This window comes from Salmo salar, chromosome ssa24, assembly GCF_905237065.1.
Source record: "Salmo salar chromosome ssa24, Ssal_v3.1, whole genome shotgun sequence".
In the NCBI taxonomy this organism is placed as follows: domain Eukaryota; kingdom Metazoa; phylum Chordata; class Actinopteri; order Salmoniformes; family Salmonidae; genus Salmo; species Salmo salar.
Genome location: NC_059465.1, coordinates 35,472,708 through 35,594,603, shown reverse-complemented (window position 1 = coordinate 35,594,603; position 121,896 = coordinate 35,472,708). Strand labels below are relative to the sequence as shown.

The window sequence follows — 121,896 nt, the reverse complement described above, 5'->3', positions numbered from 1 at the left end:
TCTTTGTGTGTGCGTGTTTATTTCAAACCAACGCAAAGCCCCCTGTTGTTATGGTTACACTTAGATATGACATTAATTGGATGGAAATGTCAAGGTAAAAATACCATCAGGTTTTGAATAGAATGGTGGCAGACAGCCACAGGGACCTGTCTACAGGTGCTGTGAAGAGGAGTTGATATAGGTCTGTGTAGTCACTATGTTGCACATGGTCTGTTGTGCATCAGGTGTGTCTACTAGACAGTTTAGGGATGTATTCATTAGAGCACACCATAGCAAAACGTTTTTCAATGGAAAAACAAGAACAGGAGTTTCTTATTGGATAAATTCAGGTAGGTCCCTCTCTGTGTTGGTGTGTTTGCTTCTGTTTGGTTCCTAGTGATTACTCCCTAGGTGGACCTGTACCTCTATTCAGTGTTGGACAGCTTGGATGCACACACTCCCAGACTTTCCCAGACACGTCCTGTGTCTAGAAGCTAATTAGGAGTGCCATCAGAGGTAAATGCTCTCTCTCTTAGGTTTTAGTGACACTTGACTTGAAGTATCTGCCCCCCAAAAAACTTGACATTGTAATATCACAGTAAAACACATTTTGTGATATGCAATGACAGCAAATCATTTGAACCAATATCAATTTCTGCTATGACGCCCTATGTCCAGGGAAAGCGGGATAACTAGTCAGTTGTACAACTGATTGCCTTCAACTGAAATGTGTCTTCTACATTTAACCCAACCGCTCTGAAACAGAAGTGCAGGGGGTTTCCATAATCTACATCCACGTCTTCAGCGCCCGGGGAACAGTGGGTTAACTGCCTTGTTCAGGGGCAGAACTACAGATTTCTACCTTCTCAGCTCAGGGATTCGATCCAGCAACCTTTCGTTTACTGGCCCAACGCTCATACTCGCCAGGCTACCTGCTGACAAGGATTACTAAAGTAGGATTACTAAAGTAGGATTACTAAAGTAGGATTACTAAAGTAGGATTACTAAAGTAGGATTACTAAAGTGTTACCAAGACCTTTGCCAGGATAGGACAATGATTTACTGGCAGGAACACACAGGACCATGTTTTGAACATTTTGGTCTCTGCCTCTCTAGTTCACTCAACCATTTGCTGAGGCATTCTCGATGTGAGGACGAGAAACATGTCCAGGCTTGCTCACATCTCAGCTGTTGTGCATTGAGGGCCCCAAACAACACACTACAAGCCAAGCCATAGGTCCTTGGTACTATGGTTATTATAACACTCTGGCAGGTATGTCATGTAGCTGTGGCCATGACATCATTGGGATAAATCATTGACCTGTATCTGGAAAAAGTGAATATATTGGAAACATGTGTCTGATGAAGGCCATTGACAGCTGATTTTAGCTATAATCAGATCAATCAAGAATCATGTTTTTATTGTGAGCGAGAGTCGCGCCTATTCCTTCCAAATGTATTGGGCGGAGACCATCTTTTTTGCAGTGATGAACATTGGCGTGATGGTGCAACGTGGGTCATGTGAACGTTTGTCTTTTTGGGCCAACTCTATGCTCATCAAAGCTAATCATCTTCTTTGTTACCTCTCTCCTTCATGCCACACCAGGTGCATGGAAGCTTTATCCTAAAGTGTCCTCTCCAGCACTTTCCCATTGCCCAGGGTTATGCCCAGCACCATTGATGTGCCTGGGCACAATAGGAGCACAAAGGTGGTCTCCAAAAAGCCCACCCCACTGTCTCCCTGTCCTGTGGGGGGAACTGCTGATCCGAGGGGTGGGAAAGGCCTGCGTTGGCTGAATTCAACAAAGCTGGCCTGGCCCGTGCCACACACTCATGAAAGAGTGGTCCTAATCCCACCCAGATCGATTTCACTCAGCAACTCTGTGTCCCTCACACTGACCCGGCCACAAAAGGGCTCTCTCTGCACCTCAGAGCCTGGCTCATTCTCCCCGCTGATCCTTCCGACAAAGCAACATTACAGAAGTGCCAATTGAGCTTGAACAATCGCTCACAAAGGGAGGTGCTCACTCGGTCCACCCCTCTGGCCGTTGGTACCCTAGCACATCGGGCAGTAGCCAGCCAGCCAGCCAGCCAGCCAGCCAGCTAGCACTGTGTGCTATGGAGACTGGGTGCCGTTATTCACTGTTCAGCTGAATTAGATCATTCTGCCTGTCAGCTATTGATTGGAGATGGATAAGTTAGTAGGCCAGTGTGCGAGAGAGAGCCAGGCCTTGAGTCACTACAGTAAAACTGACTCACAGCTAGGCGTTAGGAGATTACATGGATACGGTGGGGGGATGACAGTTCCCTAATGCTCCTGCCATCTTGCATTCCACTAACACCCTATGACACGGGTTTAGGTAAAGTATTGCTATGGTTTTGACAATACATACAGTGATATGCAACTAATGACGTATTGAAATCTCAGCTCAACAGGACAGGAAGAATCAGGACTGAATCCACGACTCCTTTAAGACTAACAGTCCTATTACTAATGGAGGTTGTTGTTGCTTCTCCAATCTACATGATCAGTGTGATCCTGAATGCAGCCTGGAGGAAAGCTCATAAGCTCTGTGTAGTGATTGTCTAGACATACGGTCCATCTCTGTAGGGCAGTAGGGAGACCAGGTGTCACCCCCCCAGAGCGAGCAGGATCAGAGCGAGAAAAACAGCAGCTCCATGCCTTGTCCCTCCATACACCTGCCCACAGCCACACCTCCGCCATAGTCCTGCCTCGACGCTGAGTGCTATGAATAGCCACGCTGAGTGGAGAAAGGTTTAGGCACGTGCGCCTCAATGCAGCTCAGTTCAGCACAGCGATCCCAGTAGCGTCACCACTCTGACGGCACTTTGGGGTCGCCATGGATACAAGGACTAGTGCAGCTGCCACTACCCTGACATCGTTACACGAGCTGACTGAAGATTCCTATTTTAATTTGACTCTCTTTCCTTTCTCCCTCTTCTCTCTTCTCTCCCCTTTCTCTTTTTCTCCCTCTCTTCTCTCTCACTTCTCTTTCTCTGCCTCTTCTCTTTCTCCTCCCTCTCTTCTGTTCCTCTCCTCTTTCTCTCCCCCTCTCTCCTCTGCTTCTCCTCTTTCTCCTCCCTCTCTTCTATCTCTGCTTCTTCTTTCTCTCCCTCTTCTGTCTCTCTCTTCTCTCTCTTCTCTTTCTCTCCCACTCTTCTCTCTATCTTCTCTCCCTCTTCTCTTTCTCTTCTTCTTCTCTTTCTCCTCTTTCTCCCCTCTCCCCTCTCTCCTCTCCCCTCTCTTCTCTCCACTCTTCATGTTTTCTTTCTCCTCTCTCTCTCCCCTCTCCAAACTATCTACTCAGAGTGTCTGTCACTGTGTGTTTCTGGGTTCATAGCTGCATTGGTATGATGTACTTTCTGTAAAACGGAATGGAGCACACCTGACAATACTTACGTGTGTGTATGTATGAGTTCACAGAGATGGATCTGGGCATTGTACAAGTCCCAACAGGGAGGTGGAGCAACGTGTGCGTGCGTGCGCGCACTAGAGGCCATGTGCACTCCTTGCCATCTGACTGCCACGTCTCTCTCTTTCCCTTCCTTCCCTCCCTCCTTCAACAACCACACAGAGTATGAGTGATACAGCTAATGGACATCTTTGTGTGTTTGAGGCTCTGGCCTTTTAGGGATGTCCTGCAGCTCTCCCTGTGGTCAGAGTATATCACAGGGAGAGCTAAATACAGGGCTAAATTACCAGATTTAGGTGTTTGTGTTCCGGATCCATTTACCCCTCAGTGTTTGATCAGTCATATAATTAGTGTACTCAGACAGGCAGACAGACAGGAAGGAAGACAGGCAGGAAGGTAGATAAGCATGCAAGCAGATAGGGCGGCAGGCAGGCAGCCGAGAATGGGATGACCCCGTAATCTGGTTCCTCTCAATGTTTCTGTGGACCAAGGAGGTTTCCTCTCGACCCTCACCCTGGTTAGTTATTTTGAGGGTTTAGTGGGTAGGGAGTATGTTGAGGACTGTGCATTTGTAAAAAGTGCAATACAACTTAACAAGATACTGGCTTTGGATCTGCTGTACGTCAGATAAGACAAAGAGTGGAAGTGAGCACATCGATTTTTTGTTGTTGTTGCTGCTCACTAGATTGATCTTACAGTACTTAAGTGAGTCCGCGAGGGCTGCCATTGAGTCCACCTTCACTCACTCCAGCCAGAATTTTCAGTCAGAACATAATTCATTTCCTCCCTCCAACATTTTGAAATCAGGACAGTGAAGATGAGCTCATGTGTTGAATCAGCTGGAGCAGTCTGTAGAGTACAGTGTGCAGTCCCAGCGGGGTGATTGTGGTGGGTCGGTGGGTTGCCTAACTCTGGTCTGAAAGTTGGTCAAAGTCCTACTGGGGGAAAGGAGTAACACACCAGACGGAGCCAGATGTGTCTGCGTTGGATGTCTGCAGGACAGACAGTTTGGTGTTCACACTGTCCATTGCTGAAGTCTGTCTCACTTTTAGAGGATCTTTTGTTTAGCACACCCAGTGAATGACCGTTGACTTGACCTGAACTGAATGAGAGTCCGTGGTATGGGTCAGAGCTTACGGTTTATGCCTCTCAGAGACTGTGGTGTGTAGTGGGTGTGTGTGTCTGTGCACGTATATGTGTTTGTGTACACATCTGCGGTGTGAGTGACAGTGCAGCTGGTTGAGACATGAGACTGGTTGATCTAAAGGGGGTGCAGCAGGGCCTCTCACTGGCCCAGCTCTGCTCTGCCTAGTGTAATGAGTTCTTATGGAATACCTGGGGCCTGGGCTCCATGCTGGCTGACTTGTGTGCTGCTGAATCACATGGACCAATGGTAATATGCATCGGAGCCTCAAACAGGCCAAACAGACAGTGACTCATCTGTGCAGTGGAAATAAAGTATTATTGAGTTCATAAAATACTTTAGCATGTGAACTTGAAATGACTGGTGAGCATACATCCTCAGCCATCCAGGATCTTTGGCCTGCCTCTTGTCCATATTGCTATTGTAAAGAGGATATTCATTTATTCTTTCTAGTTCATGATAAATTCCATTGGGAAGCAGCAAATGTACTGTTGTCCTAAATGTCCTACCTTGGAAAGTATACCAGGGTTTAGCCCATCATTAAATAGGACATGATTTATTTTTAGACTGTGTTTGAATCATCCGACCTGCCAGGCTAGTAAGTGAAACCAGTTCTGCAGGATCAATTATGTCTCCCAACAGTGATGCATTTGGATAAAATGTTCTGCAGTTTGCTCTGTTCTTATCTCAATAAATATTAGCCATTTGAGTTCAGCGTCTCTGGGAATATTAGGTTAAAGCCCCAGTGAATCATGCCTGGTAACTTGTATAAGAATTTGATATACACTCTTAGAAAAAAGGTTTCCAAAAAGGTTCTTCGGCTGTCCCCAGCGGATAACCCTTTTTGGTTCCAGGTAGAACCCTTTTGGGTTCCATGTAGAGTCCTATGTTGAAAGGGTTTTACATGAAACCCAAAAGGGTTCTACCTGGAACCAAAAACAGTTTGTCAAAGGGTTCTCCTATGGGCACAGCCAAAGAACCTTTTAGCTTCTACATAGTAGCTTTTATTCTAAGAGTGTAGGAGTCATTCCATAACCTGATAGAAAGACATTGCTCTTCACTTTATAGAGTAGACCAGGGGTGTCAAACATACAGTGATTTGAGTAATATCAATAACAATATCTATATTTTGGGGGGTAAAGCATTTTTTGAGGGGGAAACTAACTCAATATACTTTAAAATGACTAAAACCAAATGGAAACTGTGTATAAATGATAATGGACCTACAATATATTTACACAGTTTCTTGACTGTCCAGCTCGCTAACAATCACTAGACAGTCAGGGAGCATCGACAATTCCAAAAACAATGGATCGATTTTGACGCCGAGGAAATATAACACATTTTCAGTGCAGCCCTCTGGACCTCGTTGAAGACCAAATTCGCCACTAGGGCAAAATTTTGTTTTGTTAACCCAAATATGATTGATGTGAGTATCTCTGGTCAATAAATGAAGTGGGACCTTTATGGACATTGAATTTGATTGAATTCCTCTTCCATGACATAGAATGGCTCTATGTGGCTCACCAACTAACGTGTTAATGTGTTAATCCTGGAACCTGGGTTTTACCGTACTAACGCTGGCCACCATGCCGCCCAGGTGCCTGTGTGCCAGGGCCCTGGTGTACTGTATGGACCTCATCCCTGCCAACATGGTGTCCTGGTGTACTGTATGGACCTCATCCCTGCCAACATGGTGTCCTGGTGTACTGTATGGACCTCATCCCTGCCAACATGGTGTCCTGGTGTACTGTATGGACCTCATCACTGCCAACATGGTGTCCTGGTGTACTGTATGGACCTCATCCCTGCCAACATGGTGTCCTGGTGTACTGTATGGACCTCATCACTGCCAACATGGTGTCCTGGTGTACTGTATGGACCTCATCACTGCCAACATGGTGTCCTGGTGTACTGTATGGACCTCATCACTGCCAACATGGTGTCCTGGTGTACTGTATGGACCTCATCCCTGCCAACATGGTGTCCTGGTGTACTGTATGGACCTCATCACTGCCAACATGGTGTCCTGGTGTACTGTATGGACCTCATCCCTGCCAACATGGTGTCCTGATGTACTGTATGGACCTCATCACTGCCCTAGCTGATCACTCATACACACACCCTGTCTTAACCCAGCCCTCTGTACTGGGAGTATTTTGGATTTGTCTTAACCCAGCCCTCTTTAATGAGAGCCTTTTGGATTTGTTTTAACCCAGCCCTCTGTACTGAGAGTCTTTTGGATTTGTCTTAACCCAGCCCTCTTTAATGAGAGCCTTTTGGATTTGTTTGAACCCAGCCCTCTGTACTGAGAGCCTTTTGGATTTGTTTGAACCCAGCCCTCTGTACTGAGAGCCTTTTAGATTTGTTTGAACCCAGCCCTCTGTATTGAGGTGAACATGTAGTGTAATTGCAGCCACAGATTTGAAGAGGCTCAGGTCTCATCTCATATGAACCCTTCTAATGGGCTCTTTGATAGAATACAATGGTGATGGATCCCATGATATACTGTAGTTGAGGTTGTTGCTGCGGTTCAGAGTCAAACTATTTTGGGACTCGATGGTTCACACAGCACACTTGATCGTACCAGGGAATGAGGAGACCTTTCTGAAACCCTTATAGGAAGGACAAACACACAGGCACATACATGCAGACGCAAACACACACACACACACGCAGGCAGGCAGGCACGCAGGCACGCACGCACGCACGCACGCACGCACGCACGCACACACACACACACACACACACACACACACACACACACACACCAGCACAGTACTCTGGAGCCTTAGTCTGGAAAATGAATCCATCATCATGAGTGCTGCCATCTGTGTGCGCACACGCACTCAAACGCATGCACGCACGTACACACACACACACACACACACACACACACACACACACACACACACACACACACACACACACACACACACACACACACACACACACACACACACACACACACACTATCCTCAGTACACCCACGTCAGACTATCCAAACAGGACACGGCACTAGGCAACCATGCCATCCCAGCGCAGATGGCTGATCATGTTGATTTTACTCTAATGTACTTAAGCACTGATGCCTCCCCATGTCTGCTAATTTACATCAGTAGGGGGTCCGTATGGGGGGCGCCGGTACGCTAATGTGGACTGTCTGTGACGTCAAGGGAAGAGTCAACGGCACTGTGACCTCCAACCATATAATTCCAATCCCATCCTACCAACACTAAGTGTGTGTCCCACTGGGAACAGACGTCAGCTCAACGTCTAGTTTTCATTTACATTTGGTTGAGTTGTCAACTAACGTGAATTCAACGTGGAAACAAAAATAATGAATCACCATGTCATTGGGTTTAGGTTAAAAGTTAGGTGAAAAGAAAGACGAAATGCCCTGACGTTGATGACTTTTATCAAATCCAATCAGTTTTCAATGTTGATTCAACCAGTTTTTGCCCAGTGAGGTGTGTGTTGTGGTTTGCAGTCTGGTGTCAAGCTTGTGCATAGTCAATGTGGACAGGCATGAAATTCTAAGTTGTTTTCAGGGTTGGTACTTAATGTTGACTTTAAAATGTTAACTTTAAAGGGACAGTGGTCATCTTTGACTTTATTCCCTGTTAATTTTCCTCGTCTTCTCTCCATTCCCTCTTGACTGTTGATAGGTGTGGTAACAGGATAGGTTTTCACCATATTTCCCGTAATCGATCAAGGGCTCTCAGACTTTGGTTAGGGATAGTTCACCCAAGTTACAAAACAATGTATTGGTTCCCTGTAAGCAGTCTATGGACATGGTATGACAACAGTCCATGCTTTGGTTTTGTTTACTTGGCCACTGTTTCAAATGCTAACTTTTTAGCATCTGTGGCACAAATCCAATGCAAGTCAATTGTACCTATATTAGCATTTTTTTGCGCTTCATGTCCAAATCATCTATAAGTAACTTAATTTAGCTAGACAATCACATTTTAGATACTTTAGGATGATTCAAGACAAGTAGATGATGCAATGTAAGGACATTGGGATCCAGTTTCACTCTTGGGCTCTTCTCTTTACTGTAACTCCTTCAGGGAGTCTCCCTGGAAGAGCCGTCTTCTCTTGCCCTGTCCTGTGGGTTCTAGTTCAGGAGCCGTCTTCTCTTGCCCTGTCCTGTGGGTTCTAGTTCAGGAGCCGTCTTCTCTTGCCCTGTCCTGTGGGTTCTAGTTCAGGAGCCGTCTTCTCTTGCCCTGTCCTGTGGGTTCTAGTTCAGGAGCCGTCTTCTCTTGCCCTGTCCTGTGGGTTCTAGTTCAGGAGCCGTCTTCTCTTGCCCTGTCCTGTGGGTTCTAGTTCAGGAGCCGTCTTCTCTTGCCCTGTCCTGTGGGTTCTAGTTCAGGAGCCGTCTTCTCTTGCCCTGTCCTGTGGGTTCTAGTTCAGGAGCCGTCTTCTCTTGCCCTGTCCTGTGGGTTCTAGTTCAGGAGCCGTCTTCTCTTGCCCTGTCCTGTGGGTTCTAGTTCAGGAGCCGTCTTCTCTTGCCCTGTCCTGTGGGTTCTAGTTCAGGAGCCGTCTTCTCTTGCCCTGTCCTGTGGGTTCTAGTTCAGGAGCCGTCTTCTCTTGCCCTGTCCTGTGGGTTCTAGTTCAGGAGCCGTCTTCTCTTGCCCTGTCCTGTGGGTTCTAGTTCAGGAGCCGTCTTCTCTTGCCCTGTCCTGTGGGTTCTAGTTCAGGAGCCGTCTTCTCTTGCCCTGTCCTGTGGGTTCTAGTTCAGGAGCCGTCTGGTGAGTCAGATCTGTGGGAGAGGGCATTTCCCCTTAATGAGAAGCCTAGGCTCACTTTGGGTGTGTCCCGTCACGGGACAGCGATGAACTCAGACCTGAGTCAACCATCCACCTGAGTGAATCCCCATAAAGTTTGCATCATGTTGTGCTGAAACAGTCCTCTCAGTTCAGTCTCTTAATACAATGCTATTACCCACGGGTCCTTGAAGTGCACATTTCTGCACGTCACCGACCGTTTACTGGCTCGCCAACATCAATATTATTGAACTTCTGGTTTATTTCAATGGGGGGTTGAACAATCCAAAGCATCCCTCTGATTGGTTGAGTGCGAAGTCTTGAAAAGAGGACTGACAACATTAAGAATCTCTCCCCCCAAAGAGCCTTGAAGAGATTTATTTCACATCAGAGGACTGTTTTCTCTCCCTTTCCCTTTCTGTCTGCCACTCATCTCATTCTGAGGAATGACTCAGTCAGAGACACAACAGAAGCAGACCAAGTTTCTGAAAGACAGGATCCCCCACTTAGACGCTCCAATCTCTGGAGTAAACACACCAACATAATGTAAATAACCACCCAATGAATCATCACCAGCGAGTTAAATGGAAAACATTTTTCTCATTTATGCCCAAACTCCCCAAACAGCTTCTCTCGCTCATCTCTCTTTCATTTCTCTCTCTCTCTCTCTCTCTCTCTCTCTCTCTCTCTCTCTCTCTATTTATACAGCGTGGCGTCTGTCTGTTTCCTCATTTCCTCATGTGTGTTTCTCTGCCGTCCAGCTTGGAGGAGCTTTAGACTGTTCATCCCCTTAGTGGGCTTCTTTCTCAACAGGCTTTGCTGTAGTGGCCCAGGCAGCTGCCAGTGGGCTGGGCGAGATGGGCAGGGATTGTACCTGCTGTACCATCCACATTTCACACCCAGTGAATGTTTGTGTTGTCGTTGTATCATAGGGCTCGGTCGATACCTCTGCAAAACAAGGGTGGACTCCAAACACCCTTGTTTTATTGTCCTTTTGATTAGATAATAAAGGTGACACCCACATACCGTTCCAAGGTGTTTGCAGGTTCTGTGGTAATGCCAGCGCATAGGGTGAATGACTGATTCATATCTTTTTGACATATAGCACTGGAGATATTTTGCCATTTTTGTCACTCATTAATAAAATATGTCTGTGTGTCTACTGGGTATAGTGAATTTAGTCATTACTTTAATCCCACCTCTACTACGCACAAACACACAAACACACACACACTTAATGAAATGTCAGTCTGTACATAGCTCATATTTTGTCCCATTTCTGTCAACCAAAACATTGCAAATCATGATTAAGGATAGATGATGCAATCTACACACACATTGTGAGCTCAGCGGTGAAACCCATAAGTGCACCGTATTGACTCGTATATTGTATTGTGCTGAAGTGGATTGCAGTACTCAGTACATGGGGGCCTGGGGCTACAGTATGTCTGGGGCCAGAATAGTACAGAGCACTATCGACCTTATCCTGCTGAGCATGTCACTGTGGCCCGATGCTTTCTGTTGCTTCACATCCCTCTAAAAACATAGTGACCTTATATCCCCTCTCTCTCACAACCTCTCTATTCCTACCCCCATACCCTCGCTCTATTAGTATTCCCCATACCCTAGCTCTATTCCTACCCCCATACCCTCGCTCTATTAGTATTCCCCATACCCTAGCTCTATTCCTACCCCATACCCTCGCTCTATTAGTATTCCCCATACCCTAGCTCTATTAGTATTCCCCATACCCTAGCTCTATTAGTATTCCCCATACCCTAGCTCTATTAGTATTCCCCATACCCTCGCTCTATTAGTATTCCCCATACCCTAGCTCTATTAGTATTCCCCATACCCTAGCTCTATTAGTATTCCCCATACCCTGCTCGTCTATGTCCCCCATACCCTAGCTCTATTAGTATTCCCCATACCCTAGCTCTATTAGTATTCCCCATACCCTAGCTCTATTAGTATTCCCCATACCCTAGCTCTATTAGTATTCCCCATACCCTCGCTCTATTAGTATTCCCCATACCCTAGCTCTATTAGTATTCCCCATACCCTAGCTCTATTAGTATTCCCCATACCCTCGCTCTATTAGTATTCCCCATACCCTAGCTCTATTAGTATTCCCCATACCCTAGCTCTATTAGTATTCCCCATACCCTCGCTCTATTAGTATTCCCCATACCCTAGCTCTATTCCTACCCCATACCCTCGCTCTATTAGTATTCCCCATACCCTAGCTCTATTCCTACCCCCATACCCTCACTCTATTAGTATTCCCCATACCCTAGCTCTATTCCTACCCCATACCCTCACTCTATTAGTATTCCCCATACCCTAGCTCTATTAGTATTCCCCATACCCTCACTCTATTAGTATTCCCCATACCCTAGCTCTATTCCTACCCCATACCCTAGCTCTATTAGTATTCCCCATACCCTAGCTCTATTCCTACCCCATACCCTAGCTCTATTAGTATTCCCCATACCCTCACTCTATTAGTATTCCCCATACCCTCACTCTATTAGTATTCCCCATACCCTAGCTCTACTCCTACCCCCATACCCTAGCTCTATTAGTATTCCCCATACCCTCGCTCTATTAGTATTCCCCATACCCTAGCTCTATTCCTACCCCCATACCCTCACTCTATTAGTATTCCCCATACCCTAGCTCTATTAGTATTCCCCATACCCTAGCTCTATTAGTATTCCCCATACCCTAGCTCTATTCCTACCCCCATACCCTCACTCTATTAGTATTCCCCATACCCTAGCTCTATTAGTATTCCCCATACCCTAGCTCTATTCCTACCCCATACCCTCACTCTATTAGTATTCCCCATACCCTAGCTCTATTCCTACTCCCATACCCTAGCTCTATTCCTACCCCATACCCTCACTCTATTAGTATTCCCCATACCCTAGCTCTATTAGTATTCCCCATACCCTAGCTCTATTAGTATTCCCCATACCCTAGCTCTATTCCTACTCCCATACCCTCGCTCTATTAGTATTCCCCATACCCTAGCTCTATTCCTACTCCCATACCCTAGCTCTATTCCTACCCCATACCCTCACTCTATTAGTATTCCCCATACCCTAGCTCTATTAGTATTCCCCATACCCTAGCTCTATTCCTACCCCCATACCCTCACTCTATTAGTATTCCCCATACCCTAGCTCTATTCCTACCCCATACCCTCACTCTATTAGTATTCCCCATACCCTAGCTCTATTCCTACCCCCATACCCTCGCTCTATTAGTATTCCCCATACCCTAGCTCTATTCCTACCCCATACCCTCACTCTATTAGTATTCCCCATACCCTAGCTCTATTCCTACCCCATACCCTCACTCTATTAGTATTCCCCATACCCTAGCTCTATTCCTACCCCCATACCCTCACTCTATTAGTATTCCCCATACCCTAGCTCTATTCCTACCCCATACCCTAGCTCTATTCCTACCCCATACCCTAGCTCTATTCCTACCCCCATACCCTCGCTCTATTAGTATTCCCCATACCCTAGCTCTATTCCTACCCCCATACCCTCGCTCTATTAGTATTCCCCATACCCTAGCTCTATTCCTACCCCCATACCCTAGCTCTATTAGTATTCCCCATACCCTAGCTCTATTAGTATTCCCCATACCCTCGCTCTATTAGTATTCCCCATACCCTAGCTCTATTCCTACCCCATACCCTCACTCTATTAGTATTCCCCATACCCTAGCTCTATTAGTATTCCCCATACCCTCGCTCTATTAGTATTCCCCATACCCTAGCTCTATTCCTACCCCATACCCTAGCTCTATTACTACCCCATACCCTAGCTCTATTAGTATTCCCCATACCCTAGCTCTATTAGTATTCCCCATACCCTCGCTCTATTAGTATTCCCCATACCCTAGCTCTATTCCTACCCCATACCCTAGCTCTATTCCTACCCCATACCCTCACTCTATTAGTATTCCCCATACCCTAGCTCTATTCCTACCCCATACCCTAGCTCTATTCCTACCCCATACCCTCACTCTATTAGTATTCCCCATACCCTAGCTCTATTAGTATTCCCCATACCCTCGCTCTATTAGTATTCCCCATACCCTAGCTCTATTCCTACCCCCATACCCTAGCTCTATTAGTATTCCCCATACCCTCGCTCTATTAGTATTCCCCATACCCTAGCTCTATTCCTACCCCATACCCTAGCTCTATTCCTACCCCATACCCTCACTCTATTAGTATTCCCCATACCCTAGCTCTATTAGTATTCCCCATACCCTAGCTCTATTAGTATTCCCCATACCCTCGCTCTATTAGTATTCCCCATACCCTAGCTCTATTCCTACCCCATACCCTCGCTCTATTAGTATTCCCCATACCCTAGCTCTATTCCTACCCCATACCCTAGCTCTATTCCTACCCCCATACCCTCACTCTATTAGTATTTCCCATACCCTAGCTCTATTCCTACCCCCATACCCTCACTCTATTAGTATTCCCATACCCTAGCTCTATTCCTACCCCCATACCCTCACTCTATTAGTATTTCCCATACCCTAGCTCTATTCCTACCCCCATACCCTCACTCTATTAGTATTCCCCATACCCTCACTCTATTAGTATTCCCCATACCCTAGCTCTATTCCTACCCCCATACCCTCACTCTATTAGTATTCCCCATACCCTAGCTCTATTAGTATTCCCCATACCCTAGCTCTATTCCTACCCCCATACCCTCACTCTATTAGTATTCCCCATACCCTAGCTCTATTAGTATTTCCCATACCCTAGCTCTATTCCTACCCCATACCCTCACTCTATTAGTATTCCCCATACCCTAGCTCTATTCCTACCCCCATACCCTCGCTCTATTAGTATTCCCCATACCCTAGCTCTATTCCTACCCCATACCCTCACTCTATTAGTATTCCCCATACCCTAGCTCTATTCCTACCCCATACCCTAGCTCTATTCCTACCCCATACCCTCACTCTATTAGTATTCCCCATACCCTCACTCTATTAGTATTCCCCATACCCTAGCTCTATTCCTACCCCCATACCCTCACTCTATTAGTATTCCCCATACCCTAGCTCTATTCCTACCCCATACCCTCAGCTCTATTCGTACCCCATACCCTAGCTCTATTCCTACCCCCATACCCTCACTCTATTAGTATTCCCCATACCCTAGCTCTATTCCTACCCCATACCCTAGCTCTATTCCTACCCCATACCCTAGCTCTATTCCTACCCCCATACCCTCACTCTATTAGTATTCCCCATACCCTAGCTCTATTCCTACCCCCATACCCTCACTCTATTAGTATTCCCCATACCCTAGCTCTATTCCTACCCCCATACCCTAGCTCTATTAGTATTCCCCATACCCTAGCTCTATTCCTACCCCCATACCCTCGCTCTATTAGTATTCCCCATACCCTAGCTCTATTCCTACCCCCATACCCTCGCTCTATTAGTATTCCCCATACCCTAGCTCTATTCCTACCCCATACCCTCACTCTATTAGTATTCCCCATACCCTAGCTCTATTCCTACCCCCATACCCTCGCTCTATTAGTATTCCCCATACCCTAGCTCTATTCCTACCCCCATACCCTCACTCTATTAGTATTCCCCATACCCTAGCTCTATTCCTACCCCATACCCTCACTCTATTAGTATTCCCCATACCCTAGCTCTATTCCTACCCCCATACCCTCACTCTATTAGTATTCCCCATACCCTAGCTCTATTCCTACCCCCATACCCTCACTCTATTAGTATTCCCCATACCCTAGCTCTATTAGTATTCCCCATACCCTAGCTCTATTCCAACCCCCATACCCTCACTCTATTAGTATTCCCCATACCCTAGCTCTATTAGTATTCCCCATACCCTAGCTCTATTCCTACCCCCATACCCTCACTCTATTATTATTCCCCATACCCTAGCTCTATTAGTATTCCCCATACCCTAGCTCTATTCCTACTCCCATACCCTCGCTCTATTAGTATTCCCCATACCCTAGCTCTATTCCTACCCCATACCCAAGCTCTACTCCTACCCCCATAACCTCACTCTATTAGTATTCCCCATACCCAAGCTCTATTCCTACCCCATACCCTCACTCTATTAGTATTCCCCATACCCTAGCTCTATTCCTACCCCATACCCGAGCTCTATTCCTACCCCATACCCTCGCTCTATTCCTACCCCATACCCTAGCTCTATTCCTACCCCCATACCCTCGCTCTATTAGTATTCCCCATACCCTAGCTCTATTCCTACCCCCATACCCTCACTCTATTAGTATTCCCCATACCCTAGCTCTATTCCTACCCCCATACCCTCGCTCTATTAGTATTCCCCATACCCTAGCTCTATTCCTACCCCCATACCCTCACTCTATTAGTATTCCCCATACCCTAGCTCTATTCCTACCCCATACCCTAGCTCTATTAGTATTCCCCATACCCTAGCTCTATTCCTACCCCCATACCCTCACTCTATTAGTATTCCCCATACCCTCGCTCTATTCCTACCCCCATACCCTAGCTCTATTCCTACCCCCATACCCTCGCTCTATTAGTATTTCCCATACCCTAGCTCTATTAGTATTCCCCATACCCTAGCTCTATTCCTACCCCATACCCTCGTTCTATTAGTATTCCCCATACCCTAGCTCTATTCCTACCCCATACCCTAGCTCTATTATTATTCCCCATACCCTAGCTCTATTCCTACCCCCATACCCTCACTCTATTAGTATTCCCCATACCCTAGCTCTATTCCTACCCCATACCCTAGCTCTATTCCTACCCCATACCCTCACTCTATTATTATTCCCCATACCCTAGCTCTATTCCTACTCCCATACCCTCGCTCTATTAGTATTCCCCATACCCTCGCTCTATTAGTATTCCCCATACCCTCGCTCTATTAGTATTCCCCATACCCTAGCTCTATTCCTACCCCCATACCCTCGCTCTATTAGTATTCCCCATACCCTAGCTCTATTCCTACCCCCATACCCTCACTCTATTAGTATTCCCCATACCCTAGCTCTATTCCTACCCCCATACCCTCACTCTATTAGTATTCCCCATACCCTAGCTCTATTCCTACCCCCATACCCTAGCTCTATTAGTATTCCCCATACCCTAGCTCTATTCCTACCCCCATACCCTAGCTCTATTAGTATTCCCCATACCCTAGCTCTATTCCTACCCCCATACCCTCACTCTATTAGTATTCCCCATACCCTAGCTCTATTAGTATTCCCCATACCCTAGCTCTATTAGTATTCCCCATACCCTAGCTCTATTAGTATTCCCCATACCCTAGCTCTATTCCTACTCCCATACCCTCGCTCTATTAGTATTCCCCATACCCTAGCTCTATTCCTACCCCATACCCAAGCTCTACTCCTACCCCCATAACCTCACTCTATTAGTATTCCCCATACCCTCACTCTATTAGTATTCCCCATACCCTCACTCTATTAGTATTCCCCATACCCTAGCTCTATTCCTACCCCCATACCCTCACTCTATTAGTATTCCCCATACCCTAGCTCTATTCCTACCCCCATACCCTCACTCTATTAGTATTCCCCATACCCTAGCTCTATTCCTACCCCATACCCTAGCTCTATTCCTACCCCATACCCTCGCTCTATTAGTATTCCCCATACCCTAGCTCTATTCCTACCCCATACCCTCACTCTATTAGTATTCCCCATACCCTAGCTCTATTCCTACCCCATACCCGAGCTCTATTCCTACCCCATACCCTCGCTCTATTCGTATCCCCATACCCTAGCTCTATTCCTACCCCCATACCCTCGCTCTATTAGTATTCCCCATACCCTAGCTCTATTCCTACCCCCATACCCTCACTCTATTAGTATTCCCCATACCCTAGCTCTATTAGTATTCCCCATACCCTAGCTCTATTCCTACTCCCATACCCTCGCTCTATTAGTATTCACCATACCCTAGCTCTATTCCTACCCCATACCCGAGCTCTATTCCTACCCCCATACCCTCGCTCTATTAGTATTCCCCATACCCTAGCTCTATTCCTACCCCATACCCTCACTCTATTAGTATTCCCCATACCCTAGCTCTATTCCTACCCCATACCCGAGCTCTATTCCTACCCCATACCCTCGCTCTATTCCTACCCCATACCCTAGCTCTATTCCTACCCCCATACCCTCGCTCTATTAGTATTTCCCATACCCTAGCTCTATTCCTACCCCCATACCCTCACTCTATTAGTATTCCCCATACCCTAGCTCTATTAGTATTCCCCATACCCTAGCTCTATTCCTACCCCCATACCCTCACTCTATTAGTATTCCCCATACCCTCGCTCTATTAGTATTCCCCATACCCTAGCTCTATTAGTATTCCCCATACCCTCGCTCTATTAGTATTCCCCATACCCTCACTCTATTAGTATTCCCCATACCCTAGCTCTATTAGTATTCCCCATACCCTAGCTCTATTCCTATTCCCATACCCTCACTCTATTAGTATTCCCCATACCCTAGCTCTATTAGTATTCCCCATACCCTAGCTCTATTCCTACCCCCATACCCTCGCTCTATTAGTATTTCCCATACCCTAGCTCTATTCCTACCCCCATACCCTCACTCTATTAGTATTCCCCATACCCTAGCTCTATTCCTACCCCCATACCCTAGCTCTATTAGTATTCCCCATACCCTAGCTCTATTCCTACCCCCATACCCTCGCTCTATTAGTATTTCCCATACCCTAGCTCTATTCCTACCCCCATACCCTCACTCTATTAGTATTCCCCATACCCTAGCTCTATTCCTACCCCCATACCCTCACTCTATTAGTATTCCCCATACCCTAGCTCTATTCCTACCCCCATACCCTAGCTCTATTAGTATTCCCCATACCCTAGCTCTATTCCTACCCCCATACCCTAGCTCTATTAGTATTCCCCATACCCTAGCTCTATTCCTACCCCCATACCCTCACTCTATTAGTATTCCCCATACCCTAGCTCTATTCCTACCCCCATACCCTCGCTCTATTAGTATTCCCCATACCCTAGCTCTATTCCTACCCCATACCCTCACTCTATTATTATTCCCCATACCCTAGCTCTATTCCTACCCCATACCCTCGCTCTATTCCTACCCCATACCCTAGCTCTATTCCTACCCCCATACCCTCGCTCTATTAGTATTTCCCATACCCTAGCTCTATTCCTACCCCCATACCCTCGCTCTATTAGTATTCCCCATACCCTAGCTCTATTCCTACCCCCATACCCTCGTTCTATTAGTATTCCCCATACCCTAGCTCTATTCCTACCCCCATACCCTCGCTCTATTAGTATTCCCCATACCCTAGCTCTATTCCTACCCCCATACCCTCGTTCTATTAGTATTCCCCATACCCTAGCTCTATTCCTACCCCCATACCCTCGCTCTATTAGTATTCCCCATACCCTAGCTCTATTCCTATTCCCCATACCCTCGCTCTATTAGTATTCCCCATACCATAGCTCTATTCCTATTCCCCATACCCTAGCTCTATTAGTATTCCCCATACCATAGCTCTATTCCTATTCCCCATACCCTCGCTCTATTCCTATTCTGCATACCCTCGCTCTATACCTATTCCCCATACCCACGGTCTATTCCTATTCCCCGTACCATCTCCCTATTCCTAATTCCCATACCCTTTCTCTATCCCTATTCCCCATACCCTCTCTAAATAACTATACCCCATACCCTCTCTATTCCTATTCCCCATACCCTCTCTTTATTCCTATTCCACATACCCTCTCTCCATTCCTATTCCACATACCCTCTCTCTATTCCTATTCCTCAAACCCTCTCTATTTCTATTCCCCATACACTCTCTCTATTCCTATTCCCCATACACTCTATGCCTATTTCTCATACCCTCTCCATATTCCTATTCCCCATACCCTCTCTCTATTCCTATTTCCCCATACCCGCTCTATTCCTATTTCTCATACACTAGCTCTATTCCTATTCCCCATACACTCTATTCCTATTTCTCATACCCTCTCCCTATTCCTATTCCCCATACCCTCTCTCTATTCCTATTTCCCCATACACTCTATTCCTATTTCTCATACCCTCTCCCTATTCCTATTCCCCATACCCTCTCTCTATTCCTATTTCCCCATACCCACTCTATTCCTATTCCCCACACCGTCACTCTATTCCTATTTCTAATACCCTCTCTCCATTCTTTATCCCCAATACCCTCTATCTCTATTCCCCATACCCTCTCTCTATCTCTATTCCCCATACCCTATCTATCTCTATTCCCCATACCCTATCTATTCCTATTCCCCATACGTCTCTCTATTCATATTCCCATACCCTCTCTCTATTCATATTCCCCATATCCTCTCTCTATCCCAAATCCCCATACCCTCTCTCTACTCCTATTCCCCATACCCTCTCTCTATTCCTATTCTCCGTACCCTCTCTCTATCCCAAATCCCCATACCCTCTCTCTAGTCCTATTCCCCATACCCTCTCTCTATCCCTATTCTCAATACCCTCTCTCTATTCCTATTCCCAATACCCTCTCTCTATTCCTATTCCCAATACCCTCTCTCTATTCCTACTTCTCATACCCTCTCTCTATCCCAATTCCCCATACCCTCTCTATTCCTATTCTCCATACCCTCTATCCCAATTCCCCATACCCTCTCTATTTGTAACGGCCGTCATATGAATTGGACCAAGGCGCAGCGGGTTGAGTGCTCATTTTGACGTTTATTTTAAATAACCACGAACACTTCACAAAAACAAGAAAACGGACAACAACATAACAGTTTGCAGGCTAACCCTAGCAGTGCAAAACAACCTCCCACAATTCCCAAAACAAACATACTCCTAATTATAGGACCTTCAATCAGAGGCAACGATAACCAGCTGCCTCCAATTGAAGGCCCCAATCCCAATACTAAACATAGAAATAAACACCCTAGAAACAGACATAGAACTATACAACATAGAACTAAACCAAAAACCCCGGAAACATAAATCAAACGCCCCTCTACCTAAACACACACTCCAAACCATATAAAACAAATACCCCCTGCCACGTCCTGACCAAACTCTAATTACAAATAACCCCTTTACTGGTCAGGACATGACACTATTCCTATTCCCCATACCCTCTCTCTATTCCTACTTCTCATACCCTCTCTCTATTCCAATTCCCCATAACCTCTCTCTATCCCTATTCCCCATACCCTCTCTATTCCTATCCCCATACCCTCTATATTCCTATCCCCATACCCTCTCTCTATTCCTATTTCCCATACCCTCTCTCTACTCCTATTCCCCATACCCTCTCTCTATTCCTGTTCCCCATACCCTCTCTATTCCTACTTCTCATACCCTCTATCCCTATTTTCCATACCCTCTATCTATTCCTATTCCCCATACCCTCTCTATTCCTATTCCCCATACCCTCTCTCTATTCCTATTCTCCATACCCTCTCTCTATTCCAATTCCCCATAACCTCTATCCCTATTCCCCATACCCTCTCTATTCCTATTCCCCATACCCTCTCTCTATCCCTATTCCCCATACCCTCTCTCTATCCCTATTCTCCATACCCTCTCTCTATTCCTATTCCCCAAATCCTCTCTCTATTCCTACTTCTCATACCCTCTCTCTATTCCAATTCCCCATAAACTCTCTCTATCACTATTCCCCATACCCTCACTCTATTCCTATTTCTCATACCCTCTCTATTCCTACTTCTCATACTGCAGTGTGAGTTTTTATATGCTCTTAATTACCCCCCCCCCCCCACCCTCTCTCTCTCTCTGTCTCTTTCACTCATGCAACCTGTCCCCATAACCTCTGTTGCGTCTCTCAATTTCCCCCTTTCTCCCCCTTCCCCCCTCCCTCCCCCTCACTCCTCCAGTAGAGTTGTGTAATAATAATAGTAGTAATATAATAATAATAATAGCACCCGTGTGATTGGGGATCTAACTACAGACTCCTCTGGCCAGTCTAACCACAGACTCCTCTGGCCAGTCTAACTACAGACTCCTCTGGCCAGTCTAACCACAGACTCCTCTGGCCAGTCTAACCACAGACTCCTCTGGCCAGTCTAACCACAGACTCCTCTGGCCAGTCTAACCACAGACTCCTCTGGCCAGTCTAACTACAGACTCCTCTGGCCAGTCTAACCACAGACTCTTCTGGCCAGTCTAACCACAGACTCCTCTGGGCAGTCTAACTACAGACTACTCTGGCCAGTCTAACCACAGACTCCTCTGGCCAGTCTAACCACAGACTCCTCTGGCCAGTCTACCCACAGACTCTTCTGGCCAGTCTAACCACAGACTCTTCTGGCCAGTCTAACCACAGACTCTTCTGGCCAGTCTAACCACAGACTCCTCTGGCCAGTCTAACCACAGACTCCTCTGGCCAGTCTAACCACAGACTATAGGAATTAGGAATTTACACCACATGATTCCTTACATATACCGATGTTAATGAGTGGGTTAATTAGGAACAATCAATAGATCTAAGTTGTCTCCACAACACCACTTCTCAGATTGCAAAAAATATTTTCAAAGGTTACTTGAAAAAATACATTTTTTTCCTCTAGACATATTTGATGTTAGTTTGAGGGAAGAATGACCTCCCAAACCTCTCTACAGCACCCTGAGCACACTTGGTGAGAGAATGAGCAACGTTAAGTGAACTCTAAGCCCCTGAAAGTGCTTAAGGTTTTTTCTTCATTACACAAAAAAGGAACCAACTAATTCCCACGATGTTGGCTGAGAACACTGATGCAGAACACCACCTACTGGCATATTGGTGAACTGCAATCCACCATATAAAACGTGAACAACATTTAATCAAATACTGACCAGAGGAGTCTGTGGTTAGACTGGCCAAATGAGTCTGTGGTTAGACTGGCCAGAGGAGTCTGTGGTTAGACTGGCCAGAAGAGTCTGTGGTTAGACTGGCCAGAGGAGTCTGTGGTTAGACTGGCCAAAGGAGTCTGTGGTTAGACTGGCCAGAGGAGTCTGTGGTTAGACTGGCCAGAGGAGTCTGTGGTTAGACTGGCCAGAAGAGTCTGTGGTTAGACTGGCCAGAGGAGTCTGTGGTTAGACTGGCCAGAGGAGTCTGTGGTTAGACTGGCCAGAAGAGTCTGTGGTTAGACTGGCCAGAGGAGTCTGTGGTTAGACTGGCCAGAAGACTCTGTGGTTAGACTGCCCAGAAGAGTCTGTGGTTAGACTGGCCAGAGGAGTCTGTGGTTAGACTGGCCAGAAGAGTCTGTGGTTAGACTGGCCAGAGGAGTCTGTGGTTAGACTGGCCAGAAGAGTCTGTGGTTAGACTGCCCAGAAGAGTCTGTGGTTAGACTGGCCAGAGGAGTCTGTGGTTAGACTGGCCAGAGGAGTCTGTGGTTAGACTGGCCAGAAGAGTCTGTGGTTAGACTGGCCAGATGAGTCTGTGGTTAGACTGGCCAGAAGAGTCTGTGGTGCTCTGAAATAGATCACAACTTTGCAGTTTCTACTCTCAGCTGTTCTATTGAAGGCAAATGTCACAAAACTAGAAACTGAATTTCCTGAAGATATTTCTGAAGGAATGTGTATTTATGGTAGTGAAATAAGTGTGTGTGTGTGTGTGTGTGTGTGTGTTCACCTGCTGAAAGAAAGTGAATCTTTGTTATAAAGGTGAGGTACGAGGAAATATCACAGATTGTACCTTTAACATGTTAGTTTGAAAATCCACACATACAGTTGAAGTGGGAAGTTTACATACACCTTAGCCAAATACATTTAAACTCAGTTTTTCCACAATTCCTGACATTAAATCCCAGTAAAAAGTCCCTGTCTTAGGTCAGTTTGGATCACCACTTTATTTTAAGAATATGAAATGTCAGAATAATAGTTGAATGATTTATTTCAGCTTTTATTTCTTTCATCACATTCCCAGTGGGTCAGAAGTTTACATACAATCAATTAGTGTTTGCTAGCATTGCCTTTAAAAAAATGTAATTGGGTCAAACGTTTCGGGTAGCCTTCCACAAGCTGGGTGAATTTTGGCCCATTCCTCCTGACAGAGCTGGTGCAACTGAGTCAGGTTTGTAGGCCTCCTTGCTAGCACACTTTTTCAGTTCTGCGCACAAATTTTTTATGGGATTGAGGTCAGGGCTTTGTGATGGCCATTCCAATACCTTGACTTTGTTGTCCTTAAGCCATTTTGCCACAACTTTGGAAGTATGCTTGGGGTCATTGTCCATTTGGAAGACCCATTTGCAACCAAGCTTTAACTTCCTGACTGATGTCTTGAGATGTTGCTTCAATATATCCACATAATTTTCCTACCTCATGATGCCATCTATTTTGTGAAGTGTACCAGTCCCTCCTGCAGCAAAGCACCCCCACAACATGATGCTGCCACCCTCATGCTTCACGGTTGGGATGGTGTTCTTCGGCTTGCAAACCTCCCCTTTTTTCCTCCAAACATAACAATGGTCAGTATGGCCAAACAGTTCTATTTTTGTTTCATCAGACCAGAGGACATTTCTCCAAAAAGTACAATCTATAGACACTAGAGATCCTGGTTAGAGTCCAGGCTCTGTCGCAGCCGGCCGCGACCGGGAGACCCATGGGGTGGCGCACAGTTGGCCCAAGGTCGTCCGGGTTAGGGGAGAGCCGGGAAGTCCTTGTCCCATCACGTTGGCAGGGATGTCTTGTCCAATCACACTCTAGCGAATCCTGTTGCGGGCCGGCGCATGCTCGCTGACACGGTCGCCAGGTGTACAGTGTTTCCTCCGACACATTGGTGTGGCTGGTTTCCGGGTTAAGCGGGCATTGTCAAGAAGTAGTGCAGCTTGGCTGGACGCACGGCTCTCAACCTTCGCCTCTCCCGAGTCCGTACGGGAGTTGCAGCAATGGCACAAGACTGAAACTACCGATTGGATACCACACAATTGGGGAGAAAAAGGCATAATAAAAAAATTGTAATGAATAAAAGAATTCCGACGAAGTGAGTTAACCCTATTGGCACGATGAGTAGTGTTTGCCATTGTGCCAGCGACCCAGGTTCTCTTCCCTGCCCCGCCGTTCGCGACAATTTGCTACAAGCGCAGTTCGCTGCAAGCACACTACAATTAAGAAACACAAAGCACAAACAAATTAAAGAGGATAAAGACAGTTATCTACAATAAATATTTATTGTCAAGTTGATTCATAGTTACAGTACATTTATACAGTGATGCTGTACAATAATAATATTCAAGACTTACTAAGTCAAAGGAATGTTACATTTCCAAAGTGAATGCTGAACGACCTACATTACCATACACATCGTAAATACCTGCAACAATACAATACTGAGACAGCTGAGGCATTGTGCTGCTGTCAGCAACCCTACGTGTTTACAGTATAGCCTACTCCCTTTATTTTAAATCTGGAAAACAGATTTATACACACTCATCTGTAGTTTCATGGTCCGTTACTGGACCATTACTCGCACGCACGCGCACACACACACCAATACTCAACACAGAGGAAATGTGTCAGCATAAGCCAGTATGTGATCAGTCAAAATATACAAGGTCACATTGCACTACAAATCATCTTTCTCCTCATATAATCGTAAGATGCCTCACTTTTTCTTTCGCTCATTGTTGACTACAAAGTGCAGTCATGATATGTAGGAAACTACTTGATAGAGACAACATTCTTCTATCTGACCTTTGGACCAAAGTCAATATCCATGGGAGAGACGCTGTAGACATACATACTGTATCATGTCCTCTAGATAGGTCATAGTAGATGGAGATGGGTCACAGCCTAGTTTGCTTCGGAGTTAACCTTCATAGGCTTTCCGTCTCTCTGTAGACCATTGATCTGGTGGAATTAGATGCTGCATGGTCTATCAGGCAGACGTTTCCTGCTGTAGACTTCTCTTTTGTCGCACACTCCCCAACAGGGATACTGCTGAGCTGACACACTCCGTTCACATGTCAACCTCACACACACACTCTCACACATCTCCCATGGTGCGTGCTACTGCAGTTAGACCTGTGTGTAGCGGATGATCTCACTCAGGTCATAGCCCGTCACAGCGAAGGCGTAGCCGTCCCCATCGCAGAACTTAGCCCCGCAGATCTGGGTGTCTGTCACACACTCGTTATACATGTGCACGATCTGGAGGGAGAGAGAGGGAGGGAGGCAGTCAATGTCTGTCCGTCTGTGTGTGCGTGGTGTAGTGAGGTCCCTCCCTGGTATGGTTTGAGAGGTTACCTCCACACTGTTAGTCTCTGGGGTCATGGTCAGATGCCACACTCTAACCAGAGAGTCCTCAGCAGCAGACAGAAGCTTGGAGCACAAACACACACACAGACAGACAGACAAACAGACAGGGAAAATGATTCATTAGCATCAGAATTCACTCCCTTACATTAAGATGTTTCGCCTTTCTACATAGATCTGTAGTAGCTTGCTTTAAAATCAGCTTGCTTTAAAATCAGCTTGCATACAACTGGCGATAAACACAGTCCTTTGTCTGGAGATAGATAGTCATATGGAAATTGCCAATCCCTCCCACTGCCCCATCCTGACAGCATCTGGTGTTGACCTCACCAGGCCAGAGAAGGGAGCGATGTCCAAGGAGTAGATCCAGCGTGCGTGGGCGTTGACCTCTGCGTGGACGATCCCTGTCACGGCCTCGTAGAGACGGATCTGCCCTGTGCCATAGCCTGCCACCACGGTTCCCTTCCACAGCTTCACTGAGGAGCAGCTCATACTGGTATAAGAAGAGGGCAGAGGCGTTGAGGTTAGTGGTAGCATTTCCACAGATGCCAGGCCATTGTCAAGAGGAACTCATAACTACAAGGCCTCTACGGCCCTATCTGAAGAAGGAAGTTCAAATGTGGTTAAAAGATCCTACTGTCAGTAACTCACTCACTCGAAACCAGGGATCTTGTTGAGCAGCTGGAAGTCCTCTCCTGACTTCCACACACAGAGATTGCCAGAGTCGTCAGCACTCACCATGTCTGCTATGCACTCCTGGGGGAGGGAGACCATCAACGACAGGGTCAATATCTAAAGCTGTGATTGATGCATATTGACAGACAACGACACCTTCATCTGTCTGTCGGTTCTACATGGTTACGGTTATTATCGAACATAACACTTGGCCCCAGATGGATAATGCTTTTCCTAGATTAACAACAGACACATACACATGGTGTGTGTGCATAGTACCAGGCTACCGGAACATTCTGAGGCCAAATCCGTGATGGACTCCTTGTGCTCCTCCAGCACCTCCGAGAGGGTGATGTTACTGCCTTTAATGGGGACGTCAAACACCAGCATAGAGCCAGACGAGATGCCTGCAGAGAGAGAGAGAGATGAAATTGGCTGGGTTTTTGTCAACATCCTGTCAGGTGTGAAGTGATAGCAGGAGAGAGAGGGAGAGGCCTAGCTTGCCGTGCTCATTCTGTACTTACCCACACAGATGTATTTTTCCCGCACTGCTGCAATCCCTCGAGCAAACACTGCCTGAGCTGTGGGTACAGATCAGGATATATCATCAGCATGGTCCTCTGAGCTCACACACTCAACCTACAGTACACCAAACTCCTCTCCATGGCAAAGACACCCCTCCACGGCAAAGACACCCCTCCACGGCAAAGACACCCCTCCACGGCAAAGACACCCATCCACGGCAAAGACACCCCTCCACGGCAAAGACACCCCTCCACGGCAAAGACACCCATCCACGGCAAAGACACCCCTCCACGGCAAAGACACCCATCCACGGCAAAGACACCCCTCCACGGCAAAGACACCCATCCACGGCAAAGACACCCCTCCACGGCAAAGACACCCCTCCACGGCAAAGACACCCATCCACGGCAAAGACACCCATCCACGGCAAAGACACCCCTCCATGACAAAGACACCCCTCCATGACAAAGACACCCCTCCATGGCAAAGACACCCATCCATGGCAAAGACACCCATCCATGGTAAAGACACCCCTCCATGACAAAGACACCCCTCCATGGCAAAGACACCCCTCCATGGCAAAGACACCCATCCATGGCAAAGACACCCATCCATGGCAAAGACACCCCTCCATGGCAAAGACACCCCTCCATGGCAAAGACACCCCTCCATGGCAAAGACACCCCTCCATGGCAAAGACACCCATCCATGGCAAAGACACCCATCCATGACAAAGACACCCATCCATGGCAAAGACACCCATCCATGACAGACACCCATCCATGGCAAAGACACCCATCCATGACAGACACCCATCCATGGCAAAGACACCCATCCATGACAGACACCCATCCATGGCAAAGACACCCATCCATGACAGACACCCATCCATGACAGACACCCATCCATGGCAAAGACACCCATCCATGGCAAAGACACCCATCCATGACAGACACCCATCCATGGCAAAGACACCCATCCATGACAGACACCAATCCATGACAAAGACACCCATCCATGGCAAAGACACCCATCCATGACAGACACCAATCCATGGCAAAGACACCCATCCATGACAGACACCCATCCATGGTAAAGACACCCATCCATGGTAAAGATGGCCACCGGACAATCACACAGCAGAGAGAGAGAAAAGGACTCTTGAAGCAGAGCATCGGTAACTGTTACTGGGTAGAGATAAAGGAGCAGCTCATTCATATCCAAAGGAAGAGTCTCTCTTGGGTTTGTGTGCACTTGTAAGGGTTAGAGGAGACTCAGTATTTGTATATGGGGCGAAAGTTACCTGTTTGGGTCTCAGGCGTGTCCAGTGCATGCCAGTATACCATTATGGAGCCATCCGACTCATACATCTGGAACACAGACACATCTGTCAAGACCTGACCAACAGGCGGACACCATTGTATAAGGCCACACACATGTCACAGGAGGCTGCTGAGGGGAGGAATGGCATCAAACACATTGAAACCATGTGTTTGATGTATTTGACACCATTCCACTCCAGCCATCCTCCCAAATTTAGGTAACCCCAACCTCCTGTGACACACACACGCACGCACACACACACACTCCACTCACCTGGATGCCTTTCTGAGAGGTGAGCACCAGGATGTCACGAGATGGGAGGACACACCAGGCTGCCTGAAAGGAGAGACAGCAAGTTTCCCCTTCAACAAAAGATCAAATACTGTACCAACTCATGTCCATCTACCATGGACATTATTAAAGAAGGAAGTAGGCCCATATCATTCATGATCCACTGACACCCTCTTGGTCAGCGCTAATAACACTCTACCTGCATGATGAGGGAGGAGCTGGTAGCTACGTTGGCCTCTTTGGACTGCAGCTGGCGGTGGGAGTAGTTGAGTCCGTCCCAAGAAGCACTGACCATATTGACCATGTTGGCGTGTACCACTGTGAAATAGGTCAGGCTCCGCGGGGCTATGCGCAGCACGCTCAGGTTGTTGTATAGCGCAGACGCACTGCTTTTCATCTGAATGCTCTTCTCTTTGTGGTACATCTTTCAATCTTATCAATTCAATTGGGAAAATAGGGAGGGTGCAAACAGTGTACTTAATGATGACAATTCTGGGGAACAATGAGAAATAAAGCTGGTTAGTATTGCAGTGTGTGTCAGTATGTCGCTGTGTCTCTGAGTTGGGTGAGATGTGGGAAAAGAGGTAGCGTAAAATATGTCATACACAAGAACACAATGGCAGCTACATAATGTTTCCCAACGTGAAGATCAGCATTCTCACTATGAGCAAGTTCAGCGAACATGCTGATCTACTAGCCAGCTAACGTTAGTCATCCAAATGATTTTTGACCACGCCACACTGGGCACTTGAATCAAGCTAGCTGTATAGCTAATCAGCTTGCCATGCACTCCTATGAATTGGAAGACGTTAGAATCCATCTAGTTATCAGTCTGGCCATTGCCGGCTAAGTTAACTAACGGATACGTTACATCAATTAGGTTCTAAGTTAGTTAGCTCAATGCAATTCAGCAAACATACAAATAGTCAGCTAAAGTTGCCTTTGAGTCTATTCATCTTTCTTACGCTAGCAAGCTAACGTTGGCTAGCTACTGCTAGTAAGCCTAAGCTTGGAGGCAAGTATTGTCGAACAGAATACCGTATTGTGAACTAACATTAGCTTCTATTACATATTCTCCTATTCGCTTGATAAATACAGTTAGCAATATTCTTTGTTACGTTATTCATTCATCAACAAGTCCTAAATAGATTGCATTTAATTTAGCAAGGAGGAGATTACCATTGCGCGTCCTTTGCAGCCATAGTGACAGCACCACCTTTGCGTGAAACGTCATACGTTCTGTGTACACAAAAAAAGTAGTGGCGTTTTCAGTTGCCAAGCAATCCTGTCTTTTTGGGTAGGGCAACGAGAGAAGTCTTCTTGTTCTTCTCCCATCAGATCGAAGACAAAGATTTTCAACCTGCTCTTTGTTTAAGGTACCTAAGTATTGTTATCTAGATTAGCAAGCAACCTTGTTATGTTTGTTGATGCATTGCTTCACTTGGCTAGGTTGTTCAATCACCGCAGGCAGCTTCAAAGATTGTTCACTTCTTGTCCAATACAAGGTGGTGAGGGCTGTGTTGTTGTTGCCCTCAGCAGACAGTCTGGTGTGTTTCAAGAAAGTGACAACTCTCCCAAGTAAAAAACCCACCAAGATGGCATATTGTAACTCCATCCATAAAACATAAATGTACAAATTAATCTAGTACTTTTGAAGGGAGTGAGAGTAGAAAAGGACAAGATTCTGAACCAGAACTATAACTAAAAGTTATTGCTTTGAATGGCTGCACATTTAATAGTATCTTACATCTTTTTTTCACTCACGCAATTCTAATCTAACCTCAGCAAAATAAGAAACGTCCCTTTTTCAGGACCCTGTCTTTCAAAGATAATTCATACTAATCTAAATAACTTCACAGATCTTCATTGTAAAGGTTTTAAACACTTTCCCATGCTTGTTCAATGAACCATAAACAATTAATGAACATGCACCTGTGGAACGGTCGTTAAGACACTAACAGCTTACAGACGGTAGGCAATTAAGGTCACAGTTTATGAAAACTTAGGACACTAAAGAGGCCTTTCTACTGACTCTGAAAAACACCAAAAGAAAGATGCCCAGGGTCCCTGCTCATCTGTGTGAACGTGCCTTAGGCATGCTGCAAGGAGGCATGAGGACTGCAGATGTGGCCAAGGCAATAAATTGCAATGTCCGTACTGTGAGACGCCTAAGACAGCGCTACAGGGAGACAGGACGGACAGCTGATCGTTCTCGCAGTGGCAGACCATGTGTAACAACACCTGCACAGGATCGGTACATCCGAACATCACACCTGCGGGACAGGTACAGGATGGCAACAACAACTGCCCGAGTTACACCAGGAACGCACAATCCCTCCATCAGTGCTCAGTCTCTCCGCAATAGGCTGAGAGAAGCTGGACTGAGGGCTTGTATTCATGTTGTAAGGCAGGTCCTCACCAGACATCACCAGCAACAACGTCGCCTATGGGCACAAACCCACCATCGCTGGACCAAACAGGACTGGCAAAAAGTGCTCTTCACTGACGTGTCTCGGTTTTGTCTCACCAGGGGTGATGGTCGGATTCGCGTTTATCGTCGAAGGAATGAGCGTTACACCGAGGCCTGTACTCTGGAGCGGGATCGATTTGGAGGTGGAGGGTCCGTCATGGTCTGAGGCGGTGTGTCACAGCATCATCGGACTGAGCTTGTTGTCATTTCAGGCAATCTCAACGCTGTGCGTTACAGGGAAGACATCCTCCTCCCTCATGTGGTACCCTTCCTGCAGGCTCATCCTAACATGACCCTCCATCCAGCATGACAATGCCACCAGCCATACTGCTCATTCTGTGCATGATTTCCTGCAAGACAGGAATGTCAGTGTTCTGCCATGGCCAGCGAAGAGCCCGGATCTCAATCCCATTGAGCACGTCTGGGACCTGTTGGATCGGAGGGTGAGGGCTAGGGCCATTCCCCCCAGAAATGTCAGGTGCCTTGGTGGAAGAGTGGGATAACATCTCACAGCAAGAACTGACAAATCTGGTGCAGTCCATGAGGAGGAGATGCACTGCAGTACTTAGTGCAGCTGGTGGCCACACCAGATACTGACTGTTACTTTTGATTTTGACCCCCCTTTGTTCAGGGACACATTATTCAATTTCTGTTAGTCACATGTCTGTGGAACTTGTTCAGTTTATGTCTCAGTTGTTGAATATTGTTATGTTCATACAAATATTTACACATGTTAAGTTTGCTGAAAATAAACGCAGTTGACAGTGAGAGGACTTTTCTTTTTTTGCTGAGTTTAGTACAGTCCTAATTCCTCTTTTTGTGGCTTATGTGTTAACTCAGGCTCCCGGCAAAGATGTCCCGCGCTGCATCAAAATCCCGTGCTGAGAAGGGGCGCACAAACTCTGCTCCTGCACCCCCTCCTCCTCCTTCCCAGAGTCCAGATGTGGTGGACATTGTCCCGGGCCGCCTGACAGAGTCTAACTGGGTGTCCATGCTAGTGCAGGAGGAAGGAGAGGAGGTGGTGGTGGAGGTCCTGCATGAATTCATGAACCATATCATGGAGAAGTGTTACACTGTGTACCTCCAGAGACAGGTGAGGCCTTATGTTCACAGTTTGACACTACCTGTGTCAGACAATAGTCTGATACATTCACTGTGCAGAGATGACATTCTGATTTGGTTTCAAACAAATATTAATAAATGTACTGTAGCCAATGAAGAATCCTTCAGTTTACGCATCTTATCAGTTTTAATGTGGGCAGTATACAGTGCATTCGGAAACTATTCAGATACCTTCCATTTGTCCACATTGTGTTATGTTACAGCCTTATTCTAAAATTGATTAAATAAAAATAAATGTTCATCAATCTACACACCATACCCCATAATGACAAAGCAAAAACAGGTTTTTAGAAATTTTTACAAATTTATTAAAACAGAAATACCTTATTTACATAAGTATTCAGATCCTTTGCTATGTGACTCGAAATTGAGCTCAGGTGCATCCTGTTTCCATTGAGATGTTTCTACAACTTGACTGGAGTCCACCTGTGGTAAATTCAATTGTTTGGACATGATTTGGAAAGGCACACAACTGTCTATATAAGGTCCCACAGTTGACAGTGCATGTCAGAGCAAAAACCAAGCCGTGAGGCCGAAGGAATTGTCTGTTGAGCTCAGAGACAGGATTGTGTCGAGGCACAGATGTGGGGAAGGGTACCAACATATGTCTGCAGCATTGAAGGTCCCCAAGAACACAGTGGCCTCCATCATTCTTAAATGGAAGAAGTTTTGAACCACCAAGACTCTTCCTAGAGCTGGCCGCCCGGCCAAACTGAGCAATCAGAGGAGAAGGGCCTTGGTCAGGGATGTGACCAAGAACCCGATGGTCACTCTGACAGAGCCCCAGAGTTCCTCTGTGAAGATGGGATAACCTTCCAGAAGGACAACCATCTCTGCAGCACTCCACCAATCAGGCTTTTATGGTAGTGGCCAGACGGAAGCCACTCCTCAGTAAAAGGCACATGGCATCCCACTTGGAGTTTGCCAAAAGGCACCTAAAGGTCTCTCAGACCATGAGAAACAAGATTCTCTGGTCTGCTGAAACCAAGATTGAACTCTTTGGCCTGAATACCAAGCGTCACGTCTGGAAGAAACCTGGCACCAACCATCCCTATGGTGAAGCATGGTGGTGGCAGCATCATGCTGTGGGGATGTTTTTTAGCGGCAAGGACTGGGAGATGAACAGAGCAAAGTACAGAGAGATCCTTGATGAAAACCTGCTCCAGAGCACTCAGGAACTCAGACTGGTGCGAAGGTTCACCTTCAAACAGGACAATGACCCTAAGCACACAGCTAAGACAACGCAGGAGTGGCTTTGGGACAAGTCTCTGAATGGCCTTGAGTGGCCCAGCCAGAGCCCGGACTTGAACCAGATCGAACATCTCTGGAGAGACCTAAAAATAGCTGTGGATGCTCCCCATCCAACCTGACAGAGCTTGAGAGGATCTGTAGAGAAGAATGGGAGAAACTCTCCAAATAAAAGTGTGCCAAGCTTGTAGCATCATACCCAAGAAGACTTGAGGCTGTAATCGCTGTTAAAGGTGCTTCAACAAAGTACTGAGTAAAGGGTTCGAATATTTATGTAAATGTGATATTTCCATTTTTTTTTTTTTTTGTAAAAACCTGTTTTTGCTTTGTCATTATGGGGTATTGTTGTGGTTTAATGAGGGAAAAACACAATCCATTTTAAAATGGGCTGTAATGTAACAAAGTGTGGAAAATGTCAAGGGGCCTGTGAGTATTCTGATCTTATCATTGTTTCTATTCACATTTTCGAACTCCAAACCATATAAACTTGATTGCTTATTGGATTTAATCATTTTCAGGTGATATGTATTTGTGTAATGAGGGAGGGTGTGGCGAAAGTGAATAACACCTTATATCAAGGTGTGCATAATTATTAGGCAGCCTCATTACCTCAGGTAAAATGGGCCAAAAAATAAATGTAACTGACACTGAAAAAACAAACATTTAAAATGCCTTTCAGACGGATGCGACACTCTTTAAATAGCTAAACTATTGAGGTGTGACCACTGGACATTCAAACGTTTTGTTGCGAATAGTCAACTGGGGCGCAAAAAACGCATGGGGAAGAAAAGGCGCAAATTAACTGCAAAAGACTTGAGAAGAATTAAACGTCAAACTACCAGGAACCCATTATCCTCCAGTGCCACCGTATTCCAGAACTGCAATCTACCTGGAGTGTTCAGAAGTACAAGGTGTCAAGTGCTCAGAGACATGGCCAAGGTCAAGAAGACTGAAACAAGACCACCACTGAATAAGATTCACAAGTTGAAGCGTCAAGATTGGGCAAAGAAATACCTGAAGACAGATTTTCAATGGTTTTATGGACAGATGAAATCAAAGTGACTCTTGATGGACCAAATGGATGGGCCCGTGGATGGATCAGTAATGGACACAGGGCACCACTTTGAGTCAGGTGCCAGCAAGGTGAAGGAGGGGTACTGGTATGGGCTGCTATCATTGAGGATGAGGTAGTTGGACCTTTTCGGGTTGAAGATGGACTGAAACTCAACTCCCAAACTTACTGACAGTTTCTGGAAGATTCTTTCATCAAACAGTGGTACAGGAAGAAGTCCTCAGCATTCTAGAAGGCCATGATCTTTATGTAGGACAATGCTCCATCACATGCATCCAAATACTCCACTGCTTGGCTAGCCAGCAAGGGCCTCAAAGATGCCTGAATAATGACCTGGCCCCCTTCCTCACCCGACTTAAATCCTATTGAGAACTTGTGAGCCCTTCTCAAACGTGAGATTTACAGTGATGGAAGACAATACACCTTTTTGAACAGCATTTGGGAGGCTGTGGTTGCTGCTTCAGCGAAAATTGGTCGTGAACAGATCAAGAAATTGACAGACTCCATGGATGGAAGGCTCATGGCAGTTATTGAAAATAAGGGTGGCTATATTGGTCACTGAATATTTTTGAAAGGCCAAAAATGTTATATAATTATCATTTTGTGTTACTTATCTGTTATACTTACTCTAAAAATGTAGAATAAACAAGTGAGTTGAGAGAAATTATTTTTGTAATTTAGTTGCCTAATAATTGTGCACACTTATATATTTCCCTGAGAAAGACAACTCACTTTTCCTTTGTTAAACATTCAGGTTTGAGGTTCAATAACATTTTGGATTGACTGAGAGCATTGTGTTTGTTCAACAATAAAATTAATCCCGAGGAATACAATTTGCCTAATAATTGTGCACGCAGTGTATACTATTGATTTAATCAATTCACTTTACAATAAGTGCCTTCCTTTGCTCAGAGGCTCAAATGCACTGTTTCAATCTGGCTGGTGACCAATTTCACTTTACTATCCTCTCACCAATAATGCTCCTAATTCTTTGCGGGACTGACAATGAAACGTCTCCTCTCTAGCCAGAGTTATTCACAACGTCTTGGGCCCGAGATTATTTGGTGCAGATTCTGGAGTGGCAGTTCCTGGTCCAGGATGAGGGGGAGGGACCAGACAGTGCCCCCTCCTGGGAAGAAGATTCAGAGCCCCTGCCGTCAACTACAGACTCCTGGGCACAAGGCTGTGTGCTGGTTCTTCAAGCCAAGCCAACAAAATACCCTTCTCCCCTACAGGTAGCTCTGAACAATACTCCATCGAGCTGCATTGTGTTTCACTCTAACAAGTCTACCTGGAAATAACCCAAAATGTCAAGGATATATCTAGCAGTAAATATGTATTAGTAAAGGAAGTAGAAATAGTCAAATAAGAAAACTCCATGAAGTATATTGTTTGAAGCTAGTTGCTTGCTTACCGGTGAGTGGCCGGTGTAAAGCTAATACTGTAAAGCTAATCATTTAATCATAATAATGTAATCTAACACATCTCTGGTGTTTTCCTCCAGAGGTCCACTCCGGTTGGTGAGGTGGCTGGACGGACAGGTCATAGGGCCAATCACAAGACTCACACAGTGAGCCAGCTTAGTTTCTCTCCCAAGCATTCCAGAGAAGACAGAAAAGCCAGAGAGCCACCAGGTTTTAGGGGTTTCAAACTATCCCCTGCCCCCCCACCTGCCCCCCCACCCATAACTGAGGGAGGGACCTGGAGGCAGCATCACTCATCACCCACCACTCCTACAGAGGACTACCTGCAGTCTCCAAGGCATTCTCTGAACAGCTCAGTGACTGAGGAAGAAGAGTATGTAGAGACATGCCCAAACATCTCTGTCCAAAGTGTTAAGCTCCGTCCTCAGCGTGGAGGCTTCCCAGCCATGCCGAGACTGGATCTTGCACGTCTTCCACGCCATCGTGTCTGGCCCCGATATGAAGTGCTGGATGCCAGTCCCTCAAAGCGCCATCCATTGAGAACCGGAGGTCCACTGGCAGCAGGGCAGAATCTTGAGAAACAACACACCACACAGACAAAGGCAATGAAACCCTTGACCAAATACAAAGGCCCATCCACTGCCCAGAGGAGAAGTGCCCTGACTGGGGCAGTCTGTCTGACCATTAAAAGGAGGAGTATTCCGCATGGGGGCAACAGTGAGGGGATTGTACCCTTCTCTGGCACCCTGTTGCTGGATAGCATGGAGCTGGCCCCTGGGGTCACTCTCAAAGGCCCCCAGGGGACCCGTTTCAGCCCCCTCAAAGGATGCTCAGCCCAGTCAGAGCACAGTGCAGAGCAGAGGCCCATACGGAACAATCTGCCTGTGCCACTGTTTTCCCTGGAGGAGCTGACGGCCAGACCAGACCCTCAGGTCAACACACTGATTTGACACCAACTGGGCCATAACTCAAGAACTTTGGGAAGGTCAATTACTGAAGACAAAATAATGGGATCCATTTCATGACAATAACTTTAAGAATTAAAGAAATATACAAATTGTTGAGATTAAATAACGTTAAAAAAAGTATATTTATTTTAAAATGTGTAATTTTCCAGTGATTTCTACATACAATGAAAGTAGACATTTGAGTTAACTTCACTTTTCCCAACTAATCAGATATTTGATGCTCCATGGTGGAGCAGTAGGCCATATGTGGGCTTTCAGACTGAGGCAGAAAGGCAATTTTTTTCAACGCTATGAGTAAATTTAACAAGATGGCACGGTGTCGTATATACATTGTATGCTCGGATTGCCATAAATTGACAGTATTTTTTGCAAATGAAGTTTATCTTCGTGTGCGCCCTCTGCTGCTAGAAACCTAGTACTGCAATGGTGACACCACGTGACTAATGCGGAACAACAACAAACGAGAAAATTGATTTTGTTGCAGTCAGGCTGATGAGTAGATAAGTCTTGTGACTGGACGACACAGTCACTTCCCTGAATAAATGCCTTTCGTGACACCAAGTTAATCAGCGGCAGTTAGTGTCGTAATAATTATCATTTTTATATTGATGTACGCGATGTATGGAACATGGTTAGTTCTCCTTATACTTTCCCAAACTCATGGACATTGTATGTGCCAAAATCGTACCACAAACTTCAGACCTAACATTGTGATGGTGATGTCGGATGCATTTGTAAGTACTGCCACTTTGACATTTTGTAATTTTTTTTGATTCGTTTTACACAACATTCTGATGAGATTGTGTGGATTAGATTTAAATTTAACTTTGCTGATGAGTGATAAGTTGTTTCCACCAGTGAGTTTTAACACGAATTTAAGCTTTCTGCCAATATCCGATATGTCTATGTCCTGGGAAATGTTTTTGTCACTTACAACCTCATGCTAATCGCATTAGCCTACGTTAGTTCAACCGTCCCGTGGAGTTGTAATATCCCTAGTTAATTCATCATTGCTCTGATAAGGTTGGAGGGTGGGATGCTTTCAGTTATCTAATCAGTCATGGATCAGTTATTACTAATAGAGACATAGTAGATGCTCTGTTACTACCTCAAAGAAGAGAGAAAGAATTAGGAAGGATGTTTTTTTTTTAAAGGTATTCAAACTCTTTATTTCCCTGTTGCTGAAGGATGGGCGGATGACCTTTGACCCTGGGAGTAGGGTGGTCCAGTTACCATACTTAAACTATCTCCGGGAGCTAGGCACTGTCTTCCTCAATGCCTACACCAATTCTCCAATCTGTTGCCCCTCAAGAGCAGGTAAGATGTTAGTGTGCATTTGTATGGAAGACCTCAAGGCAACAGCAGATCATTGGTCAATAATGTGGGCTATGTTACGATCCATTCACAACATAACAAGAAGTTGAATTGCATAATGCTGGTGGATGACTCCGATTCCAATAGTTTGAGTAACAGATCTGTTCAGTACAAAGGAATAGAATGTAACCAGCTAAAATTTTATTCAAACTCAAACAATACTACAACTGTATTTCAATCCAATGGCCACCATAGGTTCATGGATTGAAACATTTCATGGTCTGTTGAATGTTGATTATTTTTCTCAGCTATGTGGAGTGGTCGCTTTGCCCATTTAACTGAATCCTGGAATAATTATAAGTGCCTGGACCCCAACGCCACAACGTGGATGGACATGCTCCAACAGAATGGCTATAACACCTTGAGTGTTGGGAAGCTGGACTACACTTCAGGAAGTCACTCTGTCAGGTGGGTAGGCACTGCAGTGAGTCATGAATGCCAATCATACCCTCGTAAAACTGACCATCCTACCGATCCTTGACTTCGGCGATGTCGTTTACAAAATAGCCTCCAACACTCTACTCAGTAAATTGGATGTAGTCTATGACAGTGCCATCCGTTTTGTCACCAAAGCCCCAAACACTACCCACCACTGCGACCTGTATGCTCTCGTTGGCTGGCCCTTGCTACATATTCGTCGCCAATCCCACTGGCTCCAGGTCATCTATAAGTCTTTGCTAGGTAAAGCCCCGCCTTATCTCAGCTCACTGGTCACCATAGCAACACCCACCGGTAGCACGCGCTCCAGCAGGTATATTTCACTGGTCATCCCCAAAGCAAACACCTCCTTTGGCCGCCTTTCCTTCCAGTTCTCTGCTGCCAATGACTGGAATGAATTGCAAGAATCACTGAAGCTGGAGATTTACATCTCCCTCACTAACTTTAACCATCAGTTGTCAGAGCAGCTTACCGATCACTGTACCTGTACACAGCCCATCTGTAAATAGCCCCCCAACTACCTCATCCCCATATTGTTATTAATTTTTTTGCTCTTTTTGCACCCCAGTATCTCTACTTGCACATCATCATCTGCACATCTATCACTCCAGTGTTAACGCTAAATTGTAGTTATTTCGCCACTATGGCCTATTTATTGCCTTACCTCCCTAACCTTACTACATTTGCACACACTGTACTTAGATTTTTCTATTGTGTTATTGACTGTACGTTTGTTTATCCCATGTCTAACTCTGTGTTGTTTTTGTCGCTTTGCTTTATCTTGGCCAGGTAGCAGTTGTAAATGAGAACTTGTTCTCAACTGGCCTACCTGGTTAAATAAAGGTAAAATGAATTTATAACAGAACTGACGGCATCATTTTACAGGAAACAGTGAGCTCACTTAAAGTAGCCAGTCTTGTAATGCTAAGAGATGCGAGGACTTTATGTGTAGATAGATAGGCTTGTGCATGGAAATGTTCTATTCAGTCTCATTTTCCCCAAATGTGAACTGTCCCTTGATTTGTGACTCATGTCTTTATTTAGGCCTATGTTTTTTTCCTCGTGTCTCATTTGGTGATGTCACATTTTTATGATGTTTATTTCCATTTCAGTAATCGTGTGGAGGCATGGACGCGAGATGTGCCTTTCCTTCTGCGGCAAGAGGGCCGGCCGGTGACAGACCTGGTTGGGGACGCGTCCACAACGAGAGTCATGACCAAGGACTGGAGAACCACGGACGTTGCCACCCAGTGGATCCGCCACAAAGCTGCAGCGCTCTCCCAGCCTTTCGCCCTCTACCTGGGCCTGAACCTGCCACACCCTTACGTCACAGACTCCTTGGGGCCCAACGCTGGGGGGTCCACCTTCCGCACCTCTCCTTACTGGCTCGAAAAGGCACGTTCTCTTCAGGCCATTCCATAAGTATTACTACTAGTTCCTATTTACAATTTTAAAGCAGTCATGTGTCATGTTAGCAGTCTAGCTTTGTTTTAACTGTGCTAACCAAATGTTGCTACATCTTCAGAAGCATTCGACTTTACTCTAGATTGTCAAACCATGTTGATTGATTGATTCCCATCTGCAGTCTGCGCTTGTGTTCCATTTCACAGCATGTGTAATAAGGAGCTGCTGTCCACACACAGGTGATGCCTGAATTAATCACTGTTCCAAAATGGCTGCCGTTGTCCGACATGCACCCTGTGGACTACTACTCCACCTTCACCAAGAACTGCAGTGGGAACTTCACAGAGCAGGAGGTCAGAAAGATACGTGCCTTCTACTACGCTATGTGTGCCGAAACAGATGCCATGCTGGGTTAGTGGTGACTTCATTGTTTGTGTATGGAATTTCGTGGTTGGCCAAATGTGAACATCCGTACAATGTTTTACAGTGTTGCAGAATGTGGTGTTCAGCAATGGACAGTTTAGCAGCTACTGGTGTTATACTGGTTTATTGCAGATGTATTGCTGGTGGTAGTAAAACATCTAGCCACGTGCCAGCCAGGCAGCCACCAACCATAGGATGTTCTGCAACCTTGTGCAACTCAATCAGTTTTCATACATTTATTAGGTCTACAACATTCTTGCAAAAAACCTTGTGTTCAAATGTAGTTTGGAAGTTGAATAAATAGTCCCTTACATTACACACTTCTACTACCCCTTGAAGGTAATCCCAACAGACACTCATTCTGTGGCGGTCCGTGCTATCTGGGATCCTTGGGATGTCCCTACTCCATTTGATGTTGACATTTTAAAATAGTTAAAGTTAGGTAAGGCTTCAGGGTAGGGATGTCCGAAGGATCCTGGAGAGTACTAACCATTCTGTGGCTGCGCTACTCTCTGTGGTCCTTCTAGGCCAGGTGATCTCAGCTCTGCGGGACACAGACTTGCTGGACACCACAGTGCTGCTCTTCACGTCAGACCATGGCGACCTGGCCATGGAGCACCGACAGTTCTACAAGATGTCCATGTTTGAGGGCAGCTCCCATGTCCCCCTGCTCATCATGGGGCCTGGGGTGAAGTCTGGCCTGCGGCTGAGTCAGCCAGTGTCCTTGGTGGACATCTATCCCACTGTGCTGGGTAAGTACAGGAGTATCTGAGGGTCAGAAGCACAGGGCTGGATGATGGAGGGATTCAAAGGGTTGTTACACATCCTGGTCAGTAAACTGATTCCATTCCACATACATGTTTGCAGAGATGGGAGGTGTAGCAGTGCCAGGTGGCCTTAGTGGTCATTCACTCCTACCTTTGCTGTCTCAGTCAGCTGTGCGGCCCACACAGCCTCGCCCAGACTGGGTATTGAGTGAATACCACGGTTGCAATGCCAACGCCTCCACCTATATGTTGAGGGAGGGCCGGTGGAAGTACATTACCTACGCAGATGGTCTGAGTGTCCCCCCGCAGCTATTCGGTGAGTCGTCCCTCCCCCCCCCCGCTCTGAAAGATTACAACTGGAGGAAAGAGGGTTTAGGGTTTGTTTTTATCCCTCATCAGAATGTAAATTACACATGGTCCAATATCTAATCATTTTATTTAGTGGATAAATATGATTTGGGACAGTACCACTACTGTGTGTACTTAGTATGTGATTTTTAAGCATAGCCACATAACTTTCGGTATTATTTAGATGTCAACTGACTTGCCTAGTTAAATAAAGGTTAAATATATACATTTTTAAATGTAGATGTCATTCCCCACTAAAACCTTTGTCAAAATGTTCCCTTAGGTGCAGGGTCTACGTAGATCAAATCTCTGCAACCACCCTTTCCTCTTTTAACACTTTTAATCTCTCTCCCCTGACAGACCTAACGGTGGACAAAGAGGAGCTTCACAATGTGGCGTCCAAATTCCCTGATGTGTGTCGTCACCTGGACAAGCTGCTGCGCAGCGCAGTAGACTACCCTCAAGTCTCTCAGGCAATCCGTCTCTACAATAAGCAACAGTTTGCTGCATGGCGAAAGAGTCTTGGTGACAATTATACCCAAGTCATTGCAAACCTGCGTTGGCATCTGGACTGGCAAGAGGATGTGGAGAACAATGAGAAAGCCATCGATGAGTGGCTCATGACATCTGGGTTCTCTTCTGAAAAGCTCAAATTATCAGTGTTTTAACTGGCCTGCTGTATTAGAAAGGCACCAAAATAAAGATGTCATGCCAAACATGACTACCAATAACTGCACAATCCACAACTGTGCTGCAAACTGAAATGATAATTCTGGTCAAAATGTGAGAAAACGCACCCCCATAGTTAAAGTGTAATTATAATTCACTTGTTTCTTTGTTTATTTACTCTGGTAAGATTGTGGCCTGCAGGTACAGTAGTGTTGGGCTAGGAACCGAAAGGTCTCTGGTTTGAATACCCGAGGTGACGTGGTGACAAATCTGTCGATGTGCCCTTAAGCAAGACACTTAACTTATAGTCAGCGCTCCAATGGCGCTATACTACTATGGAATGACCCTGTAAAACAATACATTTCACTGCACCTATCCTGGTGTATGTGACAATGAAACAAAATAAATAGATTGTATGTCTGGTAGAGTTTATTGTTCTGTATTATATTCACTTCTGGTCCTGGAGAGTTGTTGGCTTTTGTTCCAGCCCAGTACTAAAGCTCCTGTAAATACTGGGTCGCATCAACTAAAGTTATGGATATACTGACAAGATACGTTTCTCCGCCCTAACAATGGGAGTCGTTGTCCACACAGGCAAGGCGGGCTGTCTAGCTCCCGCCTATCCTTTCTTTGGATTGGATACATCTTAATATTGTAATCCCTTTTTGAATATTCGATGAGGGTTATTGACATCAAATTCCTGTGTTCAATGGAGAGAGATGCTATGCTACTAGCCTCATGACATGAATATACATCGCCATCTGATCTTCAAAAGGTTCTACAGCTGCACCATTGAGAGCATCCTGACGGGTTGCATCACTGCCTGGTATGGCAACTGCTCGGCCTCTGACCGCGAGGCACTACAGATGGTAATGCATACGGCCCAGTACATCACCGGGGCCAAGCTTCCTGCCATCCAGGACCTCTATACCAGGCGGTGTCTGAGGACAGCCCTAAAAATTGTCAAAGACTCCAGCCACCCTAGTCATAGACTGTTCTCTCTGCTACCACACGGCAAGCGGTACTGTTGCGCCAAGTCTAGGTCCAAGAGACTTCTAAACAGCTTCTACCCCAAGCCATAAGACTCTGTACTGGTACCTCCTGTATATAGCCTCGCTATTGTTATTTTACTGCTGCTCTTTAATTACATGTTACTTTTATTTCTTATTCTTGTAGGTATTTTTCTTAAAACTGCATTGTTGGTTAAGGGCTTGTAAGTAAGCATTTCACTGTAAGATCTACTCAGCGCATGTGACAAATACAATTTGATCTCGAGACAACTCCAATATAGTGTTATTTTTTTCTCAAAGTTGCAGGGATGTCATTTGTTGTACTTATATCAGTACACTCATAACTTAAGCATTACGAAACTTCTTTTCGATTAAATAAACCTCACGTAGCAAATACGCCATACATTTTTTGTAGACCAAATTTGACCCTCATCGACCTCCATACAAAAACTCCTTGCTTGGTTGGCGAAACAACGGAGAAAGAAAAACGCCACCTACTGGAGGGAGAAAGGTTGTCCACCCAGTCGGGCCTCTCTTCCTCCGCATCCTTCCGTATATGCTCATGCAACGCATCTTGAGTTCGATGGGCGGAGTTACACGGAAATGAGCCAATCGTAACACACAGTTGTGTGTCGTAATGCGCTAGGGTCTGACTGATCCTGTCCACACGTGAGAATTGTGCCGACAACTGAAAGTTGTCATATGCATGGAATTAAAACGAGTGCCCATTGAACAACCAGTGAATAAATAAAAGATGAAAGCAACAGCCGAGGAGCAGGTAACTTACATTACATAGTGTGTACTTTTTCATTTTAGCATGAGGCAATGACTAGTACTACTAACTAGCCGCCAGCTAACGTTAGCATCGCACATTACATGTGTACTGTAACACTTCATGTGTAGCTAACGTAACGGTAACATTAGCTAGCGGAGACTATCTATTTGCTTAGTATTACATATAACGTTAGTAGTTAGCGAGCTATAGTATTTGAAAGGTTGTCGGAATTACAGTTATGACGAGTTTCTGTAGGTAGTCCAATTTATCTAGCCAACAATAGCTAGCCCATGCCTTTTATATCCACCATGCAGCCAACTTGATGCTAGTTAGCTTACTAGCTAGATCTCGCACTACAACATATTCTGATATGTGTGTTAACGTTACACATGTTTCTCACGTTTCAAAGATGGCGCAATCAGAGTCTTCGCACGATGAGGAAGATGAGGGCCCGACCAGGGCAAAAAGGGGTAAGCCCGAGGTGGTCCAGGACGGGTTCCTCCGTCCCGTGAAGCTATCGCGCGGCGACCTCTACAAACCTCCCACCGCAGATGAACTAAACCAGCTCAAGGAGGCCGAGAGCCTGTTCCACTGCAGCCTGCTCAAGATGCAGGTGAGATGGGGGTTAGGTATGGGTGGAGAACGGTGGTTAATTCACAAATCAATCGTTTTCAACAACATTGACATTGTGTGTGTGTGTGTGTACACACACGCCTACATTCCAGTATTTCTCATGAAGGGGGAACCACACGGCCACTTAGCAACATGACAACAGTCTCAATGGTCCCATGCATGCATATACATTTGTTAATCTCCCTCTGTCTCCCTGCCAATGCCAACAGATGGAGGAGCTGCTGAAGGAGGTTTCCCTGAGTGAGCGCAGGAAGCAGCTGATTGACTCTTTTGTCCAGAGTGTCACTGAGCAGCTCCAGACTGTACCACAGACTTCTGAAATGGAGGTATGTCAGTGATACTGTGGTTCCAGGGGATTAGAAATAATGGGAACTTGTTGTATTTGGTCTAAACTCAATGATCTCCAAAATGTTTTTCAATGCCATTGATCTCTCTCTTGCTCTTTCCCCAGCTAAGTGACTTGTCATGGTTGTCAGGAGGGGTGAAGGTCCCCTTTGTCTTGGTGCCAAAGGCAGCCAAGGGCAAGTTTCACATGGCACCGCCCATATCTGTTACCATCATAGGCAGCTACCCACTGGGCACCTGCACCAAACCAGGCATTTCAGTTGATCTGGCAGTCGCTATTCCTGCTGTACGTAACGCCACACTGTTCACTCTGAACAATAAGAGTCAACATTTGGTCGGACAACAGAAATAACAACATACGTCTATTCATGTATTATCTTCAGGATGTCCTGCACCCTAAAGATGCCCTAAACCAGAGGTACCCACGGAAGAGGGCGATTTACCTGGCAGGACTGGCACAACATCTTGCCGCCTCTCCCGCCATCGGGGCCATGCGGTACTCATGTCTCCATGGCAACCGCCTCCGTCCTATCCTGTTGCTCTCCCCTCCAGGTACCGAGCATCTGTCACAGAAGGGTGGGACAGCAACAGTGCTTCTGCATTGCTTGCTGTTTGGGGTTCTGGCTGGGTTTCTGTATAGCACTTTGTGACATCGGCTGATGTAAAAAGGGCTTTATGAATACATTTGATTGATTGAACGGTTGGTTCATTCTAAGGCCAAGTCTTGTAGAGCTTAAACCTTTTTTCACAGTTTTCCTTGACTCAAAGCCTAGCTTGGTTGGATTTAGCATGCAACCCATATGGTTGTCGGCAAGCACCTATTCAGTACCTATTCACAACGTTTTGTGTGTGTCAATAATGATTAAATGAAATGGCCCTTTTTCCAGGTAAAGACTCCTCCAGCTTCACCTTGCGACTCCACGCCTGCCCTCCACCGGGCTTCTTCAAGCCCAGCCGCTTCCACCCCCAGAGGAACAACATCCGCACCGACTGGTATACTGGCCTGGGGAGCTCTCAGCCAGGTGAGGGCCTCAACTCAAACCAAGCAGCTTCGATATATTGTTTCCTAAAATACAGGTCTCTTCTGATTTAGGATGCTAACGGAAACCGATTGTTAAACGGGATGAGTGTTCCTTGTTGGGGGAGATGGTACACTAACCTGAATTACAGCTGTTCATTGGAGAGATTCTTCACCTTTAAATCAGACTTAAGTCTACGTTCTCATCCATTCCTTTTCTGTCTGTATTTTTGGGCAGCGACGAGTGAGCCGCCCACTCCCCACTACAACAGCTCTGTTCTTGGGGACATGCTCCCCAGGGCCCACCTGCAGTTCCTGACCGCTGTGAGCTCCCAGTGTGCCGCCTTTGCAGAGGGAGTGGCCCTGCTCAAAGTGTGGCTCAGACAGAGGGAGCTAGACCAGGTATGGGCCCCTGCACCACCACCCGCTCCCTCTCTATCAAGAGTTTTACCAGGCTGAATGAACCCAGCGCTTAAACTACTCTCTCTCTTCCCCCAGGGCGTTGGGTGTTTCAGTGGATTCCTGGGCTCCATGCTGCTGGCCTACCTCCTCTCCTGCCACAGAGTCAGCAACACCATGACAGCCTACCAGCTGCTCCGCAACAGCCTGCATTTCCTAGGTAAGATGCATGAGGTCTCATCTCCTACCTGTCTGTCTACTCCTACTGTTGGAGTAGCATTGCATGTACCATAAATACCATACCTGGTGCTATTGCAAAGTGTTTAGTGTTGATCTCATCACTACTCTGTTTAGAGCCCGTCTCATTGTGATCGCTTTCTTCTCAATCTCAGCTTTCAACGACCTGACAGAGAATGGAATTACCCTAGCCAAAGGCCCAGATTCAACAGCGGTGAGGCAGGACTTGTCCAAATGACTTTAAAGGAAAATGCCACCCAAAAACTTTCTTTTGGCATTTTTTTTCCATTAGTCCTTTGTTGATATAGTCCCAAAATGTTTTTCATGTCAGAAATCAAGTTTTCAGGTTGTATAACTTTCAAAATACATAAATACACCTGGTAAAATCATCATATGATGCAAAATGCATCATACTGGGTGTATTTCTGTATTTTTAATTGTATCTCTTAAACTCCATTTCTGACACGCAAAATGTTTTGGGACAATATCAACAATGGACTAATGAAACAAACACAAGAAGCTAGTTTTTTGGGGGGAATTTTTCTTTAGTGGTGGAAGGAGTGCTTTTCTATTTTCTCCATTATGGATCATAATCACATGTTTTTCTTCTCCCCCTTGTTTTCTTTCATTCCCTCCCTCAGCCCTCTCTCGCTGAGTTCCACACTGCTTTCCAGGTTGTTTTTGTTGACCCCTCTGGACACCTCAACATGTGTGCTGACATGACAGCCTGCACCTACAAACACGTGAGTGCCCTGTGGCAAGGTGCCTTGAGATTGGCTGGATGGCAGTAACACGCCCTCTGATTGGTTGACTGTAGCTTGTTTGGCTCTCAGGTGCAGCATGAGGCTTCTCTGTCGCTGCAGTTTTGGGACGACCCCACCGTGGATGGATTCCATGCCCTACTCATGACCCCCAAACCCATGATCAGGACCAGTGACCATGTCTTCCAGTAAGGCCTGGTTTGGACACACGCTAGCACACACGCATTTATTGTTGTCTCCTCTTGTATTAACTTTGACCCCCCCCCCATTCTGTTTCTTCTCCTTTCCTGTGTGTCTCTGTCATCAGGCTGTGTGAGCTGGTCAAGCTGCAGTCCTGCTGTAAGAAACTCAACCTCCTCAGTGAACTCATGGACCACAGTGGAAACTACGTCCTCACCGCACTCCCCTTTATCCTCTCCCTCCTGCAACGAGGACTGGGCCAAAGAGTCCGCCTCCTCACCCACTCACTGACCCCTGACCCTGAGGTGAGTATTCTCCTGCTTTCCTTGATTTCCTTATGTTAAATAGTACTGGATGGTTTGTGTTCCTGTGTTTCACTTTGTAAAATGTGTGTGTGGTTGAGACAGGTTGTGTGTGTAATTCAGGTCTGTTGACTGGGACGGACTGGTCCAGTACGTTTAGAGAGAACTGTTTACTTGATAACATTCCTAATGGTAGTCTGGTTGGTGTGTGTGTGTGTGTAACAGTGTATGTTTTTGTTATGGCAGTGGCCGGTGGAGAGTGATGCTCCGAAGCACAACGCCCAGCCACCCCTGTCCTTTGGCCTGCTGCTCAACCCAGAGCAGGCGGCCTCTGTACTGGAGAGAGGACCCCCAGCCGATAGTCCCAAGGTCTGTGTCTCTTTCTCTCTTTGTGTTTCTGTGTTAACAATCAATACCATGTTTTCAAATGTGTCATTCTCACTGCTGTGTGTGTTTGTGCAGGCTGAGGAGTTCCGGCAGCTGTGGGGGTCTCGCTCTGAGCTGCGTCGGTTCCAGGACGGTGACATCACGGAGGCTGTGTTGTGGGAAGGAGAGACCACCTGTCAGAAGAGACTGGTCCCACGCCAGCTCATCACACACCTGCTGCAGCTGTACGTACCTCACCACTCCTAAGCACAGATCTAGAATCAGATCATCCTACCTCCAATCCTAACGGTAACCGTTTGGGGGATTGATAAAGATCTGACCCTGTATCAGTGGGTTTAATTAAAAAAAATATATATATATTTCACCTTTATTTAACCAGGTAGGCCAGTTGAGAACAAGTTCTCATTTACAACTGCGACCTGGCCAAGATAAAGCAAAGCAGTGCGACACAAACAACACAGAATTACACATGGAATATACAAACGTACAGTCAATAACACAATAGAAAAAGTCTATATACAGTGTGTGCAAATGGTGTGAGGTAAGGCAATAAATAGGCCATTGTAGCGAAGTAATTACAACTTAGCAAATTAACACTGGAGTGATAGATGTGCAGATGATGTGCAAGTAGAAATACTGGTGTGCAAAAAAGTAAATAAAAACAATATGGGATGAGGTAGGTAGATTGGATGGGCTTTTTACAGATGTGCTGTGTACAGCTGCAGCGATCGGTTAGCTGCTCAGATAGCTGATGCTTAAAGTTAGTGTGGGAGAGATGTCTCCAACTTGCAATTCGTTCCAGTCATTGGCAGCAGAGAACTGGAAGGAAAGGCGGTTTTGTCACCAAAGCCCCATATACAACCCACCACTGCGACCTGTATGCTCTCGTTGGCTGGTCTTTACTTCATATTCGTCGCCAAATCCACTGGCTCCAGGTCATCTATAAGTCTTTGCTAGGTAAAGCGACGCCTTGTCTCAGCTCACTGGTCACCATAGCAGCACCCACCTGTAGCACGCGCTCCAGCAGGTATATTTCACTGGTCATCCCCAAAGCCAACACCTCCTTTGGCCGCCTTTCCTTCCAGTTATCTGCTGCCAATGACTTGAATGAATTGCAAGAATCACTGAAGCTGGAGATCTATATCTCCCTCACTAACTTTAAGCATCAGTTGTCAGTGCAGCTTATCGATCATTGCACCTGTACACAGCCCATCTGTAAATAGCCCACCCAACTACCTCATCCCCATATTTATTGTTTTGCTCCTTTGCACCCCATTATCTCTACTTGCACATCTATCACTCCAGTGTTTAATTACAATTTAGCAATTAAACACTGATTTCGCCACACTGGCCTATTTATTGCCTTACCTCCTTAATCTTACTACATTTGCACACACTGTATATAGATTTTTCTATTGTGTAATTGACTGTACGTTTGTTTATCCCATGTGTAACTCTGTTGTTTTTGTCACACTGCTTTGCTTTATCTTGGCCAGGTCGCAGTTGTAAATGAGAACTTGTTCTCCGCTGGCCTACCTGGTTAAATAAAGGTGAAATAAATAAACCCTTTCCTAGACTGGAAGGAAGGAGTAGGCTGAGCTGTTCATCAAAATGCCTGCATCCACACACAGCCTGTTTGACAACTCTCCACCATCTTTTCCTTGTATGATGTTGTGTTGGTTGTATGGGAAGTTCTGTTAGAAGCATGTTTAAGAGGGGCTCCTTTCTCTTCTCCTCAGTCATGCAGATATACCAGAATCCTGTGTCAGATACATTGGAGGGATGCTGGATGATGTCATCAAAATGGGACGCGAGGTAGTTCTGAGTTTTCTCTAGTAGTGCATCTTACTGTGTGGGTTGACGACCCCCTCCATACAAACTTTGACATTTGAAACCTGTTAAAGCTGTGTGTGTGTGTGTGTGTGTGTGTTCGCCAGGTGTGCAGTACGGGTGAGGAGGAGAGTCTGAAGGTGGTTCAGTCATATGACGATCTAAGCAGGAAGCTGTGGAGGCTGGAGGGGCTTCCCCTGTCCATCACCTCAGTGCAGGGGGCCCACCCAGCCCTCCGCTACACCCAGGTAACCCTAGCTACTGTACTCTACCTAGACCCTCCCCATTGACACATCTCAACAGGGGTGTATTCATTGGTGCAAACCCTAACAAAAGGGTTTGGCAACGTGAGTTTCAGGTAGGTCACTTCCCGTTAACCTCCCACCCTATTCAACAGCCAGTGAAAAATCAGAGCGCCAGATTTAAAACCACAAAATGTCATAATTCAAAGTTCTCAAACATAGGACTATTTTACACCATTTTATAGATACACTTCTCCTGAATCGAACCACGTTGTCCGATTTCCAAAAGGCTTTACAGCGAAAGCAAAACATTAGATTATGTTAGGACAGTACATCGACACAATAACCACACAGCCATTTTCTAAGCAACTAGCATGCATCACAAATACAAACACAGCTAAATGAAGCACTAACCTTTGACGATCTTCATCAGATGACACTCCTAGGACATTATGTTATACAATACATGCATTTTTTTTGTTCGATGAAGTTCATATTTATATATCAAAACAGCATTTTACAATGCCGCGTGACGTTCAGAAAATATTTTGCCTCCAATACTGCCGGTGAATCAGCACCACAATCTACAAAAATACTCGTCAAAAACATTGATAAAATATTAAACTGTCATTCAAAGAATTATAGATTAACATCTCCTGAATGCAACCGCATTGCCAGATTTCAAAATAACTTTACTGGGAAATCACACTTTGCAATAATCTGAGTACTGAGCTCAGAGAAAAACACTAGGCGATACAGATAGCCGCCATGTTGGAGTCATCTAAATTAATAAATAGTATTAGAAATATTCACTTACCTTTGATGATCTTCATCAGAAGGCACTTCCAGGAATCCCAGGTACTCAACAAATGTTGTTTTGTTCGATAAAATCCATAATTTATGTCCAAATAACTCCATGTTTGCGCGTTCAGTAAGGTACTCCAAATGTAGGGCCGCGAGGGAAATGTCACGACGAAAAGTAAAAACAAATTGTATTTAGGTTTGTTCAAACATGTCAAACGTTGTAAAACATCAATCTTTAGGGCCTATAGAACGTGAAGATTCAGTAATATTTCAACCGGACGGTTCCTGTGTCTTGAAAAAGTTTTTTGAACAGAGCTAACACTCTCATGAATGGGCACCAATGAAGTGATGTCATTCCTTGGGTTACCAACTTCCCAGCCTTCCAGTCGGGTCTCTGTTCATCGTAGACGCCTCAAACAAGGTTCTAAAGACGGTTGACATCTAGTGGAAGCCTTAGGAAGTGCAAAATGAATCCTTAGTCACTGTGTGTTCGATTGGCAAGACTTGAAAGGACTACAAGCACCAGAATTCTCACTTGCTGCTTAGATTTTTCTCCGTTTTTTGCCTGCCATATGAGTTCTGTTATACTCACAGACATCATTCAAACAGTTTTAGAAACTTCAGAGTGTTTTCTATCCAAATCTACTAATAATATGCATATTCCAGTTCCTGGGCCCGAGTAGTAGGCCGTTTAATTTGGGTACATTTTTCATCCGGCCGTGAAAATACTGCCCCCTACCCTAGTGAAATTAAGGCCTGTTTGTTTCCATTTGGTTCCTAATCCACTCCAGCTCCATGCAGCAGACGTTAATTAGCGAGTTGGAGATGGTTCATAATTTCAATGTTTGATTTGTGCTTCCTCCACCACACAGGTGTTCCCCCCAGTGCCCCTGAAGCTGGACTACTCATTCTTTGACAGAGAGAAGTTGTCCCGGTCACTGGTACCCCATGAGGTCAAGCCTTGCCCTGTGTACATTACCCCTGTTAAAGGTACCGCACACCATTTCTTGTCTGCCCCACCAGGGTGCGTGTGTGTATGGGGGGGGTGCGTGTGTGTATGGGGGGGTGCGTGTGTGTATGGGGGGTGCGTGTGTGTATGGGGGGGTGCGTGTGTGTATGGGGGGTGCGTGTGTGTATGGGGGGTGCGTGTGTGTATGGGGGGTGCGTGTGTGTATGGGGGGTGCGTGTGTGTATGGGGGGGGTGCGTGTGTGTGTATGGGGGGGTGCGTGTGTGTATGGGGGGTGCGTGTGTGTATGGGGGGTGTGTGTATGGGGGTGCGTGTGTGTATGGGGGGGTGCGTGTGTGTATGGGGGGGTGCGTGTGTGTATGGGGGGTGCGTGTGTGTATGGGGGGTGCGTGTGTGTATGGGGGGGTGCGTGTGTGTATGGGGGGTGCGTGTGTGTATGGGGGGGTGCGTGTGTGTATGGGGGGGTGCGTGTGTGTATGTGTATGGGGGGTGCGTGTGTGTGTATATGGGGGGTGCGCGTGTGTGTGTATATGGGGGTCGCGTGTGTATGGGGGTGCGTGTGTGTGTATATGGGGGGTGCGTGTGTGTGTATATGGGGGGTGTGTATGGGGGGGGTGCGTGTGTGTGTATGGGGGGGTGCGTGTGTGTGTATGGGGGGGTGCGTGTGTGTGTATGGGGGGGTGCAGGTTAATGCTCAACATTCTTCAATAATGAACACAGTAAGCAGTCAGTAAAACAATCTCAGCCTCCTTATAAAACGTTAATTTTGGAAGCACTAAAACTATATGATGTCATGGGACTCGAGGCGTTAACTCATGCCAACAAATGAACGAAGAGCATAGCATTGCGTTTCTTAAAATACAAACAAACAACTTCCCAGTGCAATAAGATGATAAATACAGCCCTTCGCCTTGGTAGATTGACAATATACCACAAACCCCTGAGGTGCCTTATTGCTAGAATAAACAGGTTACCAATGTAATTAGAGCAGTAAAAATAATTGTTTTGTCATACCTGTACTATTGGCATTCAGGGCTCAAACCATCCAGTTTATAATAAGAACACAGTGAGTCCAAAATATTTGAGACACTGACACGTTGTTGTTTTGGCTCCGTACTCCAGCGCTTTACTTTGGCTCTGCACTCCAGTGTACTATTCACAATTCATTGAGGACTATCTCTAATCATGGTAGCATCCACATTACTGTAGAAGTGTTTAGAAACATTCTATTTTCATTTACAATAAGTGACTCCAAAATGACCCATTTATTTACCATTTCTATTGGGCACAAATTTATCTGGAACACAACCAAAACAAACAGAAAATGCACCCAAACAAATTTGTAGTCATAAGCTTGATGTAGACATTGTGCTATTAATATGGGACCAAATAGTTAACTTTTGACTACTACAATACACAAGTGAATTTGGCCCAACACTTTTGGTCCCTTAAAATTGGGGGGGAGACTATGTACAAAAAGTGCTGTAATTTCTAAATGGTATGGATGAAAATACCCTCGGTCTGCACTTTAACCTCATAGTCATTGTATCATTTACAATCCAAAGTGCTGGAGTACAGAGACAAAATAATAAACACTTCAGTTCAAAAGTTTGGGGTCACTTAGAAATGTCCTTGTTTTTGAAAGAAAAGCACATTTTTTTTTGTCCATTAAAATGACATCAAATTGATCAGAAATACAGTGTAGTTAATGTTGTAAATTACTATTGTAGCTGGAAACAGCAGATGTTTTATGGATAATCCACATAGACGTACAGAGGCCTATCATTTTAAAAGGCTAATTGATCATTAGAAAACCCTTTTGCAATTGTTAGCACAGCTGAAAACTGTTGTGCTAATTAAAGAAGCAATAAAACTGGCCTTTAGACGAGTTGAGGATCTGGAGCATCAGCATTGGTGGGTTCGATTACAGGCTCAAAATGGCCAGAAACAAGGAGCTTTCTTCTGAAACTCGTCAGTCTATTCTTGTTCTGAGAAATGAAGGCTATTCCATGAGAGAAATTGCCAAGAAATGGAAGATCTCTTACAATACTGTGTACTACTCTATTCACAGAACAGAGCACACTGGCTCTAACCAGAATGGATAGAGGAGTGGGAGGCCCCGGTGCACAACTGCACAAGAAGACCAGTACATTAGTGTCTAGTTTGAGAAACAGATGCCTCTCAACTGGCAGCTTCATTAAGTAGTACCCGCAAAACACCAGTCTCAACGTCAACAGTGAAGAGGCGACTCCAGGATGCTGGCCTTCTAGGCAGAGTTCCTCTGTCCAGTGTCTGGCAAAAGAACACAATCTTAGTCTTTTCTTTTTTATTGGCCAGTCTGAGATGGCTTTTTCTTTGCAACTCTGCCTAGAAGGCCAGCATCCAAGAGTCGCCTCTTCACTGTTGACGTTGAGACTGGTGTTTTGCGGGTACTATTTAATGAAGCTGCCAGTTGAGGACTTGTGAGGTGTCTGTTTCTCAATGTCTACACTGTATTTCTGACCAATTTGATGTTAAATGTGCTTTTCTTTTAAAAACAAGGACATTTCTAAGTGACCCCAAACTTTTGAACGGTAGTGTGTAATTGTCACTGGCCCAATACTTTTGTAGCTCACTGTAAATTCCAACAAGATTTGTTCAGCATAGAATATTGAGCAACAACAAGATGAGTAGCCTTTCGAAATGGCCAGTAGCTGCCATATCAAAATCTGACAGTAACAATAGCACATCCAACTGGCTTGAACATCATCAAAATACTTAAATGACAACAATGAATTGTTTAGCATCTAATTGTATATAGCTCTTGTCGGACTCTGAGGTTTGAAGAGCATTTCTTCACAGGCAGCTCGTAGTCTACTGGGAGTCTGTGTTAATCATGTCCTTAAATCATGTCCTTACTGTACAGACCTAATAGAAGTGTTTTGTTGTGGATGCAGAGAAGGTATGCTATTTTTTTGTGTGTTTTCTGCTATGAACCCTTCTCGTTTGCCTTCTGTTGTAGTGATCTGCCACATGGAGGGCAGTGGGAAGTGGCCTCATGACAAAGTGGCCATCCGCCACATTAAAGCAGCCTTCCACATCAGCCTGGGAGAACTGTTAACCCAACACCACCACTACACCTGCCAGCCCAGTCCCACACACCTGGATGTGTGGAAGGTATGGGCCCTGCTCTCGCTCTCTCTCTGTGTGTATGTGTGTGTGTGTGTGTGTGTCTCTGTAGTCTTTGTGTGTGCGTGTTTATTTCAAACCAACGCAAAGCCCCCTGTTGTTATGGTTACACTTAGATATGACATTAATTGGATGGAAATGTCAAGGTAAAAATACCATCAGGTTTTGAACAGAATGGTGGCAGACAGCCACAGGGACCTGTCTACAGGTGCTGTGAAGAGGAGTTGATATAGGTCTGTGTAGTCACTATGTTGCACATGGTCTGTTGTGCATCAGGTGTGTCTACTAGACAGTTTAGGGATGTATTCATTAGAGCACACCATAGCAAAACGTTTTTCAATGGGGGGGGGGGGGGTAGGATGGTAGTGATTGTTAATTAATGACATCTGCAGTTGTCACAATTGGGCTTTATAAAATAGATTTGATTTTAATTTGACTGGTATAGGGAAGCACTGTTATCAGACATCTTGACTAACTGTGTGTGTGTGCAGGATGGCTTGGTGTTCAGGATCCAGGTAGCGTACCACCGGGAGCCTCAGGTCCTGAGGGAGAGTGTTAGTCCAGAGGGGCTGCTCATCGTCAGGGACAACGCGGAGGCTCAGGCCCTGGAGATGGCCACCATGCAGCGGCCCCTACTCACCAGCACCCTGCACGGGTCAGGCACCAGCTTTACACTGGAGCTCTCTCTCTCTGTCAGCTAACACTATAGCTTTACACGTTCTCTCTCAAACAGACACACATATCCAAATGTCTCTGTGGTTGTGTGTTCAAGGCTCCAGCAGCTCCACCCATGCTTCGGGGCGGTGTGTCGCCTGGCCAAGCGCTGGCTGGGAGCGCAGCTCTTCAGCGATGACATCACAGAGGACACTGCTGACCTGCTGGTGGCGTCCCTCTTCCTGCAGCCGGCGCCCTTCACTCCTCCAGGGTAACTAGTTACCTACTTGTAGTATCAATCCCTCTGCTGATTTTCCTCTCACTCGTTCTATTGTCACCTTCCTGTACCACAAATTCTTTGTTTGTCTGTGTAATCTGAGGGATGTATGTGTGTCTAATATGGTCATACATTTTGGCAGGAGGTTAGGAAGTGCAGCTCAATTTTGTAGGCAGTGGGCACATAGCCTGTCTTCTCTTGAGAGTCAGGTCTGTCTACGGCGGCCTCTCTCAATAGCAAGGCTATGCTCACTGAGTCTTTACATATTCAAAGCTTTCCTTTAATTTTGGGTCAGTCACAGTGGTCAGGTATTCTGCCACTGTGTACTCTCGGTTTAGGGCCAAATCGTTTAATTCTTTTCAATGTGTCAAGTAATTATCTTTTGTTTTCTCATGAGTTGGTTGGGTCTAATTATGTTGCTGTCCTGGGGCTCTGTTTGTGTTTGTGAACAGAGCCCCAGGACCAGCTTGTTTAGGGGACTCTTCTCCAGGTTCATCTCTCTGTAGGTGATGGCTTTGTTATGGTTAAGGTTTGGGAATCACTTCCTTTCAGGTGGTTGTAGAATTGAATGGCTTTTTTCTGAATTTTGGTAATTAGCGGGTATCGTCCTAATTCTGCTCTGCATGCATTATTTGGTGTTTTTGTACGCGGAGGATATTTTAGCAGAATTTGTGAATTCTTGCTTGGTGAGCGGACCCCAGACCTCACAACCATAAAGGGCTATGGTTTTTATAACCGATTCCAGTATATTTTTTTGCCAGATCATACTGTGTTTTTCATTAGTGTTTTCCAGTCGTCAGCTAATCATCCGGTTACAGATTCATTTTCAGCCGGCTACTTTTTCTACTTCATATTAACTTGGTTACTTTTCATTTAGAAGTTTTAATTTGATATGCATCTTCTAGTGATCTATTGATAGGATAGGCGCCTGACAGTCAAAAAGCGAGCGATGATGGGAAAACGCGGTCTGTCTGTCCTGCCTAGGTACAATTTGTGTGCTCTGTGGTTGGTTGCTGTCAAATTTGTTTCCAAGGAGAAGGGAGAGCACGATGCTCGTGAATTTGCACGTCACATGTAATGTAAGTGGTAACGATGAGTCGAAATCCACTTAGCCAAATGATTGTTGTCTGCCACAGTCATTTGCTTTCACATCTTTCCTATATCCAGCAACGCGGAGTTCTGGCGCATAGGCCACTTACTGTGCTTTGATTGACAACTGAACAGCAAGTGTTGACTAGTTTATTGAAGGTGTTGCATCTTCTATATCCCTTTGCCGTTCATAAATAATGCAGCGTGGTTCTACTGTATTTTTTTATTTTACCTTTATTTAACTAGGCAAGTCCGTTAACCTCTCTGGGCCAGTGGGATGCTTGCGTCCCACCTACTCAACAGCCAGTGGAATCCCGTGGCGCGATATTCAAATACCTTAGAAATGCTATTACTTCAATTTCTCAAACATATGACTATTTTACACCATTTTAAAGACAAGACTCTCGTTAATCTAACCACACTGTCCGATTTCAAAAAGGCTTTACATATAAACATTAGATTATGTCAGCAGAGTACCCAGCCAGAAATAATCAGACACCCATTTTTCAAGCTAGCATATAATGTCACGTAAACCCAAACCACAGCTAAATGCAGCACTAACCTTTGATGATCTTCATCAGATGATACTCCTAGGACATTATGTTAAACAATACATGCATGTTTTGTTCAATGAAGTTCATATTTATATCAAAAAACAGCTTTTTACATTAGCATGTGACTAGCATGTGACTAGCATTCCCACCGAACACTTCTGGTGAATTTACTAAATTACTCACGATAAACGTTCACAAAAAACATAATTATTTTAAGAATTATAGATACAGAACTCCTTTATGCAATCGCGGTGTCCGATTTTAAAATAGCTTTTTGGTGAAAGCACATTTTGCAATATTCTGAGTAGATAGCCCGGCCATCACAGGCTAGCTATTTTGACACCCACCAAGTGTGGTACTCACCAAACTCAGATTTACTATTAGAAAAATTGGATTACCTTTGCTGTTCTTCGTCAGAATGCACTCCCAGGACTTCTACTTCAATTACAAATGTTGGTTTGGTTCCAAATAATCCATAGTTATATCCAAATAGCGGCGTTTTGTTCGTGCGTTCAAGACACTATCCGAAGGGTGACGCGCCCGGCGTGTTTCATGACAAAAAAATTCTAAATATTCCATTACCGTACTTCGAAGCATGTCAAACGCTGTTTAAAATCAATTTTATGCCATTTTTCTCTTAAAAAAGCGATAATATTCCGACCGGGAAACCCTGTTTTCGTTCAAAGACGAAAAAATAAAAACATGGTGTCGGCTCGTGCACGCGCCCCAGTCTCATTGTTCTCAGATCGACCACTTACCAAATGCGCTACTGTTTTTCAGCCATGGCCTGCAAAGTCACCATTCAACGTTCTGGCGCCTTCTGAGAGCCTATGGGAGCGTTAGAAAATGTCACGTTATGCCAGAGATCCCCTGTTTTGGATAGAGATGATCAAGAAGGCCAAGAAATAGTCAGAGAGAGCACTTGCTGTTTGGAATCTTCTCAGGTTTTGGCCTGCCAAATGAGTTCTGTTATACTCAGACACCATTCAAACAGTTTTAGAAACTTTAGGGTGTTTTCTATCCAAATCAAACAATTATATGCATATTCTAGTTACTGGGCAGGAGTAGTAACCAGATTAAATCGGGTACGTTTTTTTATCCGGCCGTGCAAATACTGCCCCCTATCCCCAACAGGTTAAGAACAAATTCTTATTTTCAATGACCGCCTAGGAACAGTGGGTTAACTGCCTTGTTCAGGGGCAGAAGGACAGATTTGTACCTTGTCAGCTCGGGGATTCGATCTTGCAACCTTTCGGTTACCAGTCCAACGCTCTAACCACTAGGCTACGCTGCCGCCCCTATGTCCATGGTATCGGGACAAGTTTCCTATCCTGAGCCTGCCAAGACACTGACGCTAAAGTCAGTGACTCTGGTCTCGTCAGTCAGTGTAGCCTACCAAATCGCGTCGGTGAGAGCGCTGTTCATTTGGCTCCCTAATTTGCACGAAGCTAGGCTAACTTCTAGGCTGTCAAATACCTCCACAATGAGACGGTAGCTTCGCTCTCTACAAAGTCTTTGTTAACAAAATAATAACTCTCTTATAAAATAAAATCTGTATTTCCCTTCAAAACCCGGTAGGTTTGGGTTTTGTTCTACTTTTATCATCTTCTTTTATCGGTTTTCTTCACCAACACCGATAATGTCTCTCCTTCCTTTTTTCAACGTCTCTCCCTCAGGCCTCCTCCTGTTAACCAGGTCAATTCTCCCATTGGCCACAGCTTAACAAGCTACCTTATTGGTCAAAACTTAAAAGTAAACCAACCTATTCACTTGTACATTAAATAAATATTTCTTATTTAAAATAAATGCATTAATGACGTTACAATACAGGAGTTCCCCAGGGTAGCTTTTTAAAATTTTTACTAACGACATGCCACTGACTTTGAGTAAAGCCAGAGTTTCTATGTATGCGGATGACTCAACACTATACACATCAGCTTCTACAGCGACTGAAATGACTGCAACATTCAACAAAGGGCTGCAGTTAGTTTCAGAGTGGGTGGCAAGGAATAAGTTAGTCCTAAATATTTCTAGAATTAAAAGCATTGTATTTGGAACAAGACACTCACTAAAACCTAAATCTCAACTAAATCTTGCAAATAATAATGTGGTAATTGAGCAAGTTGAGGAGACTAAACTTCTTGGAGTAATCCTGGATTGTAAACTGTCATGGTCAAAACATTGATACAACAGTAGCTAAGATGGGGAGAAGTCTGTCCATAATAAAGCATTGCTCTACCTTCTTAACAGCACTATCAACAAGGCAGGTCCCAAAGGCCCTAGTTTTGTCGCATCTGTCATGTTCAGTCGTGTGGTCAGGTGTCACAAAAAAGGACTTAGGAAAATTGTAATTGGCTTAGAACAGGGCAGCGCGGCTGGCCCTTGGATGTACACAGAGGGCTAATATTAATAATATGCATGTCAATCTCTCCTGGCTCAAAGTGGAAGAGTGACTTCATCACTACTTGTATTTATGAGCGGTATTGACATGTTGAGTGCACTGAGCGGTCTGTCTGAACTTTGGCACACAGCTCGGACACCCATGCATACCCCACAAGACAAGTCCAGAACAGACTATGGGAGGCACACAGTACTACATAGAGCCATGACTACATGGAACTCTATTCCACATCAAGTAACTGACGCAAGCAGTAAAATTAGATTTAAAAAAACACCTTATGGAACAGCGGGGACTGTGAGGCAACACAAACAGGCATAGATACATACACACACACGATAACATACGCATTATACATACACATGGATTTAGTACTGTAGATAAAGTTGATGTTGGAAGTTTACATACACTTAGGTTGGAGTTAAACTCTTTTTTCCCGACCATTCCACAAATTTCTTGCCAAAACTATAGTTTGTTAACAAGTCGGTTAGGACATCTACTTTGTACATGACACAAGTCATTTTACCAACCATTGTTTACAGACAGATTATTTCACTTATAATTAACTGTATCACAATTCCTGTGGGTCAGAAGTTTACATACACCTTTAACAGCTTGGAAAATTCCAGGAAAAGATGTCATGGCTTCTGATGGGCTAATTGAGATCATTTGAGTCAATTGGAGGTGTACCTGTGGATGTATTTCAAGGCCTACCTTCAAACTCGGTGCCTCTGCTTGACATCATGGGAAAATCAAAAGAAATCAGCCAAACCTCAGAAAAACAATTGTAGACCTCCACAAGTCTGGTTCATCCTTGGGAGCAATTTCCGAATGCCTGAAGGTACCACGTTCATCTGTACAAACAATAGTACGCAAGTATAAACACCCTGGGACCACGCAGCCGTCATACCGCTCAGGAAGGAGACGCGTTCTGTCTCCTAGTGATGAACGTACTTTGGTGCGAAAAGTGCAAATCAATCCTAGAACAACAGCAAAGGACCTTGTGAAGATGCTGGAGGAAACGGGTACGAAAGTATCTATATCCACAGAAAAACGAGTCCTATATCAACATAAACCTGAAAGGCCACTCAGCAAGGAAGAAGCCACTGCTCAAAAACCGCCATTAAAAAGCCAGATTACAGTTTGCAACTGCACATGGGGACAAAGATTGTACTTTTTGGAGAAATGTCCTCTGGTCTGATGAAACATAAATGAAACTGTTTGGCCATAATGACCATCTTTATGTTGGGAGGAAAAGGGGGGAGGATTGCATGCCAAAGAACACCATCACAACCGTGAAGCATGGGGGTGGCAGCATCACGTTGTGGGGTTGCTTTGCTGCAGGAGGGACTGGTGCACTTCACAAAATAGATGGCATCATGAGGCAGGAAAATGATGTGGATATATTGAAGCAACATCTCAAGACATCAGTCAGGAAGTTAAAGCTTGGTCTCAAATGGGTCTTCCAAATGGACAATGACCCCAAGCATACTTCCAAAGTTGTGGCAAAATTGCTAAAGGACAACAAAGTCATGGTATTGGAGTGGCCGTCACAAAGCCCTGACCTCAATCCTATAGAAAATGTGTGGGCATATTTGAAAAAGCATGTGCGCGCAAGGAGGCCTACAAAACCTGACTCAGTTACACCAGCTTTGTCAGGAGGAATGGGCCAAAATTCACCCAACTTATTGTGGGAAGCTTGTGGAAGGCTACCTGAAACATTTTACCCAAGTTAAACAACTTAAATAAAGGCAATGCTACCAAATACTAGTTGACTGTATGTAAACTTCTGACCTACTGGGAATGTGATGAAAGAAATAAAAGCTGAAATAAACAATTCTCTCTACTATTATTCTAACATTTCACATTCTTAAAATAAAGTGGTGATCCTAACTGACCTAAAACAGGGCATTTTTACTAGGATTAAATGTCAGCAATTGTGGTTTGTCCTCCAGATGACAAGCATGGTTTAGAAACTCTGACTTACATGAGAGATTTTTGCTGGCACCTGAAAATATATATTTTTTTCAATCATGGATAATTACAAAAAAACTCTGATCATAATCGCATCAAGAAAATTGCCCATATGTTATGATACTCATTTTGTCTAACAATTTCGCGCACCCCTAAATCACAGCTCTGAGTCAGTACATGTTAGAATCACCTTTGGCAGAGATTACAACAGTGAGTCTTTCTGGGTAAGTCTATAAGAGCTTTGCACACCTGGATTGTACAATATTTGCATATTATTCTTTTAAAGAATTCTTCAAGCTCTGTTAAGTTGGTAGTTGATCATTGCTGGACAGCCATTTTCAAGTCTAGCCATAGATTTTCAAGAAGAAAAGTCAAAACTGTAACTAGGCCACTCTGGAGCGTTCAATGTTTTCTTTGTAAGTAACTTGTGTATATTTGGCTCTTTGTTTTAGGTTATTGTCCTGCGGAAGGTGAATTTGTCTCTGTTGGAAAGCAGACTGAACCAGGTCTTTCTCTAGAATTTTGCCTGTGCTTAGCTCTATTCCGTTTCTGTTTATCCTAAAAAAAAATCGCTAGTCCTTGCCGATGATAAGCATACCCATAACATGATGCAGCCGCCACCATGCTTGAAAATATGAATTGGTACTCAGTGATGTGTTGTTGGATTTGCCCCAAACATAACGCTTTGTATTCAGGACATGACGTTAATTTCTTTGCCAAATTTTTTGCAGTTTTACTTAAGTGCCTTATTGCAAACAGGGTGCATGTTTAAGAATATGTGTATTCTGTACAGGCTTCCTTCTTTTCACTCTGTTATTTAGGTTAGTATTGTGGAGTAACTAAAGTGTTGTTGATCCATCCTTGGTTTTCTCCTATCACAGCCATTAAACTCTTACATGTTTTAGTCACCGTTGGCCTCATGGTGAAATCCCTGAACGGTTTTCCGCCAGTGTCTTTGTAGTGACTGGGTGTGTTGGTACACCATCCAAAGTGTAATTAATAATTTCACCATGCTCAAAAGGATATTCAATGTCAGTGTTTTTATTTTACCCATCTACCAATAGGTGCCCTTCTTTGCGAGGCATTTGGAAAACCTCCCTGGTCTTTGTGGTTGAATCTGTTTGAAATTCATTGCTCGACTGAGGGATTTTACATTTATCTGTATGTACAAAGATGAGGTACTCATTTTAAAAACCATGTTAAACACTTATTGCACGCAGTCCATGAAACTTGTGACTTGTTAAACATTTTTACTCCTGAACTTATTTAGGCTTGCCATAACAAAGGGGTTGAATACTTATTGACGCAACATTTCAGCTTTTCATTTTTTATTAATTTGTAAAAATGTCTAAACAATTTCACTTTGACATTATAGGGTATTGTGTGTAGGCCAGTGACCCCTTGACTTTTTCCACCTTTCGTTCTTATTCTGAAATGGATTAAATGAAAAACAATTGTTCTACACACAATACCCCATAATGACAGATTTAAGTATTGAGTATTTAGTATTTGAGTATTACACACAATACCCCATAATGACAGATTTGTAGATTTGTTTTTGTTGCAACATAAAAAAGATATATCACAAGCAGCATACTGAGCTAAACGTTTGGAAATGACAATTTCACGGTCTCATTCATAGCCTAAAAATTCATATCAAGTGCAAGTTTACTGTTCAGCTCCCATCTGAAGGTTGGCGGGCATTTAGTTTGCCTTCTACTGCGGATCGCTGAAGTATCCTAATGATTACTCTTCCTTAATTCAAATATTATATCAACACAAGACCTAAAAGATGGTTTGGTTCAGAAACTTGGAACCAAGCTCGATGTATCAGTGTAGCCTGTTTCTGCCTGGACTTGTTGAAATATCTTCACGCCTAGAAAAAAAACATCCAGGCTTTTTTATTTAAAAAAAGACACAGGGACAGTTTGGGGAAAAAAAGCTAATCTTGGCTGAATCGTCCTTTGGAATAATGGACATTCTGGGGTAATAAATACATAACCAACATTCTCTAATAATACTAGTCCCATGCGAATAGGACTTTTAATAGCATATTCTAACATTTTGTAATTGGTCATATGTTTTTGCTGTTTGTCCTTTGATAAAAAAAATTGGGGGAGAAGTGGTTTATCCATCTCTCTGTTTCTTGTGCTCGCTCTCTCCTCTGTCTCTCTTCCTGTCTCTCCTCTCTCGCTCTCTCACTTTCTCTCTTCCTGTCTCTCCTCTCTCACTTTCTCTCTCCTCTCTCAGGTCTCCTCAGGTAGGTTTCCTTCGCTTTCTCCACCTACTCTCCTCCTTCGATTGGAGAAATAACCCCCTGGTTGTCAACCTCAACAGCCAGCTCACCGGTGAGCACACACACACAATGTGGATTATATTGTATCTTACACAACAATGTTCATCTTATCATACTCATGCAGCAGTAAATAAAGACCCCATAACATCTTCTCTCCTTCCCTCTGTCCTTTCCACTCTGTCCTGTTCTCCCTTATCCTACCCCTGTCTTTCTCCTTCCCTCTGTCTTGTCTCGCTCTCTCCTACCCCTCTCTTTCCCTCTCTCCTACCCCTCTCTTTCCCTCTCTCCTACCCCTCTTTCCCTCTCTCCTACCCCCCTCTTTCCCTCTCCTCTTCTGTAGCTGCTGACTACACTGAGATCAAGAATGACTTCATAGCCTCCAGAGAGTCTCTGCCTGTTATGTTCATGGCCACACCCAACGACAAGAAAGTCTCCATTTGGACCAAGCAGGCTCCCACTGTGCAGGTCAGAACACACACATGCAGTACATTCACCAGTATGTCACATCCAATATTTTATTTGTGCAGCACATTGTACACAGCATAGTAACAGAAGAGGCATACACAGAGACGGAGTTAAAAAAAACACAACAAAGATTTCAAACTTTTCAATTGACTCTCACGCTGTCTAGGACAGGCCATGTTCTTGTCAGTCTGTATATTAAACAGCCTAGTCAATTGTTGGATTCTGAGAATATGAAATATACTTACGTCACTGACGGAGAGGGTAATGTATAACATTTACAATATGGCAGAATATGTTATTGTTATCCATCAGGGATCCTCTGGGAGGAGAAGAGACACAGTCTGGTACCAATCACTATGACAGCCTTGAGTTGGGGAGGACTGAGCACTTTGGGGTAGAGGTCAGATGAAGTGAGGAAGAACAGATATCACTAAAGTTCTGTCTAGCAGCAGAGATGCATTGGCTGTTCAGTGTAGGAGGTTAAATATCAGTGCTGGTGTGTGATGTCTAATGCAGCCGTATTGACCCCTATGGGAAGAATAAACTTGGTTTAAGATTTCATAGGTTCTAATTCTCAGAGTAAAAACTTGACACTAACAGAATATAATGATAGAGGTGCCATCATAAACAGCGGAGTAGAAATGAATTGCACGTTCTTGTTAGTCGGCAGTCACACAGTTTCCTGAACCTTGGACACTTCCTCAAAGCATACTGCTCTTCTACGTCACACTGTTGAAAGATGCACTCATACCGTTATCAATATTACTATTACTGCTTCGTAAAGAAATCAAAATAAAGTTGAAATGACTAGCGTCGTATCTCTCACCATAGGCAGCTGACTGTTTCTTTCCTTGATACGGACCTCTTGCTTTTGAACCTTTCAAGCACCTCTTGTAAATCACTCATCTGTAATGCCATACACATTCAGTTTGTCATGTTATGACACCAATACAATCATTATATTACATGAATTCAAAATGGCAAAAATACCATTTTACTTGACCGCTTCCTTTTTCATTCATGGTGTTCTATCTAGACGAATTCAATGGATATGGCTTCAACATGATCAAGAAGTTCATGTAATGCTCACCAGTTTTTATTTTTTATTGCTGTCCACTTCCGGAAGGCAATCAGTTGAAGGTCTTGTTTTCATGTCCGCTGTTTGACAGAGTGCGCTGTGAAATACGGCAGCACACAGCAACATGGGGAGGAGATGCAGCTTCCTATCCTTCTCATGTTGCTTTCCTGTTCCACCTAACCCACTGGATTCCAATGCTCCAACTAGCTGCTCTCTAGACCTGCCATGTTTTTGTCGGTCAAATAACTTTGAATTCAATAGGCCTAATGCATGATGTGCAGACCAACTAACATTTCATGTGCCTGAGGAAAACGTGTGCGTTTGCGGCATCTGTCACGTCACCTTCACATTGATGGCAAAGGTGCACTTCATTTTGAACGGCTGCAGTGTTCCAACTGAACGTACGAAGGCTGCGGGGTAGCTGGTAGAATGATTTGAATATGTCCAAGGACACTGCACTTTTCACTCGCGTAATCAAATGATTCATCGAGAGGCTGAGCACTTTTTGATAGAACAGATTATAATGGAGCTCAGTGCACATGTTTTTACAGCCCGACGTTCTCACCAAGATGCCCATGTCTGGTGTTTAGACAGAGTAAGCCTAGCGATTCGATAGAACTCAAACTGTCCTCAGCTGACTCATTCACAGTATTGACCATACAGCTGTTTAAACCACAGGTGAGGATAGTTCTGAATGAGGAGTTTCAAACATATCTCTTTACGGACAACCAACAAGGGTTTGGTAGGATCGCTCTCACTATGCTGGCCAGTATCAGGTGTGGGTTATTGAGGGGTTTGTCTCTGTGCTCAGATGTTGCAGCGTGTGGTGATGGTGGCTGCAGAGAGCCTGAAGATTCTGGAACCTCAGCTGATGGACTCCAGCCAGATACAGGACGTCAGGGTCAGTCACACACACGTTCTTAAACTACCACTCGCATGCATAATTGTGTCATGTTTTTCTTCATTTCCCCAAAATTATTGCATTGTCAAACCTACTATAATATACCATTCCATCATTACCATTCCTTCTCTCTGTGTTTGTACACACACACACACACACACACACACACACACACACACACACACACACACACACACACACACACACAGGTGGTCATGCGGCCTCCATTGGATCCCTATGATGTCCTGATCCACCTGAGCCCCAAGCAGGTGCCCTTACTGAGCCAGGCAGTGGACCCTCCTCATGCCACCTTCAGCAGGGGCATCCTGGCTGGCAAAGTGGCCAACACTGGAGGGGCACTACCTGTCATCGACTTCAACCCTGTCACCCACTACCTGGCAGAGCTCAGGGTAAGTACCGGTGTGGTGCTCACTGGGCTCTGGCTTGCTGGTTTTCTATAGAAGCAAAAAGACAACGTCTAGGTTTTTCCTGACATGCAGTTTGCCATTTATTTCTAGTGGCCTTGTGCAGCCTGGTCTATTACCTTGTGGGTGTAGGTTTCAGACAATGTAGTTCTTGTCATTTTGGTTCTTGACTCGGGTGGGTTAAAGGCCTTCCATTTTAAACCTGTCTGCTTATCTTTCTCAGGATGCATTTGGAGACCTGGCTCTGTTCTTCTATGACCCCTATGGCGGCACTGTGATCGCGGTGCTATGGAAACCCAAAGCCTTCAGTCCACTGCCGTTCAAGGTAAAGACCGGAAGTCGTAGAACATATCTTTCTTTCCCTCTCTATTTGCTTATTCATTTCTTTGTGTATCCCCTCGTGTGTGTCCCTCTGGAACAGACCTCCCAGATGGTGGCTCGTCGTGTGGAGGTGAGTGGGGAGGAGGCTCACACTGTCCCCAACGTGGAGGCCATCCTGGAGGATTTCAGGGTCATGGGCCAGGGCCTGGTGAAGTCGGTGGAGCCAAGGATGGAGAGATGGGTGGTGTAGTGTAGACTTGAGGTCACACACACACACACATGTACCATGATAATACTTTAACTTGCACAATCAAGTTCGATTTTAAATGAATTCCCCATAGCCAGCAACTTTCTTAGTGCAAAGGTTGCATGTTCAAATCTCATCACGGACAACTTTAGCATTTTAGCTAACTTTGCAACTACTTAGCATGTTACCTAACCTTAACCCTTTAACCTAACTCCTGACCTTGCTAACATTAGCCACCTAGCAATCTAGCTAACGTTAGCCGTAACCAATTGGAATTGGTCACATATCATACGTATTGCAAATTCATAACATATTGTACAAATCGTAATTCGTAACATGAAATGGATGATGGACATCAACAAATCAATAATACCATAGGAAATGCAGCATCATACTAAATTGAGTGAGTGAATTTACTTTTACTATGTTATGTTTACCCCTGAGTACAGCTTGAACACATTTAATTTTATATATATATCTAATTCTGTGATCAAAACAAGTCATGGAGATATGTTGGGTAGGAGAAATGTTGTAAGAAACTAACCATGTCATTGTTTTCGCTGGTGCTTTACCCAGTCTTATAAAAACTTGTATTCTCAAGCTCGTCTGTGTTACTGTTTCATCTGGGAGGGTAAATACTGACAGCGTGATGCGGTAGCAGTGAACTGTCCTTACGCTATTCCCCATAGTGTAAAAGCAGTCTCGTTGAGATGATTTATCCTGACCAACAGGGGGCACTTCACCCTATCTATGAAAGTAGAACATGAACTTAAAGGCTCTGCATGGTCAATCCGCATCTGCATTAGCCATGCAGCATTTACGGTGAAATGGCCTTTGCAGAGGTCAGGGCATTCATACTTGTGCTTTGCAGAGCTGTTGTGAAGGAAGTGAGTTTGTGCTCATACAGGACCTCCTGCCCTCACCTACTGTCAACTAGTCATGTCAATGCAGAGCGTTATGGAGCCCTATGAGTTGTTACAAAAAATTTGAGAGGCTCCACGGGAGTGCGGTATGGAGCTCAATTTGGCCTCTGTGTACCTACGGCAGCTCCGCAAATGCTCACACCGTTCAAGCACCTCGGGCCACATTTTCGTATCAAGCATAAGTTGTCTCTTAGAGTACAGGCAGGCATGCCTGAGCTTGACGGACTAGGCTACACCCTCCCCTGCTCCTGGGAAGAAACCTGGGGATGCATAAGTAACATGAAGTGTCATTACTCTGGCCGTTTGGGTGTAACGATTTCCATTTGAAATAGCGTAGAAGTAAGTTCTCACTGGTTTCATAATCACAGAGCTGCCAATATCGCCTCGGCGGTAAATTCCAAAGAGCTTGCATATTCTTTCACAACTGCGTAATGGGTAAGAGTTAAAAATATAATTATTCCAAAACAAGCAAAATTGAACGCCTTGCTTGCTTTACCTTAGTTACACATCATAGTGAGTGGAAATAAAGGATAAATAACACAAATGTTTGCTTCTTTTTATGAACCTCTTACCTATTTTACAGTTGCGAAAGAATATGCAATATTCTATAGAAGCAAAAAGACAATGTCTGGGTTTTTCCTGACCTGCAGTTTGCAATTTATTTCTCGTGGCCTCGTGCAGCCAGGGCTATTTCCTGTGCCTTGCAAAAGTATTTATCCCTCTTTTTGTTTTTCCTATTTTGTTTCATTACAGCCTGTAATTTAAATTGATTTTTATTTGGATTTCATGTAATGGACATACACAAAATAATCCAAATTGTTGAAATGAAAAAAATTACTTGTTTCAAAGAATAAAAAAAAAACAGGAAAGTGGTGCTTGCTTATGTATTCACCCCCAAATGCTTTGAAGCTCCTAAATCAGATCTGGTGCAACCAATTACCTGCCAAGAGAGGGCTGCCCACCAAAACTCACGGACCAGGCAAGGAGGGCATTAATCAGAGGCAACAAAGATAACCCTGAAGAGCTGCGAAGCTCCACAGCGGAGATTGGTGTATCTGTCCATAGGACCACTTTAAGCCGTACACTACACAGAGCTGGGCTTTACGGAAGAATGGCCAGAAAAAAGCCATTGCTTAAAGAAAAAAATAAGCAAACATGTTTGGTGTTTGCCAAAAGGCATGTGGGAGACTCCCCAAACATATGGAAGAAGATACTCTGGTCAGATCAGACTAAAATTGAGCTTTTTGGCCATCAAAGAAAATGCTATGTCTGGCGCAAACCCAACACCTCATCACAGTGAAGCATGGTGGTCGCAGCATGCTGTGGGGATGTTTTTCATCAGTACGGACTGAGAAACTGGTCAGAATTGAAGGAACGATGGATGGCGCTAAATACAGAGAAATTCTTGAGGGAAACCTGTTTCAGTCTTCCAGAGATTTGAGACTGGGACGGAGGTTCACCTTCCAGCAGGACAATGACACTAAGCATACTGCTAAAGCAACACTCGAGTCGTTTAAGGGGAAACATTTAAATGTCTTGGAATGGCCTAGTCAAATCCCAGACCTCAATCCAATTAAGAATCTGTGGTATGATTTAAAGATTGCTGTACACCAGTGGAACCCATCCAACTTGAAGGAGCTGGAGCAGTTTTGCCTTGAAAAATTGGCAAAAATCCCAGTGGCTAGATGTGCCGAGCTTATAGAGACATACCCAAAGAGGCTTGCAACTGTAATTGCTGCAAAAGGTGTCTCTACAAAGTATTGACTTTGGGGGGTGAATAGTTATGCACACTCAAGTTATGTTTTTTTTGTCTTATTTCTTGTTTGTTTCATGATAAAAAAAAATATTTCACATCTTCAAAGTGTTATGCATGTTGTGTCAATCAAATGATACAAATCCCCCCCAAAATCCATTTTAATTGCAGGTTGTAAGGCAACAAAATAGGAAAAATGCCATGGGGTGAATACTTTCGCAAGCCACTGTAGTTCTTGTCATTTTGTTTCTTGGGTTAATAGCCATCTGTTTTAAACCTGTGTCTGCCCATCTTTCCCAGGATGCATTTGGAGACCTGGCTCTGTTCTTCAATGACCCCTATGGCGGCAAATGCATCACACCATCCAGGCAACTCCGGCCACATTTTCAGATCAAGCATAAGTTGGTTCTTAGAGTACAGGCAGGCATGCCTGAGCATGACAGACTAGGCTACATCCTCCCCTGCTCCTAGAAGAAACCTGGGGACGCATCAGTATCATGAAGTGTCATTACTGTGGCTGTTTGGGTGTAACGAATACCGTAGAAGTAAGTTCTCACTGGTTTCATAATCACAGAATCAAATTTGAGCGCTTACATGTTCTTTCACAACTGTGAAATGTGTATGCGGTGGGGGTCTACTAATCTATATGAAATTGTTTTAAGTCGTACCAAGGATCATTTTGCTGTTTGGATTTTAAGACCCCTTGAAGTATAAAACATTTTTTTTTACTAAATAATTTGATGAAAAATGTAATTTGGCCTTACTGCTATTAGCCCATACAAATGCATTGAGTAACAGTCTCACTACATGGAACAGATAGTCTTCCCCCAAAAAATCTAAAGGAAGTTTGTTCTGAAGTATCTGTCTTATATCTGAGAGATTTAAGAAATATCAGGAAACACCATTTTTTTTCTTTCATGTATTTAACCACTTATTTTTGTCCCTAAACAGTTTCAGTATACCGTACCAGTCCAAAGTTTGGACACACCTACTCATTCCAGGATTTACATTTATTTTGACTGTTTTCTACATTGTAGAATAATAGTGAAGATATCAAAATGTGAAATACACACATGGAATCATGTAGTTACCAAAAAAGTGTTAAACAAATCAAAATATATTTTATTTAGAGTTTCTTCAAAGTAGCCACCCTTTGCCTTGAAGACAGCTTTGCACACTCTTGGCATTCTCTCAACCAGCTTCATGAGGTAGTCACCTGGAATACATTTCAATTAACAGGTGTGCCATGTTTAAAGTTAATTTGTGGAATTAATGCGTTTGAGCTAATCTGTTGTGTCAAGGTAGGGGTGGTATACAGACGATAGCCCTATTTGGTAAAAGACCAAGTCCATATTATGGCAAGAACAGCTCAAATAAACAAAGAGAAACAACAGTCCACGTCAGTGAATTCAGAAAATGTCAAGAAAGTTTCTTCAAGTGCAGTCGCAAAAACTATCGAGTGCTATGATGAAACTGGCTCTCATGAGGACCGCCACAGGAAAGGAAGACCCAGAGTTACCTCTGCTGCAGATGATTAGATTTTATTAGGATCTCTTTTAGTCCTCCGTTTGGAGTCATTAAACATTAAAATACAATTTATAATACGTTCACATTTAACACACTATTACAGACATAATACACTGACATATTGACCAGATAAATACTCTAACAGTCTGGAATTATAGATTGATTCCTTCATCTACCACATTCCTGCACAACCTTCCAATATATTATATTTTAATGGTCCTAAAGTATTGTTTGAATTTATATATTGAACGGTTTCTGGTTTGCTCAGATACATTTGTCCATTTCTTTATTGCTCTAATTTGAAATGTTATTTTGCCTATTTCTCTTTTCTGTCTGGATAACACATAGATTGTTCACCATCTATTCCTAGTATTTACTGAATGTCTGTCTCTTACCAACTGAATGCTGTTGTGAATGGAGTTAGGCCTCTTTAAATGGTGTACATTGTGAAATAAAATAAGCATGTTTTTTTATTTTTATTATCTTATTGATTGATGACCAAACAAGAGCATTGTGCATGACTACAACAGAAGAACCATATCTCCACTTTAAACCATTCCTTGCTGCTTTGTTCTGTTCAATCTGCAGCCTGCAGACGCATTTCCTCAGACCACAGAACAGTAGTTCACCTGACTCCCAATTTAATGCATGAGTTGTTTGCTTAATCTTTCCTTGTAAATATTTAGCTATCCTGATCATGCATGCTCTTTTTATATATTTTTTTACATAGATGAGTTATTTGAGACGACTATGATAAGCAGTTGTCTAGCTGCACTCCTAGTAGTTTGGTTTCTGCCACTTCCTCAATTTGTACTCCCCCCATACTTAATTGTATCCCATGTTGTGTTGGCCTTTTCCTGGTGGAACAGACCAACGTAACTTTGGATTTCTAAGTGTTCAAAACAAGGTTGTTCCGGCAAACCCACTATATCTATTTGTAGAGCTTGCTGTACCTGTTGAACCGATTGTCTTGCTGTAAAACTTGTTTCATCTGTAGATATAGTAGCTTGAGTTTCAGATAAGGCAAAAAGAAGGCCGTTGGTTTTGTCGTGGAAATTCTTACACAGGGACACTCAAAGTGAATCTTACATGAATCCTTGTTTATTGTTAGCACGCTGGAGAGGTTCCAGACCAATATCTCACCAGGCTTCTTTCTTTCTAGGCTGAGACCTTGAAACGGATCGTTCGTTCTCAAAACGCGGTCTGGGCGTACTGCCAAATTGCAGCTACCGATAGTGAGTGAGGATTTGTACAGTCAGCCACTTGCATGAACACAGATTGTTTATTAGAACAGCACAATAATTGAAGACAGAAATTAGTTATAAGAAAAGCACAAACATTCATTCCCATTACAGTATATATTAAGTAAAGAAGTGGCCCAAGGCAGCTGCCATACCTGCGGTATTCCACTGGTTAAAGCATGAGGGGTAGAAAACTACCAATTGAAATAGGTGGACTGTTTCCTGTCAGTTAGATATAACTGTACCCAATACAATGCTGCCGCCTCAAACCCATAATGCAATAATTTTGTCAATTATTTCATGATCCACTGAATCACATACCGCACTAAAATCTAAAAATAGTACCACCACAACCTGCCATTATCCATAGCATTGAGCCTGTGGTCAGTCATGTCAACCAATGTAGTGGAATGGTTTTTGCTGTAAGAAGGCTGGCTGGCTGTGATCAGATCATTCTTTTCCATATACTCCCATATTTGTCTACTCGCAATACCCTCCAATATCTTACTGAGTGAAGGGGGTAGACTAATTGGTCCACTACTGGCAGGAGTAATGGGTTCTTTGCTGTCTTTTGGGATTGGACACAGTTTAGCTTCCATACATTTGGGATTGTCCCCTTTTCCAGTGACCAAATAAATATGTATTTCAGTGGAGTCGCAATCTGGGGGGCAGCATAGTGAAGTGAAAAATTGTCCATAAGATCATAACCTGTAGATTTACCATTGGGTAGTGACTTCAACAGGTTTAACACCTCAACTGACACTATTTGTAGACTAAAAGAGCATTTATTTTGTTGTTGCTCATAATATGATCATCAATCCATTGGACAATAGCTTGTTTGGAAGAATGGGTGATTACATTATCGCGCAGTAAATCAATTTTCTTTGTAAAAAAAAATCAGCAAAATGATTGGCAATATCAGCTGTTTTTATTGTTCTCCCTTCAACCTCCACACTAGATGGGTATGATGAAATAGATGTACCAAGTAAGCCCTGAACTGTGTTCCATAGCTTTTTTCTTTTTTTTAATCATTTTAAAACATTCTATAGCGTGATTTAAATCAACCTCTAGATAAATCAGCTCCCAGGGTACAGCAGCCAAATCATTTTGAAATAGCTCATGTTTAAATGTGTAAACCTTTCTCTTGACCACAATCCTTGGGGGTTTCTTTGGAACCTTGGTGTTCATGATTATGGTCTGTCCAGCCCACTGGCATTGATCTGGTTTTTAAGTATTGCAATGGTATACTGCAGGAGATCAGTTCAGTTCAATGCACGTGTCTGAACGGTGACCTAACTTAGTTGATGATCTAGTTCTATCATTAACCATTTTTTTTCTAACCACAGCTCTCGGCATATCTCATTAATGTAGTTATATTTGAATTCCAATTTATATTAAAATCACCCAAGTTTAATACATCTGTTACTATCTGTGGCCTTGTCAAACCCAGTGGTTAAGTCATCCAGATAGGACACCTTAGAGCTAGGAGGTCTGTACACACATCCCACCAATATGGCTGCCTGGTGAGGCAGATGTACTCGAGCCCATTGTGCCTCTACTTGACATACATTAAGGTCATCCCTCCTCTTAAAAAGGTATATGATTCTGAATGTACAGAGCTACACCCCAACCATTCCTATTCCTGTCCCTTCGATGTAGACTAGCCATGAATGTTAATTTTCCCGTAATTTACAGATGCATCCAAATGCGTTTTGGTCAAAGCTAAAATATGAATATTTATGTTGACCAAGTTAAAAACCTCATGCATTTTGTTAGGAAGGCTACATACATTAACCTGAGCTATAGGCAACCCTTTCCTTGTCAAGTGGAGATCAATAGAGCATGTATTCGTAGTGTATCATGACAACTTCAACTATAACAACACAAATTCAGATTTGAACATTGGACTAAAATAGCCAGGGAGTTACTCTAGAGTCCCGATACAGTTGCCCGTTGATGTAAAGTTTATCCATCACCAAGGAGACTCGTTGGTTCAGGCAACGCTTTTCTTTCATAATGGGATAGTTTTTTTTCTCCTTTCGTTGATCTCTGTGGGGAAGTGATCATTCATTCCAAAATCAATGTTTGAGTTCTCTGCCCCTGCTCTTCGCCATTTCCTTTTGCTTAAAATGTTCAAAAAATTCAATAATAGCCTGTGTACTATTCCCAGAGGCCTTACCCATTCTATGGACTGGACAAAGTGACATTTACGCACATCTGTGGGCAGTTTCAGTTGACATAAAGTCACGGAAAGTGTCCTCACGGCTTCTGCTGTTGTCATTCTCCGGTATCCCTGAAAATATGTATTTTTTTAATTTTTTTTATTTCACTTTTATTTAACCAGGTAGGCAAGTTGAGAACAAGTTCTCATTTACAATTGCGACCTGGCCAAGATAAAGCAAAGCAGTTCCACACATACAACAACACAGAGTTACACATGGAGTAAAACAAACATAGTCAATAATACAGTAGAAAAATAAGTCTATATACAATGTAAGCAAATGAGGTGAGATAAGGGAGATAAAGGCCATGGTGGCAAAGTAAATACAATATAGCAAGTAAAACACTGGAATGGTAGATTTGTAGTGGAAGAAATTGCAAAGTAGAAATGGAGATAATGGGGTGCGAAGGAGCAAAATAAATAAATACAGTAGGGGAAGCGGTAGTTGTTTGGGCTAAATTATAGATGGGCTATGTACAGGTGCAGTGATCTCTGAGCTGCTCTGACAGCTGGTGCTTAAAGCTAGTGAGGGAGATGTGTTTCCAGTTTCAGAGATTTTTGTAGTTCGTTCCAGTCATTGGCAGCAGAGAACTGGAAGGAGAGGAGGCCAAAGGAGGAATTGGCTTTGGGGGTGACCAGAGAGATATACCTGCTGGAGCGCGTAATACAGGTGGGTGCTGCTATGGTGACCAGTGAGCGGCGATAAGGGAGGACTTTACCTAGCAGGGTCTTGTAGATGACCTGAAGCCAGTGTAACCGATGTGAAATGGCTAGTTAGTTAGCGGTGGTACGCGCTAATAGCGTTTCAATCAGTGACGTCACTCGCTCTGAGACTTGAAGTAGGGTTTCCCCTTGCGTTGCAAGGGCCGCAGATTTTGTGGCGCGATGGGTAACGTTGCTTCGGTGGGGTGTCAGTTGTTGATGTGTGCAAGGGTCCCTGGTTCGAGCCCAGGTTGGGGCGAAGAGAGGGACGGAACCTACACTGTTACACCAGTGGGTTTGGCGACGAGTATGAAGCGAGGGCCAGCCAACGAGAGCGTACAGGTCGCAGTGGTGGGTAGTATATGGGGCTTTGGTGACAAAACGAATGGCACTATGATAGACTGCATCCAGTTTATTGAGTAGGGTATTGGAGGCTATTTTGTAAATGACATCGCCGAAGTCGAGGATCGGGAGGATGGTCAGTTTTACGAGGGTATGTTTGGCAGCATGAGTGAAGGATGCTTTGTTGCGAAATAGGAAGCCAATTCTAGATTTAACTTTGGATTGGAGATTGTTTGATGTGAGTCTGGAAGGAGAGCTTACAGTCTAACCACCTAGGTATTTGTAGTTGTCCACATATTCTAAGTCAGAACCGTCCAGAGTAGTGATGCTGGACGGGCGGGCAGGTGCAGGCAGCGATCGGTTGAAGAGCATGCATTTAGTTTTACTTGTATTTAAGAGCAGTTGGAGGCCACGGAAGGAGAGTTGAATGGCATTGAAGCTCGTCTGGAGGGTTGTTAACAGTGTCCAAAGAAGGGCCAGAAATATACAGAATGGTGTCCTCTGCGTAGAGGTGGATCAAAGACTCGCCAGCAGCAAGAGCGAAAGATGAGTTTGTCCCGCATTGATCGACACTGTACATCAACCATGGTTTGTTTAAGTTGTTTGTTCTCCATTTGCATCAACTCCACCTTGCCAGGAATAGAGTCTACAGTACCTTTCAACACTGTGTTCTCTTTCCTTAGATCATCAATCTGACATTGGCTGAATTCTAGATTGGCACATAATCAACTGATGTCCTCATATTATATCTAAGATATCAAGGTTGGCAAGCCTTTCATTGATAGATTTCAACAAGTCAATATCCATAAACCACTCTCCACGCGCACCAGCTTGTTTGGGGATGGTTTGATGCCATTGTTGATACGGCTTGGCCAACTTGGATTTGGTTTGTTTTGTTGAATGGGTTTGTTGTCCTTAACAGTGCTTGAAACGAGTGACACATTTCTTTGAGCTCTTCAGTACCTTTCGTCAATGAATCATTCAAGCTCTTCCATGGATTCTGAAACATCCAGTGTGTTTGCAGGCAGAGTAAAACAATAGCAAAACAACAGATGTATCTTTCTGGACCTACAGTTGAAGTCGGAGGTTTACATACACTTAGGTTGAAGTCATTAAAACTAGTTTTTCAACCTCTCCACAAATGTCTTGTTAACAAACTATAGTTTTGGCAAGTCGGTTAGGACATCTACTTTGTGCATGACACAAGTATTTTTTCCAACAATTGTTTACAGACAAATGATTTCACTTATATTTCACTGTATCACAATTCCAGTTGGTCAGAAGTTTACATACACTAAGTTGACTGCCTTTAAACAGCTTGGAAAATTCCAGAAAATGATGTCATGGCTTTAGAAGCTTCTAATAGGCTAATTGACATCATTTGAGTCAATTGGAGGTGTACCTGTACCTATTTCAAGGCCTACCTTCAAACTCAGTGCCTCATTGATGACATCATGGGAAAATCATAAGAAATCAGCCAAGACCTCAGGAAAAAAAAAAAGTCTGGTTCATCCTTGGGAGCAATTTCCAAATGCCTGAATGTACCACGTTCATCTGTAAAAACAATAGTACGCAAGTATGAACACCACCACCACGCAGCTGTCTTACCACTCAGGAAGGAGACTCGTTCTGTCTCCTAGAGATGAACGTACTTTGGTGCGAAAAGTGCAAATCAATCCCAGAACAACAGCAAAGGACCTTGTCAAGATGCTGGAGGAAACGGGTACAAAAGTATCTATATCCACAGTAAAACGAGTCCTATATCGACATAACCTGAAAGGCCACTCAGCAAGGAAGAAGCCACTGCTCAAAAACCGCCATGAAACAGCCAGACTATGGTTTGCAACTGCACATGGGGACAAAGATTATACTTTTTGGAGAAATGTCCTCTGGTCTGATGAAACAAAAATAGAACTGTTCGGCCATAATGACCATTGTTATGTTGGGAGGAAAAAGGTTGAAGCTTGCAAGCCGAAGAACACCATCCCAACCATGAAGCACGGGGGGTGGCAGCATCAAACCTGTCGGAACTCATTTATTCCCGACTTCCCAGGTGCAGTGCTTGCAGTTAGCCACAGTCACTGATTCCTTCCAAACGACTCATTGTGGAATTTGCAATTTCCAACTTGTTGTGTAATGTTTATGTGCAATGGCCGATGAGCACAGTATTCTCGTTTTACCTATAATTTCTCTTCATATGACAAGGATTAAAAACGATTTGCCAGTAGATTGTCGACCTGATTCATGATGATGACTGCTAGCTAAGATTTTGAAAGTATGATGTTGACATGATCAGTCCAATCAAAGCTACTTTACATATACTGTGATTTGATGCAATTTTATCTGTTGCCAATGACCTTGAGCCTTCTTGGAAGGGCACTTCTAATGTAACTCTATGGCAGCACTCAAAGGGCTTGAATTTTCGATGTCTACCTTTACACTTGGCGGTGATGTGGCGTCCCCATGAGTGACAGAACACTGAGCCAGTCACGGCGAAATGCTCCGTATTTTCGTCCGGCTTGCCCCACTACCACAGAAAGCATCTACCTAGGCTGAAACCCCTGCATTTTGGAGGTTCCTTAAGAAAAAACAAAGATACCGTGTTTGTATGCAGCTTTATTAACTTATTATATATATATATATACATTGTTTGCAAGCTGATATTGAATTTTTTTGCTTTATTTTACTAGGCAAGGCAGTTAAGAACAAATACTTATTTTCAATGATGGCCTGGGAGCAGTGGGTTAACTGCCTTGTGCATGTGACAAATACTATTTTATTTCATTTAAAATGCTATGGTAATAAAAAATGTAAGTTTACACACTCCCAGGAATTTCATACATGATGGATCATTAGCTTATACACTAACTTTCATACATCTAGATGGCGTGGTGGGTGTGGAGCCAAAGACAGCAGTGGGGTCAAACTGTAGACCCCAGTTCCTACATTTGAACATAGGAATTTATTTTATCAAACAAAACTATGCTACATTTTATCTCTGGGACACTCAGGATGACAAATCAGAGCAAGATTACTGAATGTAAGTACATCATTTACCTTCAGAAGTGAATGTATCAAACCAGTTGCCGTGATACATTTTTTGTTGTTGTTGTGCACTCTCTTCAAACAATTGCATGGGATTTTTTCAATGTAATTGCAACTGTTAATTGGACATGACAGTTAGCTGAACAAGAATGTAAGCTTTCTGCCCATATAAGACATGTCTATGTCCCGGAAAGTTGGCCGTTGTATAATACGTCATTCTAGTCACAATAGCGCACGCTAGCAACAACCTTCCCAGTTTAGGGACACAGATACGGGACACAAAACAAATACGCTATGAACGTCAGAAAAACGGACATATTTGGAAATTGTGGAAATGATCTATGTAACCTACAGTGCCGTGAAAAAGTATTTGCCCCTTTTAAAATGTTCTCTACTTTTGCACATTTTTGATACTGAATGTTCAACCAAAACCTGATATTAGATAAAGGGAGCCGGAGTGAACAAATAGCACAACAATTACATACTGTACTTATTACATAAACAAAGTTATGCAACACTCAATGCCCTTGTGTGAAAACGTAATTGCCCCCACTCTCAATAACTGGTTGTGCCACCTTTTTAGCTGCAATCACTCCATTCCAAAACTTCACATTTGTTGCTTATTAGCCATTTTCACGTTGACTTGATTGTGCGTTTTGGATCATTGTCTTGCTTCATGACCCAGCTGTGCATCAGCTTTAGCTCACAGATGGATGGCCTGACATTCTCCTGTAGAGTTATCTGATACAGAGCTGAATTCATGGTTCCTTCTATTAAGCCAAGTCGTCCAGGTCCGTTGGTATGAGGTTCATACTGTGGAATGCAGTGTTTGGTTTTCACCAGGCATAATGTTGTCCAAAAAGTTATCATTTTGAATAATCTGTCCTTAGAACATTCTTCCAAGACTCTTGATGATTATCCAGGTGCTATTTGGCAAACTTCAGTCATCTTTTTGAATGACATGGGTCCCATTATGCCTGGCGAAACCCAAACTCTACATTGTGGTTTGAGAACATATGCCGCGACCTAACGAATGTTCTGGGAACTTCACAGAACCAATTTTAGGTTTGCTGGGTAGTCTGTCATGCTCAGGAATACCACTCAATTCTGTGCAATTGGTGTTGGCGGCCATATCTCTGAAATCCATCCCACCCTCAAACTTTCTATGGAGGCAGACTTCCCTGTGATTGGGATTCCTGCTAAATTCAGCTGTCAACTTTATTATCTCACAGGGGGGAATTAATTTGGTCATCACACTGTACACAAAGACATTAAAAAGCAACAATCAACATGAATATACACAACATGGGCCTCCCGGGTGGCGCTGTGGTCTACGGCACTGCATCGCAGTGATAGCTATGCCACCAGAGATTCTCCCGAGTCCGTATGGGGGTTGCAGCGATGAGACAAGACTGTAACTACTACGAATTGGATACCATGAAATTGGGGAGAAAAAAGGGTTAAAAAAATATATATACACAACATGAATGTACACAAAAGATGTTTACATACTGAGGAAATTCCAAGGAGAGGCAATATGTTATCCCTAATCAAGCCCCATTGTGTCCATCTCCCATATAATCATGTCACAATAGATGGGTTGTTTTTTTAGCAACAAAACGGACACGTGCGCAACTATGTGGAAAAACAGACAGGGTTGGCTTAGATTGGTGACAACATGTAAACTGTATTTAGTCTACAATGTTTATTGAAAGCATAAATACATTTGCACAATGAGCGCTTGTTGTCTCTCAAATACTGTACATCGATACAGTTGTTGGTTAGCTAGCTATCAAATTTGATCTATATTAGTATTAACATTAAATCACCTAAAACAAGACATGGTATGAAGAACAAACGAGCCACTTAAGATTCCCCACATGGCAGTTTTTTGTCAGTCTTGTTAGCAATCTGGCCATCCAGAATCACAACAACATGCTGACTTCTACCCCATGGAAGTGTACATTGTTTTTGTGATGTCTGCTAACCAGTCTATGGACAAACAGCTGTTTGTCCAATGTTGTTAGCTATCTAATTATTGGACGGGATTTTCTGGCAGGTGAGATCAGGTGGGACCATTCTAGCCAATGAGAGGGCAGATACGCGTGTGCGCAACAGCACAAAGTTGATTTTCTCAAAGTTGCCAGAATGCCACGTGTATCCACTTATATCAGTACATTTGTAACAGCCTAAACATTATGAAACTTCTATTAAATCAAATAAGCCTCACGTAATTCAACAATGTCATAGACATCAATACTCAAAATGGGCTTATCTCACGCTGACAGATTTTAGGAGGAGTAAATTCTTTCGCTTGGCCTCTTCCTCTCTGGTTTTAGTGTTAAGTAATATTTGTCTTTCAAAAAGTCTGAATGACACCTGACGTGTCACAACAAGATAAACACAAACTACATAAACACAATGGAGACCATTATGTCCACCACCACCGCAATGCTTTTCTCATGAGTTAGAGGTAACTGCATATATGGAGTGTGTCTGATAGTGGACGTTGCGAAACAAGTGGGAGGATCAACACAAGGGGGTGTATCGAAACCTAACCCCACAAAGTAGAACTGCACCGTTAGTCACATGTTGTCAACATGTGGTCAACCCTCCATCTGGAGACGACCTGGGTATTCAGGCTTGGCTTTTGATCCAACCCTGAAACACCCAAGTCTGCTTATCAAGGACCTGTTGAGCAGCTGATGTTTAGGCTACAATGTGGTTAGACCAGGGCTGGAACAAAATCCTGCACACCCAGTAGCTCTCCTGGAGGATGGTTGCCACCCTTGATTTAAAATCTTGCACCATTACAACCAAATGCTTAAAAAAAAAGTATTACTTTATTCAATGATTCAGAGATCAAATGGATAAAGTGAGCTACTTCAAATCAAGTTATATAACTCAATATGAATATGTAGATTTTTAAATAATTGATATTTAAGTGTGCCTTCATGAATTAAATTTATACAAATTTCCCTGACTTAAACCCTCATTTTCAATATGTCCCGCACAGATTCACAGACTAGTGGCAAATAAACTTGAACAATTAAAAAAAAACATGTTTAACCTTTATTTAGCTAGGCAAGTCAGTTAAGAACAATAATCTCTGGATTAACGATCTAATGTTAGCTAAATGTAGTAATGAATCATTTGGCTACATTTCTTTAAATTGACAATTCTGTGAGCGGTCTTGTGCACGTTTTAAATTGACACAATACCTGTTAGCAAAGGTGTCAGAGATGACGTGCAGGAGCTTGCAGGGATTTGTAGATTTCCATGATGTCTACTTTGTTGCTAATAACCATTTTTGAATCTGAGAGTAAATAGTGCCGAATATATTGATAAAAATCACCTTTTCCGAGAGAGATTTACATGGTTATCAAAACATCACGCCAGGGAAAGCCTACACAAAACACAGCCCTTTAAGTGTTTCTACAGTCCCCTATGGGAAAGAAATGAATGGTTGAAAAAAACTGTCTCAGCCTCATTACAAAATGTGTAGAATTGCATAAGATTAGCTATAAAACCACAATTTTCTTTCTGCCACCTGGAAATATGTTTAGAATTGCAGGAAATTAGCTCTTCCTCTTCTGAAGTGATGTCTTCTGATTCTCACACTCTCTCTTCTCCTTTTAGTTTATCCTGTTTCTTTGTTCTGCCTGAAACGTCATCACCATGTACTGTTCCTGCTTTGTCTGCTCTGAATAGAGGTGCCTGTCAATATCTCTATAACTGCTCAAAATGCATGCTTCTCACACCAAGAAGCAGTGTGACCCCCCCCCCCTGTTGAGGTACTAGAGTACATTGCATTCAACTTAACTGTGAAAGTATAGATTATACAGTATATTATAGATGCAATCAGTTCTTGAACAAATATGATGTACCTTGATGTTTTTCTGTTATCTGCTATATCCAACATTGCATTTGATATTCCAACACAATAGGAAGCCCTATACAGTACATTGTGAAGTAGCAAAGCACAAATAACAGAGTACAAGTAGTCTACGTCAATTCAAAACATATATCACACTAGCATGAGTAGAGATATCCAACCTAACACTCACATACAGTAAACTATGGCCGTCCCTTTCTTCCCACAAATAACTAAAATACTTTAAACATTTTCAGTATAGTGGTTTTCACGTTCTGTCCGGTAGATCTGAGTGCACTCAACAAACTGCCAGCTTCATTACAGACACCATGCAGGGCCCTGAGGCAGGCTGACACATGTCAAGCAAAGGGCTGTCAGACAGTTCTGAGATCTGTTGATGTATTACCAGATGATAGTATGGCAAGCTCATAAAGCATGTGTAAGGTCTATCCCTATAACTGGTTTTGAGTGAATCGCACCTCTATTCAGACCAGACAAAGCAGGAACAACAGAGAAAATGGACAGGCGGAAAGGAGAAGAGAGAGAGTGCGAATCAGAAGAGGCAGACGGAGAGAGAGAGTATTTGGGAGTTACAAGGGAGAGAGACTGAGGGAGGGAGGGAGAGAGATTGTGGGAGGGGGAGAGAAGGGAGTGTTCGAGGAGGCTGTCTTTGGCAGGAGCCACAGGAAGTCCAGGTCCTATAAGAGAAGGAGGCCAGGGCCTCATCCATCACACACACTCAAGAGGCCCTACCTACCTACTGTCACCAGACACAGTACAGGAGGCCAGGGCATCAGCCATCACACACACTCAGGAGGACCTATCTTGCCGAGCATCACTGAACCATGGGAAAACAGAAGATATGGTTGGACAAGCTGGCACGGAACTTCCAGATCCGTAACCTGCTGCTGCGCCAGGCTCTGGCAGAGTGTCTGGGTACCCTCATCCTGGTGGTAAGAGACCCTCTATCTGTCACCACCTTACTCACATTCTCATTCATGATATGTATGGTCAGGTTATTCTCAAACATTTTACACATCTATAGTCAGGTTATCCTCACTCATTTTCCACATCTATAGTCAGGTTATCCTCACTCATTTTCCACATCTATAGTCAGGTTATCCTCAATCATTTTCCACATCTATAGTCAGGTTATCCTCACTCATTTTCCACATCTATAGTCAGGTTATCCTCACTCATTTTCCTCATCTATAGTCAGGTTATCCTCACTCATTTCCCACATCTATAGTCAGGTTATCCTCACTCATTTTCCACATCTATAGTCAGGTTATCCTCACTCATTTTCCACATCTATAGTCAGGTTATCCTCACTCATTTTCCACATCTATAGTCAGGTTATCCTCACTCATTTTCCACATCTATAGTCAGGTTATCCTCACTCATTTTCCACATCTATAGTCAGGTTATTCTCACTCATTTTCCACATCTATAGTCAGGTTATCCTCACTCATTTTCCACATCTATAGTCAGGTTATGCTCACTCATTTTCCACATCTATAGTCAGGTTATTCTCACTCATTTTCCACATCTATAGTCAGGTTATCCTCACTCATTTTCCACATCTATAGTCAGGTTATTCTCAATCATTTTCCACATCTATAGTCAGGTTATCCTCAATCATTTTCCACATCTATAGTCAGGTTATCCTCAATCATTTTCCACATCTATAGTCAGGTTATCCTCAATCATTTTCCACATCTATAGTCAGGTTATCCTCACTCATTTTCCTCATCTATAGTCAGGTTATTCTCAATAATTTTCCACATCTATAGTCAGGTTATTCTCAATTTTCCACACCTATAGTCAGGTTATCCTCACTTAAGCTTTCCTTGGAAGAGTAGACTGCATGTTTTACTTTCATGATTTTTTGCCACAATAAATATTAGTTTGAGCATATTCATACCTGTATCTCCTTGAAATATGACATTGCAGGTTACATTTTCTTGGCTCCTCTTGTCTGTATTAATTCTGAATTAACAATAACTTGAGTATGGATCATTGTTGTAGTGCCAAGATGTGAGAGCGATGGATACTGGTGGATAAGTTCAGCATGGGTTTACAGGTTGTGCTAGCCTTTGCACTTGACTTCAAAGTGACAGGGGTCGGGAATGTGAGACTCATATAGGCAGCTGTAAATCACACTCCTTGAGTCTGTACAAAAATATGCTTGCTCTTGTTGGCAAGAACATGGACACCTGATACTTACCCAGCATAACGATCCAGGATCCTAAGCTCCCCCGACAACCTCATGCCCTTCTGCTGTCATATTTGTGTGTGTGTGTGTGTGTGTGTGTGTGTGTGTGTGTGTGTGTGTGTGTGTGTGTGTGTGTGTGTTTTTGAATCATATCCATAAACACACATTCACACACACGTGTGTTTGTAAATCTCTGTGTACTTGACACATGTTGTGTCTGCCATATTTGTTCCTTTGTTCCATTCTTCATCATGGTGACATGGCACAAGACTTGTTGATATTGAACACAGAGATATTGGTAGTCTAGAATTCAACATAGTGTATGTTGTGTGTAAGATGTATGTCCCTGAGGAGACTAAGCAGTGCTTGACTTGGACTGAAATATGTGTCGGTACTCATTTTTTGGTGCCGGTACTGTTTATATTCCGATGCATGAACTCCACAATACTGTTGAGCTAATATTTTATAGGAGGTGCAGGATCTCAAGCAGTAGAACATTTGAGAGCTTCAATTTAGCACAAAACTATGATATTGTAACAATTTGTTTTTAAAAAGAATATTAGGGATGATTGCTTCTTGCTTGCACTTTTGACCGCTGTTGATTGTTGCCCTCTTAGAGTGGCCTTTTCCTAGAAGGACTCATCCCTCCACATCACTCGGCTTTAATAAAACTGACAGATTAAATCTTCCCTCAGTCATTCACATAAAGGAACCCAGACTCTTGGCCATTGGCCATGTTAAATAAAGAAACAAGACAAATGAAACAACCCCTGCTATTTGTATTGTTATCTGGCTCTAGCAGTCAATGGCCACTAAGCACCTACTGGACAGTTTAGCGAGAATACAACCTGCGGGTCTCTAGGCAGTTAACTTCCACTATTTGGCTCAGAGAGTTGATGGAGGGATCATTCAGTCTTACTCCCGGCTGCAGACTCTTTCACAAACGTTTTAAACAAAGTTTTTCTTCAATGCTTAATGTTAATGTATGTTATGGGAGGAAGTATTGGGAGTGACAGCGACAACACAATGGGTGAAACGTGAACACGCCAAATGCTCTCCAGGACACAGGTAGACGTCATCTGTCTTCAAGTTGTGCTAATGACTAAGTAATGTAATGAGTGAACAGGTAGGCGTTCTAATGACTGATACTCAGGGAGGGAATAGGAGGAACAAAGGGCAGGGCAGGGTTGTTTATCTCTGTGTGTATGTGTTTTTTTTGTGTGTGTGTGTGTGTGTGTGTGTGTGTGTGTGTGTGTGTGTGTGTGTGTGTGTGTGTGTGTGTGTGTGTGTGTGTGTGTGTGTGTGTTTTTCAGTGTATGTGTGGTTTTCAGTGTGTGTGTGTGTGTGTGTGTGTGTATGTGTTTTTCAGTGTATGTGTGGTTTTAGGTGTGTGTGTGTGTGTGTGTGTGTGTGTGTGTGTGTGTGTGTGTGTGTTTTTCAGTGTATGTGTGGTTTTCAGTGTGTGTGTGTGTGTATGTGTTTTTCAGTGTATGTGTGGTTTTAGGTGGTGTGTGTGTGTGTGTGTGTGTGTGTGTGTGTGTGTGTGTGTGTGTGTGTATGTGTTTTTCAGTGTATGTGTGGTTTTCAGTGTGTGTGTGTGTGTTTCAGTGTGTGTGTGTGTGTGTGTGTGTGTGTGTGTATGTATGTATGTATGTGTTTTTCAGTGTATGTGTGGTTTTCAGTGTGTGTGTGTGTGCGTGTACCCGCATTAGATTTGGCATGCGCACAGCTTCACCCCTATATATGGAGAACAGATCTCTGCATTCTTTACAATTGTATACCTGACTCCAGTTTACACTGAAGAAATAGGAATATAGTGAAACTAAACTGAAGTCGTCAATTAGAAGCCTCTGAATGAATATGATGTCTCTGGAGTGAAGGGGACCAGTTCCATTTCCAGGTGGTCAGTGGGGAGCCAACAGGCACTCTTTGTCTCTGAAGGTCAGCGGGTGACAGTGACTATCAGCAGACAGGTCTTTCCTGAGCTCTTACAGGATCCCCTGTGTGTGACAGGTGGTTGGACATACAGAACACGTCCTTCAGGCCCCAGCAGTGGTGTGCATGTGCACCACCCAGGAAACAATACAGTCCTTACATAAACCCAGGAATTAGGGGGGAAAACAGCAATAATTGTTCTCATTATATTTCAGCTCCATTTATGAAACAGTTTGTGTGCTCTGCTTTGCTTAAATCCAAGAGGCGGGAGACCACATACTGCCACACAAAACCACGGCTGACCACTCCTAGATCACTATCTTCAAACAATGTTCATAGGAGTGCATAACTGCGGGAAGTAGTTTGGGGAAGAAATGTGCAGAATAAAGGGATATCTGGGTGACCAGGTCTATCGCTAAACATAATGTTGCTGTATGAGGACACAGCATAAACTGCCTGACATTCTGGTGAGTGATTGCGTAATGTAGTCATGTAATGTCATGGTGTAATGCTGTCATGACATGCTGTCGCTATCACCAACAAGCCATTTAGACAGCTGTGATTTAGGTGATTCATTCTGTTAGATGATGTCTTTTAAGTCATTGCTCACTGTGTCATGAAACTTCAAATGATTCTGAGAATAACCTTTCGGAGTAATTTGATTCGGCTAATTCAGTCGACTCTTTGGCGCCGTACTGACATGTTATCAGATGCCGCTGACATTTGACTACATGTCCAAAGATGGTACCCCTGAAGTATTTTTCCACCGAGTTGGAAGCATGAGGCCCTCTGGTCTCATCAGGACTTTAGACTGGGCTCAGTGATGTTGAACCTATGCTAGACGCCAAGACCTTTATCGAGAACTATGGTTCCTCGCAACTAACCTTAACTTATGTGCCCTGTGGTCTGAGTGGGATGCATCCACTCCAGGGGGCCTTGCGACTGGATCCCATTTCAATCTTTAAGGTGTCCAGTTTCATTTGCACACCCCTTCTGACCTGTGCTGACCTTCAGGGATGACAAATCTAGGATATCCGTTTGTACACTGAAAAAATATATAAATGCTACATTTTTACTGAGTTACAGTTCATATAAGGAAATCAGTCAATTTAAATAAATTCATTAGTCCCTAATCTATGGATTTCACATGACTGGGCAGGGACGCAGCCATGGATTGGCCTGGAAGGGGATAGACACACCCATTTAGGAGCTAGGTCCACCCAGTGAGGAGCCATGCCCAGCCAATCAGAATGAGTTTTTCCCCACAAAAGGACTTTATTACCGACAAAAATACTCCTCCGTAACCCCTCCCCCTCCTCAGACGATCCCACAGGTGAAGAAGCTGGATGTGGAGGTCCTTGGTTGGCGTGGTTACATGTGGTCTGCGGTTGTGAGGCCGGTTGGACGTACTGCCAAATTCCCTACAATAACTTTGGTGGCGGCTTATGGTAGAGAAATTAACATTCAATTCTCTTGCAACAGCTCTGTTGGACATTCCTGCAGTCAGCATGCCAATTCCACGCTCCCTCAAAACTTGAGATATCTTGCCATTTTGTGTCATAAAATGGCACATTTTAGAGTGGCCTTTTATTTTCTCCAGCACAAGGTGCACCTGTGTAATGATCATGCTGTTTAATCAGCTTCTTGATATGCCACACCTGTCAGGTGGATGGATTATCTTGGCAAAGGAGAAATGCTCACTAACAGGGATGTAAACAAATTTGTTCTCCAAATTTGAGAGAAATTATCTTTTTGTGCATGGGATCCTTTATTTCAGAAAAAAAACACTTTACATGTTGAGTTTATATTTTTGTTCAGTATATATAATTTGTACCTACAAAGCCTTTTGATGCACAAAGCTTGAGTGACTATTGCAGTGTGTTAACATTGCAAGGTGTATGTTTGGCTCTGCTCTGGAATTACACACCTAGTGCTCCTCATATGCACTCATTACAGTCCTCTTTTTGCAGACGATGTTGGCGCTCAATTTCTGTTGGTACTCATGTTATACTTTTTGTCTCTCCCCTCTCTTGACAGATGTTTGGTTGTGGTGCGGTGGCTCAGCTGGTGCTTAGTGGAGGATCTCATGGCATGTTCCTCACCGTGAACTTTGCTTTTGGCTTCGCTGCCACCCTAGGGATCCTGGTCTGTGGCCAGGTATCAGGTACGCACATCATGTGATTAGGTGTAGAGGTTCTCCTTGAGCAGATTTGTTCCCATGAGTTGTTCTAAGGCTCAACCTATAATAGTCATGTGTTCTTCTGCCTGATAAATGACTGTGTTGCAGTGTTGGAAAGGTACGTCCTTTTGGAAAGAAGCCGTCCTGCTTTAATGTTAACAATCTTCCAACGTGTGTTATTCCCAGGAGGCCATCTAAACCCGGCGGTGACCTTCGCCCTCTGCCTGCTTGGGAGAGAACGCTGGAGAAAGTTCCCAGTGTACTTTGCCTTCCAGACACTGGGCGCTTTCCTGGGCTCTGGGATCATCTTTGGTCTGTACTTTGGTGAGTCCTCGGACATGTCCATGGCTGGAACAGATGCATCCATTGGATGAATCCGTGTATAGTGTAACACCTTGTTACAGTTGATGTTATCTCATGATGTTTGTCTGTGTGTAATCTCCTCTCAGACGCTCTGTGGGGCTATGCTGGACAGCTCATTGTTACCGGGCCCAACGCCACTGCTGGCATCTTCGCCACCTACCCTGGAGAACATCTCAACCTGCTCAATGGCTTCTTTGACCAGGTTAGCATCTTCCTTCTGCATACAACCCCGAAACTGATTAGGTCAGGGAATAGAACTACCAGTATATTGGGAATTCTTCATGTTAATGGAAGTGTCTCTATCTCAGGTGATTGGCACGGCAGCGTTGGTCGTGTGTATCCTGGCCATCGTGGACCCCTATAACAACCCCATCCCCCAGGGCCTGGAGGCCTTCACGGTGGGCTTCGTGGTGCTGGTCATTGGCCTGTCCATGGGCTTCAACTCCGGCTACGCCGTCAATCCTGCCAGGGACCTGGGGCCTCGTCTCTTTACCTCCCTGGCAGGCTGGGGCACCGAGGTCTTCACGTGAGTCCTCCCACAATCCTCTACAACTTTCTGCATTATTCTAGTTGCCTCCTCATCTCTCTGCTTGTCTTCACACCTCTTCTTATGTATCCTAGCACTATACGTCTACCCCTCTGTTGAATGTCCTGGTTCGGGATTTGTGCGTTATTGATATGCAGATGAGACAAAATGGGAGATGTTAATGATGGATCAAACAGATAAAAGCAGAGGATGCCAAGATTAAGAATATATCTTTCTCCGCTCTCTTGTGTACTCCATGTCTTTGCTTCTCTCTCTCTCTCTCTCTCTCTCTCTCTGGTCCTCACAGTGCCGGTAAGTGCTGGTTCCTGGTGCCCATCTTTGCCCCGTTTATAGGCTCCACCTTCGGGGTGATAGTCTACCAGCTGATGGTGGGCTACCATCAAGAGGGAGAGGCTCGCGACAAGAAGAGGAGGGAGGAAGAGGAGAAAGAGGAAGTCAGAGTCAGACTCACTAATATCACCAAAAAGGATGCCCTAAAGGAAGAGATGGTATGAGTCTCTTAACCTACCACTCTCCAGCAGCCTTCACTCCCCACCACTACCACCACTACCACCACCACTACTACCACCATCACCACAACCACCACCAACACCATAACCACCACCATCACCTCTACTACCATCACCACCTCGACTATCATCACCACCACCATCACCATCACCACCACCACCACCACCACCACCACCACCACCACCACTACTACTACCACCACCACCACCACCACCACCACTACTACTACCACCATCACCACCACCACCACCACTACTACTACTACCACCATCACCACCACCACTACTACCACCACCACCACCACCACCACCACCACTACTACTACCACCATCACCACCACCACCACCACTACTACTACTACCACCATCACCACCACCACTACTACTACCACCACCACCACTACAAGCATCCTGTACCCCTAAAGCCAGTCCCAGTGGGGGGTATGGTCTCCTGGAGGGCCGGTGGGTCCCTCATCATCCTTGACTCTGACAGCTGTGTGTCTGTAAGGAGACAAATACAGCACACACATGCACAATGGACCGCAGTCTTTTCCATAGCATTAGCATCGCTACAGTACCGTAATTTCCGGACTATTGAGCGCACCTGAATATAAGCCGCACCCACTGAACTTTAAAAAAATTATTATTTTCAACATAAATAAGCCGCACATGTCTATAAGCCGCAGGTGCCTACCGATACATTGAAACAAATGAACTTTACACAGGCTTTAACGAAACACGGCTTGTAACAAAAATAAATAGGCTTTAACGAAACACGGCTTGTAACAAAAATAAATAGGCTTTAACGAAACACGGCTTGTAACAAAAAATTTAAAATTAGCAGTAAGCTTTAGTTGTCTTTTTGCACTGAGTCAATTCCTCACGCTGCTGTTTCCAACATCTTATCATCAACTCATTAAGACCAAGCTCCCGTGCAGCAGCTCTATTTCCTTTTCCAACAGCCAGATCAATCGCCTTCAACTTGAAAGCTGCATCATATGCATTTCTCCGTGTCTTTGCATGATGAGGGTGACAAAATGACTACCGTAATCAGAATGATGGGAAGTTTGAGAGCGCTCGATTTAATCTAAACAGTAAACAAAAAAGTTGTTTGACCTTAACCCATTCGGCAATTTCATTGGTCTAATGAAAGCTTCATGCCTCAAAAAAACTGAGCACATCACAGAATATGTTTTTTTGGAAGCGGGAAAAATCCATATATTAGCCGCGTCATTGTTTAAGCCGTGAGGTTCAAAGCGTGGGAAAAAAGTTAGGAAATTACGGTATATCTAGCTCTAGGCTTCCTTTGTCTTACATTGCAGCTTAATCGTGTCCTTAAGTAAAAAGGGTGAATGTCATGACTCAAACAGAATTATATTAATTCTAAACGTTTAGAAGCAATGGAAGTTTATATCCTAATATCTTTAGGGCTACTGTTTGAAATGTTTTCTATGTTTTATACTGATTGTATGTGTCTCAGAGGAGGCTGGTGGGAGGACCTATAGGAGGACGGGCTCATTGTAATGTCTGGAATGGAATTAATGGAATGATATCCAACACATCAAGCATATGAAAACTACATGTAGTTGACTCCCTTCCATTAATTCCATTCCAGCCAATACAATGAGCCCGTTCGTCTATAGCTCCTCCCACCAGCCTCCTCTGATGTGCCACGACCAGAGGATTGGAATTTCTAAAATGTCAACATTCCTCTCACAAGGAAATGCCTGCTTTTTCTTGTTATGGAAATTGAACGAATACCTTCAAACAGTGAACGTAGGTTGAATTTAACCAGATGTTATCCTGGTCAGACGAAAGAGAACACCTCTCTATGGGATAAGTAGTGTGGTAACAACTTTTGATTAATGCTTGTTATGTCATTACATGTAATACAGACTGTATACTGTCTATCTGGCAAGGTAACAAGACTACAACCAGAAAACAATCCGTTCTGTATATCTTATTGTTCAGAGAGTTAACAACTAGCTAGCTGTGAAGCGTTCAAGCAGTATACTTTGATTGTTTCATGGCAACACAGCCTTCTGACCTCTCATTGGAGTGATGAAAATCACTGTTCTCCTTTCCTTAATCAGCCAAACCTCTTGGGTTTCTCACCATATGAAAACATTTGAGATTCATTGATTTGATTCATTGAGTTCATTGGGTTTGATTGCCAACACTTTTTGCTTGTAAATATTTGCAGTATTTAAACCTGTCAATAAACCACTGCCATATGTGCCTTGTGTCAGTAACACTTTGCTAGGGTTCTAATGCCTGTGCCCTAAGACCTTTGGTATATTGTTAGTTGGGTCAGGAATATTTTTTGTACTATCATTATAATAAAGTTATGTTATGGTTTAAATATGGTTCATGTTATGAGGTTTCATGTCTTGTCCTGTTCTCTTCTCCTTCTCCACACATGCACGCGAACGCACACACACACTCATGCACACCCACCCTTGTACTGTAAAAAAAATGGCCACGCCCTCCCCCCTCATTGAATTAACTCAACAACAAAAATTAACCACCACAAATAACTATAACTGTAGCGATACTGTGTTTATAAATGTGGATATCAACTTTGCCCCTTCAGCATGGTTTTGTGGTACAGTCCATGCCAAGCAGGGCTAAGGGCCAGAAGGTTGCGGGTTCGCCGACCACCAAGGATGAGCTCACTCTCCCTGCCTATTTCAGTACACTACGTAGTAATTTGCATATACCTTTCCCATTTCCCTCCCCATATCCCAATTTGTGCCACCCATGAGTGAGAAACCTAGGCTCCCTAAACACAGAAATAAGATACTCACATTGGCTGTCATGGCTAAAGACCACAGAGGAGAAGATGGCTGTTCTGGGGTGGAAGTTTGTCATTGGGTTGGCTAAAACTTTGAAATTGATGATTCAAGAGGAACAACAAAACCCTCCCAGAGTTTTAGCAAGCACCACCCTCGCCGCCCTTTTAAAATATTAAGGTATTTTTTCCCGAGTTTTAATCATCAAATCATTAATCATCAAAACATCAAATCCATTTTTTTTTATCACATTTTATTGGTCACATACACATTTAGCAGACGTTATCTCGGGTGTAGCAAAATGCTTGTGTTCCTAGCTCCAACAGTGCAGTAATATCACGCTATTATTGTGTCATAACTTGTATCCATTTTTAAAATGCTATTGCTACAACTGGTATTTTATCCATAACATTTTAAGTGGATCTAACAAGTTTCATGACTTTTAACACATTATCATGTTATTACTGTGTTATTACATGTCATAACTTTTAACCACTTTTAAACTGCTGCTTTTACTCCCACTGGTATTTTATTTGTACCCCCTTATGGAGGAGCACAGAGGCGGCCAGCTTTAAAGAATGCTCTACACTGAAAATGCATACACAAAAAAAGGTGCTAAAACCTAAAAGGAGATCCCTTTGAAGTACCCTTTTTGGTTCCAAGTGGAACCCTTTTGATTCCAGGTAGAACCCTTTTGGTTTCCATGTAGAACCCTTTCCATAGAGAGGGTTCTACCTGAAACCATAAAGGCTTCTACCAAGAACCAAAAAGGGTTATCCTATGGGGACAGCTGAAGAACCCTTTCGGAACTCTTTTTTTTCTAAGAGTGTTCGTACCTGGAGTGAACTTCAAATACGTGCATACTGACCCAGAGTGGATTCTCAATCATCATTTAAAACATGCATACCTACCTGCAGTGATCTATTATTATAAAAATATATACAAACTATATTAAAACATGCATACTTAGTCAGAAAAGCCTTAAACAGGAATACCTACACCAATACTTACCCGAATACTGACCTGAGATCCCAACCGCAGTGTACCCGTTGTGTTGCTGCTCTGGAGAAGACCTGTGTGTAATCCTGTTGAACAATGGAAACACAAACACAATCAAGATCAACAACATCCACAACCACTCAACCAACTACTCACAATCACAGAGCACCACACCCTCCCAGCATCCTGAAGAGCATCTCCTATTTATTTATTTTATTTATTTTTTGGTATTTTACCCTCTTTTTCTCCCCATTTTCAGTCTTGTCTCATCGTTGCAACTCCCCAACGGGCTCGGGAGGCGATGGTTGAGTCATGTGTCCTCCGAAACATGACCCGCCAAATGGCGCTTCTTAACACCCGCCCGCTTAATCCGGACGCCAGCCGGACCAACGTGTCGGAGGAAACACCGTTCACCTGACGACCGAGGTCAGCCTGCAGGCGCCCGGCCTGCCACAAGGAATCACTAGAGCGCGTTGAGCCAAATAAAGCACCCCCGGCCAAACCCTCCACTAACCCGGACGACGCTGGGCCAATTGTGCACCTCGGTATGGGACTCACAGCCAGATGTGATACAGCCCACGATTGAACCCAGATCTATAGTGATGCCTCTAGCAGTGCCTTAGACCGCAGCAGTGCCTTAGACCGCTGCGTCACTCGGGAGGCCATATTTTCAATTTCTAATAAAGATATTAAATCCCTCCCCCAACCCAAACCGTTACCCTAAACCGGGTCTGTATCCTATTCCTAACCCTACCCCCTAAACCTTACCCTAAACCGGGTTTGTATCCCCTACCGAACCCCTCCCTTCTCTTTTACATGTTTTCTTCTTTATTTTTCTTCTTTACATTTAATTATCCAATAAAGTTTGATTAAAATCAAGTTGCAGAAGACAAAAAGAGAACTCCAACACCCCCCCCGAACCCCCTCCTTATCCCTTGCCACAAACCTCACAATAGACTAGACAGACACTGAGAAGAGGGGTAGAAAAGGTCTGGAAGCCCTGAGCTATCTCTACAAGCCCCAAGTCTGCTTACCTATTTAAAGGCAGGGCCAGCTCCAGGCATAAGTGACATAAGCAGTAGCTTAGGACCCCCGATCTCAAACACTATAGTAAATACTACAGTAATGTTCGCCAAAACACTACAGTAAATACCACAGTTTACTAATGTCTGCCAAAACACTACAGTTAATAATACAGCACACTACAATCCACAAAAACACACACAAAAAAACACTACATTAATTACTATACTAATTACTTATGCCTAACCTTAACCTTAAATGAAGACAAAAAAAAAAAAAATCTTCAAATTTTCACTTTGTGGCTGTAGAATCTGACTTTGTGGGTATAGAATCTGACTTTGTGGGTATAGAAGTTAGTGGAAACCACTCACCAGGGTATCAATCAATGTTTTCAGTTGCAATTTAGCGTTTACCCCATTATAATGACTTCATGATATTGATAAAATGAAGCCTAGTTTGTTCTAAAGTAACTTTAAAACCCTGAAACTGTTACTTGTATATTCGAATGAGAGGGGTAGCTAAACGTTCATGTTTGACATGCCAATGTTACTAGCCAGCATAGCTATCTAGCTGTATTATTGTCTTGCAAGCTCAATGTGTGTATACATATGAATACATATGCACGCACCACTTTTCCGTTTTTTGAAAATTTTTATTTCACTTCACCAATTTGGACTATTTTGTGTATGTCCATTACATGAAATCCACATTTTTCAGGTTGTAATGCAACAAAATAGGAAAAACGCCAAGGGGGTGAATACCTTTGCAAGGCACTGTAATCGAACCCACAAATACTGATGCTCCAGACACTCAACCTTTCTAAAGAGGGCCAGTGTTATTGCTTCTTTAAGCAGAACAAAAGTTTTCAGCTGTGCTAACATAATTGCAAAAGGGTTTTCTAAAGATCAATTAGCCTTTTAAAATTATAAACTTGGATTAGCTAACACAACGTGCCATTGGAACACAGGAGTGATTTTTGATGATAATGGGCCTCTGTTCGCCTATATAGATATTCCATAAAAAATTGTCCGTTTCCAGCTACAAAAGTTATTTACAACATTAACAATGTCTACACTGTATTTCTGATCAACTTTATGTTATTTAATGGACAAAAGAGTGTGCTTTTCTTTCAAAAACAAGGACATTTCTAAGTGACCCCAAACTTTTGAACGGTAGTGTACCTAAAGGCCAAACCACATTTTTAAAATGTTGATATAAGCCCTTGACTTACCTTCTTCGTCTCTCTGAGGTCAATGGTGCATCAAGATACCCACAGGGTTGGATCGTCAGGGTACATTTTATGGATGGAATCGTGTAGTTGAGGGTCATATCTTAACTCTTTTGTAACTCTAACAGTTCTACTGCACATCTCAATTACACATGAAAGGTCTATTCATGAGTTCTATGCAGTCAAAGTAAAGTCTAATGTATTTTCCCTTTCATAAAGCATTAATAGCTAAGCACTTCATGGTAATTAACTGCAGTTTGCCACTCTGAGCTATAACACTAGCAGGAAGCCTATTGGTTAAGAGTGTTGGGCCAGTAACTGAAAGGTTGCTGGTTTGAATCCCTGAACCGACTAGCTGAAAAATCTGTTGATGTGTCCATGAGCAAGGCACTTAACTCTAACTGCTCTGTATAAGAGCGTCTGCTAAATGATTAAAATGTATGCAGTCAATGTTCTGTCATTTCTATTTACCCATCCATGGACATGCCTCACTTATCAGAAAAATATGGACACAACATGGAATGTTAAAGGAAATATTAACATTTTATTTACATGTTCTAGATGTGTGTAATGGCTGTCGTCGTAATGAGACCAAGGTGCAGCGAAGGATGTGTATTCATCTTTGGTATTTAATGAAAAGAGAACACTTTACAAAAATAAACAAAAACGACAGCCAAACAGTCCTGTCAGGTAAAACTCTAAACAGAAAACACTAGACAGAAACAATCACCCACAAAAACCCAAAGGAAAAACAGGCTACTTATGTGTGACTCCCAATCAGCAACAACAAACTACAGCTGTGCCTGATTGGAAGCCACACGGCCAAAATCAACGAAACAAACCAACCTAGAAAAAAGAACATAGAACGCCCACCCAATGTAACACCCTGGCCTAACCAAAATAAAGAACAAAAACCCCTCTCTATGGCCAGGGCGTTACAATGTGACACAGAAAACAATTGCTGAGGACATCACTGAAGAATAATACTATTGACATTTTTTAGTTGACTGTCTTCAACAGATTTAACAAAGATTCATATTCAAAGCATTCAAATTCAATTCCCCATTTCCGAAACATAGCAATATCTATTTAAAGCAGAGAGGACGCGGCGAAATGAGAGGATTTACTCCGCCCCAAAATTTGTCTGCATTAGATAAGCACTTTTTTGAATGGAGGTCTGTGAGAGAGTGTCAATTTAAATATGGCTTATTTGATTTAATAGCAGTTTCGTAATGTTTAGGCTGTTACAAATGTACTGATGTAAGTGGATGCACGTGGCATTCCGGCAACTTTGAGAAAAATTACTTAAGGCCGGTTAATACTAAAGACATGTCGGGTAACATTAGTTGTGCATGTTGTTCACACGCTTATCTGCCCTCTCATTGGCTAGAGTGGTCCCACATGATCTCGCCTGCCTTCAATCATTGAGGACATGTAATTCCATTGTTAGAGCGGTTACTCTGCAATCTTGTCAAAAATGTAAATATAATAGATCATATTTGTTTAAAGGGATAATCCTTCCTAGAAATGAAACATGACGTGCTATGTCATCATTATAAGGTTCTCGTCCCTGGAGATAGGGGATAAGAAACTAGCCCATTTCATAACGCTTCTAAAACAATTACCTGCACTCCAGATTGCCAAATAAGCCAATAGATAGTATGAGCATACTTGTCTAGAACGACCCCTCCCTGTGCATGCGTCACGTCTATTTCTATGGGTACAAGCAGTGTTCATGACACAAACTGTTCTCACCCCTCTTGTTGGAGGACATACTATTTTGCAGGTTTAAAGCTTATTTCCTGCAATTCTACACGTTTTGTCATGTGGTGCAGAGAAAATTGTGCAGTTTTAAAGCAAATTTTCTTGCAATTCTATACATTTTCCCACATCTAATGTGTATTAATGTGATATTTGAGTGACTCAAACATTACAACAAAATATATGGGCTTAAAAACCTAGCTAAAAAAACAGTAGCTGACATGGGCTAGCAGCTAGCTAAGTCCCTGGCAATGTCGGACAATAAATGTTTCAAAATCGTCATTAAATTCTTAAAACATATATTAACAATGGTAGCTATGCCACTATTTTAAGATTTACATTGTACATTTGCACACTACAAACCTTTACCAACAGGATTGTTGGGCATTGTTCTTCCTGATGTTGTAGGTGGTGACACAGTCAGCCCAACTGGCTATACACTCCTATAGTGGAAAATTGTGTTTTATTAAGACAGCATGCATATTTTTCCTGTTTTTTTCCCTGGAGGGACACCATTAAAGCTAGTTAAGGAGGAAATGGATGCCTTTGCAGCCTGAATTGAGGATGTTTTATGTACGAACCGGTCGCCAGGGGACACAAGTGTGTTTCCGGCTGTGCAGATAAATGCAGGACACCAATGGTAAATCACGTAAGGAATATTAGCCCCATCTGCCGGAAGTAGGACTAGGACAAATTAAGAAACAGAAACATCATGACATTTTTTCCATTTTGGCTACACAGGAGGAGAATGTGAGAGGCATAATGCATATTCAGAACTGTAAATTCACAAAAAGAAACACTCTTCCATGTTTTCTATAAGAAGTTCGAGCAGTATATTAAGATCATTGTACATTATTCAAATAAGAAAGCTGAAAAACAGTCAATACTTGTGTGTCTTTTAAGGCATTTGATTATTTTGACATTTGTTGTACCTCCTAGGTATATACAGATGTAGGATCTTAATTAGAGTTTTCAGTTTTAAAAAAGGCTTCTAAAGTTTGCAATTTCCACTTTAAAATGTCATACTTGATTGCAAGAACCAAAAATGTTACCAACCCCTACAAAAATGTTGATTAATTATAATCCCCTTAAAACCTATCTGGGGTATGTGGTACGCTAGCGTCCCACCTGCGGGACACACTATTCAACAGCCAGTGAAATAGCAGGGCGCCAAATTCAAAACAACAAGAATCTCATATTCATATTTCTCAAACATACAACTATTATAACCCATTTTAAAGATACACTTCTCGGTAATCCAACCACATTGTCCGATTTCAAAAAGGCTTTACGGCGAAAGCATAACATTAGATTATGTTAGGACAGCGCCTAGACAAGAAAAACCACACAGCCATTTTCCAAGCAAGGAAATACAAAACCAGAAATACAGCTAAAATTAATCACTAACCTTTGATGATCTTCATCAGATGGCACTCATAGGACTTCATGTTACACAATACATGTATGTTTTGCTCGATAAAGTTCATATTTATATTCAAAAAACACATTTTACATTAGTGTGTAATGTTCAGAAATGTTTTGCCTCCCAAAACTTCCGGTGAATGAGCACATCAATTTACAGAAATACTCATCAAAAACGTTGATAAAATATTCAACTGTTATTCAAAGAATTATAGTTACACTTCTCCTTAATGCAACCGCTGTGTCAGATTTCAAAAAAGCTTTACAGCGAAAGCACATTTTGCAATAATCTGAGTACGACGCTCAGTCACAAAACCAAACCCGCCATTTTGTGGAGTCAACAAAACTCAGTAATAGCATTATAAATATTCACTTACCTTTGATGATCTTCATCAGAATGCACTCCAGGATTCCCAGTTCCACAATAAATGTTCATTTGTTTCGATAAAGTCCATCCTTTATGTCCAAATACCTCCATTTTGTTCACGCGTTCAGTCGAGTAATCCAAATCCACTGTGCTCGCGCAGTGAGTCCAGATGAAAAGTCCAAAAAGTTTTAATACAGTTCGTAGAAACATGTCAAACGATGTATAGAATCAATCTTTAGGATGTTTTTTAATATAAATCTTCCATAATATTCGAACCGGATGATTCCTTTGTCTTCAAAAAAGAAAAGGAACACTGCTAACTCTCATGTGAGCGCACGCCACTGAGCTCATGTCATTTTCTCAGTCATCTGATTCCAATGGCTCTTATTCTCTCCCCATTCACAGTAGAAGCATGAAACAACGTTCTAAAGACTGTTGACATCTAGTGGAAGCCTTAGGAAGTGCAAAATGACCGCACAGACACTGTATATTGGATAGGGAATCACTTGAAAAACTACAAACCTCAGATTTCCACACTTCCTGGTTGGATTTTTTCTCAGGTTTTTGCCTGCCATATGAGTTCTGTTATACTCACAGACATCATTCAAACAGTTTTAGAAACTTCAGAGTGTTTTCTATCCAAATCTACTAATAATATGCATATCTTAGCTTCTGGGACTGAGTAGCAGGCAGTTTACTCTGGGCACCTTCTTCATAGGGACGTCAAAATACTGCCCCCTGCCCCGATGAAGTTAACTCACATTTCCTGTTGTTGCAAGATAATTTTCCTGCTTTAGCAAACTGGCTCAAATTAAGATCCTACATCTGTACCATATGTTCTTCTTATTTGTTTGTTTGTTTGTGTACTTCCTGTATGTATGTTGGTGTTTTGTGCAATAAAACCAAAATAAAATAAGAGAGGTGAGAGGTGAGAGGTAAAAAATAGCTAATAATAAGCAAGGAAAACGCTGGGCTGTCACCCGGAAGTGATGTCACCAGCTCATAGTCCTAAAAAACGGAAATTAGTTACCTTTGAGCCAAACGGAAATGAGCCATTCCTATGTTGGAAATTAAAGGGGAAAGAATGGGGTTTTGAGATAAACTGCGAAAATAAGGTCTGAGGTTAACATAGGCTGAGGAGATGTTATACATTTTATTCTATGAGATAATATCAGTCAGTTAACATGACCTTTATAAATTATTATGCCTTTTTTTGCTTTATGTGCTTCTTTTGATTACATAAATGCTTCAAAATTCACAAAGTGATGTTATCTGATGAAGATTATCTCATCGAACAAAATGTACAAGATCTCCTAAGCCTGTGTTAACCTCAGACCTTACTTTCACAGTTTCTCTCAAAACCCCATGATTTCCCCATTAATGTTTAACACAGTCCCATTAATTTACCCATAGGCTTTGACCAATGACCCATGGTGGATTTAGTGCCTACAAAAAGACGCCATTACTACCGGTCTCTATGAGAGGAAAATGCTTGCTAGCTTTACCACCTTGTGATATGCCGCGTACATGTGCTATCGTAGTTATACAGTGCCTTCGGAAAATATTCAGACCCCTTGACTTTTCCCACCTTTTGTTACATTCTGTTCTGAACCAATTGCAATTTTCCTAAGTCCTTTTTTGTGGCACTTGACCACACGACTGAACAGTAGTCCAGGTGTGACAAAACAGTGCTGTCAAGTAGGTAGAGCAGAATTTATCATGGACATACTTCTCCCCATCTTCGCTACTGTTGTATCAATATGTTTTGACTATGACAGATTACGATCCAGGGTAACTCCAAGAAGTTTAGTCACCTCAACTTGCTCAATTTCCACATTATTTATTACAATATTTAGTTGAAGTTTAGGGTTTAGTGAATGATTTGTCCCAAATACAATGCTTTTAATCCTCGAAATATTTAGGACTAATGTATTCCTTGACACCCACTCTGAAACTAACTGGCGCAGTGCACGCTGACACGGTCGCCAGGTGTACGGTGTTTCCTCCGACACATTGGTGCGGCTGGCATCCGGGTTAAGTGGGCATTGTGTCAAAAAGCAGTCCGGCTTGGTTGGGTTGTGGATTGGATACCATGAAATTGGGGAGAAATTGGGGAGAAAAAAGGGGGAAAAAATGTATAATAGTAATAATAATAAAGATTGAAAAAAGTCATGGGCCTAGACAGGTGCCTTGGGGAATTCCTGATTCTACCTGGATTATGTTGGAGAGGCTTCCATTAAAGAACACCCTCAGTGTTCTGTTAGACAGGTAACTCTTTATCCACAATATACTGTAGCAGGCCGTGTAAAGCCATAACACATACGTTTTGCCAGCGGCAGACTATGATCGATAATGTCAAAGGCCGCACTGAAATCTAACAAAACAGCTCCCACAATATTTTTATCATCAATCATTTGTGTAAGTGCAGTACTTATTGAATGTCCTTCTCTATAAGCATGCTGAAAGTTTGTTGTCAATTTGTTTACTGTAAAATAGCATTGTATCTGGTCAAACACAATTCTTTCCAAAAGTTTGCTCATCAATCCACGGAGATTTAACAGTTATTACAGTAATTTTCTTAATGGGTGCATGCTTATTAGCAAATGGAATAAGCAATTTCATAAATGTGTCAAGTGTTGTGTCTGTTTGCTCCTCATTACACACCACAACCAACAGATATTCTTTACATCAACAACATAGGAATCACTACAAAACTTATTGTATGACCTCTTATACACTATATTAGGCTCAGCCTTTGGAACTTTGGTTTTCCTAGATATGGCTACTGCATTGTGATCCCCACATCCGATGGATTTGGATACTACTTTCAAGCAAATTTCTGTAGCATTAGTAAAGATGTGATCAATACATGTTTATGATTTCATTCCTGTGCTGTTTGTAACTACCCTGGTAGTTTGACTGATAACCTGAACCAGGTTGCAGGCACTGATTACAGTTTGAAGCTTTTTCTTGAGTGGGCAGCTTGATGAAAGCCAGTCAATATTTAAATCAACCATAAAATATACCTCTCTATTGATATCACATACATTATCAAGCATTTCACACATATTATCCAGGTACTGACTGTTAGCGCTTGGTGGTCTACAGCAGCTTCCCACCAGAATGGGGTTTAGGTGATGCAGATGAACCTGTAGTCATATTACTTCAACAGTATTTGACATAATGTCACGTCCTGACCAGTATTTAGGTATTATTTGTATTATATTTGGTCAGGGCGTGGCAGAGGTATGTTTGTTTTGTATGGTGTTTTTTTTGTGTGTGGTTTAGAGGGGTGTGTTATTTATGTGTTCCTGGGTTTTGGGTGTATGTTTCTGAATTAGTATGTTCTAGGTTAGTTTTTCTATGTGTAGGTTTGGGTGCTGGACTCTCATTTGGAGGCAGGTGTTTCTAGTTGCCTCTGATTGGGAGTCCTATAAGTAGGTGTGTGTTTGGTTTGTCATTTGTGGGTAGGCACATGTTTACTGCATACAATAGCTGTAGGATCAGTAGAGGAATTCAGGGCAGTTAAAGGGACATAAATTAGGTAACTTATAATGTGTCTACTGACTCCCCTGGTGTAATGTACAATTGCTGAAGCATCATGACAACTCTGTGTCACAATGGTAGGAATTAGCTGAACTGGGCTTGAGTCATTGATAAGTCATTGTCTCAACGAAGCATTATAATGCTGTGAAAGGATCCAGGATCTTAAATGATTTGGGTGGATCCCAACCTCCTTGTTTTGTTTCCAAAAGGTATCGAAATTGTCAACAAAAGTTACACCCATTGAGCTGCAATAATCACGTAACCAGTTGTGAAGAGAAATAATCCTGCTAAAGCATTCAGTGTCGCGATTACATTTACATTTACATTTTAGTCATTTAGCAGACGCTCTTATCCAGAGCGACTTACAGATGGCAGAGGGCCAGATATGATGGGTATTTTGTTAGTGTTTAGCAGAGAGTCAATCAACTCTTTAATGCGATGACGATTATTTTATCATATCAATTAAATATGTTTAATTATTACGATGATTCGATTAATCATGTAATAATTAACTTATTAGCAATCTTGGGTCACCATGGAAAAAGTTTGTTTAATGAGGTACAGTTTCCCGAATTAACTCAAGAATATCAGAATATATCGTCATCATATCAGTCATCCATGAATTATTATTACCTCATATCAGCCTCATTCTGAACGTCACATAATCCGTTAACCTGTTAGGGCTAGGGGGCAGTATTGACACGGCCGGATTAAAAAACGTACCCGATTTAATCTGGGTACTACTCCTGCCCAGTAACTAGAACCCTAAAGTTTCTAAAACTGTTTGAATGGTGTCTGTGAGTATAACAGAACTCAAATGGCAGGCCAAAACCTGAGAAGATTCCATGCAGGAAGTGGCCTGTCTGACAAGTTATGTTTCATCTTGGCTCTTTTTATTGAAGACTGAGGATCTTTGCTCTAACGTGACACTTCCTAAAGCTGAACGATATCGAGGCAGCCTCTGGCTGAAACACATTATCGCTTTTGGCAAGTGGCCGATCAGAGTACTATGGGCTTAGGCGCGTGCCCAAGTCGACCGAATGCTTTATTTTCTTTCGTCTGTTTACCTAAATGCAGATTCCCGGTCGGAATATTATCGCTTTTTTATGAGAAAAATGGCATAAAAATTGATTTTAAACAGCGGTTGACATGCTTCGAAGTACGGTAATGGAATATTTAGAATTTTTTTGTCACGAATTGCGCCATGCTCGTCACCCTTATTTACCCTTTCGGATAGTGTCTTGAACGCACAACAAAACGCCGCTGTTTGGATATAACTATGGATTATTTTGAACCAAACCAACATTTGTTATTGAAGTAGAAGTCCTGGGAGTGCATTCTGACGAAGACAGCAAAGGTAATAACATTTTTCTTATACTAAATCTGACTTTGGTGAGTGCTAAACTTGCTGGGTGTCTAAATAGCTAGCCCTGTGATGCCGGGCTATCTACTGAGAATATTGCAAAATGTGCTTTCACCGAAAAGCTATTTTAAAATCGGACATATCGAGTGCATAGAGGAGTTCTGTATCTATAATTCTTAAAATAATTGTTATGCTTTTTGTGAACGTTTATCGTGAGTAATTTAGTAAATTCACCGGCAGTGTTCGGTGGGAATGCTAGTCACATGCTAGTCACATGCTAATGTAAAAAGCTGTTTTTTGATATAAATATGAACTTGATTGAACAAAACATGCATGTATTGTATAACATAATGTCCTAGGGTTGTCATCTGATGAAGATCATCAAAGGTTAGTGCTGCATTTAGCTGTGGTTTGGGTTTATGTGACATTATATGCTAGCTTGAAAAATGGGTGTCTGATTATTTCTGGCTGGGTACTCTGCTGACATAATCTAATGTTTTGCTTTCGTTGTAAAGCCTTTTTGAAATCGGAGAGTGGGGTTAGATTAACGAGAGTCTTGTCTTTAAAATGGTGTAAAATAGTCATATGTTTGAAAAATTGAAGTTTTTGCATTTTTGAGGTTTTTGAATAACGCGCCACGGGATTACACTGGCTGTTACGTAGGTGGGACGATTTGGTGCCACCTACCCTAGAGAGGTTAAAACTGCACGAACTGTAGTCTACATGATGACTCAGCGATACACAAATTGGCTTAATTATTTATTTACTAACTAAATAATCACACAGAATTACATAAACACACACACACAGGATAGATTATACATTGATTACTAACATAATGCGATGAAAAGTCCCTAGTGGACTAACCCGATATGACGGCTTGTTACCCAATGAAAGGGGTGGGAAAAGAAAGAGCGGGAGAAGGAGAGACAAAGGAACTATCGTACATACAGTTGAATAATACGCTCATCGTAAATATGGATTTTTAGCATCCTAACAACCGTTCATTCGGATTTAGAAAAGCTACACATATTTACGCAAGTATGTGTTTGTTGTCTCTCTGTTGAAATAGCCCGGTCCGTCTAAGGGAGTAATTCGACAGAAATGCTCAGGTAGTTTAAGTCTCTGGTTGTCCGTTTGATTGGATCCTTCAGCCGTTCCAATGTTCATTTCACGGGATCTCCCTTGTGTTTTTGGTCAAAGTTCTTTACTACTTTACATTACAGCTGCAGACTTTGAATGTCTAGTCTTCACCTTCACGCTGTTGGTCACGCGGGTATTCACGTTCTCCGGTCTGTTAGAGTCTAACCATTTCCACGGGTAGCCTACGCTCCATGCTTTCTGGTCTAGTGGTTGATTATTTAGGGTACAGCTAAGACCACTTTCCACACCGGCAACAACCCGGCATGTTTTGGTCTGTATTTAAATTGCAACCATTTCAACGTGTAGCTACCGCTCCATGTTTTCTGGTCTAATGTACATTTTGTTAGGAGTCATTTTAAAGGCCCTCTGGAAAAAGGGGCGTTCCATCCTTTTGGCATAATGTCTGTGCCCATGTGGGCGTGGTTACTTACTGGGTAAAACTTTACATGAAAAACAATTATATAATTTAGAAGGCTAAAATCACATTTCATCTTCTCACAAATAGTTTCATATTTAATCATGGAAGTTTTACAACTTTTAGATGTAATTCTGACATATACATTGTGAAATCTCTTAAAGTTACAATGTTTCTGTTATAACATCTTTAATGATATCACCAAACAATAAATTATCTGACATTATTGTTCTTTAAGTCCCTCCGACCATTTCCCACATTCTTTGTGCTATGAATATTGTTTCATTATCCACTTTTGGATGTTGTAGTTTTGGAAGGAAGAATCTCCTTGTAACAAAAGGGTTCTTTCCCCTCAATACTAGATGGCCAGGGAGAGACAGTTCCTGCAAAGTATTTATGACCGTCATAAAACTGTCCAACTCCCCCAGGAGAGGGGGGTCTTGAAACCTTTGGTTAGCCAGCTGCCAGTTAGACTTGTCTCTTCAAGCCGACCAGCATTTTTCTCATACTCCTGTTTTTCTCCGTGTTTTCTAGTTTTCCCGGTTTTGACCATACTGCCTGCCCTGACCCTAAGCTTGCTTGCCGTTCTGGACCTTGTGACACAGCCCTGGATTACTGACCTATGCCTGCCCTGACACTGCCTGACGTTCTGTACCTTTCGGACTCTGCTCTGGATTACTGACCTCTGCCTGCCCTTGACCTGTTGCTTGCCTGACCCGTTTTTGTAATAAACATTTGTTACTTCGAACTGTCTGCATCTGGGTCTTATCCTGAGGTCTGATACCTTCATGGTAGAGTGGCCAGATAGAAGCTACTCCTCAGTAAAAGGCACGTGAAAGCCCACTTGAAGTTTACCAAAAGGCACCTAAAGACTCTCAGACCATGATAAACAAGATTCTCTGGTCTGATGAAACCAAGATTGTCTCTGAATGTCCTTGAGTGGCCCAGCCAGAGCCTGAAATTAAACCTGATTGGACATCTCTGGAGAGACCTGAAAATAGCTGTGCAGCGACGCTCCCCATCCAACCTGACAGAGCTTGGGAGGATTTTCAGAGAAGAATTGGAGAAACTACCCAAATACAGGTGTGCCAAGCTTGTAGCATCAAATCCAAGAAGACTCGAGGCTGTAATCGCTGCCAAAGGTGCTGTGTAAACGGTCTGAATACTTACACTACCGTTCAAAAGTTTGGGGTCACTTAGAAATGTTCTTGTTTTTGAAAGAAAAGCACATTTTTGTACATTAAAAAAACATACATTTGATCAGAAATATAGTGTAGTCATTGTTAATGTTGTAAATTACTATTGTAGCTGGAAATTGCAGATTTTTACTGGAATATCTACATAGGCGTAGAGAGGCCCATTATCAGCAACCATCACTCCTGTGTTAGCTAATCCAAGTTTATCATTTTAAAAGGCTAATTGATCATAAGAAAACCCTTTTGCAATTACTTTAGCACAGCTAAAAACTGTTAGACTAGTTGAGTATCTGGAGCATCAGCATTTTTGGGTTCGATTACAGGCTCAAAATGGCCAGAAACAAAGACTTTTCTATTGAAACTCGTCAGTAGATTCTTGTTCTGAGAAATGAAGGCTATTCCTTGTGAGAAATTGCCAAGAAACTGAAGATCTCATATAAGACTGTGTACTACCATCACAGAACAGCGCAAACTGGCTCTAACCAGAATAGAAAAGGAGTGAAAGGCCCCGGTGCACAACTGAGCAAGAGGACAAGTACATTCGAGTGTCTAGTTTGAGAAACAGATGCCTCACAAGTCCTCAACTGGCAGCTTCATTAAATAGTACCCGCAAAACACCAGTCTCAATGTCAACAGTGAAGAGGTGACTCCGGGATGCTTGCCTTCTAGGGAGAGGTCATCTGTCCAGTGTCTGTGTTCTTTTGCCCATCTTAAACCTTTTCTTTCTGAGATATGGCCTTTTCCTTGCAACTCTGCCTCGAACTCTGTAATAAATAATTTCCTACGGAGGTGGATCGCAGGTGACTGAGAAACCTCCTGCTCTCCTTCCCTCGCTCGTCCCTTCTCCTGTCTCTGTCTTTTTCTCTTTCCCAGTCTTCCTCAAGGCCCCTTCTTCCTCAAGGCTAAACCTTCTGACCCACTCCATCCATCTTCCTCTCACCATCCGTTCCCTGTTGCTAGCTGACACAAGCTATCAGTTCACACCCCTTGTCCAGAGGGAGAGGTGTTAAAGAAGGAGCCCAGGATATGTCACAGCAGACTTAAAAGGGCTCCCTATGATACAGGGGTCCAGACTGAAAAGGGGAGGGAAAGCTTGTTAAGTCAATACAACATACATTCTATCATTTTTGTTGTGACTTTGATAGAAATGTAAGGCTACACCAATAAATAGCTAACCTCTTTTCTGTGATCATAACCTGTTCCACAGTACATGCAGTACACCTATCCTGAACAGTTCATAAGGGTAACAGGCAATTGACCAGAGGCAAGTTGGTTCAAATCCCCAGATGAAGGAAGTGTTCTCATAATGACACTTCCCAGAACAGCTTCAGTCTCAGCTCCTCCTCAGAGGCCTCTGCATGCTAAGACGGTGTGACCACTTTGTTCCACTTCTTCTTGTTTTGGTCTAAAACTGAATTTTCGACTATACATTGCATGAACCCAACATTGAGTAATGATTTTGGTTTAATTATAGGAATTATAGGAAATGTAGTTCTACCGAGGTACTAATATCGTTAGTGGATTAAAACAATTGGTTTCATGCAGCCTGTACTGTAGATAATCATTCAACATATTTTTTACATTGCACTTGTTCAAAGAAGGCAAACTGTTTAGTTTCTGATCATATGTTGACAGCATCTTTCCAGGCATCATTACATTATTTGTGGCATGTTAAATTAGAATAGAAAAGGTATAAACTACTCAACGTTTCCCTTCCGGATTTAGCACTTACAGCTCACTGTCAATTAAAATTCCCCTTTGTGGTTTTGAAGTAGTAAATATTGCCACCACTTCCTGGAACATGGAACCTGTGTTTTCTCCTCACAGCTCCTGTGTGTTTGTCGTCATGGTGGTTAGAATAGACTTCTGAGGCCTCATGAAATTAGGTGTGAGTTCATTGTTTAATCAGACTTGATTTCCTGTTTGCATTGAGGAGTAGAAGAAGACTGTTTCCCACAATAAAGGGACGTTAAGCACAGTTACACTAATTGAAAGTGATATGGAGATGTGCAACGCTGGTCACCTCATATTCTGTTTCTATACTGTTGTTTACTCTCTGTGTATGTATATACTGTATTCTCCACATAGCTCATCCTAATATACCTCCTACTGTAAATACCATTTTCAATCCAAATGAATACTGTCATTACACACCACGTATTTATATTCTGGATGCTGACAGATGCTCACTGGGTTGTTGATTGAATATGTTCTGTCATTTCTTAATTTTTTTAATTATGATTTGTGTATTTGTATTGTATTTGTGAGACATTCTACAGCACGGTTGGATCTAGTAACATAAGCATTTCACTGCACCTGCTATAACACCTGCAAATATGTGTACGTGACCAATAAACTTTGATTTGATTTGAGTGAGAAAGATGGTGATATCAAAACTGATGATTATGGTTTAGCATAAAGAAGCTTCCAGCAGTGAGGTTTGACATTACAGGAGTGCTTGTGCAGTGAGGTTTGACATTACAAGGGTTCTTGTGCAGTGAGGTTTGACATTACAAGGGTTCTAGTACAGTGAGGTTTGACATTACAGGAGTTCTTGTGCAGTGAGGTTTGACATTACAGGAGTGCTTGTGCAGTGAGATTTGACATTACAAGGGTTCTTGTGCAGTGAGGTTTGACATTACAAGGGTTCTAGTACAGTGAGGTTTGACATTACAGGAGTTCTTGTGCAGTGAGGTTTGACATTACAGGAGTGCTTGTGCAGTGAGGTTTGACATTACAAGGGTTCTTGTGCAGTGAGGTTTGACATTACAAGGGTTCTAGTACAGTGAGGTTTGACATTACAGGAGTTCTTGTGCAGTGAGGTTTGACATTACAGGAGTGCTTGTGCAGTGAGGTTTGACATTACAAGGGTTCTTGTGCAGTGAGGTTTGACATTACAAGGGTTCTAGTACAGTGAGGTTTGACATTACAGGAGTTCTTGTGCAGTGAGGTTTGACATTACAGGAGTGCTTGTGCAGTGAGGTTTGACATTACAAGGGTTCTTGTGCAGTGAGGTTTGACATTACAAGGGTTCTTGTACAGTGGAGTTTGACATTACAGCAGTGCTTGTGATGTTGCAACAGACATTAGGGAACAGTAGAATCCAGGCCACTTTTCCACATGCATACATGTTTTCTTTTCACATAAAACCATGTCATGTTATATCACAAAAAAAATAATTGTTCTTAAAGCAACTTTTTTCCGATACAAAGGAAGTCATAGCGGACACCTACGAAGAAGGACTCTGATGATGGCATATATATCAGCTGTTTTAGTGAACCCCTCCCGCATTTGAACTGGCTGACACAGAGGGCACAGCTAACTGAGATGTCACTTGGTCGGGTCAACAGGAAGTATTATTAAAGAGATGCTTTACATTGAAATAAGACAGAGATGTAATAGTCCCAGAGTTAATGATCCAAGGACAGTTTTGCATGTCACCTCCTGATTTAAGATGACTGACCGTGTTAGAATAAAAATAAAACAAGGCTTAATCATGCTCTCTCGTCTGCAGGTATGTTTTGATGTGAGAGAGGAAGCCAGTCTCGTCATCGCCACCTCACCCGCTCTTAAGATGACCTTCGGGCCAACTGGGGGCCCAAGGTTGGTTAGGAGACACGGCAATAAAGTGTTTCACATTCTCCACTGGTTGAAATTAAGTATCTCATTGAAATACAAACAAAAAACAAAAATGTGGGATGCATGCCAGCAAAGCACATTTTGCAATATTCTCAGTAGATAGCCCGGCATCACAGGGCTAGCTATTTAGACACCCACCAAGTTTAGCACTCACCAAAATCAGATTTACTATAAGAAAAATGTTATTACCTTTGCTGTCGTCGTCAGAATGCACTCCCAGGACTTCTACTTCAATAACAAATGTTGGTTTGGTTCAAAATAATCCATAGTTATGTTCAAATATCCTCTGTTTTGTTCGTGCGTTCCAGACACTATCTGAATGGTAAAGAAGGGTGACGCGCATGACGCATTTCGTGACAAAAAAATTCTAAATATTCCATTACCGTACTTCGAAGCATGTCAACCGCTGTTTAAAATCAATTTTTATGCAATTTTTCTCGTAAAAAAGCGATAATATTCCGACCGGGAAAGCGTGTTTAGGTTCAAAGACGAAAGAAAATAAAACATGGGGTCGACTCGTGCATGCGCCTCAGCCCATTGTCCTCTGATAGAGCACTTGCCAAAAGCGCTAATGTTTTTCAGCCAGTGGCTGGAATTACATCATTCAGCTTTTTCCCGCCTTCTGAGAGCCTATGGGAGCCGTAGGAAGTGTCACGTTACAGCAAAGATCCTCAGTCTTCAATAAACAGAGTCAAGAAGCTCAAGGAATGGTCAGAGAGGGCACTTCCTGTACAGAATCTTCTCAGGTTTTTGCCTGCCATATGAGTTCTGTTATACTCACAGACACCATTCAAACAGTTTTAGAAACTTTAGCGTGTCTTCTATCCAAAGCCAATAATTATATGCATATTCTAGTTTCTGGGCAGTAGTAATAACCAGATTAAATCGGGTACGTTTTTTATCCGGCCGTGTAAATACTGCCCCCTACCCCCAACAGGTTATAATCTGGCTGTAACTTTTCAGAACTGCCCTTCATAATGTCATTAAAACCCACATGGACTACGATAGAATCAATTTCCATGTCCAAGCGTAGTACACTCAGGAGCAGCTTAGTAATGTCATTTACTTGAGCTCCGGGATAAGACATTGTTTTTGCATCAGGAATGGTCACAGTTCTTACCGTGGAGCTGCCCAGAATCAAGGCTGGCGAGAAGGACGAGGACATTCGCCCACTCCCATGCTTCTCAGGATTAGGAGAACCCTTTATGGATGGGCGAGAGGCAGGATAACTTGAGCCGTTGCTCCGGCACCTGTGGCAGGCCTCCGACAGATGGAGAAGTGTGTTCTTGTGTTACTGACTTGTTGCACCCTCCACAACTACTATGATTATTATTATTTGACAATGCTGGTAATTTATGAACATTTGAACATCTAGGCCATGTGCTGTTATAATCTCCACCCGGCACAGCCAGAAGAGGACTGGCCACCCCTCATAGCCTGGTTCCTCTCTAGGTTTCTTCCTAGGTTTTGGCCTTTCTAGGGAGTTTTTCCTAGCCACCATGCTTCTACACCTGCATTGCTTGCTGTTTGGGGTTTTAGGCTGGGTTTCTGTACAGCACTTTGAGATATCAGCTGATGTAAGAAGGGCTATATAAATACATTTGATTTGATTTGATTTGAGAAGCCCCGCTCGATCCAGAACAGAGACGGAAGGTTGTCGACGTCGACTTCGAATTCGTAGTTGTAGGCACTGCGGCCGCAGACAGGCACCCCCAGCGACGAAGGTGCAGGAAGATCAGGCTCCAGGATTGCAAAACTATTCATTGTTTGTATCTTCTCCGGGCCCCTCGTTGGGAGTGTAGACTGCTTTGCGGGAAGTTGTTGTCTTCGGCTTCCACGGCTCGTAACATGCGATCATCGTTGACTGTCTTTCTCCTCTTGCTGTGCTCCTTCAACTCTGCTATCAGATGGGGGAGCTCCGGGCAACACCGGCCAGTTGGATAACGACAAAGAACAAGGTGGAGATGCATTCAACAAGCGCGAACGCCGTCCAGCCACCGGCGTAGAAAATGTAAGCATTTCCACTCCTGCATGATCAATGAAGCCACCTCAAGCCTATAATCTCCGGCAAGTAAACAATAGCCTCATTGTAACTCCAAGTTGTCCCGAAACAAAGCGTAATAGATACCGCTCCTACAGCGCTGGAACCGTTCATTTACTTCTCCAGACAAAGAGTGCTCCGTTGCAAAACTCATCTGGTACCAACTTCGTTAGCTGGATGGCTAGCAGCTTAGCATCTCTGTCAAGCAGGCTTAGACCTGTTTGTTAAGCAGGAGTCCGGGACAAGAAATAGCGGTGCTTGCTGTTAAAAGCTAACCGCGTTGCGTAATCCGCAGAAAAACAAGTTCTGTATTTGCATTTAATGAATATCAGTTTTGTTTCAATCAAAAATAACAAAGCGAGTGTTTTTCAGCATACAATGTTCAGCAGCGCACTCTGATGACGTGTGATGACATGACGTGCTGTACGTGCGGCTGAACGTAGGGCTGCACGATCAATAAGCTATTAATTGATACCTACCTCAAGAGCAAGCAGATCTACAGATGATGCCATCTCTATTGCATTCCACACTGCCCTTTCCCACCTGGACAAAAGGAACACCTACGTGAAAATGCTATTCATTGTCTACAGCTCAGCATTCAACACCATAGTGCCCTCAAAGCTCATCACTAAGCTAAGGACCCTGGGCCTAAACACCTCCCTCTGCAACTGAATCCTGGACTTCCTGACAGGCCGCCCCCAGGTGGTAAGGGTAGGGAACAACACATCCACCACGCTGATCCTCAACACGGGGGCCCCTCAGGGGTGCGTGCTCAGTCCCTTCCTGTACTCCCTGTTCACTCATGACTGCATGGCTAGGCACAACTCCAACACCATCATTAAGTTTGCAGATGACACAACAGTGGTAGGCCTGATCACTGACAACGATGAGAACCTATAGGGAGGAGGTCAGAGACCTGGCAGTGCGGTGCCAGTACAACAACATCTCCCTCAACGTGATCAAGACAAAGAAGATGATTGTGGACCACAGGAAAAGGAGGACCGAGCACGCCCCCATTGTCATTGACTGGGCTGTAGTAGAACAGGTTGAGAGTGGTCGGATGCCGAGCAGTTGCCATAACAGGCTGTGATGCAACCTGTCAGGATACTCTCAATTGTGCTCTCAATGGTGCTCTCAATGGTGCACCCACTCTGATTGCCAAATCTTTTCAGTCTCCTGAGGGGGAAAAGATGTTGTCGTGCCCTCTTCACAACTGTATTGGTGTGTTTGGACAATGATAGTTTGTTGGTGATGTGGACACCAAGGAACGTGAGAGGCTCGACCCGCTCCACTACAGCCCTGTTGATGTGAACGGGGGCGTGTTCTGAGATTTTTGTAGGGGTTGATAAATGTTTTGTTTCAGCAAATGAAGTCTGACATTTTAAAGTGGACATTATTATTAAGATCCTACATCTGTAGAAGATCTGATATTGTGTAGTTAGTATACACTTTTCTATTGAATTGATAGAGGAATTTGTTGGATAAGGAAAAGTACTGGGAAAACTTAAGTATAATCCCCCTGCATTAGGGGTTGAGGTTTTGGCCTGCCAACAGGTCAGAGTAGTGGTATGAATCATAAAATGCCACATGTCTGAGCAGAAGCAGGTATGAAAAGGTCAGTCTGTGCGTGTGAGTGAGCTAGTGTGTAGGTGTGGTTGGAAAAGTCTCCCTTCTACTTAAAATACAATAACAATACCACATGACTAAGTGTTGCTCTTAAAATATCAAATTCACATGATGTGAGGGATGAAGTTTCATGTCTTGTCTTGTCCTGTATCTTGTTTTCATTCTATACACACACACACACACACACACACACACACACACACACACACACACACACACACACACACACACACACACACACACACACACACACACACACACACACACACACACACACACACACACACTCCTTCCCATGTATGCTACTCTCACGACTGTCTGCTGCCTGTAAGATCAAGATAAAATTGTTTTTTGTCTAAACTCACCTGAGATCCTGTCGTGTTTCAGTGTCTAAAGAGTAAAACACTATTCTATCAACATGCAATCATTTAAACTTCAATTACAGTTTTTTTTTATCGCTTTGGTACTATTTTCCCAAGTATGTGGTACATTTTCACAACTCTTAGTACAAAACTCCAAACGGGTCATACTTGTAACACAGCCAGTCTTTCATTCAAAACCTGTCATTGTGCATTCATTTGGATTGTAAACATCCCTCACCACACAACCATTGATTAAAAATGTATGTTTATTGTGCAATATAATGAGAACATTGGTTTAATCACTAAAACAAAAAGTTCACTCAAGTTTTCCAAAAAGCACCTGGAAGCACCTGGATGATCATCAAGAATCTTTGAAGAATGTTATGTGGACAGATGAGTCAGAAGTATAACCTTTTGGATGACATGTGTCTCATTATGCCTGGCGAAAACCAAACACTCTATTCCACAGTGATAACCTTATACCAAAGGTCAAGCATGGTGGTGATAGTGTGATGGTTTGGGGATGCTTTGCTGCTTCAGGACCTGTACGACTTGCCTTAATAGAAGGAACCATGAGTTCTGCTCTGTAATAGAAGGAACCATAATTTCTGCTCAGTGTCAGAGAATTCTATAGGAGAATGTCAGGCCATCCGTCAGTGAGCTGAAGCTAAAGCACAGCTGGGTCATGCAGCAAGACAATGATCCAAAAAACATAATCAAGTCTACATGATAATTCAAAGTTGTTTTCAGCCTACTGTGGTTCCTTTGGATTCAGCAGGATTCACTTGGTTATAATGGAAACTCGTCCATCACATGAAACCTGTTTTGGTCATCTAGAAAATATAAATTATAGGGAAGAGACCAACTTGTGCCTTCTTGTTTAAGGTTTGTTGTTAAAGTCAGAGGTTTAATTGAACAGGAAGTAGGTTCACTGTACATGCTGGGACAGAACAGCCTAGTATTTCCCTTAAGCCAGGTTGTGCCAGCAAAGGAGGTAGTCTGATCAATTTCCACTTGGCCAGATGTCAGAATTGTATAACACTTTTACTGAGTACACAAGCCGCAAGGCCCTCCAGTGACCACAAGGCCCTTTCAGTGACCGCAAAGACCTCCAGTGACCACAAGGCCCTCCAGTGACCGCAAAGACCTCCAGTGACCGCAATGACCTCCAGTGGCCCAGTGCATCACACAGCATCATCAAGGTCCCCACACACCCCAGCCACGAGCTGCCTCTCTCTTACCGTTGGCAGAGAGTATCGGAGAATGAGGTATGATACCAACAGGCTCAGAGACAATTTCTATCTACAGGCCATCAGTCTGCTGAACACCTGAACTGGACTGATCACCCGCTCTGATTGTCTTAACTTTAGCACACATCACAACTGCTGCTACCAGACTCTTATTATACAGCTACACTTATATACCTGCACCCCACCCCCCTTTCCCCAATACACGTGTAAATATTGGACTATAAATTGAGCCTTCCTGTATTGAACTTATGCTAAAATGTTTATTTGATTCTACTGCCGTTTACTTTATGTTATTGTTGTTGCATTGTTGGGAAGGAACCTGCAAATAAGTATTTCGTTGGACGATGTATACCATGCGTATCGCTTGCGTACATACAACTAATAAAAATTGAAACTGGAAAAAAGCCAAAGAGTGTGGGAAAAACCTTTATTTTTAAATGTTCTTGAATCTGGCTTCATTGACATGATATTATAGCAGAAAAAATACAAGAAGACAAAAGCTCACTCACCTGAGAATACATTGTTCTAAAATCTCTCCTATACCCTGTCCGGTAATGATTTACTTTGACTACATATCGCATTCATTTCACATCTATAAGCATTTCATAAACATTTTATAACAGATCCTAACCACATTATTTTTAAAGGTTGATTAAATATATCCATAGCATGTCTATAGTGCATTCATGTCATGCTATGCAAGAGCTCATATTTAGGTATCTTAATGGATACATCATTACAATGAAATCTTGGTGTCATCATTATGGTTGTTCTCCAAAGTGTGCTTCTAGGAAATAGAAAATACCTAAAGGCCAAACCACGTATTTAAAATTATGATTATAAACTCAGCAAAAAAAGAAACGTCCTCTCACTGTCAACTGCGTTTATTTTCAGCAACTTAACATGTGTAAATATTTGTATGAACATAACAAGATTCAACAACTGAGACATAAACTGAACAAGTTGCACAGAAATGTGACAAACAGACAAGGAATAATGTGTCCCTGAACAAAGGGGGGTCAAAATCAAAAGTAAAAATCTGTATCTGGTGTGGCCACCAGCTGCATTAAGTACTACAGTGCATCTCCTCCTCATGGACCGCACCAGATTTGCTAGTTCTTGCTGTGAGATGTTACCCCACTCTTCCACCAAGTCACTTGCAAGTTCCCTTACCCTCCGATCCAACAGGTCCCTGACGTGCTCAATGGGATTGAGATCCGGGCCCTTCATTGGCAATGGCAGGACACTAACATTCCTGTCTTGCAGAAAATCACGCACAGAACGAGCAGTATGGCTGGTGGCATTGTCATGCTGGAGGGTCATGTCAGGATGAGCCTGCAGGAAGGGTACCACATGAGGGAGGAGGATGTCTTCCCTGTAACGCACAGTGTTGAGATTGCCTGTAATGACAACAAGCTCAGTCCGATGATGCTGTGACACACCGCCCCAGACCATGACGGACCCTCCACCTCCAAATCGATCCTGCTCCAGAGTACAGGCCTTGGTGTAACCCTCAATCCTTCGACGATAAACGCGAATCCGACCATTACCTCTGGTGAGACAAAACCGCGACTCGTCTGTGAAGAACACTTTTTGCCAGTCCTGTCTGTTCCAGCGACGATGGGTTTGTGCCCATAGTGTCTGGTGGGTTTGTTGCCAATAATGTCTGGTGAGGACCTGCAGTACGACTGGCCTACAAGCGCTCAGTCCAGCCTCTCTCAGCCTATTGCGAACAGTCTGAGCACTGATGGAAGGATTGTGCGTTCCTGGTGTAACTCGGACAGTTGTTGTTGCCATCCTGTACCTGTCCCGCAGGTGTGATGTTCAGATGTACCAATCCTGTGCAGGTGTTGTTACACGTGTCTATCCTGTCTACCTGTAGCGCTGTCGTAGGTGTCTCACAGTACGGACATTGCAATTTATTGCCCTGGCCACATCTGAAGTCCTCATGCCTCCTTGCAGTATGCCTAAGGCACGTTCAAACAGATGAGCAGGGACCCTGGGCATCTTTCTTTTGGTGTTTCTCAGAGTCAGTAGAAAGGCCTCTTTAGTGTCCTAAGTTTTCATAACTGTGACCTTAATTGCCTACGGTCTGTAAGCTGTTTTTGTCTTAACGACCTTTCCACATGTTCATTAATTGTTTATTGTTCATTGAACAAGCATGGGAAACAGTGTTTAAACCCTTTACAATGAAGATCTGTGAAGGTATTTGAATTTTTACGAATTATCTTTGAAAGACAGGGTCCTGAAAAAGGGATGTTTCTTTTTCTGCTGAGGTTGGACTTAAATTTGACAGCATAGAATTCATAATTAGACCCTTTATGAGTGCATTATCGACCGGTATGACCAACTTAACCCTAATTGTGATGTGGAAGAGGGCTGTTTAATGAGTTAAAAAAGAGTCCTCAACTACACGATTTGATTCCTCAAAAGGATTCAACCCTGTGGTGATCTTCATGTTCCATTGACCTCAGTGAGAAGAAGAAGAAGAAGAAAAAGGTACATCACCTGCCTATACCGGCCAATGGGGGAAATGGAGCTAGTTCAGGCTTTATATCAGCCTTTTAAAGTTTGTACGTGTTATAACACGTTTACGAAATGCTTATAAAGGTGTAATTCATGGTTATGGCTATGTAGTCAAAATAACTCATCCTACCAAATGTCTCAATTATTTACTGTAACATTTCATGTCAAAGCCATTGTCCTGGCAACTGTGCAATCACTCACTCTCACACACCCATCACACACTCCTTTCCCACGTCGGACTGTCACACACGACTGTCTGTTGCCTTTCGGATCAAGATAAGATTGTTGTTTTTTGTCTAAACTACACCTCACATCCGATCATGTTTCAGTGTCATTACCGTGAAATGCTTACTTACAAGCCCTAAAGCAACAATGCAGTTCAAAAAATTGTTGAGAAAATATTTTCTGAATAAATGAAAGTAAAAATAAAATAAAAAGTAATGCAATAAAATAACAATAATGAGGCTATATACATAGAGTACTGGTACTGAGTCAATGTGCGTTGGTACTGGTTAGTCAACGTAATTTGTACATAGGGGTAAAGTGACTAGCAGCAGTCTATATAAATAGACCGGGTGGCAATTTGATTAATTGTTCAGCAGTCTTATGGCTTGGGGGTAGAAACTGTTAAGGAGCCTTTTGGACCTATACTTGGTACTCCGGTACCGCTTGCCGTGCGGTAGCAGAGAGAGCTATGACTTGGGTGACTGGAGTCTTTGACAATTCTTTGGGACATCCTCTGACACCGCCTAGTATATAGGTCCTGAAATGGCAGGAAGCTTGGCCCCAGTACTGTACTGGGCCGTACGCACTACCCTCTGTTGTGCCTTACGGTTGGATGCCGAGCAGTTGCCATACCAGGCGGTGATGCAACCGGTCAGGATGCTCTCAATGGTGCTCTCAATGGTGCACCCGTTCTGATTGCCAAATCTTTTCAGTCTCCTGAGGGGGAAAAGATGTTGTCGTGCCCTCTTCACAACTGTCTTGGTGTGTTTGGACCATGATAGTTTGTTGGTGATGTGGACACCAAGGAACGTGAAAGGCTCGACCCGCTCCACTACAGCCCTGTCGATGTGAATGGGGGCGTGTTCTGAGGTTTTTGTAGGGGTTGATATATGTTTTGTTTCAGCAAATGAAGTCTGACATTTTAAAGTGGACATTATTATTAAGATCCTAAATCTGTAGAAGAACTGATATTGTGTAGTTAGTATACACTTTTCTATTGAATTGATAGAGGAATTTGTTGGATAAGGAAAAGTACTGGGAAAACTTAAGTATAATCCCCCTGCATTAGGGGTTGAGGTTTTGGCCTGCCAACAGGTCAGAGTAGTGGTATGAATCATAAAATGCCACATGTCTGAGCAGAAGCAGGTATGAAAAGGTCAGTCTGTGTGTGTGAGTGAGCTAGTGTGTAGGTGTGGTTGGAAAAGTCTCCCTTCTACTTAAAATACAATAACAATACCACATGACTAAATGTTGCTCTTAAAATATCAAATTCACATGATGTGAGGGATGAAGTTTCATGTCTTGTCCTGTATCTTATTTTCATTCTATACACACACACACACACACACACACACACACACACACACACACACACACACACACACACACACACACACACACACACACACACACACACACACACACACACACACACACACACACACACACACACACACACACACACACCTTCCCATGTATGCTACTCTCACATCACTGTCTGTTGCCTGTCAGATCAAGATAAAATTGTTTTTTGTCTAAACTCACCTGAGATCCTGTCGTGTTTCAGTGTCTAAAGAGTAAAACACTATTCTATCAACATGCAATCATTTAAACTTCAATTACAGTTTTTTTTTATCGCTTTGGT

General features: G+C 43.4%; 5 protein-coding genes across 9 annotated transcripts; 4 read left to right on the top strand and 1 right to left on the bottom strand.

Annotated features, from left to right (window-relative positions):
• The first annotated feature begins 2,066 nt into the window (after window positions 1-2,066).
• Window positions 2,067-36,910, top strand: LOC106585801 (uncharacterized). Of its 2 annotated transcripts, none has more exons than XM_045706690.1 (4): window positions 2,067-2,339; window positions 31,797-32,049; window positions 35,424-35,633; window positions 35,903-36,910. In XM_045706690.1, exons 2-4 carry the CDS (start codon window positions 31,810-31,812, stop codon window positions 36,770-36,772), a joined length of 1,320 nt encoding a protein of 439 aa, XP_045562646.1. In that variant the 5' UTR covers window positions 2,067-2,339; window positions 31,797-31,809; the 3' UTR covers window positions 36,773-36,910. The 2 variants fall into 2 exon arrangements, with proteins under 2 accessions (XP_045562646.1, XP_014027916.1); XM_014172441.2 differs by lacking the exon at window positions 2,067-2,339 and adding an exon at window positions 29,738-29,862.
• Window positions 24,570-29,756, bottom strand: wdr54 (WD repeat domain 54). Its single transcript, XM_014172442.2, has 10 exons — window positions 29,666-29,756; window positions 28,686-28,978; window positions 28,469-28,531; window positions 28,176-28,242; window positions 26,872-26,928; window positions 26,627-26,754; window positions 26,328-26,428; window positions 26,003-26,165; window positions 25,664-25,738; window positions 24,570-25,567 (listed from the first exon to the last, which is right to left on the bottom strand). Exons 2-10 carry the CDS (start codon window positions 28,908-28,910, stop codon window positions 25,436-25,438), a joined length of 1,011 nt encoding a protein of 336 aa, XP_014027917.1. The 5' UTR covers window positions 28,911-28,978; window positions 29,666-29,756; the 3' UTR covers window positions 24,570-25,435.
• A 232-nt stretch (window positions 36,911-37,142) lies between the features above and the next one.
• arsk (arylsulfatase family, member K) lies at window positions 37,143-42,638 on the top strand. 2 transcript variants are annotated; one of them, XM_014172423.2, is made up of 8 exons: window positions 37,143-37,524; window positions 37,945-38,107; window positions 38,413-38,572; window positions 39,715-39,997; window positions 40,246-40,417; window positions 40,957-41,181; window positions 41,297-41,512; window positions 41,905-42,638. In XM_014172423.2, exons 1-8 carry the CDS (start codon window positions 37,399-37,401, stop codon window positions 42,210-42,212), a joined length of 1,653 nt encoding a protein of 550 aa, XP_014027898.2. In that variant the 5' UTR covers window positions 37,143-37,398; the 3' UTR covers window positions 42,213-42,638.
• Window positions 42,639-43,842: 1,204 nt separating this feature from the next.
• On the top strand, window positions 43,843-71,113 carry LOC106585800 (nucleolar protein 6 (RNA-associated)). 3 transcript variants are annotated; one of them, XM_014172438.2, is made up of 26 exons: window positions 43,843-44,001; window positions 44,408-44,611; window positions 44,841-44,957; window positions 45,083-45,262; window positions 45,360-45,528; window positions 45,864-45,998; window positions 46,233-46,396; window positions 46,493-46,613; window positions 46,786-46,844; window positions 47,272-47,373; window positions 47,464-47,579; window positions 47,699-47,876; window positions 48,120-48,242; window positions 48,336-48,484; window positions 50,000-50,075; window positions 50,198-50,338; window positions 52,009-52,126; window positions 55,106-55,260; window positions 55,764-55,927; window positions 56,045-56,197; window positions 64,469-64,566; window positions 64,855-64,979; window positions 66,869-66,958; window positions 67,168-67,368; window positions 67,607-67,708; window positions 67,805-68,551. In XM_014172438.2, exons 1-26 carry the CDS (start codon window positions 43,978-43,980, stop codon window positions 67,952-67,954), a joined length of 3,414 nt encoding a protein of 1,137 aa, XP_014027913.2. In that variant the 5' UTR covers window positions 43,843-43,977; the 3' UTR covers window positions 67,955-68,551. The 3 variants fall into 3 exon arrangements, with proteins under 3 accessions (XP_014027913.2, XP_014027915.1, XP_014027914.2); XM_014172439.2 differs by having other exon boundaries at window positions 44,000-44,018; XM_014172440.2 differs by lacking the exons at window positions 67,607-67,708; window positions 67,805-68,551 and adding an exon at window positions 70,928-71,113.
• A 13,131-nt stretch (window positions 71,114-84,244) lies between these two features.
• aqp3a (aquaporin 3a) lies at window positions 84,245-91,473 on the top strand. The gene is made up of 6 exons (XM_014172437.2): window positions 84,245-84,532; window positions 89,767-89,893; window positions 90,095-90,232; window positions 90,358-90,473; window positions 90,580-90,797; window positions 91,105-91,473. Exons 1-6 carry the CDS (start codon window positions 84,425-84,427, stop codon window positions 91,310-91,312), a joined length of 915 nt encoding a protein of 304 aa, XP_014027912.1. The 5' UTR covers window positions 84,245-84,424; the 3' UTR covers window positions 91,313-91,473.
• Window positions 91,474-121,896: the final 30,423 nt, after the last annotated feature.

Excerpts from the sequence above, each read along its gene's own strand:
- LOC106585801 (XM_045706690.1), top strand. The coding sequence starts at position 31,810 with ATGTCCCGCGCTGCATCAAAATCCCGTGCTGAGAAGGGGCGCACAAAC. Across the intron at positions 32,050-35,423 it reads CTGTGTACCTCCAGAGACAG|CCAGAGTTATTCACAACGTC; the intron begins GTGAGGCCTTAT and ends TCTCCTCTCTAG. Across the intron at positions 35,634-35,902 it reads AATACCCTTCTCCCCTACAG|AGGTCCACTCCGGTTGGTGA; the intron begins GTAGCTCTGAAC and ends GTTTTCCTCCAG.
- LOC106585800 (XM_014172438.2), top strand. The coding sequence starts at position 43,978 with ATGAAAGCAACAGCCGAGGAGCAG. Across the intron at positions 47,580-47,698 it reads ACCAGTGACCATGTCTTCCA|GCTGTGTGAGCTGGTCAAGC; the intron begins GTAAGGCCTGGT and ends CTCTGTCATCAG. Across the intron at positions 67,369-67,606 it reads ACTACCTGGCAGAGCTCAGG|GATGCATTTGGAGACCTGGC; the intron begins GTAAGTACCGGT and ends TATCTTTCTCAG.
- arsk (XM_014172423.2), top strand. The coding sequence starts at position 37,399 with ATGTACGCGATGTATGGAACATGGTTAGTTCTCCTTATACTTTCCCAA. Across the intron at positions 37,525-37,944 it reads TGGTGATGTCGGATGCATTT|GTATTCAAACTCTTTATTTC; the intron begins GTAAGTACTGCC and ends TTTTTTTTAAAG. Across the intron at positions 39,998-40,245 it reads CTCCTTACTGGCTCGAAAAG|GTGATGCCTGAATTAATCAC; the intron begins GCACGTTCTCTT and ends GTCCACACACAG.
- wdr54 (XM_014172442.2), bottom strand. The coding sequence starts at position 28,910 with ATGTACCACAAAGAGAAGAGCATTCAGATGAAAAGCAGTGCGTCTGCG. Across the intron at positions 26,929-28,175 it reads CACGCCTGAGACCCAAACAG|CTCAGGCAGTGTTTGCTCGA; the intron begins GTAACTTTCGCC and ends CTGTACCCACAG. Across the intron at positions 26,166-26,327 it reads AACAAGATCCCTGGTTTCGA|TATGAGCTGCTCCTCAGTGA; the intron begins GTGAGTGAGTTA and ends TTCTTATACCAG.
- aqp3a (XM_014172437.2), top strand. The coding sequence starts at position 84,425 with ATGGGAAAACAGAAGATATGGTTGGACAAGCTGGCACGGAACTTCCAG. Across the intron at positions 84,533-89,766 it reads TGGGTACCCTCATCCTGGTG|ATGTTTGGTTGTGGTGCGGT; the intron begins GTAAGAGACCCT and ends CTCTCTTGACAG. Across the intron at positions 90,798-91,104 it reads TGGGGCACCGAGGTCTTCAC|TGCCGGTAAGTGCTGGTTCC; the intron begins GTGAGTCCTCCC and ends TGGTCCTCACAG.